This window comes from Camelus ferus, chromosome 8 (assembly GCF_009834535.1).
Source record: "Camelus ferus isolate YT-003-E chromosome 8, BCGSAC_Cfer_1.0, whole genome shotgun sequence".
Classification (NCBI taxonomy): Eukaryota; Metazoa; Chordata; class Mammalia; order Artiodactyla; family Camelidae; genus Camelus; species Camelus ferus.
The window spans coordinates 24,707,143-24,829,038 of record NC_045703.1 but is presented as its reverse complement, the minus strand read 5'-3'; the positions used below and the strand labels follow the sequence as shown (position 1 = coordinate 24,829,038).

The 121,896-nt window shown below is 39.0% G+C and overlaps 4 protein-coding genes, 1 long non-coding RNA gene and 1 other non-coding gene across 10 annotated transcripts; 3 read left to right on the top strand and 3 right to left on the bottom strand.

Annotated features, from left to right (window-relative positions):
- The first annotated feature begins 917 nt into the window (after nucleotides 1-917).
- GABRR1 (gamma-aminobutyric acid type A receptor subunit rho1) lies at nucleotides 918-31,818 on the top strand. The gene is made up of 9 exons (XM_006178574.3): nucleotides 918-1,039; nucleotides 13,128-13,234; nucleotides 14,638-14,705; nucleotides 16,478-16,701; nucleotides 22,029-22,111; nucleotides 24,377-24,517; nucleotides 26,649-26,801; nucleotides 29,071-29,267; nucleotides 30,387-31,818. Exons 1-9 carry the CDS (start codon nucleotides 918-920, stop codon nucleotides 30,678-30,680), a joined length of 1,389 nt encoding a protein of 462 aa, XP_006178636.1. The 3' UTR covers nucleotides 30,681-31,818.
- LOC116665299 lies at nucleotides 27,337-29,184 on the bottom strand. Its single transcript, XR_004321847.1, has 3 exons — nucleotides 29,060-29,184; nucleotides 28,329-28,436; nucleotides 27,337-27,556 (listed from the first exon to the last, which is right to left on the bottom strand). It is a non-coding gene; the product is annotated as an uncharacterized LOC116665299 (long non-coding RNA).
- An 8,091-nt stretch (nucleotides 31,819-39,909) lies between the features above and the next one.
- Nucleotides 39,910-59,340, bottom strand: PM20D2 (peptidase M20 domain containing 2). Of its 2 annotated transcripts, XM_032484575.1 has the most exons (7): nucleotides 58,692-59,340; nucleotides 56,441-56,589; nucleotides 53,747-53,889; nucleotides 52,316-52,470; nucleotides 46,206-46,341; nucleotides 45,039-45,146; nucleotides 39,910-44,801 (listed from the first exon to the last, which is right to left on the bottom strand). In XM_032484575.1, exons 1-7 carry the CDS (start codon nucleotides 59,145-59,147, stop codon nucleotides 44,647-44,649), a joined length of 1,302 nt encoding a protein of 433 aa, XP_032340466.1. In that variant the 5' UTR covers nucleotides 59,148-59,340; the 3' UTR covers nucleotides 39,910-44,646. The 2 variants fall into 2 exon arrangements, with proteins under 2 accessions (XP_032340466.1, XP_032340467.1); XM_032484576.1 differs by lacking the exon at nucleotides 52,316-52,470 and having other exon boundaries at nucleotides 46,206-46,337.
- A 9,756-nt stretch (nucleotides 59,341-69,096) lies between these two features.
- On the top strand, nucleotides 69,097-69,200 carry LOC116665567. The gene has a single exon (XR_004322225.1). It is a non-coding gene; the product is annotated as a U6 spliceosomal RNA (small nuclear RNA).
- Nucleotides 69,201-82,744: 13,544 nt separating this feature from the next.
- SRSF12 (serine and arginine rich splicing factor 12) lies at nucleotides 82,745-96,892 on the top strand. Of its 4 annotated transcripts, none has more exons than XM_032484580.1 (5): nucleotides 83,049-83,237; nucleotides 89,961-90,065; nucleotides 91,350-91,453; nucleotides 91,621-91,762; nucleotides 96,257-96,892. In XM_032484580.1, exons 1-5 carry the CDS (start codon nucleotides 83,173-83,175, stop codon nucleotides 96,624-96,626), a joined length of 786 nt encoding a protein of 261 aa, XP_032340471.1. In that variant the 5' UTR covers nucleotides 83,049-83,172; the 3' UTR covers nucleotides 96,627-96,892. The 4 variants fall into 4 exon arrangements, with proteins under 4 accessions (XP_032340469.1, XP_032340471.1, XP_032340470.1 ...); XM_032484579.1 differs by lacking the exon at nucleotides 83,049-83,237 and adding an exon at nucleotides 83,401-83,589; XM_014554062.2 differs by lacking the exons at nucleotides 83,049-83,237; nucleotides 89,961-90,065 and adding an exon at nucleotides 90,431-90,532 and having other exon boundaries at nucleotides 91,342-91,453.
- Nucleotides 96,893-101,919: 5,027 nt separating this feature from the next.
- PNRC1 (proline rich nuclear receptor coactivator 1) lies at nucleotides 101,920-112,375 on the bottom strand. The gene is made up of 2 exons (XM_032484577.1): nucleotides 111,675-112,375; nucleotides 101,920-109,552 (listed from the first exon to the last, which is right to left on the bottom strand). Exons 1-2 carry the CDS (start codon nucleotides 112,212-112,214, stop codon nucleotides 109,109-109,111), a joined length of 984 nt encoding a protein of 327 aa, XP_032340468.1. The 5' UTR covers nucleotides 112,215-112,375; the 3' UTR covers nucleotides 101,920-109,108.
- Nucleotides 112,376-121,896: the final 9,521 nt, after the last annotated feature.

Here is a 121,896-nt window from a genome sequence, read left to right as displayed (position 1 = left end):
TGCAAAGTTACTTTCCTTTAGGGACAATAAGGGTCTATCAGGCAGATGACCTAACTAGTGCTGCTCAAGTGACAGCTGATTGACTAGTTTAAGATTCCATTTCTGGGAGAGCTGAATCTAATTAAGTTGTCTCGTTTTGGTGATGTGGGGCTCAGAATAAGCAACTCCAGTTTGGGTCTGTTAACAATAGATAACACAGAAAATTGTTATTGTTAATTTATTACTGGTATTTTCCAAACGTGGTAAGTCTGATGAGGTTCCAAACACGAATAATACAAGTGAGAAGAAAATTTCACTTTTACTGTGCAAACAAACAAACAAACAAAAAGCCTCCATCCGCCTAGCCCTCCCAACCTCAGCCAAATAGACGCCCGCCCAGGGACAGAGCCCTGAGTTCCCACATACTCAACCGCAGGAAGGAGTTGGGGGCGGGAGCTGTCCAAATCCTGCCCGCAGCTAAAGCAAATAATAATGGCTAGAAGCTTAAAATAGATCCAGGGAGGCGTTCATTATCGTGGCATAAGAGGCGGTTCAGCATCTCAGGCATTTCCCGTTTTGGAGATTGCTTTAGTCCGTTTTTACCTCCTTCTATTCGTTGGACCAGAAAATACAGACCTTTACTAACGTGTTCACCATGTCTGAAGAGGAACTAATTTAGCCAAATTAATTGTCCGACAGGAACACAAGGCTTCAACCTCAGTTCAGAAAATCCCTGACATCTGACGTAGGAGGATTTATAGATTTAGTGGAAATTGCTTTCTCCTGCTCTCCAGATTACAGACTGTGTGTTGATTTTTTTTTTTGTATGAGTAAACATCTTTCTAATAATGAACAGACCAATAATGTCTTAAGAGAGAAAAAGAACATCCTTTTCCTTTTTGCTGTTTCTTGAGTGAACTGTTTGGATTTGGAAACCCATGTTGGCTGTCCAGAATATGAAAGTTGGCGCTTTCCTTTTGTGGTGGGGATGGGTTCTGGCTACTGAAAGCAGAGTACACTGGCGAAAAAGAGAAGTACAGGAGATGCCGAAGAAAGGCAGGTGAGTGGACATTTAGGGATAGAGGATTTAGGGGGAGAGTGTGTGTAAAGCGAGCTTCTGGTTTTGTTCTGGAATTGTTTCCTGTATATGGTGTTTCGAATGGATGCCTTTTCTCCCCTTTTCCCTTTGTTTTTCTGCCTCGCCCCCTTTTAGAAAGCTAGAATTATGTTTTCTTTTTAAATGATACTGATTTAGATACAGTGCTATCACTGCATAGTCTTAAATCTCTTACCAATTGTCCTGAGTGAAAGATAGATTCTGGAAAAAAGAATATATGCACATTAAAAAATAAGGGCAATTATTTGATGTTTGCATCCTAGGTTGGAACAAATCTGAGAACTTTCGAATAACCAATGGGAGCTCTAATTAGTCAGGATGATTCTGTTAGTTCTAATTATTTCTGCTAGATGTGTGGGTCCCTTTTAAAATCTTTTAAGAGAGAACGAAACAGCTTTCTTCAAGCTGTATGGCTAGAACAATCATTAGATTGTCCCCACTAGTCAAATGAGAGGGTTCACGGGTGGACCTGCCTGCAGACCAGCTGCTGCTGGTTACCAACTCGGTATGTGCTGCCCTAGCCAGATCAACCCCCCAGGGGGTAGTTTAGACAGAGCCAGACCATCCCTTCAGCCCTCAGCCTCACCTGGGGGCTCTCCTGGAAGTGCTCACCTGCACACTTGCTTGCCCAACATTTATCAATAAAATAGGACATTGGAGCCCACCTAATCCAGCTCTCTCTCTTTGCTGATAAAGCAATGGAGGCAGTAAGGACATTCTTGATTCTCTATTCTTCCTTCCTTCCTTCCTTCCTTTCTTTCTTTTTCTTCCTTCCTTCCTTCCTTCCTTCCTTCCTTCCTTTCTTTCTTTCTTTCTTTCTTTCTTTCTTTCTTTCTTTCTTTCTTTCTTTCTTTCTTTCTTTCTTTCTTTCTTTCATTGAAGTATAGTCAATTTACAGTGTTGTGTTAGTTTCTGGTGTAGAGCATAGTGATTCAGTTATATATATATATATTCCTTTTCATATTCTTTTTCATTATAGGCTATTAGAAGATATTGAATATAGTCTCCTGTGCTAGGACCTTGTTGTTTATCTGATTCTTGGTTCTTTTTCAGCCTGAGGTCCAAATTGAACTTCAGCTTTCTTCATCCCTGAATGTAATAGGAATAGCCGTCATAAATATCAGTTAATATGAAAAGGAAATCCTGCCTTCTGGAGTTCAGGGCTAGTGGGAGGGCTGGGGGTCTGGCTCCTCTGTGCCCATCACTGGCTTTGAGAGGGCCCTCCACTCATGGGCTCCTGAACATCCAGGTAGGGCTCACAGCACTTGCTTCAAGTTGCTTTAGCAACATCACAAAGCTTGGAACTGAAATATCCAGTGGTCGTGGTAAGCCCTGGGCACAGACAGAGCCTGCAGTGCACCAGCCGTATGTACCGTTACTGCCAGAGTCAGAAGTTGCTGGACAAACAGTGGAATTTGTGGAGCAGTGCAGCACAGCCATAAAGATGATCTGAACCAAATGTGCTCTTCAGGATTAAAACGACAACACACAACAGCCACAAATCCTATTGGTTGTCGCCAAAAACTTCTCAGCCTCTATCTGAAGCCAGAGTTAGAGGGGCGCCCTGTTAGCAAACACCAATGATGCAGGAGAGACACCCTGAGAGTGAGATAGATTTTCTTTTTAAAAAAATACATAGTGGGGGGAGGGTATAGCTCAGTGGTAGAGTGTGTGCTTAGCATGCACAAGGTCCTGGGTTCAATCCCCAGTACCTCCATTAAAGATAAATAAATAAACCTACTTACTTCTCCAGGAAAAAACAAAACAAAACAGAACTTAGAAGTACTTTCATTTCTTTATTATGAGAGATATATATGACCATTATTTTTAAAACCATAGGAAAAAACATTTTTAAACATCTAAAAATCTCCCATAATCCCCAAACCTAGCAATAATCTTGTTAACATTTTTGTGTATTTTCTTCTAGTCTTTTTTTTTCTAAGCATATATTGAATATTAATTAATCCGGGATTATTCTATGCATATAGTTTTGTAAACTTATTGTATTTAATATAATTTTGTCTGCACACTTACTTATTTGAAGTTTATAGGATTATCATTTGAATGGCTGAGCTATAATGCATAATAATTTACAATTACCACCATGTAAACATCTTCCTCTGATGATGAACATTTAGTTGCTTCCTCTTTGTGATTATAAATATTGTGTATGAATGTCTTTGTACATAAGGATGGTTGTCTTCCCACATGGAAGTCTACTGGGTTAAGTGGCACAAGAATGGTTAAATCTCCAGTATAATTGCTTTCCAGGATGGTGGGCCCGACTTATCCTTCCTCCAGCCAAGTGTTTATTTTTATGTAACCCTAAACTTTTAAAGGACTCAATTTTAGCCAGAATCTAAACTCATAAGCTGCTGGTAATTTGTATCCAGGCTCCTTTTCATGGTTCATACCGATAATGGAGGAACCAAGGTGAACACACCTACAAACAACAGGGGTGAGAAGCCTACGATGCACAATTTAAGGGCGTCCCTGCATGACCCCGAGAGTGAGTGCCTCCTTAAATTTTGTGCCTCACCTGCCTCACTCTAGTCTCCACCCCGGCAAATAATTCAAATGTTATTCCCAAGCTCCCAGGGAGGCACACCCAGGTGGGACCCAGCTTCCTTGCCCAGGGCACTGGGCAATGTTCCTAGAATGAATCAGCACTTGTGGTCTCCCTCCTCCCAGGAAGAATGGAGAGATAGCCTGTCTATACCTCAGGCCCCTGGACAAATGCTGGCTCAAGCTCTGGGAGGGCAAACGGATCCTACCAGAAAGCGAATTACTGTTACCTACTTGCTTTGTCATGCAACAGAATTCAAATTTACTCTGAAAGGTAAAGAGGATCTGAGTAGTTTCAGCTGACTTCCACCTGGGAGAGCCCACACTGGTGGTGGTATGGCGGAAGGATGGGAAAGGTGCTGAGATAGTAAGAGTAGGGTCTCTGCTTCAGACAAGATGAGAGATGGTGAAAACCTGAACTAGGGGAATATTAATGGAGTGGACGGGGACAGGGGGACGGATGAGAGTTTTAAGGAGCTAGAGTTGTCCGAATTAGATTGGATGACAAATGTGACAATTGAATTAGAGTTATGATTAGAATGTCTTTGTCTTTAGGTGATCCAAGCTGAAATATCTGAAGTGTTATTATGAGTGCGACCTAGTCTCAAAGTGATTGATTAAAGAGGGAGGATAGAAAATGTGATAATTAATGAATCTAATCTAAACATACAGTTTGCATGGGCATTCATTGTACTATATATTTTTCAACTTTCTGTAGATTTGGCATTTTTTTAAAATATAAAATTAGCAGGAAAGAATGAGATGGGGTGAAAGTCCAGCAGGTATTTGGGTAACTGGGTCGAGGGTGCCAGGGAAGGGAGAGCAGGAGGAGAAGCAGGTTTGGGGAGAAGGATGATGAGTTCACTTTGAGCATCTGGACTTGGATTTGCCTGCAAGATACCAAGAGATGGTTGTTCAGGTGACAGGAAGGCCTGGAGGTCTACAGCTCAGGAGGGAATTCGGGTCTGGAGGTGTAGATTTAGAGAGAGTCCTTGCAGGTGGTGGTGGTGAAGTGACCCAAAGACAGTGTGTAGCATGAAATATGAGCAGGACAGACGACAGAGCCTGGTAGAAGAGCAACACTGAAGGAGAGGATGGAGGAAGAGGATACAGAGTGAAGGAAGCCAGAAGTGAGGGACCACAGAAGTCAGTGTAGAACTGGAGTGGAGAGGAGTCAAGGAGATGAAGTGAGCCATCTATTCCACACTTATCAAGTGGCGGCTCCCGGGCAGGCACCGGGTAATGGATGCTCCACCAATGACTAAATCAGACACAGGCTCTGGCCGCCAGAGGCTCACAGACCAGAGACGTGTTCCATGAGGTGGCAAGGTTTCCAGAATGAGGGCGTGATCAAGACAGTCAAATCTCATAAAGGGTCCAAATCAAGATGTAAGCCCAGATTCAGAGCTAAGAGCCATTAGCAATCCCAGCAAGGACAGACAGCAGGTGGATGGTTGGAGGGAAGAAAGGAGAAAATGGAGTGAGTATAGCTAACTCTCATAAGGAACTTAGCTATGAACTGGAGGGCTGAGAGGAGAAGGGCAGCGGGAGAGACAGGCAAGAGTTTCTAGGCCAGGAGAGACTTCGCAGGTTCAGATGACAAAGGACAGAAGCCAGGAAAGAGGCAGGGATGATGTATCAGATATTGCTGTCAGATCCCATTCTGACAAAGCAAAAGCCGCTGGGTTACGGACTGGGCCTCTCTGATGGCCCTAAACACCTTGGAATGTGATTTTCTCTCTCTCTCTTTAATTGAAGTGAAGTTGATTTACAATGCTGTGTTAGTTTCTGGTGTACAGCATAGTGATTCAGTTATACATACATATATTCTTTTTCATGTTTTTTCATTATAGGCTATTACAAGATATTGAATATAGTTCCCTGTGTTAGACAGTGGACGTTGTTGTGTACCTATTTTATGTACAGTAGTGTGTATCTGCAAATCTTATTTTCTCTTAAGTCTGTAGTGTTCTCTCTTCACTGCATCCCTTCATTCTCCAGAGAGTCTGCTGGAGCTTTGAGTCTCCACTTTGCACATCTCGCTCTTGTCTGATTACAACCTGCCCCTCATCGTGACGGTTTCCTGAGTCTCTGCCGTGTGGCCCCCGTGCTCAGGACACCCGTCTCTTCCCTCTTCCTCTGGCCCATGGCTTTTTCTTCTCCACTATTTAGCATCAATCTTTGAGGACCCTTCCTTGGCCCTCCCCCACCCCTCCCTCTCAAGTCTCAGGTGACCTACTTCCGAGCTTCCACAGCCCCAGGTCTGTCTTATCTCAGAAGACTAATCGTCCAGCATTATCCCTTTTCCCTGTAGGGAAAGAGCTTTCTGTCTCAGCTCCTGGAGTATGAGCCCCTTGAGGGCAGCATTAGTCCGTGCAGGCTGCTGTAACAAAATGCCACAGACTGGGTGGCCTAAACAGCAGACATTCATTTTCTCACAGTCCTGGAGGCTAGAAGGCCATGATCAAGATGCTGGCAAATTCGGTTTCTGGTAAAGACTCTCTTCCTGGCTTGTAGATGCCACCGACTCCTCACGTGGCCTTTCCTCTGTGCTCGCCGGTGGGGAGTGGGAGTGGGAGGGGGAATCTTGGGTGTCTCTTTCTCTTCTTATAAGGACACCGGTCCTATTGGGTCAGGGCCTCATCCTTATGTTTCATCCTTAATTTCATCCCTCAAGTCCCTATCTCCCTGTACAGTCACACCTGAGGTTAGGAGACTATATGAATTTGGAGTCGGGGGGACACAATTCAGTTCATAAAAAGGGCTCAACCAGCACCTTTATCCTGGTTCCTAAACAGTAAGAAGGCCTGGCTTTTGGACTTGGCATCACCACGTTCTCACCCCGTGACTTTGGACAAGTCTCTGGACATCCTCAGGTCTGCTCCTTCTGCAGAGTGGAGTCAATTATGTCGGTTAGCCTCCGGGTTATTGTAGGGATTGTGTGAGCCCATGTACGTGAAAGTGCTTTGTAAAGCTCTTAAATCCATAAAGATTCTGGGCCTCCCTTAGGCCAGCCTCTGACGGGTACAGATCAGAAAGGCCTGTGCAGACCCGCAGCCACCAGGAGCCCCGTGGGGCTTGTCTCCGCTTTGAGGGCAGTTACACTGTGCACCCGCCCAGCCACACTCCCCCATCTGCCAACACGGAGGCCTCGCCCAGGGAAAGGAGATCGCTGGAGGGTGTCTTGCTCTGTCTGAACTCACACCGAACTCACACTAAACTCACATACTATTAACATGCTGGGACCCAGTAATGTTCCTAAGTCAAGTCGTCTTTGTAATCAAAGTTCTAGAAAATGGCCAGGAATCAACTTGAAGTTTAACCTCAGCAGTTTTCACAATACTTTTTTTTCCTTTGTGAATATCAAGAAAGCATCCTGGAGCCCTCCTACACTGTCGGTGGGAATGTAGTTTGGTGCAGCCGTTACGGAAAACAGTATGGAGATTCCTCAAAAGGTGTGGGGGTACAGCTTCAAGAAGTAGGGGACAGAGTGGAAGCTGAGGCTGGGAAGCGGGGCAAGAGCCTTATGATGGGCCTTTTATGTCCGGGTTCTATGGATTTTACTTTGAGGGTGAAAGGTTTTAAGAAGGGAAGTGACCCGATTGTGATTTCCATGCCACGGTGTTGGTGTGATGGTTGCGTTAGGGTAGAGTGAGACCAGAGCTGAGGAAGCCTGCTGCCTCCCATGGGAGAGATGACGATGCAGAAGGCAGAGCTGGTGGCAATGGAGCAGCCAGGACTTGGAGAGAGACTGTGAGGAGGAGGTTCAGCCAGGGCTGGCTGGCTGCCTGGTGTCCTGAGCTGGCCTACTCAGAAAGGGCACCCCTATAAGCAGATGCGCCTCCAAGCAGTGGAGCTAGGGCTGGACATGCCCACCTGCTCTCTGTGGCCCTGGATGAGGGTGTGAAAGAGGTGGAGTCAAGAACGGCATCCAGGTGATTTGGACCACATACAGAATTTCTCTTCTTGGCGACAACGTATGCCATGAAAGCAAGAGCATTTCATTAGCTAGTTCTCTTTTTTAGTATATTGAATATAGTTGATAAGTTTTTGAAGTGTGGTTGATGTACAATATCATGTAAGTTACAAGTGTAGAATATAGTGATTCACAATTTTTAAAGGTTATACCCCATTTATAGTTATTACAAAATATTGACTATAGTCTCTGTATTGTACAATATATCCTTATAGCTTATTTTGTTCATAGTAGCCTGTATCTCTTAATCCTCTACCCCTGTCTTGCCCCTCCCCCTTCTCTCTCCCCACTGGTAACCACCATGTTCTCTGTATCTGTGAGTTTGTTTCTTTTTTGTTATATTCACTAGTTTGTTGTATTTTTTAGATTCCACATATAAGTGGTATCATACAGTATTTGTCTTTCTGTCTGACTAATTTCACTTAGCGTAATACTCTTCAAGTTCATACATGTTGTTGTAAATTTGGCAGAATTTTCATTCTTTTTTATGACTCAGTAGTATTTCATTGTGTATACAGACCACATCTTCTTTATCCATTCAGCTGTTGATGGACACTTAGGTGCTTCCATATCTTGATAATTATATATAGTGCTGCTATGAACACTGGGATGCATGTATCTTTTCAAATTAGTGTTCTTATTTTTTCAAAAATATACCCAGGGTGGAATTGCTAGGTCACACAGTTCATTAACTAGTTCTTGCTTCCTTCCCGGAGATGAATTAATCCACAAAGTGATGTGTAACTTATCAGATGCACCCAGCCGACCCCTGGCTCCTCACAGACCCCCACTTCTGCTCCATCTAACCTCTAGAAGATGTTTTGAGAGAACATCATCTGCATGCAAACTTCAACAGGGAAATGTCAAGTACCATAGGTCAGAGTTTTTTCTTCTCTCCAAGAGGATAGAATACAAACAGATGTTCAAAAAATGGACACTCTCTGTTCAGTCCAAAAATCTGTCTCAAATGTCATCCTATATCATCATAATTTGGAACATGTTTATTCCTTCTTCATAACTTTCAGGGGATTTATTCAATAAACACACTTGTTTAGTAAATGAGTGGTCCCCAGTTTTATGCAAGGGCCATGCTGGCTTCTCTGTCGAGGGGAAAGGGAAGCTCAGACCTTCCACATTTAACCCAAATTCTGGGCAGTGGGAGCCGGGTCTTCTGAGACACTGTGGCCAACCTGGCCACCAACCCTTGAAGCCAGACCCTCTGGGTTTGACTCCTGGCGCCATCATTTTTACAAGTTATTCAACCCCCCTGTGTCTTCGCTTCCTCGTGCATAAGATAGAGACAGTGGGAAGGGCTAACTCACAGGGCTGTTACAAGGACTGACCCAAGTTAGTACACGTAATGTAGTTAGCGTGGTGACTGGCTGAGAGGAAGTGCTCAAGCAGTGTTAGTTATTCCTAGTATTACTTCATTTCAAGGTAAATAATCACACCTCTGGCTGGCAAAAAGATGCTGATGATGTGAAAAATACTTCATAATATACTGTAACTTGAGTTAAAAGCAACTTACAGCATCTCTCTCTTCCCCTCTCTCTCAGGACTGTAAGGTTAGACTCAGGACGGCACAAGTGATTTCTTAGTGGTTTTCATCCTGTCCTTTATGTTTAAACTGATTTTCCAAAATTTTCCATAGGAGCATGGAAATAGAAAAAAGGTTATTTTAAAATATCAAACAACAACAGCAAAAAAGATTTTAAGCATCCTATTTATCAGTCTTTTCTAAGCTAGAATCTAAGTTTCATGACGGCAAAGGCAGTGACATCTCAGAATTTGACAAATCTCCCTTTAGTTGGCTGGCTGAAAGCCACAGTAAGAATGGGACCAAATTTGATTCCAACCCCTCTTTTGGTTCCTTGTGCCTCTCTTTTCTGGCTCCCATCCAAGGGACCGGTTCCTTCCTTCTTTCACTAATAGGTGCCCGGAGTCCCTGGGGGACCAGCACTGTGCAAGGGGCTGCAGATGTAGAGGACTCTGTCTTCGGTGGACTGTGGCTCGTCCTACCCCTTCTGACAATCCGCGGTGCTGGCCTGTAGCCCAGAGAGCAGCCCCACCTCCAGTCTGAGCCCCTCCCCATTCCTGGGACGCGCTCCCGCAGAGCTCACGCCCACCCCTGCTCCACTTTGCCAAGGACGACATAATCTCTATGCATCAGTCAGGTCCTGGCAGAAAACAGCATTACACTCAAAATGGCTTACCCACTGACTGAATAAAGGGATGACTTGCTGAGCTGAGGCAGGGTTCAGGGAACCCACCAGGCCGGCTGATGCCCCCCAAGCACTAGAAACACCAGGAAGCAATGACTACCCATAGGCTGAGGAAGAAGTAGTGTTACTGGAGCTTATTCAAGATCCTGTGATTCTCTGTAATCACAGAGCAACACAGACTTTGCCAGTCCCTGGCATTAAAGCAGAGAGAGAAGGAATAAACACTCTGCTCTCTTATCTCCTGCCAGTTGCCCATGTGGCTGGATCCGGTGATGCAGCCCACCTGGTAATGTGTTATTCTCCATCCTGACAGCTTCATGGTAGATCCAGGTTATGAAAACATCGATTTCAGTGGGGGAGGTAGTTTAGGTCAAATCAGAACTTCTAAGTAGTTAATCCTCCAATCCCTGCTCCTGTGGGTACTGGGAAAATGCTCACTGAAAAGCTAAGTTAATGCATTGCAGTTTCATAGTTTTTTTTTCTTTCTTTCTAATTTTATTCTGGTTAGATTTGAAGCAAATCTGGAGGGTGAGGGATGCTTTGTTCTGAAGACCTAGACTGTATGTAGAATGCCTTATTTTTAATTTTCATAGTAAGACAGAGACAGAGACCAGAAGCACACAAAGATGCCCTCGAGTAAGGCAGACTCTGGCTGTGAGTGCACGCACACCTCCTACGGATGTCTCCTCCCCACACCTCAGCTGTAGTGATTTTCTGCAGTGCCCCTGCCCATGGCCAAGAAGCAGGAAGCAGAGAGAAGGGGACAAGAGCCAAAAAGGAGAAGATGGAGGGGGCTCCCGGATCCAGTGGGAGAGAGAGAGAAGGTGGGGATTTTGGGGACCAGCTTTCCTCCCCTTGACGTCCCCAGCTTCCTCCCTAACATCCATTAGCAGTGAAGCTCTGTCCAATTCACTAGTTCAGATTCTTCCCCCGGGCCGCTGCCTTTGCTGCCAGCACAGGGATGTCCTTCCTTTAGAAGGAAACATCCTTGTTGGCTCCGGAACGACAATGGCTCCTTCCATTTGTATTCCACTTTAAAGTTTGCAAAGAGCTTCCACACATGTGATCTTATTTGCTCCTCGCATCCCTGGTCTGGTCACAGAGCTTTGCCTCTAATCAGTTGAGGAAACCGAGTCTCAGGAAAACAAGATGCCCAAAAGGACAGAGCAGGCAGTTCAGAGCGGAGGGCAGAGCTATGTTTTTCTGTCTCCCAGAAGCATTTTCCTCCCTGAAAAATAATAAAGAGTTTCTTCTGGAAAGAAGAGAGCAAAGGACTTAAACTTGGGCTGAACTGGCTATAAGGGAGGAAACTGTGTGTGTTGCGGACAAATGCATCAGGGCTGTGGTTCTCAAGGTGCTGTCTCCTGACCAGCAGCAGCAGCAGCATCTGAGAACCCGTTAGAGATGCAAATTCTTGGATTTCAGCCCAGATCTACTAAATCAGAAACTTTGGGGAAAAGAGAGGTTCAGGAACCGAGGATTGAACAAGCTATCCAGGAGATGCTGATGCAGGCGGAATTTGGGAACTATGCATCAAGGGGAAAGGAAGTGTGTGTTGTGGTACCCAGGAGCACACATACACTGGAGTTGAGAGAAGGTGGAGCTGGGAGGGCAGGACATTGTTCCCAGGGGTTTTAGAGCTGATGCTGAAGGGTAAATGAAGGCCATGCAATGCCCTTGCAGCATTATTTGTAACAGCAAATGACTGGAAGCAACTCAAATACCCGCCAATAGAGGACTGAGCACAAAAGTAATGGTGCATCCATGTAACAGAACAATATGCAGTGTGAAAAAGAATATGAGGCTTGGATATTTTGATATGGAAAAAAACCCAAGTTATATAGAAAGAAAGAAAGAGAAAGAAAAGAAAGAAAAAGTATGAGCTTATATAATATGCTAACTTTGTGTATAAAGATGGGAGACTGGGGGAAGGCTATAACTCCATGGTAGAGCATGTGCTTAGCATGCACGAGGTCCTGGGTTCAATCCCCAGTACTTCCATTAAAAAATTAAAAAATGGAGACCATTTGTAACAACATGGATGACAAATACTATGTGATCTCACCTCTATGTGGAATCTGAAAAAACGAACTTGTAAATACAGAGGACAGATAAGTGGTTGCCAGAGATGAGGGGTGTGGGATGGGTGAGGTCAGCAGAGGGGATCAAAAGGTACAAACCTTTTAAGATATAAGATAAATTATAAGATAAATAAGTCCTGGGGATGTGATGTACAGCATGGTGATTATAGTTAATGATAATATAATGTGGATTTGAAAGCTGCTAAGAGAGGAGATCTTAAAGTTTCTCATCACAAGGGAAAAAAATCAGTGACTTTGTGAGGAGATGGATGTTATTAACTAGATTTGTTACAGTAAGAATTTTGCAATACATACATATACCAAATCATCCTGTTGTATACCTAAAAGTAATACAATATTATGTGTGTATTGTCAATTATATCTCAATAAAACTGGAAGAAATAGGAGATCTAAGAATATGTATTTGTATTCACTTTCACCTACAAGATCTGCTGAACAGATAGACCAGAAACCAATAAAAGAGGTACCAGTGGATGGGGGAATGGGTGGATGGAGGCAGAAGTGGGGGCCAACATTTCACTGCATTTCCTTTTTTTAAAATTCCCCAACCCTGCAAATATATTACCTACTTAGAAAAAGTGAAAATAAATTAAAATGGCCCTAGACACACTTCAGAAGCAGAAGCACAAGAAGCTGCCTCCCAGGGAGCCAGGATGGTTGGCCTTGACCCCAGGGCAAAGCCATCCTTCCTCCACAAGTTGGGCCAGTTGTGACCAAGGGAGCCAGGCTCAGCCCACACCCACAGCTGCTCCCCTGCAGCTCAGACCCGCCCAACTTGGCTGAGGAGCTTTGGGGAAGTTTGGACTTCTTATTAAGCCTGGGACCAGCCGTTCTCAGCCTTGGTTATACATTAAAATCATCTGGGAAGTTTTAAAAATACCCACGGCCAAGCCCCATTCACAGACCGCCCAAATCAGCGTCTCTGAGGAGGGGCCTGGACGCTGGTGTTTTAAAGCTCCTCAGTCATGCTTCTAAACCCTTGTTTTGGCCCTTCTGGGTCAGTTCATTTATCCAGAAAGCTGGAGAAAGGAAGAGAGGATATCCAGCAGCTCAAAAGAAGAAATAACACATCCTATCAAACCTGCAAGATCAAGTGTGAATGCAAATGATTTTTGTCTGGCTTAATGAGGACGTGTGACCAACCTGTTTTCTCCCCAACTCCACAGCCCAGTTCTTAAACGAAGCCCTGATATTACCAAATTGCCATTGACAAAATCAGAGCAGCTTCTGAGGATAGATGACCACGATTTCAGCATGAGGCCTGGCTTTGGAGGTATGAGACATGCGCTCCTCGGGCTCATCTGCATTCTATAGGTCCAACTGTCAGTCCGTGGGCAGAAATCAAGCCAAGGGACCACCCGGCATTACTGTCCCCTGATCAGGTCTGCCTGGGTTGTGCTCGGTGGACAAGGCATGGAGCCCACAGTATCATCTGAGCACCCGCCCTGGCCGGCCCCGCCCTGGGCTCTGCTGAACGCCTTCTCAGGAGGCTCCTGCTGGTTAGTGACCAGGCCAGGCCAGCCGAGCTGTCCTCGGGCCACTGCCAATGCTCTAAAATAACAATCTTGGACTAAAAGTGTTCTCATCTGGGAGCTGGCAGACAGAACACTGGGTCCATATCAGAGCGTGGTCTGCTGGGTTTAATTAAATGAAAATAGTTGGAGAAAATAACCATTTTGTGCCGAGGGATGCCAAAGCCCTTTGAAGCTCAGCCTACAGCTGCCAGATTTCAGCTTTCTTAGTGTCAAATAGGGTTTTCATCCTTATGGGACTTTTTTCCCCTGGAGAAAAATATATTTATTTCAGAAATCATTCTCATGCCTTTTATTTCTTCCAGTCACCTTTGCCCAAAGAGCAAGCAGCTTCTAGAAGGGAGTCTCTATGCAGTCCATAATTTACTGCTGGACAAAAGCTCTCAAACCACCTTTTCACTCCGTGATGATCCGAGTGTGTTCCATGCCTGCCCTACGTGCCTGAAAGCAGCGAGGAAAGGGGGCAGCAATCTACTTCCCTTATAATACTTTCTTTCTCTTTATCAATATTAAGTTTTCATAGCCTAGAAATGCCCCCCCACCAAAATCTAATATTTTTTTAGATTGTATCACAATCTAAAATTAGTGTATCACATTCCCCATTGAAGCTACTCCATCATGTAGCAAAGATGCAGATCTGTGGGCTTGGCAATGTTTCGAATATGACTTTGGCTCCTGGTGCTGATTTACCAAGCAGTGTCCTCATGGCCAGAGACGCTGGCTTCTCAGATGAAAGAAGGTGAAAAATCTGGAGGTAAATATGAAAAAAAAAAAAAATGTGACTCCTGTTAAGGAGTAACTCCTTAGGTGGGACCCAGCTTTGACCTAGGTCTTCATCATATCTTCAGATGACCAGAGATGAATGCTTTACATTAACTTCATTGTTTCAGAATCACCTGGATGATTCAGAAACCAGCCCCACCCCCATATCAAAATTTTTAACCTAAGCTGGAATATTCCAGGGAACTAGCCCATGATCCCACCCTTTTATCTCTGGTTTGACTTTAGCTTGGCATGTGGGACACAAAACCTTCAAATCTGACAGGACACAGAGGTTCCAGGGGAAATGGTCTTTATGCCTAGCTCGTTCGTAGTCAAAGTTCAAGTAAAAAGGATAAATGCTCTTGCCATGCCCTGTTCCCAGGCCCGGCCATTCCTGTTGGTGTGGACGTGCAGGTGGAGAGCTTGGACAGCATCTCAGAGGTGGACATGGTAAGTGCTTCTCTGACTGGGGTGGTGGACAGGGGTTTCACACGGGGGCTGTGCTGGACCGGGAACATCACACAACAGAATTTCTCGTGTCTCCCAACTCCCTGATCAGTGGGAGTTCCCACACTCATTTTACAGATGGCTCAGGGAGGTTAAGACATTTGCCAAAAAGCTAGCTAATTGGTATGAAGCAGAGTCAGATGACAGATGTAATTTTCCCTACTCCAGTATCCAGGCTCTCACCAGCAGGAAGTGATTTCTGGGCAAATACTCTCAAACATCACGGTCCAATGCTACTTACCGTGGATTCTGTATCTGGCTGTGAAAATGCAGAAAAAGCAAAAGTTTACTTTTTTTCCCCTCTTTTTAGAGGGTTTAGATTAAAAATTAGAATATTCTATCATTCCTTGACTTACAGGACTTCTTAGGGCCTTATCTTAGTTCAGATGCCTTGAGAAACAAGCCTGAGAAAAGCATTCTAGCACAAACACTTTATTGGGAAGTGATCCCAGGAAATAAAAGAAAAGAGTGTGGAGGTGAGATGGGGAAGGCAAAAAGGCTGAGCAATTAAACCGATCTGTTACCGGAGAGTAGGTTTTTGTCTCCTGGCAGAAAGATTTCAGAGACGAGATGTGGAGGTCAAGAAAAGAAAGTGACGGTTTATTAAGTGATAGGATGTTCTCAAGGGAAAGTGGACAGACTCAGGTGAGCCGCTGTGCTGAGTTTCTTTGGCAAGCTGGTTACATAGGGTGTGAAAATGAATGGGCGGAATATTCATTGGAGAGGGAAGGGTTCGGGGGTTGTATTTCCTGACTTTCATCCCAGCTGCACCTTCCCACCTTCCCAAGGGGAGGAGAGATTTTTGTCCTTGTTTAGTCTTTTTTTTCCCCTTAATTTTTCCTTAATGGAGGTACTGGGGATTGAATCCAGGACCTTGTGCATGCTAAGCATATGCTCTACTATTGAGCTTTACACCGCCATCCCAGCCCTTATTTAGTCTTGATCAGAAGTGTCATGGCATCGGTGCATGATGGGTACTTCTAATCTGCAAGGCTAATTTTATTCTAATGAGGGCATAATGAGCAAAAGGTTACATTCAGAGGCCAGAGATTCCTGCCTTTTTCCACCTTTCTTTGTCTGCCTCCAGGACACTTGTTACCACAAAATGTATGATTTCTTATCGGTCCAGAGCTTCCTGCTTTCCTCTGCCCAAAGACTCCCCATTGTTCACAAGATGTATGGTTTCCTGCCATTTGGCCTGGCCCTCTTTCTCTGCTCACAGCCTGCCATTTGCCTGCTCTAACAGACCTATGGGGACCTCGGTCCCACTGGGGTACTCTGGGAGTCAGCAAGGATTTCACCTCTGCGTTATCCCAACTGAGGGGCCAGGGAGCTGGGCTACATATCCATCCTTCCCTCCCCCAGCCCCACTCCCTGGCTGAGGGCGGCTTCCAGAGACATTAACTCTCTGGCACCTCCAGCTGGCCCTGTATGTGGGTTGGGAGCACCACAGAGGGTTCCAGTGCCGACAGACCAAAGCATCCACAGTGGGTGGAAGCCAGTGCCAGGTGGCGGGCGGGGCTCAGGGGCGGGCCTTCTTGCTGAGTCCTCCGAGCAGTGCCCTCGCGCTCCTGCCCCAGTGAACGCCAGGGGCCAGAAGCAAGGTCTCCTGCGGCTCAGCTTCACTCCCCAGCCAAGTGATGCAGGTATAGGACGTCCTGCTGACCCTCGTCGGTTCAGTGGGCGGGGTCCCCCTCTCTGCCCTCCACCCCCAGGACTTCACCATGACCCTGTATCTGCGGCACTACTGGAAAGACGAGAGGTTGTCCTTCCCCAGCACCAACAACCTCAGCATGACGTTCGACGGCCGGCTGGTGAAGAAGATCTGGGTCCCCGACATGTTTTTCGTGCACTCCAAGCGCTCCTTCATCCACGACACCACCACGGACAACGTGATGCTGCGCGTCCAGCCCGACGGGAAAGTGCTCTACAGCCTCAGGTACGCCTTCCTGGCCGCTTTCTGTGCTTCTTTCCCTTCTTACCCCTGCAGCCTGGGAGGAAAGGCATAGCGTTTGTGAATCAAGGACATCACTTGCCGTTCCCATTGAAGTTTTGCTTTTTGGCTTTGAACAGCAAGCTTCTAACTTTCTAGGCGCTGCTGCCTTTGCAACATCCAGTAAAACCAACTTTACACAAGAGTAAAAAATTTAAGGAATTATTTGGTATTGAAAATACATTTGGGGAAATTTCTCATGATGATGCTTATGATATATGCCTCCTCTTGTACGTTATTGTTCAATTTTAAAGGTTTAATGAAAGTTTTATTTCTCTAGTAGGAGTCAGGAAATAGATAATGTATTCTCAAAAACCTACCTCCTTCAACCTCTCTGATTCCCATTTTGGAAATTTGGTTAAAATTTTTTTTTTGGTTTACCTTTGGTGGCCAACTCAGGCATGTTTTCTGTCCCTTCTTGCCATAGTATCCACCTTGAGAAATTATGGGGACCCCCAGCCACTTGATGATTTTAAATGGTATTTTGAGCATCACTTTGAAAATATAAAGAACACGTATTTCAATAAGAAAAATACTAAAAACAAATACTTCAATAAAAAATACTAAAAATCTTCTTTTCTCACGAGCTCAGATGCCATAGAAATGTTTATTTATTTTTATTGTAGTTGATTTACAGTATTGTATTAGTTTCAGGTGTACAACATAGTGATTCAATATTTTTATAGACTATACTCCATTTACATTTATTATAAAATATTAGCCATAGTCCCTGAGCTGTACAGTAGCCTTAGACATGTTTAATTGCTCATTAAGCACTGACCTGGAGAAGCCCTCCTTAAACACAGGCACCGCAGTGTGGCAGTCCCTGCAAAACCATTTTTACGCCCACTTTAGAAACTCGTGGTGCCCACCTCCCCCGGGGACGGTGTGTGGAGATGAGCTGCAGGCCTTCACAGAGAAGGAACTCAGCTACTGGCTGTGATTTACTGCTTCTGTGCTGTGCTGATGGTGCATTTCAGTGTTACAGACTTTGTTTTGATAGAGCTGAGTCCACATACCGATGTCTAAGTAGGGAGCGTCTGTGCAGTTGCTGTGTATCTTTCGAGTCAGAGATGGCAATGCTGAAGCTGGATTTCTACCCCCATTCCCCAAAGGAATATTTATAATGATCCCTCATTGTTCATGCTGGCTTGGAATCTGAGCAAGTAGGTACCAGACTCAGAGCGAGGTTTTGGCATTTTCCTCTGCATGGCCTGAAATGCCTCCTCCCACAGAAGTACTCAGAGGGGTCAACGGTGTGCAGTCCCTTCTCCAAGCCATGCTGGATTGGTTCTACTAGGAGTTCTTACATCTGAGGCAGCTGCCAAAGCATCTTAAGCTCAAAAACCACCAACAGAATAACACAATCTGACGTCACTAGCAGGGATGAGGACTAGCCCATAAGGCACGTGACCATGGGTGTGCTAGTAAACGTTTAAGAAAATATGCATATATATATGTATATAAATTTATTATGAATATCACTGATACAAAGGATGTGTAGTATATGATTTACAAAGGAAATAAATTATACAATACTTTTTATTATGAATTCCATACACTTACAACTTCCACATGATTTACTATTTCTTGTAAAATTCCACTATTATTTTTTTCCAGGCTCATTAAGATATAACTGACATATAACCCACCATTATTTTTTTTATAGTTTTATCACCAACAATAGTTCTACAAAATCAGATGTGGAGTAAATGTTTGCAAGCATTTGCTTGCTTACATGATTGACAAATGAGTGTAGGTCTAGTAAATATTGGTTGATGTTTTCACTTATGTTAACAAGACAAAGTGAAATAATGAAGAACCATAGAGGAATTTCAAGCATTTGTCAAAGATGTAGCAATTTATTTGCTGGATTGGATAATATTCTTTCAAATATTGAAGGAATATTTCCTCAAATTTTTGGAACTATTTATGTGTACTTGTGAGAGACATAACACACTTTTAGGTTGAATCTGCTTCTTTAAGTCTAGACAATCAACAAAACAGTAAATCTAGCCCTTTGTAGCATTTGCTGATTTCCGTAGTGTAAATACTCCCATCATGGCTGATTTCAAGCTACTAGCCTGATGTCACTGGATGCAGAGCTGGGAAGGATGTGTGGCAGCACACCTTTATCTAGTATTTCCCCATGTAAATAAAATAGATGGAGTAACTTCAGGAGTATAGATAATAGGAAAGAACAGTAAATAATTAGGAAGTGATGAGTTCTGAGGATTTGTTACTTTTATTTTAAATGTAAACTTAATTTTAAGTTTATAAAATGTAATTTTAATAATGGCTATGTTTAACAACTGACTTGTGAATTTCTGAAATTCTAGCAATCAGCTCTCATGAGCTGCTGGGAGTCTGGTCCAGTGCACCATTGAATGTGACCCCAGAGGCAGAACAGAAGAGACAAGGGAGTGGAAAATCTCTGTTCAGAATCAAAGTTGTCAGTGAGCCTCCTTGTGCCTAAAAACATGTGATTTGTTTTTGTTTTGGGGAGAGGTAATTAGATTTACTTATTTATTTATTTTAATGGAGGTACTGGGGTTGAACCCAGGACCTCATGCATACTAGGCAAGCACTCTACCACTGTGCTCTACCTCAACCCCCCAAAACGTATGATTTGATTTTTCATTGCAAATCAAATCATAGCTTTGTTTAAGAGAGAGAAAGAAAGAGGGCTAAGTTACTGAAGACTATCACTGTAAGAATTAGTGTGGGGAAAACCTGGAGTAGCTGGATACCATCAACTATGTCGACAGCAGCTTAACTCCTAAATCACATACAAATATGCCATTCTTCACCTCATCCACACTCACTGATCACTCAACAGAATGCATTTGTATTATGGGCGGCCCCCAGAGTTGTGCAGATGAAAGCTCTGCCAGGTTCTGTCTTAAGCTCTGAGGACATACAGATGAATAATATAAAGTCACTGCCTCAGTGTGATGGCAGCTTAGTGAAGGAGACCTACAGGAACCAAATAATTAGATGCAGATAGAGGTAGGGGCAGCACGCATAGGGGGAGAGGCAGGGAGCAGCAGGTAATAGGATGGTGAAATCGAAGTTTCCTAGGCTCCAAGAGATGATAACAAGTGAAATGTTCCATCACACTGGGTAGACTGAAAAACCAATTCCAATGCTCTTGAACTCCCAGTCACCTTCAAAATATGAGAGTCAGTGATTGTAGGAGGAAGAGATTTTTGTTGGGAGAGAGCTGTGGGCACGCTGTGAGTGGACAAGCCCCGGAACCGCTTGGAGAGCTTAAAGCATGTGTGCCGCCAGTTGGAGGACACGGCGGTTACAGGGCAAGAGAAGGGCTGTCTATCCACCAAAGGGTAGAGCCAGGAGGAGTTTTGGTGGTGGTGGGGTCAGTCTGCACTCCCAGGGTTTTGGGAATCGTTAAGTGAGTGAGCCAAGAGCTGGGGTGAGAAGTGCTGCTGGAGGATGGAGGTGCCCAGCTGTGGGGATGAAGGACCAGGAAATAAAGTCTCAGCTTTGGCCACGTAGCAGACCCACACAGACTGAAGCTACCTCGCCAGAGAATGATGCTACCCTCCCTCCCTCCCCCTCACTGGCACCCGCACAGGAGGTGACCAGAGATGGGCAGAAACTGACCATTCAAATGCCACCTCTGTGCCTTAGCTGGGGAGGGAGAGTAGAAGTCTCAATGTGAATGAAGTTTGAAGTGTTGACTGTCTCAGACCAAAATTCTTTTAATTTCTGAACTGAGGTATGTCTTGTTACTTCTGAGGGTTTTGACTGCAGGAAAATCACAGGAGCTACCAAGTTTCCATCCAAGACAAGGGAAGATCCTCCCAGTGAAACAATTTAAAGGGAGTTGGAGAAAACAAAAACAAACATGGGTTAGATTACATCTCACACTGTGCTTTGTTCAATGCGTGGGTTGCAAGTGGAAAAGCATCAAGTCAGGGTGCCAAGAACCAATCTGATGATGTCTGTGATTCTAAAAACATCTGTTCCTGTACCAACTGATACAGAGACAAGAGGTATTTAATCCTTTTGTTTACAGCAAGAACTGCCTGCATTTGACATTTCATGTCCCCATAGTTTGCCCGAAGGGTCCCCAAGCTGAGTTCCTAGTTTCTTTCTTGCTGGCGATGCTATCAGTGTGGTTATGCAGGTGATGTGCCCATAGAAATGGAAGCCCATCTACTAGGTGTCAGAGTCAGGGGACAGACTGAGCAGCCTCCTCCCCTCACCCTGTGTATCCATATTTCCAGAGAGGTAAGACTACCCAGCTACTAACGATACAGAATCCCTCCCAGAACACAACCATTCCAACACTCAAGTGCAATGAGGAAAGCAAGGTGAACATTTGGATAATTTAGTTTCAAGAAAGCTTTTTTCCTTGAAATTTCCATTTAAATTAAAAGTGATTTTTGTTTTCTTTTTTGGCCATGAATTATCCAGATAATTTCCACAACTTATATTTAACCATTTTCTGTGATTGAAGGAAAAATAGTATGTTTACTAGTCATATCCTGCTGTGGGATTCCACACTGGGTGGGAAATCTTCTATGACTAAGGGTCTGTAGTTGCTTATTCCTTGATGCAGAAGCCTGTTTTCCCGTGTAAACTCTGAAACAAAACTATCAGATGCCAACCAAAGCTTGCATATTGATACAGTAATATCTTTCAGTGGTTTTCCATTCCTATGATCTCCATAGAGTTGTCCACTAAAAAATGCCTGTGTCCACTAATAGATGCTATTATCAGTGTGAAAATATCAACATTGTAAACGAAAAAGTGCCACATTTGGCAACTGACATAAGTACTTCATTAATATTATTTCTAAGACATTGTACACAAGTATTGAGTAGCAATAAAATCAATAAAAGAACAGAAGAACTTGAATAACTCTAAAACAGGAGAGTAATACCTGTTCCTATGATTTCTTTGAAGACAATTTATCAAATGAGTTACTTCACATTGTTGTAGCGATTGAGACCATTGTTTCTCTAAAATTGCTTGCATGTGATAGGAGTTATTGGAGACGTGTTTGCCCCACACTGACCCTGGGGTTAAACATGAACACTCAAGAGTACTCTAGTGTGGGTATCACTCATAAGCTACTCGGTTATCTGCATCCTGACATACTGCTCATGAATTATAAGAAGGAGGCAGTTATATTGGAAGGAGGCAGTCATATTGGAAGGAAGCAGAAGCCTCTTCTGTTTGTTTTATCATCTTGCACTTGTATTTCACAGCGTCTGAAAACTTCGATTTTGTCCTTTTGTGTCTAGGGTTACAGTGACTGCAATGTGCAACATGGACTTCAGCCGATTTCCCCTGGACACACAAACGTGCTCGCTGGAAATTGAGAGCTGTGAGTAGGCTTGTGCTCAGACATCTGCACACAGCTCTTAAGTAATTCTAAACACCTCTGACTCTCTGGAGCAGGAGCAGTCTGTGTTCCTAATTCATGACTTTGCATTTTAGTGACTTTTTAGATAGAAGCTAAGTATCAGGTAAGTTTTAAAATTGGAAACAGATAGAACTAAAACCTTCTATTCCCATAACTGACCCTTTTAATGCCTATGACAATGGTTGTAAACTCGGTTCTGTGGAACCTGGAGGTTTCCCAGTCCCCAGGGCAAGTGCTGGCGGAGGTGTGGCGGGCTCAGCAAACGTGGGTCTCCTTCCAAGACCTCCAGCCCCACACTCATACACACAGTCCCCCAGAGCGCTCCTTTTGGATCTGCTTTTTATCACTCTTCTGAATAAGCTTTCCACTGAAGAAAGAATTCCGTGGCAGAAACAAGTTTGGCAGCAGCTGCCCCAGGGAACTGCCATGGTGAGTGCAGGTGGTGGTTGAGACGCTCAGGTACAACCAGGGAACCTCGGGAAACATACACGCGCCCACACACACACAGAGGGAAGTCCTGGAAAGTTAAAAACCGGGCCCTTGGAAGAGCAAGGCTGAGGCTGTGTCCAGGACTAGCCACTGGCATCTCTAGCTCTCTATGTACCTGTCCTGTTCTCCAATTTCTGCCAAAATGTTGCCTCCATTGGGCACATTCTGCACTCCTTGAAGAGTCCCGCTCCTACGGGAGGGGAATCCCGAGCCAGCACACAAGTCCTGGCCTTATCAAAGTCCTGGTTGGACTCTCGTTAGCACAGGGCACCTTGTTAAGCCTGCCTGGGCTGTGATAGTGGATTGGGGTCCCCTGACTCTACTCATCTAGGTCCAAGGAGCTCAGGGATGTGGACCCCACACACAGCAGGGTCTGAATGGGCAGCTCTGTGGGAATCAGGGAGAATGAAATCTCAGGACCAAGGGAGTGACTGCCTACTGCCCCGTGGCTTTATGCCTGCTCTGTCATTTAATCCTCCCAAGCTCCCTGTGGGAAGGTTACTGTTATCTCTATTATACAAAGGAGAGGCTAACAGAGCCAAGGACTAAGCTCGTTGGCTCTAGAACCTTGCTTTCCTTATGACACCCAGGCAGCCCCATCCCTGTGTGGCTTCTTCCAGGCTGTGTCAGTCAAGGATCCGCCAGAGAAGCAGAACCATAGGAGATACACAGGAGAGAGTCAGTGCAGGGAATTGGCTTATGAGAACATGGGGGTTGGTGAGCGTCCGCAGGGCAGGCTTTGGGAAAGGGCAGGCTGGAGACCCTTGGGGAGGAGCAGACCCTGCCATCCATCTGCAGGTAGAATTTCTTCTTCCTTGGGGAAACCTCAGGTCTGCTCTTAAGGCCTTTCAACTGATTGGGTCAGGCCCACCCAAATGACCCTGGATCATCTCCTTTACTTCATGTGTGAACTGGTTGTAGATGTCCCATCTCCAGAGCATCTACCCAGCAACACCTGGATCAGTGTTGGATTGAAACTGATGGGGTCCTTACTCTAGCCTAGCCAAGTGGACCTGTGAGATCGGCCGTCACACAGGTTCAGGGCTACAGAAAGAATAAAAGAAGAATAAAAAAGAGCCTCAGGGAGCCTGGGAAAGAACAGACTGGTCTGCGAGTCATACTTCAGGCCTGGGGAACTGTCGGGCCAGAGGGAGTGATCCTCAAGGTGGGGGTGGGGGGACTGCTTTGATTTTACCCTGGGCAGAAGCAACTCAAGGCCTGCAGAGAAGGGACTTGTTCTGTGTCTCTTTATGGATCTTTTCTTGCTAGAATGCAGCCCTTGCTACCTGAGATTGTTTAAAGGTATTTGCCATCAATGATGCAAGAGAGGAAAGGGCTGAAGTGCCCGTGCTTTAGAACACCGAACCACATAAAATGTGGCTGGCCGCCATTTAACCTGCAAAATTTTCTTTAAAAAGAGCAAATTGTAGTTTCTGATCTACAAAAATAACAATTCCATCTGGTTTAAGGCTGAATTGGGGGGTAGGAGTGGTTTGAACACTTTTGCAACAATTATGAACATTCAGAGAGCTTTGCCCTGATGATTTCTGGAAGACTGAGGAGAACCAGATTAGTCTTTCAGGATCTTGTTTTGTTGTGTCTATCCTGTGCTGTGTTTATTCACCTGCTCTTACTGCAGCCTCCATAGTTTGTGTGGGAGACATGTAGTGGGGCTTCCACACAGCCTCACAGACAGGCTTGCCTTTCCTGGTGTCTGAGGCTCTCTCGTCCCTCCAGATGCCTACACGGAAGACGACCTCATGCTGTACTGGAAGAAAGGCAATGACTCCTTGAAGACGGACGAGCGGATCTCCCTCTCCCAGTTCCTCATCCAGGAGTTCCACACCACGACCAAACTGGCCTTCTACAGCAGCACAGGTGGGGTCAAAGTCGAGGGAGGCGCGAGTCATCTTCTGTTTCAGGAGGCATGTGCCTTGGTTGTCACGTGAGCAGAGCCTGTGCCGCTTGAGGTTTCAAACCCAAGACGGGACTCTTAAACAAGGTCTAGAGGGTGGTGAGCATTGGGTGGAGGTGGTTTTTTGATACCACCAAAGCATCAGAAGTGATAACCTAGGAAATGTTAGTGGGTTCCAGTACTGGGTTCCTGTTACTGGGTTCTTCCTGGGCTCCCACCTCAGCTCTGTGGGAAGGTCTGTTTGAGACAATCACATCGCTAGTTTAGCAGCGGGCATCTCACTCCTGATATGACTCCCAGAGCCCCCTCTTCTACAGGCAAGAAACAGTCCAATTTCAGGTCTGTTGTTTTCCGTTCACCTTCTCTGGGCTTCAGCCGGCCCTGCTGGGTGCTCCTCTCTTAACCAGTCCCCTCCCACCATACTGCTTGCACAGGTTCTCTGATGACCCCCTTGTGAGCCGTGGTGCAGGCACTGCTGGTCATTCCCTGTGGGTAGCACTGTTGCTTTTTGAACCAAGGATCTGGGCAGGCCTGCCACCCCCTGATGCCTGAGGGCATGTGCTCTGTTCTTCCTCCTGGCAGCTGAGGTTAACAGCTGAGCTTCACTCCAAAGCTTATTTCTTTCCTAACTCATCACCTCTCAGGATGATTTTGCTCTAATCTTTTTTTTTCTTAATTTAAAAATTTTTTGTTTTGGGGGAGGTAGTTATGTTTATTTATTTTAATGGAGGTACCAGGGATTGGATCTCATGTGTGCTAGGCACGTGCTCTACCACTGAGCTAAACTCTCCTCACTATTTTGCTCTAACCTTGATGCACTTGCTATTGCTAAAACATCACACGGTTGATGACAGAGGAAAGTGCCACCTTTCAGTCTCTGATCTGTGACAGAGAGCACCGTTCACTACCAACCTATGGCGATCCTGCACCTCCTATCTTCTGCATACATCACCCATGAGTCTTCGTTCTTCGGGGAACCTCATTCCTTTGACCCTTAGCATTTTGACATTCCTTCTTGTCTGAGGCCGTTCAGGCTGCCGTAACGAAATGCCATAGACTGGGTGGCTTCTAAACAATAGAAGTTTATTTCTTACAGTTCTGGAGGCTGGGAAGTCTGAGATCCAGGCATTGCAGATTCAGTGTCTGCCTGCTTCCTAGTTCATAGACTCACACATTGGGGAAGAGGGGATGGAGCCCTCTGGGACCTGTTTTCTAAGGGTGTCAATCCCATTCACGATGCAATCACCTCCCAAAGGCCCCACCTCCAAATACCATCACACAGAGGATTAGGTTTTGACATGTGAATTTGGGGAGGACACACATTCAGTCTGCAGCTCCTCTGCAATCACTTTCTGGAACAGTTACGACTGTCGCACTGTAACTGTCCTGCATGCCAAGTGTTCCAGTTCCTGTTGCCAAGTCCACCTTTTACTTTCAGCCTTCGTCGTGGGAGCTTATCCTGCCTTTTCCTTCTCTTTCCATCATTGTCCCTTTCCTTTCAACTCTTCCGTGCATACTTTTTCCTTACAAAGAACACCAAGGTGCAGCTAAAGCATTGATCATAAACCTGTGATGGTTCCCTCTGTTCCTAAATGCAGTGTTGTGCTTAGCTTGGTATTTTAACTTCACACACACTCTCCCCCGTAAAGAACTCCAAAGGGAGTTGTTAAATCCATGCATCTCAAGCTTTAATCTGTATATGAACCACGTGGGGAGGAGTGTTAAAAGGAAGTTCTGATTCAGGAGATCTGGGGTGGGGCCCAAGAGTCTGCATTTCTAACAAGCAACCAAGTCATGGCGATGCTTCTGGGCCCGGTGTCACAATCTGAGTAATGAGAGTCTTAAACGGCCTTCTCAAGGGGCTCCTGTTACGTATAGGACAGGGGCCGATGAGTCTTGAGATGGACGCATCCACATAGTGTGGGTTATCACGGCATCACTCTCTTCCATGGTTTTTCTCACTTCCACTTAATAGAGGAATGGTAAGGTTCCAGGGGCATGCCTGAGGCATTTATGATTCCCTGAATAAAATGTGTTTTATGAAGGAGCTGAGTGGCTATGATGTGTGTTCTCTCTCCTTCCTGTGCCCCCCAGGCTGGTACAACCGTCTGTACATTAACTTCACGTTACGTCGCCACATCTTCTTCTTCTTGCTCCAAACCTACTTCCCTGCCACCCTGATGGTCATGCTGTCCTGGGTGTCCTTCTGGATTGACCGCAGAGCTGTGCCTGCCAGAGTCCCTTTAGGTAAGAAGCAACTCAAGTGCACATTCCAGACATCTGGAAAATTCAAGTAATTCCTTCCAGATAAAACCATTCATTCCAAATTGGTCCTAAATCCCTGCTGGCATTATAAATTGGAAAAACTTCAAGTTATTCATTCACAGGCAAAATATCACTGTTACGAATCTATGACCACTCAGCCGTAAAAATGAATAAAATAATGTCACTTGCAGCAACGTGGATGGACCTGGAGATCGTCATACTAAGTGAAGTAAGCCAGAAAGGAAAAGAAAAATACCATATGATATCACTTACATATGGAATCTAAGAAAAAAAATTTAAAAAGGACACAAATGAACTTATTTCCAAAACACAGACAGACTCACAGGCATAGAAAACAAACTTACGGTTACCAGTGGGAAAAAAGGTGGGGAGGGATAAATTGGGAGTTTGGGATTTGCAGATACTAACTACTACATATAAAATAAACAGCAAAGTCTTATACTGTACAGCATAGGGAACTATATTCAGTACTTCATAATAGCCTATAATGAAAAAGAGTATGAAAAGGAATACATACATAAATGAATCACTATGCTGTATACCAGGAATTAACACAACATTGTAAATTGACTATAATTCAATTTTTTAAAAAGAATCTATGTAGCAAAGTAGTTTCCAGGTTCCCACAGATGCCCACGCAAACAGTTCACCTTTGGTCTTGTTAGAGCTGAGTTCTAGCATGGGTGGTCCTGGTCTGTGGTGCTTTCTGTGCCCACCTGCATAAGGAAGTCACATTCTATAACAGGGTTTCTTAAAAGGTCACCCAAGGGATCTTTGCGACAGAATCTCTGGGGGAAATTGTGTCAAATGAAGAATCCTGGATCCCCACTGTTGAGAACTACTGATCTAGGCTTATATAGTGAAGAGATTAAAGGTACATCCATCACCAATTTACTAAATGGCTTAGATAATTTCTTAATCTCCCTGAGCCTCAATTTCCTAATCTGTAAAATAATAATGATATTTATCGTACCCTGCTATAAGAATTAAATGAGGTCATCAATAATTTAAAAAAAAAAAAGGAGAATCCTAAGTCCTATTTACATGTATAGAATCAGAATCTCAGAGAGGACCAGGAACTTGCATTTTGAATAATCTCTCCCAGTAATTCTTATACATATTCCCTCTAAGAATTCCTCTACAAGCCTTCCCTTAATAGCTATTTGCCATCACCTCTCTCCCCCGCTTTAAATATTGTACCCACTCAGGCCCACACACCATTTCACTGATGGTTCAGGGGCTACAAGGGAGAGGGTGACCTTCCAGGTTTTAGTGAAACTGGATTGGAGCTGGCCTTTAAGATGACCCCAATCCCCTGTGATTTGGTGTTTGCCAAGCAAATGTTCTAAGCTTAATTTGAAATCTCAGGGAAATTTCCACTGACAAATGCCTTGTCCTTTAACGGTTGTTCTGTAGCAAACATTCTATAATTTAAAAAAAAAATCTATCTCCATAAATGAGGTTAACATTATTCTTGGTGAAACTGACCTGTTTGTCCTCAAGTGGACAGTGCTGAGTGGACAGGCAGGTCCAGAGTTGGAGTGGATGCAGGAGGTGCCCTGACTGTCCATCATACATGACCGGGACTAAAAGATTCTACACCAGCAACAAAGACACAAAGATTAAAATAAAATTCAGGCACTTTTTTTCCTTTTTTGGAGGAGTTACAAGAAATAGACATACCTATGCCTACATACATATGCAGTCTTTATTTTAAACAATCGGATGGAAAGAAATGTCTTACTGCCAACATGTCAGGGGCTCTCTGCCGAAGAATAAAGTGATGCAGGTGCTGTGGTGAAGATGCAGAGATACAAAGGGGGGGAGAGGGTGAGCATGGGGAGTGGAGGAGCAGGAGAAGCGGCATAAAAGCTAAAACTGGAAAGGTCAGCAGGTGTTTGCTAGACAGAGGGGCAGGGATGGAGACATTCTAGGTCGGAGGAGAAGGAGGGACAAAGAACAGAGGCACGCAGTGGGAAGGGCATAGCTCAGTGGTAGAGCGCATGTTAAACATGCATGAAGTCCTGAGTTCAATCCTCAGTGCTTCCTCTAAAAATAAACGAATAAATAAATAAATAAACCTTATTACCTCCCCCCAAAATAAATAAATAAAAATAATTTGTACAAAAAATTTTTTTAATTAAAAAAAAAAAAAAAGTATGGCGGCACGAAGCCATTCAGTGGGTTTGGTGAAAGGCAAACCAGTGCTGCTTACTCACTCTGCCTGCAGGGATCACCACGGTGCTGACCATGTCCACCATCATCACCGGCGTGAACGCCTCCATGCCCCGCGTCTCCTACATCAAGGCGGTGGACATCTACCTCTGGGTCAGCTTCGTGTTCGTGTTCCTCTCGGTGCTGGAGTACGCAGCCGTCAATTACCTGACCACCGTGCAGGAGCGGAAGGAGCGGAAGCCGCAGGACAAGGTGACTCTGCCGTGAGCGGAAGAGTCTGCTCAGGGGCGGAGCCTGGGCTGGACCATGGGCGGGTCGGACCTCTGTAAAATGGGGAAATAACACCCGCTCCGCCACCTACTTCATGGGTTGGCGTGAATAGCAAACAAAATTATATGTTAAAACAGTGTGAAATTTACTCTGGGCTACATCTTTCATTCATTCATTTATTCAAACGTTTATTTAGCACTTGCCATGTATCAGGAGCTGCTAAACCAAGTTAACTAAGGCGTGGTCCCTTTAACCTTGGTGGTGTTGGTAGTTGAGTGATAATAATAAATGGCAAGTCAACGTGGTGGAACAAATTATCTATGAACATAGAGACATCATAAAAGAAGCTTTCAGGCATTTATCTTTCCAAGACATTCTTTGTAATAGTTGCATAATAATTCACAGCTTGGATGTTACATGATTTATTCCCCTGTTGTTTCCATTTTTTGCCACTATAATAAATGCTGCAATAAACATTATACACACACACACACACACATATATATAAACATTCACACACACATTCACACACACACACATACTTCCAGGAATGCACATCCTTCATTCTGGAAAATTTTCTTTCACATGTGACCTCATACATATCCATCACTTTCCAAATCATCTTCCCTCCCACCTGGTTTCCCTTTCATTCTCCCGTTTGCAGTTCGGTGGTTATCTCCCCCAGAAAACTCTAGCTATGTAGGACTTAACTGTCCCCGCATTGCCACACCTTTCACATTCCCACCCCATCTCTCTCTCTTTTTCTCTCTCACACACATAAAAACACATACATGTCATAACTGTAAACATTTTTTATCAGGGCTCATATCAGATTATGATTTCACAGAGAACATGGGGATTATCTGATCATGAACCTTCTTGTTGGTCTCTGATATGCTGTGATGTTTCCTAATAGTTGGTGTGTAGACAGAAATGGGTACCTGCAGTTTTAGAATGTTTACAGTGCTACCACCATTGTTTCCCCAGCTCCGTAAAAGAGACTAGAAAAAGACGATGCCCTCCACTAGGCAGCTTCTTGGGAAGGGCTTCTGGGAGATGACTCTGAGCTCGCATCCCACTGTGCGTCTGCTGTGTCCGCAGCTCCCCTGCACCTGCGGCCTACCCCAGGCGCGCGCTGTCCTGCTGGATGGCAGCTACAGTGACGTGGAGGTGAATGACCTGGGCAGCTACACACCCGAGAACGGAGACAAACCTGACAGGATGATGGTGCAGCTGACGCTGGCCTCGGAGAGGAGCTCCCCCCAGAGGAAAAGCCAGAGGAGCAGCTATGTGAGCATGAGGATTGACACCCACGCCATTGATAAATACTCCAGAATCATTTTCCCAGCTGCATACATTTTATTCAATTTAATATACTGGTCCATTTTCTCATAAATGCCTTTAATTCTATGAAATTCACATTCTTCTGTACTATAGAAATACCTGAATGATGAAAATTAATTTGAGATCCCAGTATCCACCTTTCTCCAGCTTTCCAAAACTACACTGACAAGACAAGACACTTACTGGTTTAATTTGCACTTATTTGACCATCTTTTGTCTACACAGCATTATACGTGGTGCTGCAGGTATAGACACAAGTAGCAGCTGATAGTTGTTACTGAGATCCCCTAGAAAGCATGCTGCCCATGGTGTGGGCACGCTGTAGTTAGACCTCTTTTAGCTCCTAGATGCTTATTCACATGAACCACATGCTTTGCGTGAGTATCATTGTTGTCTCTGGACCAGGTGGAACTGGAAAGCTCCTAAAGTTCATTTACATGGAACATACATGCACCTAAATCCTTGCTTAGACCAAAATTCATGCTTCAGCTTTTAGCCTCTTAACCTATTTTGTATGCATCTCCTCATGTTGATTTCAATACAAGGCAACAATAATATTCCTACTTTTATTTACATCTTGGGCTTTCTAAGGTTTCACCTTTTCACTAGAAAATCTCTTTAGATTGGTGCAATGGCTTCTGATTTGGGTAGGAGTTTCCCTGGTAGAGAAACTTTGAAGCAGAGGGTATACACGTGCGTTTTGTCAGTTTTGCCATATGGTAACCAGCCTAAAAAACCTGTGTGTAAATGTTCCCTGTTTCATAATCACTGCTTCATAGATCACCTTGGAGCAAGTTCTACTTCAAAGTGAGGTCCTTTCTCAGTGATGTGATATCTTCACTGAGGAACTTGGGAATAGATTGATTTTTTTCTGCACAAACATTTCAAGAAAATGCATAATTTGGGACTACCTGTTACTTGTTAGGCTGACAAATATTCACATGGCTTCTGAATAAAAAACAAAAGTATACCAAAAAGAAAAAGAAATGGGAACAATCTCTGTACATCTCCATTATATTCAGTGAATACCAGCATTTCTATGAACCAGAAAACCTGATATCAGGGCATGAGTTAACACAGAGGGGTCTATTTTGATGTACTATTAAAAAAAAAAAAAAGGTATTCATACTATATATCTACAGGATCAATTCCTACTAAACTTATCCAAAAACATTTGTTTGAAACTCACTTAACTAGAGTGACTTCTGTGCACAATAATGTCATTTTTATTCTAAAGTTAATTTGATCACCTATACTAAATAATATCATGATATTTCTTCACATTAGGGCGATATTTTATTCTAATCTGAAAAATTTCCCCAAATTTGCAGAAATCCTAACATCAAGACAATCTCCATTTTCCCCAATAAAAGCTCACCACTTTCCTCAAAAAAAAAATTTTGGGTGGGGGGCAAACTTTAAAGGACTATAGATGAAATAGCTGAATGTCAAGTTTAAAAAAATATTTTAAAAACATTACCTTTTTCATGCTTATTTTAGGAAACAATTTCAAACTCTTCACAAACATTTCTACCACTTGCTTCCTCCTCATGACCAGGGCCAGAACACATAATCTGAACTTCTGTCTTCCTCATTAGGGAATGTCCATCATTTGAGCCAGCATAGAGGATGCTGCATCAGTCTGCTCAGGCTGCCAGAGCAAAGTACCAGAGACTGGCTTAAACAACAGAAATTTATTTTCTCTCAGCTCTGGAAGCTGGAAGTCTGAGGTCTTGGTGTCGGCAGGTTTGGTTTTTCCTGGGCCTCTCTCCTTGGCTGGCAGATGGCCACCTTCTTGCTGTGTCTTCACGTGGTCTTTTTTTCTCTTAAGTACATACATCCCTGGTTTCTCTTCCCTTTCTTGTAGGGACACTAGTCATATTGGATTAGAGCCCCTCCCTTATGATCTCATTTAACCTTAACTACAAGTTTTAAGGCCCTATCTCCAAACCAGTTACACTGGGGGTTGGGGAGTGAGGGCTTCAACATATGAATTTTGGGAGGACACGACTCGGTCCATAACAGATGCCCATGGGAATTATTCAGTTGCATAATAGCATGTCTAGTGCATGTTATAGGTATTTGATCCTGGTCATTACAACATAATCACATACAGTATTTTTAAAATGATCTTTAAAAAGTTTGTTTACATTGATATTCACACTAGTGACTAAGAAAAATAAGTGATTAAATTCATGTTAAATTTCCTTGCTATCTTTTCTAGCAACTCACTCAGGTGACCTCTACAAGCACTGAAAACCAGCATTGGTTGAAGGACTTTCCATGGTAATGTTTTCCCAAGACAGTACTTTGCTGCCAAAGCTATGTAACTGAGAGAGAACTCTGCAATTTGACTTTGTAAACACCCAAATGCAAAGGAACTCTCTTTTCTGATAGATAATTTTGGAGAAAATACCCCCATATATGTGGGCATCTGTAGTGCTTAGTAAACTTTTGCCGGCATGACTGGAGAGTAGGGAGATTTGATTAAAAAATGTCTGGTTAATAGGCAGGTACCATTCAGCTATATTGAGTCATTAACTTTTAAAGAGTTAAAATACTGTAAAATACACTTGACTAAAAACTATATCAAACAATTTATTCTCTGCTTAATAGTTCAGAAGGGACTCCAGAATTTTGAGGGTTTCTTATCATTTTGTGATACAATGTGGACATCATAAAGATGTGCAGAATGTTAGCCAGGAGAGCACTGGGGGTAGTCAGACCAGCTTTTATTTAATGGCAATATTCTTGTCCTATGTTATATATTTCTAACCAATATTCTTCAGTTTTTTCATAATTCATATTTTATAGAGAAGAGGAGTGATGCTAGATTTTAGAATAAAAAATGGAAACAATCTAAGTGTCTATCAATGAATGAATGGATAACAATGATGTGGTGTATATATTCACCAGGTATATATACACAATGGAATACTACTCAGCCATAAAATTTAATGAAATCTTGTCATTTATAACAACAACAGATCTATAGGGTACTATGCTAAGTGAAATAAGTCAGACAAAGAATGACAAATACCATAAGATCTCACTTGTATGTGGAATCTTAAGAAAAAACAAACAAACAAGCAAAATGAAACAAAAACAAACTTACAGATACAGAGATCAGATCAGTGGTTACCAGAGGGGAAGGGGTTGGGGGTGGGTGAAATAGGTGAAGGGGGTCGACTGTTTGGTGATGGGTGGTAACTAGACTTGTGGATGACCACTCTAATGTATACAGATGTTGAATTATAATGCTATACATCTGAAACTTACAATTAAAAAAAGAAAAAAAAAGCTTGTTAATAACAACAGAACCTCACATTTATAAAACCCAGTTTTAAAAAAAAGTACTTTCACATTCACTGTCCCATTTGAACCCGAATGAGGAAAAACTTTAAGCAGAGAAACTTTGAGCACTGGCATGTAGGTAATGTGGTTAATAAGTGAAAGATTCCTAAACCAGCCGTCATTCACTTTATTACAGATAATGGATAAATACTGAACAAGCAAACTGTCATGCACAATACATAAATATTAGTATGAGGAAATTTTCTTTTACCTGTCAATGGCCCCTTTTAATTTATTCATTCATTCAGCAAGTAATACCAAGCACCTACCATGTAGCATGCAATGTTCAAGACCAGTGCTTCTCAAACAATCTCTGGAGAAGGACCACTTTAATTATTTTAAATTTCTAATCCAGTGGAGAACGCCCCACAAACCCAGATCTGAGCCTGTATCTCACCCTCTAGGAACATGGACTCATGGGTTTGACCATGGAGTCTGATACTGTCTGTAGATGTAAGTCACAATGATCCCAGTAAGGCATGGCGAGAAAGAACAATTTCACTTTGATGTTATTAAGGACAACTGTGTTACAACAACTGAGTTTCTACGTATGAGAAATTCCAGTACCTGATGAAATAAGAAAGCCCATTATCAGATGTTAGAATAACACCATTTAGTTCACTTCAGAATTATCACAAATCTCAAAATCTTTAACTTTTCAACTTCATATTCTGAATTTAATTTGAATCTATTTTCTTTCAATCATTTTTAGTATTAGTACCTTTGTGTGGAGGGAAACATCTTTCTTTTTTTTTTGAGACCAGGGTATTTTATAAATGCTCTCTGGTTTACGTCAAAAACAATTTACATATTGGTGAGTTTGATGGGTTATTTCATGAAGCTCTTATAGTTCTATACACATTTAGTCCCTATTGTGACAAAACACGTGCATTTGTACAGCACCCAGCTGGCATACAGACCTTGACCATGAGGACGGCATGTAGGTGGCTGGGTCTCCTTGAGAATCAAATCCACACCTTCTCAAGGGGGGTTAACTTACATGAGTGCCCAGTCACCCAACTGCACCTTGTATCTACAATGGGAGGTGGGAAAGGAGGCTTTTAGCTTTTTTATTTTTCATAATTTGCAAGTTTCAATACTCAGTTCAAAAGAATATAATTTGTATTAAAGACTCCAAGTTTCAAGTACAGAAACCTTTTATCTTGTGATAGCTCAATAAGGAACTCAGACTATAAGACGTAGGCAAAGAAGTCAGTGAAAGGAAAGAATATGATTAAGTAAACTCCTGATGAAAACTTAATGTCTAGTTAGCAGGAAGAAAACAAACAACACTTCCATTTTCAGGCAAAGTGAGGGTTAAACACAACCCTAACAACTGTGAGATAAAATTCAGCCTCTTTTGGGTCCGTATAATGTCCGCTGGTTTGACTAGTCTGATCAATTGAACAGTTACTTTGGCATTTTGTAGATTGAACCCCCGCTTACTTATCTAAACTTTGTGATTCTCCAATATGTATAAAAGTCCTTTAAATATTTTATAGATCTAGTTTATACTGAAAACCGAAAAATAAGACAGGGAATCACAACAGGGAACCACAGTGCTATAAAGAGATACAAAAAAGTAAAATCCTTCCAAATTCCCACCATGACCTTTGGCTTAAAAACTTAACTGACATTTCTAAGAGTGATATTGACACTGGGGAAAAGCCACTGGAGCAAGAACACAGGTTTTGGCAACAAGTATAATTTTAACTTTTTTGTTGTTGTTGCAATGCAGAAGGCAATTATGAAATTTTGTCCCTAAAAATGATGGATTCCAAGGAAAAGCTTTTGCAGACTGAGAGGTCAAAAGAATTGTAAGGTTAAATAAAGAGGCACAGAAATTGCTTTAGGAAATTTTCCTGGCTCAATAGCAAGATTTCCCTTGAGCAGAAGCCAAGTTTAAATCTCCTTGAAGCATGTTTTAATGGGATTCTACTTGTAATTTTCCAGTAGGTTTCTTTGTCTTAGAGATTTGGTGGAAAGCAACCAACTTTAGTATTACCCAACTTAATGATACACCTGGAAAAACAGTTCAAGGATGATGAGGAAAAAAGATGATCTGAAAATTTCTCAATCTTCACCCCAAATTAGCACCATTTTCTCATGTTGTGCATTTGAATGTGAATTTCCTTATGTAAAAATCAATTTTAATGTTCTGGCCTTTCCCCAAAATACCATGACTACAACTTAATATGAACTTAGCTACACAGTTACAGGCTTTGCCATTCCAAATAGTTAACAATCTATGCAAAATGATCTTTAGTTGTGAAATATGGCATGATTGTACTCAAATATGCCTGATAGCAAAAACCTAAGGATTTAAGGTACAGTATTACAACGATTTCCCATCTTGTAATACTGTTCCATAACAAGATTTAATTACCATGGCGTTCCTCAAATTGGATATCCATTTTAGGGTAATCATGGCACCTATTTTTAATTAGGACAAGTGCAATTTCCAGAGCAGTGCTGGCATTACCTAGGAACGTGTTAGGAGAGCAGAATCTCAAGCCCCAACCCACATCCTCTGAGTTATAGCCTGTATTTTAACAAGATCCCTAGGTGATTCTCATATGCATGCAAGTGAGCAAAGTACTGAACTAGGTTCACACAATCCTATCACTTTGAGCATCATTCACAGTAAGTGACTTAAAAGCTGCATTTCTACATTAAGCAACTCAATATTGCATGCTTACTGTATGTGCTAAGCACTGTGTTCAGAGCGATAGCTGATTTGCTTATCTTGTTCGAGTTGGTAAAGCACTCCCTTAAAGACGACAGCCCTCAAGCACCAAACCCAGATTAAGGAATACAAATGTCTCCACAAAATAAGGAAGAATATTTGTCCAGGAATATTTAAAAAATATTCCTCCACTACAAAGCTCAGCGGAGTTAAAAAAATTTTAATTCTAAAAAAGTAGGAATCTGAGTTACTAGGAATTTACGTGTAGATTTAGGAGATAAATTTCTTTCCTTTTCCTCCTTTTTTTTGGGGGGGGGAGAGTGGTAATTTGTAAAGTTCAAGGTATAAAAAACAGAAAAAAAAAAAAACCCTATTCATCATCCCATCAGCCACGGGCAACTAGTGTTACTTCTCATCTTTTTTCCTATACATTTTTATATAGTTGCCATCATATTTTATATACAAATTGATATTGGTTCTTTTCCATGACAGTATGACCACTAGCCTACTAAAAATTCTGTATTTTTCAGTCATTAAAATCACTCCATACTATGGATATACAAGGCAATCTTTCCCTTAATATTTGATTAAAAATAATACTGTGATGAATACTCTTGGGCATAAATTCTTGCCCCATTCTAGACTGTCTCCTCCCATTAGCAATGAATATACAGGGGGAGGGTATTGCTCAGTGGTAGAGCATGTGCCTAGTAAGCATGAGGTCCTATCCTCGGCACCTCCATTAAATAAATAAAATAACTAACTAACAAAATTAATAAACCTAACTACCTTCACCCTGCAAAAAATAAATAAATAAACTAAAAAGATGAGCTGGAAATATCTTATGAAAAAAAACAATGGACGTACAGAATGGATAGATTTGAGATCAATATTCTTTATTATGTTGAATACGTAGTGTGGAGTGTAATTCCAGGTTCTTACATTTTAAGTCTTTAAAAATTATAAATAGTGTTAGATGATATCTTAGTGGTATTTGATAGTATGGAAGAGTAACCCACTCAAACTAGCTTAAGAAGAACACAGGGGAATCTCACAGGTATGAAGAAAATGGAAGTCCAGCTGTGCCTGATGAAAACTGGAAAGATTTCAGACAGCTTCTTTTTCTAGGCAGTTACTGTTCCTTTCTTCTGGGTGATTGCTTTATTCGCCATGAAGATTGTCCTTCTCTGCTCACACATGACATTCAGCTCGATTTATTGACCTTAAAGTTCCAGGGTTCATCATCATCTAAATGAGTTCACCTCAATTCTGAATTCCCAAGAGAGCTAATTCAAGTGTCTGTCTACCCTTATCAGAAATCCATCTCAGCTTGTGAAGTCCTCAAGAGAGCTGAAAAGGGTAAGGTGGTCCTTCGGGAGATGTGACAGGAATTAGTAACCAGAGCCAGAGTAAGATTTTTCCTACTCAGCCTACCCTCAGCTCAATGATGGCAGTCTGCAAACGAGGCCAGAACTAGAGGGATCCTTCACACTGTTAAGAACAAACCAACCAAACAGAAACATCAGCAACTGGCTCAACATGAGGAAAATGCTTTTAAATACACAGAAAATAGATTTCTTTGGCAGTGTGAATGGGCAGATCAGGCCATATAAAAAGGTAATAAATATGGTTGTGACATGTTGAGGTAATGATAGAAAACAACTTTTATTAGTCAAATTATGCTACTGTCATCTTAGAATAAGAAATCTGTGCCTTGTGAATTAATTTCTAAACCTTTGTAATATTTTCCCCTTGATTTTCTAAATTCTTTTTTGCCCAACCTTGGACAATAGAACAAATCATATTCAGGCCAGAACTTAAGAAGTGGCAGAAGGTAGGAGGGGTAATAGTAGTATCAGAAGCTGGGGGACACAGGCTAAAATCTGATTGGAAAGAGAGACCTAGAGATAAAAAGCTAAAATAACCATGGTTGCAATCTCTTCCTGGCTGGGATTTTCTATTATAAGCTCTTCTTATGTGTATACATATTTTACAAAGGATCTTCTGTAAAAACACACAACCCACCTAAGTGGGTTCTGTGACTTGGGATGGATGGGCAGAAGCTAAAAGCTTCTGAAGGCGATGTAAGGTATACCAAGCAGTCGCTATGGATAACCCCTCCATCTCTGAAGAAACATTAGGCTGAACAATAACTTAGTACCCTTTACCACTTTCAGAGATTAATTGGGTTTGGACAATAGTTTAAAGCTTTAGGTTTCAACTGCATCTAAGCCTACTTCTTGAGAGGCGTCATCCTACCCTGCTATCAGCTATAAGCAAACTTGAACTCTACTTCCAGTCAAGGGGTAGTCAGGTTCACATCAAACTCTTTAAGGTTCTCATATGCAACACGCGATCCTCCAGGGAGGAAGAGTCCGGTCAGATGACAAGGCACCAAGTGACGGTTAATCCTGAATCCACATCATTTATGGGCAGTAACAATGCTTGCACGTAGGTTTGGTATTCCCTAAATAAGCTATGCTCAAGTGGGAAAACATGAAGTTTCTGAACTGCTTTCCATTCTCCTGAACCAAACAAGACTGTCAGGCATTAGTGACATAACAAACAGACCAAAGTTCAAACTCTCTCAAATGCAATTTATTGTTTACTCAGTGGGGCAATGTCTACTTAGTCTTTAACCTAAACAAGATTCTTGTCTATTTAAGACACTGACCTGATATTCTTTTCTATTTTGCATCTCTGAGGTTTATTTTTTAAGGTGATTGAATGCTTTGATCCACTGAACTAACCAAAGTTAATCTAACATTTTAATCACTGGACAAAAGAACAGACTTGGACTCTATTTTGAAAGCCAGTTTAAACCAAAAAATAAGGACACTTACAATTTTTCTCATTTGAGGCACTTATTCTTTAGCCATTGATAAGAATCTAAAAACCTGCTCTACTGCATTTGAGTTATTACACAGAATTCCTTTGTCCAGTAGTTGAAAAAAATTTTTAAAAATTCGATACTATAATAATGTACCTTCTACCATGAACTTGCGCTGGCATTTTTCAGCATCTGAGACTAGTAAAACACTTATTTTTAAACAAAAGGAGTTAACTGCTCTTTCTAAATTCTGATATAAATAATATATTTACAGTTTCAAAGTAAATAAACATCTGTAATACTGATGAGTAAGAGAATATACCAAATCACAGTGTATTTGCGTAATTGTGCTTTATCTTCATATAATTTCAAAACTTCATATATATGTTGAAAAAACCCACGACAGTTGCTACCTGATAAACATGTTTATTAACATTTTTCTATACATACTTTAATATGTACATATTAAAATATTTTTAAAATAACTATGATCTGATGGTAATAGACTGATTGCTTACTTCAAAGTATTAACTTCATACATATCAAGATGCACCATCCTCAACTATATAATTGGTTTGCAAAATGTTTGCTGAAGTATATAAAAAAAATAAAGAGTAGTTTTTCATATCTTACAGACTCATAGAGTTGCTAGCTAGCACAAAAACAGCTGTCTAATTTTACAATGAAAATTTACTTTGATAGTTTGTAGGGTAGCTCTATGTAGGACATTTTCCAGAAGACTAAAGGGATGCTTCAGATAAAAAGTAAGAAAAGTATAAAACACATCGAAAGGTTTTCTTTTTAAAAAGAATGTATTATAAAATGGGACAATCATTCTTTAAGAAAAGACTTTTCACATGAACTTGTTCTATTCAGACTGATGTGACTCAGGCATTTTTAAATATTATAGAAATACTTCCTTATAAATTTCCAAGACAGTAGCCTTCGGATGTTCCCTCAATCCCAGTGTTGCTCAGATAAAGTAAATCTTAAGAGAACTTACCACCAAAAACAAGCTTTTTGGGGCATGGACCATATCTTACTCTTCTAGTCCCCAGTGTTTAGAAGTAGGCTCTCCTCGACAAATGTTCACTGAACTCAACTGCTGACAATATAACAGTTAAAATATCAATACAACATACCAATAAATAAACAGTCCTTTGGAGGATTGTGGGAAATCAAAATACTTTCAGTTTATACAAGTATTCATAAACACATGAAAATGTTCTAGTTTATCCTAAACGCCCCAGCCCTTGGGAGTGCTACAGGAAGAAGCAATGAAAAGGGAAAATTTTCCTGAGTAGTTCATAAAATATGGGTAGTTTTTAAAACTGAAAAGTAGTCTGAAAATTCTCAGAGGCGAGCTAAATATTAGCTAAACTCAATCGTATTATATACTATACTGCCACTCAGTAATTAGTAGTACCACATAATTGTTTTATACAGGTCCCAAATTAAGTCAGGACTGCTCTTAAAATTAAGTCACAAAAGAGAAAAAATTTCAATCTATAATTAAATTTAAATCATTAATTTGGATCATACCTTTAAAGTCTATTAATTTAACAAAGATAGACAAAAGCTGGTATCTGAGGAAAATGCTTTCAGTTCTGGGTGCAAACAATGAAAGATTGTAAAAAAGGCACATAATAAAAGCACTTTCTACAAAAACAAGGATACAAGTGGGCCTCAAGCAGGCCCACCTATACCTCTAGTTTAGGTCAGAAGCTAATTCAATATTTTGAAAATCATATTACTTTAAACTTCACACTCACTCAGCTTGGTCTTTTTTTCCCCCCAAATAAATCAGGTTTTAGCATACCTGAAGGAAATTAAGCATACTGAAAAGACAATGGCTTCAAAGAATATACAATCTAGTGGAGGAGTAACATATAATCACTGAATCTAAGTGAAAGTAAAGTGTCATCACTCAAACTAATTCTGGAGAAAAAGTTAGTTGTCCCCCTTCTCAAAAACAGGAAACAAAATAATAAATTATTAAAAGTCCTATCCATTTGTCGACGTCCTAAAAACAAATATTCATCTTTTAAGTAATAAAGAGCTATATATAAACATTTTTATCTAAAAGTGACACTGTTCACCTGTAATCTGGTGCTCCTCTGTTTATCTACCAAAATCTTTGGAGACATAATCCAAAATCTAAGGCCCAGGAGGGATAAACAGCTTAGTTTTAGAGCACCTGCTTAGCATGCACAGGGTCCTAGGTTCAATCCCCAGTACCTCCACTAAAAAAAAAAAAAAAAAAAAAAGGCTATAATGACAAAATATGAGGACCAATCAACAAGGCTAATTTAAACTAAGTATAAACGTTTATGAGAATTTAGCACAATAGAAACATGGCATTGATGTATGAGGGTAAAGAAAGAATTTAGTTCCAAAAGGAAAAACTACCATTACAAAAGAAGTCTCCTGAATTCAAATGACACAGTGAAGATTAGCTACAGTTGGATCCTCTGGACATGTGATTCTGACTCAGCATTTATTTATGTATTTATTTACAAATTTTAGTGTAATATGGCTCAATTAACTCACTGGTATACAAAAAGTAGTAAGGGATTTAAAAAATCTGAATTATGCGAAATAACTGTTAAAGTGAATTAATGTAAAATGTCAAGGTGAGATCTGGAGAGAAAAAAAAAAAAACATACTTCTAGACGGACTCCAGAGTATCAGTTCTCAACCTCTTTTCCGACATGATAAATCCAGGACATATTCCCATGGGTGATGCCATGTTTTGACCAAGTTTTAAAAATGTTGAAAGGAAAATAAAATGATAGAAACTCAGAGGTGACACAAATCTTAGCAGCTCATCAATGTCACTTCCTCAGACGGGGTTGTGGAGGACAGTGCTGGGACAGATACACATATTCCCTGCACACCAGCAGCAGCTCCACACCTCGCTCTCAGGCAGAATACTTACCAGAACACAAGTGAACAGGTAACAACAGAATGTTAACCTGAACTTCACTCTAATTTGCTTTTAAAAAGTAAATTTATCACAAACAAATAAGTACAAGTAACAATTAATTTGTGACAGTTCACAAAAGACAGGAGAACATCGGTGTGTCGGGATACCAGCCAACAGTCAATGTTTTAGAATTTTATCAAGGCGTTAGAAAATAAAACCACATTCCTTAGGGCGTAGGATTTATATAAGAAATTTAAAGCTTGTAGTTGAGAAATTTATTAAATTGATAATTAGGAAACTCTATTTTTTATAAACCAGAGGTCTTGGACATACCCAATTCTCAGCGTGAAGCCTCTGTTGATCCCTTTCCTGTTTGTAAAATATATACCATGACTCTTTGAGATTATAAATAATCAGATACAGAGTGTCATGGAGGATCCAGTTCTAAAAGCTGATACGAAGAGTTAGAAGAGTAGCTTGCACAGGAGACAGTCTTAAGGCAGTAGGGTAGCTGGATCCCAGAATGAAGTGAATGCTAAAAGAAAGCAAACTTCTAAAGTGTCAGAAGCCCCAGTGAGGACAAATCCCTGACGCATTATAATGGTCGACACCAGGGCACTGCCATCTAATTGCCTTTCTCAATGTTTTCAATTCAGAGGCTTGAAGTTTTATTCTAGGAGAATATCTGATTGTATGATGTAAATCAAAAGAGAAACAGGTTTTATTTTACTGTTATATAGGATGGGCTGGCAAACTTTCTTTTACAAAGGGCCAGACAGTAAATATTTTCAGTTTTGCAGGTCACATGATCTGGTCTCTGATGCTTTGTTATAAATGTAAAGACCATTTTTAGCATGCTAGCCATATAGAATCAGGCCGCTTGCCAAATCAGGTGTAGTCTGCAGACCCGATATAGAAAGCAATTCTCAACCACTAACTCTTCCCCCAAATACCCCTCTCTTTCTTTCAACTTTAAGTATTTCAGATAGAATAGGAATCAAAGGTTTAAAGGACTGTAAGGATAAGGGACCTAATCTAACTTCCCAAACGAGGAGCCAAAGGCTGAGAGCACTCAAGTGACTTGCTTACAGCAGAGGCCAAATGCTCACTTCTCTTTCCTCTCTTCCATTTTTGGAATGCTTACATTCAAACTGGAGGACTCTTCTTTAAAAATAGTCACAGCTTTAAATACTTGTTTTACCAGATACTTTTTTCACATTCTTTTATCATGTTCAATAAATTCACACCAGGAAAAACTTGTAATACTTTTAAATTTATATTGGGCTAGCACGGGGCTTAAGGAGGCTTAGAATTCTGTCCCCTAAACTCTGTCAACTACATTGTCCAGCCAGGCTGGACAGGCTAAAATTCTGAGAAGCCTGAATAGAGCTGGCTGGGTAGAGGGGACCAGTTATATGACATTAACATTCAAGATTAAGTAGACATCGCTCCCCTCTCATTAAATTCCTCTAGAACACATGCGGCTACCAAGCAAACACCTTACAGGAAGAGTCTAATCCTATCCATCTGTAATTTTTCTTATTTACAGGCATATGGAATGAGGAATAGCACTTTAATGCCACTTCTTAGAGTAAATTATATGTTAAAAAGAACATTTTCATTTTCCTTCAAATGGTAAAACTAAAACTTATTCTTTGTACCTGAGCTTCTGGTTGTCTCCCCACAGCATTTCTGATTAAAAACCTATTTTTATTATCAATGAAGAGATTCCCCAAAGCAAAGCAGATACAGTCAGATATTCCAAATGAACCTTCCCTAGACTTAGAACTTGAATTTTAAAACAACTTTATAGAACAATTTTACCACCCTACACCAAAAGAAAAAAAAAAAAAAAAAGTCTTTCATGTGTCAATTCTGAATATAAGGTATGAAATCTCTTGGATCTTTTAAAATATACTCACACAGCATAAGAATTTATAAAATATCATCACTGATAAACCATGTATCGTCCAGGTTATTTAAGAAATGCCATCACATACCAGCTCTGTGAGATCACAATTCTATCAGACACAGACTTGCGAAATTTCATTTTAGATATGAGGTAATGTGTTTTCTCCACATCATGTCCTCACTTTTCAGGTAAGAGGAATCTGACTCCTTTAAGACTGAAAAACAAGCCATGCCCTCCCCCTTCATTAAAAAAGATTAAAGAAAAAAAATCACTTCCTAATGATCCACCAGCGGCTCCGAAATCTTCCTTTTATTCTACTGTATTTAAATACTCTTCTTCTTGAAGTTTCAATTTAAAGTCCTCTCTGATTCTTTCCAACAACTCTGGCTTAAAAATAACATCCAATGCAGTCATTGCCAGAACTTTGGCTGTTCGCAAAGCATGGAACTGAGCTTCTGGTGATCCTAAAAGGTAGAGAAAATGAATAAAGATAACTTCGTATTTATTACAAATTAATTTATTAGTTTTCGGGTTGGCTCTCAATATCTAAATTGCCTCTCCAACTGCCCACCACAATATAGTATTTCCTGAGGTGATGCTAGGTAAAGAAGTAACACTAGGCTAAACTAAACAGTTAGAAAGGCAGCTACTACTATGAAAAGAGAGTAGATGCCAAAACATTCACTTCTAATAACACTTACCTGCAGCTTCAGTATACTGTTCTGTATGATTCAAGGCATTTGTTCCAATGTAAAAATATGGATGAATCCCAGGAACCACAAAAGTAACATTTCCAAAATCAGTAGATCCTTAGAAAGAGAAGACAAACCATGAATTTCTAATTGCTTGCCCAGTGGACACTAGACCACACTTACCTTAATTTCTACAGCACCTGGCATGGTTTTCTATTCCTTCCTTTCTAGAAACTCCCTGACCTTTTGGATTCCATGACTCCACTCTCTCCTCACTGCCAGGCTTCCTCTCTGACCATCTCTGTCTCCTTCTCCAGTGACTTCCTTTGCCTGTCCCCTAAGCACTGGTGATCCCGGGGCTTTCGTCTCTGGGCTACTTCTCCCTCCGTGTACCTGGGCTGCATCGTCAATGTTGAAACCTGTATTTTCAGTTACCTCTCAAGTGTTGACAACCTCTAAATCTCTACCTAGACAAATTTTGGGAGTTCCAGATTCAATGGGCTACTGGACAGCTTTCCTTAGAAGTCCTGTGAACACCCCAAATTTAACAAACTAATAACTGATACTGACCCAGTCTACTCCAGGCTGCTCTCTCTCCTTAACTTGTATCTCGCTGAATGACATCAACGCATTTTAATCACCAAGTCCTTTTGAATCTACTTCATCAACATTTATTATTATATTTTAGGAGACACATCTCTGACATGCAAATGTATTAGTGATAATGCTTTTAAAAGGAAAAAACTGTAAAGTAACCCGCTATACTTATTAATATTTAAATTCTAATAGTTGTTTGTTGCTCCTCAGAAACCGAAAATGCCCCCATATAACTAAGTCCTTAGTAATCTGCTTACTAATGACAGAGAATGAATTAAAATTCTATTTCCCCTTTAAGTAGCTTACTTAGAAATCAGAACTAAGCAAATTTAAACACTAGAAACATTCAGACTATAAAGCAAAAAGTATTTCTAAAAACAAATCTGCTCATTTTACACTCTACATTCACCGAAGAGTTCATTAATTGCTCTCCCTCAACTATTAAGTTTGTGAAAAATATCAATAACAAGCATGAGCAATCCCTCCCACACCCTCCCAAGCTGTTAAACAAAACCATTTAACCATGGATGGTACTTCCCTTCCTTAAACAGTATCGTATGTTTGAAAGAACTTAATTACCTGAAGGGCCACTCAACATTGCATCTTCTGAAATGAAGTCTATTCCCAGCTTTTTCCCATTTTCAACATAAGCTTTCCATAGACTCTTATTGGGAAGAACATTGTAATAATCATGTGCTCCACCTTTAATTTCTACCTAGTTAAAAATTATAAAACAAATTTTGAATTAAGAAACTCAAATTCATTACCTAATTTTCAAACTAGCAATGGTTCTCTAACAGAATGAAGTTTAAGAGAGGGTGCTTCCCCTTCAGGATATAAAGTCTCTCAAATCTTTTACCTTAGAAAAAAATATGTTTTTCTATAACGAGAGTTCCTAAGACCCTATCTCCTTTGTGTTATATAAACACCAAGCTAACCTAGCTCTGCTAGTCAGTGAGTCCCAACTTTAGTCACCTAAACAGGGTGTGGGTAAGGCCAAGAATCTCCATTTTAACCAGCACCCCACCACCATGTAATTCTGAAGCAGGTGGTCTAAAAACCACACTCTCTTAACTCTTAAAAAACATTGCTCTACGTTGTAGCCTCTGAAAGGAAGAAATCAAGATTTACTAATATTCAGTATACAAACTGACAAGGACACCGCTGCCGGGTTAAAAGGTACAAAGGACCCTGAGAGAAACACAGAAGATTCATGATGCAGAAGGGCTGACTGTGGTACTCATTTATTCATTTCAGTGCATGAAAATACAGAAGCAGTTTATATGTACCCAATTAAGAGGATTTACAGATTTAGATTTGATTAAATCAAAATGGGCATACTACCACAGACTAAAGTTAATACCAAAAACATTAGCAAAAACCAATTATAGAATGGCAGAGATGATAATTCTTCTATTCTTAGCAATATTTAAGTTAGAAACAATGAGAAACAATGACAACCTAAGCAGATACAAGTCAGCCAAAACACAAAAAATTATTAAAAGGCTATTATTTAAAATATAAGAGAAAAGGAGACACGCAATCTACCTGATAAAGGTAATGGTCATAAGGATGCTGGAAGAACTCAGAAGAACGGTTGAACAGAGTGAGAAGTTAGAAGTTTTTAACAAAGAGAAAATATAAAAAAGAACCAAACAGAGCTAAAGAATACAATACCTGAAATAAGAAATACACTAGAAGGAATCAACAGTAGATTAGATGATACTGAGGAATGGACAGGCAAACTGGAAGACAGAGTAGTGGTGATCACTTAAGCTGAACAGAAAAAAGAAAAATAAATTTTAAAAAATGAATACAGTTTAAGAGACCTCTGGGACAACATCAAAAGTACTAATGTTCGTATTATGAGGGTCCCAATAGGAAAAGAGAGAAAGAGGCAGAGAACATATCTGAAGACATAACAGCTGAAAACATCCCTAACCTGGGAAAGGCAATAGACATACAGGCCAAGAAATACAGAGAATCCCAAACAGGATCAACCCAAATCACTACATATATATATAGCAGAACATTACATCCAAAAGCAGTAGAATACATATTCTTTTCAAATGCACATGCAACATTCTTCAGGATAGATAACATGTTAAGCCACAGAATAAGTCTTAGTAAATTTAAAAAGACTGAAATCATATCAAAACATCTTTTCTGACCACAAAGTACGAAACTAGAAATCAATTACAAAAAAACCTACAAAAAATGCAAACATGTGGAAGCTAAACAATATGCTACTAAACAACCAATGGGTCTCTAAAGAAGTCAAAGAGGAAATAAAAATACTTGGAGACAAATGAAATGGAAACACAACAATGCAAATTCCATGAGATGCAGCAAAAACCTAATAGTGCACCTAAATGAACAAGAAAAGAACAATAAACAAAGCCTGAAGTTAGTAGAAGGAAAAAAAATCATAAAGATCGGAGCAAAAATAAATGAAATAGAGACTAAAAAAAAAACCCAAGAGAAAATATCAATGAAACTAAGAACTGTTTCTTTGAAAAGATAAACAAAATTGACAAACTTTTAGCCAGACTCATCAAGAAAAAAAGGGCCCAAATTACTAAAATCAGAAATGAAAAAGGAGAAGCAAACTGAATTCAACAATACATTAGAAGGACCATAAATTACAATCAAGTGTGATTTATCCCAAGGATACAAGAATGGTTCAATATCCACAAATCAATCAACGTGCTTCACCACATTAACAAACTAAGAATAAAAATCATACGATCATTTCAATAGATGCAGAAAAGGCTTCTGACAAAATTCAACATCCATTTATGATAAAAGCTCTCAACAAAGTGAGTACAGAGGAAACACACTTCAGCATAATAGAAGTCATATATATGACAGGCCCACAGTCAACATCATAATCAACAGTAAAAAGCTGACAGCATTTCCTCTAAGATCAGGAACAAGACAGGGATGCCCACTCTCACCATTTTAATTCAATTAGTATTGGAAGTCCTAGCCACGGCAATCAAGCAAGAAATAGAAATAAAAGGCATCTGAATTGTAAAGGAAGATATAAAACTGCCAACTGTTTGCAGATGACATGACACTATTCATAGAAAACCCTAAAGACACCACCAAAAAATCATTAGAACTCATCAATGATTACAGTAAAATTGCAGGAGACAAAATTAGTATAAAGAAATCTGTTGCGTTTCTATACACTAACAATGAACTATTAGTAAGAGAAATGGAAAAAAAAATTCCATTCATAATCTCATCAAAAAGAATAAAATACCTAAGAATAAATCTAACTAAGGAGGTAAAAGACCTGTACTTGGAAAACTATAAGACACTGATGAAAGCAACTGAAGATGACAACAATAGATGGAAAAATATAACATGCTCAAGGCTTGGGAGAATACTGTTAAAATGGCCATATTACCCAAGGCAATCTACAGATTCAATGCAATCCCAATAAAAATACCAATGGCATTTTTCACAGAACTAGAACAAATAATTGTAAAACTTGCGAAGAAATACAAAAGACATGAATAGCCAAAAACAATCTTAAGAAAGAAAAACAAAACAGGAGGTATTATGCTCCCCGATTTCAAACTATACTACAAAGCTGCAGTAATCAAGACAGTATGGCACTGGCACAAAAACAGACACATACATCATTGGAACAGAATAGAGGGCCCAGAAATAAACCCATGCACCTTTGGTAAATTAACCTACAACAAAAGAGGCAAGAATATACAATGCAGAGAAGACAATCTCTTCCATAAGGGGTGCTGGGATAAATGAACAGCTGCATCCAAAGAATCAAACTGAACTATTTTCTGACATCATATACAAAAATAAACTCAAAATGGATTAAAGACTTAAATTTAAGACCTGAAATCATAAAACTCCTAGAAGAACCACATAGGCAGTATGCTCTTTGACATTAGTCTTAGCATTTTTTTTTTTGGATACGTCCCCTCAGGCAAGGGAAATAAAAATAAAAATAAATGGGACTACATCAAATTAAAAAGCTTTTGAACAGTGAAGGAAACCATCAACAAAATGAAAAGGCCAATCAACTGAATGGGAGAAGATACCTGCAAACAATATATCCAGCAAGGGATTAATATCCAAAACATACAAAGAACTTACACAACTCAACATCAAAAAAATCAAACAGCTCAATTAAAAAATGGGCAGAGGACCTAAACAGACATTTTCCAAAGAAGACATACAGATGGCCAACAGACACATGAAAAGATGCTCAACATCACTAATCATCAGGGAAGTGAAAATCAAAACCACAATTAGGTAACACCTAACATCTGTCCAAATGGCCATTATCAAAAAGACAACAAATAACAATTATTGTTGAGGACATAGAGGAAAGGGAACCCTTGTGTACTGTTGGTGGGAATATAAATTGGTGCAGCCACTACAGAAAACAGTATGAGGATTCCTCAAACAATTAAAAACGGAAATACCACACTATCCAGCAATTCCACTTCTGGGTATTTGAAGAAAACAAAAACACTAACTTAAAAGATACATGCATTCCTATGTTCACTGCAGTATTATTTATAACAGCTAAGATATGGAAGCAACCTAAGTGCCCATTAATAGATGGAATAAAGAATAGTACACATATATATACACAATGGAATATTAATAAGACATAAAAAAGAATGAAACCATTTGTGACAACATGGATGGACCTAGAGGGTATTATGTTAAGTGAAACAAGTCAGACACAAAGACAAATACTGTATGATATCACTTATATGTGGAATTTAAAAATCAAAATAAATGGAGGGGAGGGTATAGCTCACTGGTAGAGTGTGTGCCTAGCATGCATGAGGTCCAGGGTTCAATCCCCAGTACCACCATTAAAAATCAATCAATCAAACTGATTACCTCCCCCCACCAAAGAAAGAAAGAAAGAAAGAAAATCAAAGTAAATGAATAAATGTAACTAAACAGAAACAGAGTCATAAAGAGAACAAACAGGTTGCTGCTGGAGGGAAGGGGGCTGCGGAGAGGAGAGTAATCGGTGAGGGAGATTACAAACATTCAGTTACAAAATAATGAGTCACAGGTATGAAATGTAGTGTGGGGAATATAGTCCATAATGATGTAATGTTTTTGTACAGTGACAGATGACAACTAGACTTATCATGGTGATCATTTCAAAATATACAGAAATACTAAGTCACTATGTTATTACAGGAACTAACAGTGTTGTAGGTCAAGCATACTTCAAAAACAAACTCAGAAAAAGAGATCAGATTTATGGCTACCAGGGTCGGGTGTTGCAGGGAGGGAGAATTAGACAAAGGTAGTCAAAAGGTGCAAACTTCCAGTTATAAGATAAATGAGTACTATGGATGTAATGTACAAGATAATTAACACTGCTGTACATTATCCATGAATGCTGTTAAGAGTAAATCCTAAGAGTTCTCATCACAAAGAAAAAAATTTTTTTCTCTTTCTTTAAGGTTTATATCTATATGAGATGATGGAGGTTCATCAAACTTACTGTGATAATCATTTCTTGATGTGTGTAAGTCAAGCCATTATGTCGTACACCTTAAACTCACACAGTACTGTATGTCAATTATATCTCAATAAAACTGGGGGGGGGAGATACTTAAAATATAGATTTAAATCTAATAACAATATTTTAAGGGAATATTAAACCTTGCAATATTAACCAATGATTAATAGCTCATGTACTAATGTTATAAGTAAATATTTTAAATATCTATAATTATAAAGGGATGAATGCTTTATTTTTCACTCTGGACACAATGTATATTGTCTGAGAATCACTGCCCCTGTGAGACACCACTACTGTCTGAATAAATCGTAACATCTCCAGCCTCTGAGGGCAGAAAAAAATCAGGTATGAGGTATAGGTCCTAACTCTTTACAAATATTATGTCATTCAATTTTCACAAGAACCCTAAGATAGATTATATTATCATCACCATTTTTCAAGAGAAAATGGAAGCCCAGAGATACTAAATAACATTTCCAAAAGTTACAGAATCAGTGAGGCTGAGAGGCACAGATCCGGATTGGATCTCTCCAACTAGACTACAGGCTCCCACTGGCTACAGAGCAAGATTTATGCAATTCTGGGACTTCTCATCCCACCGTGTGCCTACATGCCTGGGGCATAAATGTTACTGACTTTATGATTCAAATGAACAAAACCTCTTGATGACTGTGCCTATTTCAACTTTCATTCCAGCAAGCTGTAAGTATTTATATCACTACTACACGTATCTGTAACGTCACCAAAAACAGGTTTGGCTGATTTTGCCATAATGTTCCCTTTGTGGGGACTACATAGAGCAATTCTGAAAGCATAACTGCCAATAGGAAAAATAAAACTTGCAGAAAGGCAGGGATTCTCGCCCAGCAGTATCAGTTATTCTAAGTACTGTGTAACCAGATGATTGTAGTCTTCCCTATGCAGACATGGAGTAAAATAAATAAGAATTAAAGACTTTCACATCAACTATTCAGTCAATTGACTTTGCATATTCAAGACGTTGCCAGATGAAAAAGAGGCAAGTGAGGTTCTAACATCACTTAATATAACCACCCCAGCCCACATACACAACTTCTGATTATAACTTAGATTAATGCTTTAAAGTTCTTACAACTTCTGATTATAACTTAGATTAATGCTTTAAAGTTCTTACTGTGCACCCAGTAGCCAAAGCTGCAGCTCTGAAGCAATCTTCTGCCTTTTTGGTCAAAACTGGAAGTTCTTTCATTGAGGGTGCACGGAAGTAATAGATTAATTCAGAATAAGAGGGAATGATATTGGGTTTTACACCACCATTTTTTATTATACCTATAAAGAGAACCAAATTACTGAAATTGAGCTTGGAGACCATTTATTAAGCTTAAATACACCCATAAAGCTTTTCAGCCAATATGTACATAAAGAAAAATAATTTAAAACTATTAGCTTCACATATATACCAATCAAAGATTTTTATGTTGTACAAGTTTCTATACATAGTATACTTTTTGACTAATAGGAAAAAAATAATTGTTCTATATGTTCTATAGTCTAAGGAATTTATATGATGTTAAGCAATTATGATTTCTGACTATAAAAAACTATTTGAAATTTTTACAATTATCTTACAGCTTTCTAGAAAAGACTTTTATTTCAGTGGATTTTATTACAGTTGTACATTCTGCTGAGCTTTTGAAATAAGAAAAAAACCCAGTGGTATGAGGTTCTATAGTTATTCTCATAACTCAAGAATCCATTTTAAATGGTATCTGGCTTTGGGAAAATAATTTTCATGCCAACAAGAAACCAATGCAGGTAAAATATCACAAAGCATATTATCAACTGTCAAAACAAATGCATTTATTCGGAACTACACTGAGAGGGAAGATATATCCGTTCAAAATAATAACTAAAATAAATATGCAAAATCTAATTTTATATGACCTGGTTTTTAAAAATTGTTTTTACAAATTCCTGTTTATTCCTTTTAAAGAAACTAAGGTAGAGGATTGGTAAAAAGTGCAATTAACAAACTAATTTCAGCCTATAGCAAAATCAGGTAAAGAACAGATGTTAAAGTGTAATAATTTCCCAAATTATAAGGAAATAAACTAAGAAATGAATTTGCACCTTTATGACAGTACTTTATTACTGTATTTATATTAAGGTGATGCACATAATTTTGAAAGATGTTACTTAGGATTAATAGCACTTGAGTAAATAAAACCAGTAAACATAACTTTTTTTTAAATGAGGAAATGACTAAATTTTGTAATTAAGAGACAGTGAGGATAACAGGAAAATCAGGTTGGAACTTTCAAATACCCATGGGGAGAACACAGATCTTTACAGAAAAACATTATTTTTAATACTCAAAATAACCATTCCATTTATACATAAATAATCTTAGCTGTCTTGTTATCCACATACAGACAAATATCCAGTATCCTGTCTCATGACTTTCTGAAAATGTTTAAAACTTTTGTAATATTCATAAAGTACATAAAGTGTTCCCAAATGTTTTTTTCCATCAAATTTTAAGTAATTACATTACACTGAAATATATTAAATACCATCTATTACACAAAGTACTTGACATTCATACCATGAACTCTCCAGGTTGGTTTCATTTGCTGTCTTAACACAGACAGATTGTTATAGGCGAGAACAGCAGCATCTAATGCATTTAGTCCTTCCCAGGGATACGCAGCAGCGTGAGATGCTTTTCCATAGTATTTCACAGTCACACTAGGAAAAAAAAATATATCGTTTGGAATTACTTTTTTAAATATCACCAAAGTAAGAAAATCCAAGTAATCAGAACTATCCAACTGTTATCCAAAATTAATTCACACTGCTGGAATTTTTATTTGCAAATCATCTGTAGCAATAATGTAGCAATTTACATACCTTATAGTTTATTATTATGTAATACGGTGACTGACACAAAGAAGGCATTCCAAAACAAACAGTGAAAAAGAACTTTGCTCTATTGACCTCCTGTACAAATTACATTTGTACACAATTCAAACAATGCAATCCTGTGTGAAGTGCTGGAATTACAAAAAAGGTGGCTTCTACCTCCTTCTACACTGCATTGTGATAGTTTCATATCAAACGTCTGCAAAAACTCAGATAATTCTGTCTTAAGGATGAGGAAAGGTCAAGGAAAGACAAAAAGGAGGTGACAGCTGAAAAAGGTTAAGACAATCTCTAAAAACAGATTATACTCACAATATTATAAGATATTCTAGAATTAAGTCATTTGTTCATTACCAGTATTTTATTAGTGTTCCAAAATAGCTGTATCACTAATACTTTACAATTTTGTAAATTGTTATTCCACTTCCAAATAGTTCTCATATTGGTCTAACTACTCAGCTACAATAAAAAACAATAAGGTTTAGAGAAAGGATTGCATATTATATAGTTATTGGTAAAGAAGACTTGCTTAGATAACACTTTTTAAGCCCCATTAATAGTACTCACATTTAAGTTATTAAAAAGTCACTCTAGACTTAATTTGTTTTTAATGAGCTAGATTCAGGAGGCTCAAGACATTTCTTTACTGATTCCAAACACTTTGTTAGCAAAATAAAAACAAGTAGAAGCATCCAAATACATTTTTAAGATTTTAGGATACTTGTTATTTCCTCAATATACATCTTATCATCATCACCCTGAAATTGGAATTTTAACAAAACTGGTGATAAATACTATAAAATGGAAAAGGATGTCCTTTATGAAAATGGCTCTAGCACTATTTCTTCTAGGGTTCCAATCTATGTACAATTAAAGCACAATAAACTACAGGAAATGAAATGTTAATGCTTGTTTTGTATCAGCATTAGTATTTTAGGCCTAAAAAGCTAATTAAAAAAAAACTGATATGGGATGATATTCAAGACACATTATTTAATTTTAAAAAGCAAGAGTCAGATCAACAATATATTTAGCAGAATATTTCAGGGGAGAAAATCCTCCTTTAAAACTTAATTTATACATGTACCAATTTTATGTCTATAAATATACCTCAAAAGTCCTGGAAGAATATGTGTGTCTAGAAAAGGGACTGGATGTGGGAAAGGTGATTAACAGGGACACAGTGCTTTATTTTATTTAATGTTAGAGATTTTTAGGATGAACAGATTGGTAATTTTTTTAAATTTAATTTTTTACTTGTTCTTTTTTCCGTCTTTAAAGATGGCCAGTGAAAAAACTAAGAAGTTAGATACTAAGAAAGACCTGAGGCCAAACGGGCTAACTTCAGGATCAAGGCCAAGAAGCCTACCTAACCTTAAATCCTAGAAGGCAAATGGGCTGCAAGCCTGCCTGCAGCCACAGGTCCCTTCTAGCCAGAGGCTTTGGCAGAGACTTCGAATCACTAAGGTTTTCCAGAGGTATACTACTGTACACCAACTCTGAAACCAAAGTTGAAGGATTATTCCTACTGTCATAACACCAATTCCTGGTGATAAGAACAAAGATACCAGAACAGTTAAAACAGTCACCCTTTGAAAACAAGGGATACAGAGAGATGTAAGATAACTGAATGCAATCTACAATCTGGAAGCACTGTTGGGATGGTTCTACTATTACCCTCTAGCTACTGCAGAGGAGAACGTGTGGCTTTCCTGAAGCAGCTGAGCAGTGGCTCCTTGGGACCAAACCACTAAATGGACCACTAACTATTATGGTTGAGATTTCTGATGTAAAAAATTTAAACCACTTCAATGATGCATGCTCCTACGTACTAAAAAAAAGTGAGCCCTTCAACACAGAGAAAGATAAAAGGTTTCCAGGCAAAACAGAAAAGCACAGATTGGCAAATTCCAATCAAAGCCATAGCTAGTCAGTTTCTGTACCCTCTCTCAGGAATATAATTAATCCTTTCTGCAAAGAACTCAAAATAAGTAAACTAGAAAAGTGTGTTTTCTTCCCAAGTCTAATAAAGCAGTCTCTTGCAAATCTATTCAGTTGCAAAGGTAACTTCATATCAAAGGATAGCTGTTGTCCAGAAACCAGATTATTCTCAATTCAAAACAGAACATAAATGTCAATATATTCTGTTTGCTATTCTTAAGCTTTTTAGGTACTATTTTAATAGTCCAATTATGAACACCATATTAAATCTCAATTAGAAGAGGCTTACCAAATGTCAATGGAAATGAAATAATATCGTATCTTTCAATTTACTTTTTAAGTATATAAATATGGTGTTTTAGTCTCCAGTTAAGACACTGAAGTATTCTAATAGTCTGCTTTCCACTAAGAAGTTTATTTCAACTTTATCACTCACTCGTGTTCAGCCACATCCGGTAGATAAGCAGCATTCTCTTGAGATGGATGGGCCATAAAAACAACATCAAGATTTTTAAAAGCCCCTGCTTCAATTAAATCAATTTTGCCACCACCATCTTCTTCTGCAGGGGTTCCCAGGACAATTACCTAGAAAGAAATATCTGTGTCAGAGCAAAAGGACAATAAAAAATCCTAGCAGGAAAATTTCAAACAGGTTCTCTACTCACAATCTACATCAAACTATACAAAGAGATTTTGTTCTCTGACCTTTAAATAATGCAGTGGGCATAAATCTGTGATGCTAAAATAATCACAAACTTTCAATTTACATTATTATATCAATTTGGTGCAAAGTATGTACTAAAGCCTCTACAGGAAACTGTCCCTAATTTTATAACACAATTTTATGTAACTAATGTTAAAGATGAAAAAAGATAAATACTATTTACTAAGTTCCTCAAAATTCTTTAGGATTAACTTCTTAGAGCTTCTTTTTGACTAAGTCTTTTAGTATATGTATGTAATTATTCTGGTAAGGAACTTTCTAATTATCAGTTATCCTCACAACAACCCTGTGAGGTAGGTGAGTGATGTGGATCATCATTTTAGAGAGGGCAGTTTTGAGGCATAGAGTGAAGTGTCTTGCCACAGGTCACAGAGCAAGTCTTCAGGCAGAGCTGCGATTAGATATCCTAACCTTCAGGCCTGAACTCTGAATCTTTACCAAGTTACCTCTTTAAAAGGTCTTAATGCATTAATCCTTTATGAAAAGCATTAAATAAATCTTAATACCACAGTTAGAAACGGCCAACTATTACACAAACTTACTAATTCGATTCCACCAGCTCAACCAGGCAGACTTATTGGTCACCAAACACCTAATTAAACAAAAGAAAACTTTACAGAATAAACGTTTTACTTTGATATTTAAGCTTAACTTCTTCAAATAATTTTTAAAAACAAAGAAAAATTATCTATAAACAACTAATACACTTTCAAGATCACATAAAGAACACAATGAAACAAGACAGAAAGTCTTCGCTTGCAAAGAGAATCATATGAATTCCATTTTCAGATCAGACAGATAACCTTGCTGAAGCTGAGTATTACCATTCAAAATCTTAAGTGTGTACATTTCCCAAAGTCTTGCTTTATTTAGAAATTAGAAAGCACCCAAACTCTTAAATCAAGCTGCTTTTTACTCTTAACCCTTGACTCATTAAATCTGATGACTTTCCAAGTTAAATCTTGCTGACTTCTCTGAACCTTTCATAAACCTGGTTAAAGATAAATCTCTCCACTGTTTCATGCAAAAAAGCAAAGGATACCCCCTCCCCCTCAAAAAACAAAAACCTAGCCAGATTAAAGACAAGGCCCAAAGGCAGAGAAGAGAAGGCAGCTAAAGAGAAAAAGCCACAAAAGACGGAGTTGTTAAGATAAAAGAGAAAGGTTACTAACACTGGGAATAAACATAGGCTAAAGAATATTAAAATACAACATTAGTCTTTCCCTTAACCTGAATGGTGTTGATTGAATCTTAGCTCACAGAATGAAGAACATACCATCTGGAAAAAGAGTAACACAAGTTTAAACTGGCTCTACGACTAACATAAAAGACATCTCCCCGTTTAAAGGATCCAGCTATTTTTTTTAAATCGCGAAATACACATTAAAACTTAAGGATCAACTCATCTATGTAGTTAATGTTCACTCTCTTCCCATTTTTTGGTATACTTGTACAGATTTTGTAGTTCTAACGACTGAAAATTTCCTACCCAAATACCAATGATTCGAATCACAACAGCTCCTAGGACTGCCACAAACAAAGATTTGTTGGAGCCTAACAAAGGGGGGCCGTATGTTTCCCTACAATAACTACTTCTTCCTCAGATTGCACCACCTTGTCAGCAAATTGCGGTTGCTTCTGTCACCAAAAATAAGCCGTAACGAAAACCAGGCATGGTTCTAAGTTCTTTCCCAAGGGAGAGAGTCCACGCAATTGTTTACGACTACACAGGAAAGAAAAAGCAAAACTCTGCAAAATGTCGCTAGGTCGGAAACTCATGGACTACCGACTTTGATGCTGGGATTCTGCCTACTAGCAAAGGCCAAGACGTCGAGTGTGGTCCCCTACACATTCCCAGGGTGGGAGGGGATGGATGAGCACGGGAAGCGCCGGTATCCGCCCTTCTCCGGTCGGTCCCGGCCTGGGCAGGCGATGGGAGTCCCACGCTTGGGCCCCACCTCACCTTCACCGGCAGAGGCGGCCCGGGGAGGCCCTCCAGGGCCCCTCTCACGCCCAGCGCGGCTGCCGCCCCGACCTCGGCGATCAGATTGTGGCCGCAGGCGTGCCCGATGCCGGGCAGCGCGTCGTACTCGCAGAGGAAGCCCAGGTGCAGCGGGCGCAGCGCCGCCAAGCCCCACGGCGGCCCCCACTCAGCGCGGAAGGCCGTGGCCAGCTGGTAGTGCGGCTGCACCGCCCACGACCCGGCTGGGGGCTCGCTCTCGAAGAAGCGCGTCAGCACGCCGTGGGCATGGTGCTCCTCGTAGGCCAGCTCGGGCTCGCTCCAGATCGCGCGGCTCAGGGCCCCCAGGCGCTCGGCCGCCTCGTCGATGCACTCCGAGGCGCGCAGCTTCAGCAGCTCCAGCTCCGACAGGCTGGCGCAGGCGCCCCCCTCCACGGGCCGCTCCTCGCCGGGTCTCATAGCGCCCAGAGCCGGTGACCGGTCAACGCTCCTCTGGATGCCCGCTGGATCGCTCCCTCCTTGCGGCCCACCGCGCCTGCGCACGCGCCCGGCGTCCGCTCAGGTCGTCCCCAAAGCTCCCGGAGACCCGCCCCGAGCCCCGGGGCCCCGCCTCCAGCGCCTCGCCGGAAACGTGCTCCGCGCCTTCTGCGGCCGGCAGGTGCTCTACCTTGGGGGCTTAGGGGGTGCTGGGAAGGGCCCGGGTTGGGGGCTCGTGGTTCCATCCCCTTGACTTAACTGACAGCTGATTTATGCTCTAAACTCATTTTTACTTTTCCGTTGTTGCTTATTTCCCACAGCAGCAGAATGAGAACGGTTTTATTGGCATCAGGGACGGAGTGGAATATGGTCCACTGAAAAACGTCACTCCTTTCTAGAATGGTAATAAAAACTTGATACAAGTTTTTTAGTTCATGAATCTCAGTGTCAGTGTAAATGTTATACGAAGAACACTGGTTAGACTCTGCGAACTTAAGTTTTCGGTACTGCACCTGCTTTCTTCTCTTTGACGTTGCTGTATTATATAAAAGCTGCAACTTTTAAAACACTGCAACACTTTAGAACTGTTCAGCAACTGCGACAGTTTAGACCTGTTTAACAACTGCAGCAGTTTAGAATTGTCTAGAACAGCATCAGGAATGTAGTAGGTGCAAGATATGTATTCGTTATTATAGTCTATTTGAGTGGAGTAAAACTAAGAATTTAAAATGTTTTTTTAATAAAGCCCAAACCAAAGAATTAATAAAAAGATTTATGATCATAGATATTCACTATTTTGTTGACTTGATGGGTTTTTAAAAATACTAACAGCTTTGAGAGAGAAAATATTTTTCTGACTAGTTTTGTTTATGACTTTGATACTGAACTCAAGTAACATGATGTGCACAGTTGGTGTTCACATTATAACTCGGTTTCAAATAACCCAATGAAGAAATTCAAGACGTCATACTCTTGTTTTTCTCCAGAGTGAAGCACAAAGTCTGAAAAACTGTTGTTGATGATATAACTATTAATAGCACTGTGGAAATTTATATTCTAAAGTGTTCCACATATTGAAAGCTTCCATCAGCTTTTCATACTCTATCATCTCTTTCCTTAATTTGTCACAATTGGGTTAAATGGAAAGTAGTATATTCATATAATATGGCAAATTTAGTTTTTGAAAAGGAAGCTAACATACATAAAGACTATCTACTACTGTTTTTAACTACTGTATATACTAACAATATCAGAGTGAATGTCACATTTTAAATCTGAAAATACTGTTGTCCTCGGTTAACACCCTAACTGAAACACAGCCATAAAGACAACAAATATGGTATTAAATTCCTGGACCCTCTTGTCTATGCTTAATAAATATGCTTACCCAGATACACTACTGAGAAAAATCCCTCTGTGTCTATGAGATTCAATTGTGCTCAGTTGGTTGAGTTAAAAAACGGCCTTGTTTGAGCGAAAACAATGGGTGACATTTGTAGAGCACGCAGTCTGTGGCAGACACTTGGCATGCGCCAAGTGCTTTACAGGTATTAACTCATTTAATTCTCATAACAGCTTTTGAGTTTGTTAATGTGATTGTTTATCTTCGCTTTACAGATGGGGGGGGGTCCAAGTTTACACAGCTAGTAAACAGTGAATCCAGTATAGAACAGAAACCAGTCTGGCTCCAGTGGCCTACTTTCAGCCACCATGCTCTCTATTGCTTATGTAAGTAGACATCCAAATTCTTACACGCCTCCCCGGTTTGTCTATTTACATCAGAACCCATAACAATCACTCATTGTAAATAAATTTACTGCAGCAACCCTGCCTGTTGACATCAGTAGTACCCATGTTTGCTTGCTTTTATCAGGCAGCTATAAACAGCAGAAAATGGCTCCATATAAATTCTAGATAGAAGCTGCTGTTTATATTGCTTGTTATGAATTAACAAAGCTGTCACTTGAGGTGGAGGAGATAGATTCATTTCAAGCTCTGTTCAGTGGATGTGCACGTGCATGCATATATGTGTTGAGTTTCCGTTGTTGGCGGCCTAGATTTCTTTTTTTTCCTGACTTATTTATATTTATTTATTTTTATTGAAGTGTAGTCAGTTTACAATATTGTGTCAATGTCTGGTGTACAGCATGGTGTTTCAGTTATACATATACACACATATATTCGTTTTTATATTCTTTTTCATTATAGGTTACTACAAGATATTGAATGTAGTTACCAAGAAACCTATACTTCTTACATTTAGTGCTTTGTATCCTTAATTTGATTTATTTAATAAATTGTAATAATTTGTTGAAGGTATATCTTCCCCTCCAGTTTTTGAACTCTTCTGCTTCCCCGCCATGTTCTACCACCTAACTAGCATGGTATGGTGGTGACACAGCCCTTCCTTATCAGCAAGTGTTTGCTGGCTGATTATTCCGCTTGCATCTAATAAGCTAGTTGCGTTATGGGCACAGTTAGCCACTCACCTGTGCTAACTACCTGCACACACTGTGTGTATCAGTGTTCATGCTTCTCCCCAGACTTCCCAGTCCCTTACCTGTGGGAGTTGAGGGGCAGGAAGAGTGGCTTCTGGAAACTGATGGAGTTGGACGTAGGGCCTTCTTGAATCTGGGCAGTTCAGTAATTCTTACTATTATTTTCATTTATATCCATAACATTCATACCACTGTCTACCTCTATGAGCTGCTGCTAAGGAGGCTGTAGTTATTTTTACTAGAAACATTAAAAAAATCAGGTATGAGGTATAGGATGCTTCCAGATATAGCTGAGGCTATATCTGGAAAAAATAATACAGTACCCAGAATTTAGTATTAAGCTGTTAATTCTGATCTTTGCTTTGGAGGAGAGGTGGGTAGAGAGAGTTCTCATTGAAGAACTGGTTTTAAAGTACAAAGATACATCTTCTCTCACTGCTCAGAAAACAAGCCTCCATGACACCTGACTCCATAACTTTCAGAACAAGAAAGTCGTGACAAATAAGTGCTGTGGTGAGAAGAGTAGACTGAATGTTTCCTTTCCCTTGGAAAAGCAGTGTTATTCATGACTGAAACACGAGCCAAACTGTACAAGACTATGCTGGATATTTTTCTGGACTTCAAATTCAGAACTCCTTTTGGCAAGACAACAGACTTTGATGTGGTTTATTTTCTTTTAATTAGGATAAAATAAGATAATAAAGTAAAATCTTCAACTTAGGCTTGCAAAGCATGACCTCAGTGAGAAGAAAAAATATTTTGAGAACCCAGAAAAAGAAATTGAATGAAAAACTAGATAGCACATTAAGAAATCACTTCTGAAAAGAAAAGAAATTAATTCTGGGCTAAGATGTTGGAAAAGCTGGCTGTCATTTGGCCGAAAGTAGTGATCCAAGAAAGTAGGTCAACAGAGGGTTGAAATTTTGATTGGGGCTGAAGGGACACAGAGGAATCGTGTACTCATTGTTAAGGAAATAAAACTTTATCCAGACAATGAGTAACTACCCGATGCTGTTAAATAGGGGAGAAGTAAAACCAGATTTTTGTTCTGGAAGAATAATTGATGACTAGGTGGAAGATAAGTTGGCAACAGAGAGACTTTGATCTGAGAGAAGCTAAAAGCTTCTCGCAAAGTCCCAGGAATCCAGGAACCTTCCATAGACAGAAGTGATCAGACCTGATGCCTGACTGAATGTGTTTGGAGGAGGGGGACATGATGGAGAAAAGAAGGAAAGATGACTGAAGTTTTTAGTGTGAACAGCTGGAGGGTAAAGTCATTCAACAAAACAGGGGCAACGGGAGCGTGAAGGGCCAGGTGATGGATATGCCTGAGAGGCAGTGGATGCCGCCAGCCAGGAGACGATCAGTGGGCTTAGGAAAGAGGGAGAGTCAGGAAAGTGCATGTCCATGTACCTACTATGCATAATGGTTGCACCTAGAGGAGAATTAAACCATCCAGGGAGTGAATGAGTAGGCAGGAAAAATCTTAAGCTGAGGAAGAAACTCTGGAGCACAAAAACAAAAGGAACGAGCAAAAACATCTGGTGGGAACCTTGCTTCTCTTGGGTCAGGTTCTATGACAACTTGTTTTCAAGTTCTGTATAGATTTCTTCAAATGACCCATGAGGTAAAGGCTGCTATTTTAAAGCCTGGAATGTCCTGGTACTAAGTTACTTGAGGCTCCCTTTGACTTCCCTCCCCCTTGGCGGTGAGATTAACTGCTCTGCTGACCATAACTGTTCCTGGAGATGAGGACAGTGAGGTACTGTCATAGAGGAGAGGCTTCTCGGCCCAATTTCCTAGGGCCTGATACTACAGCACTGAGAACACACAACCTGGCTTGTGCTGGATGAGATCGTTTCTCTACTAAAGTGAGAGTCCAGGAAAACGGAGAGAAATTTTATGGCTCCCCTACCCTTGTTGATACAGCATTGAGAGCTTGGAGCCAATGCAGTGCTTGAGGGTTCTTCAAGCAATTCCTCTCTCGAACAATGTGTACACCTTGACCTTGATCATACTGTAGTTAATAATTACCTTTACTAAAGCATTCACCTCAAAACTTCTCGGTCATTTTGGTGGTTGCTAGCAGGAATAGATGGCATGGATGGTCACAGAGTGCTTAAAATTCTCAAGATATTTTATGAAAGATGTAATGAAGAGCCATTAATACAATTAGAAATGTGTGGTCTAAAAATTAATAAATAAATACCTAGCAATTAGAGACATGATGGAAGATGAAACAGGAAGCAAACTAGACATTTACAATAAAACTGATTAAGAAAATACAATTGCAATGTTCCCCAAGGTCTTCTGCATAAAGTGCCTTCCTCTTCTGTTTTGCTACCAGGCATGAGACCAAAATAGGGAAAAATGAAACACTGGTGGAAACTTCTGGCTAACCAGAAAAAGATACAAAAGCCAAGTTAAGTCTTTTTACTAGTTAACATTTTAAAATATTTGCTATTTGTTAATATGGCACAAAATAAACCTCAGGCAATTGGTTAAATTGAAACTGGAGCAAAGGTAGAAGATTCAGTGGCTAGAGAGAAGTGATCAAAGGGTACAACGTTTCAGTTATGCAAGATGAAAAAGTCCTAGAGATCTACTCTACAGCCTGGTACCTGTGTTGACAATATTAAAAATTTGCTTAGAGGGTAGATCTTATATTAAGTGTTCTTATCACACACACACACACACACACACACAAATAAAATGAAGGCAGGAGGAAACTTTGAGAAGTGATAGATATGTTTATGGCATAGACTGTGGTGATGGTTTCACAGGTATATACTTAAATCCAAAGTTACCAAGTTGTACACACTAAAAATGTACGGCTTTTTGTATGTCAATCATACCTCAATAAAGTGCCTTATTAAAAAAAAAGAAATGCCTGTAAGAACCTCAAAGCCTTCCAAGTGTTGTAAAAATTTCTTCCAGAGCATGGTGATTTCTAAGTTAAAAGGTTTAGAGGATTTGAATCAACTCTAGGGATGGTTCCCAGTTTAGCTTAAGTAATGGCTGAGAACATTTAAATATTAGTAGTTATGGTAACAAACTATAGGTGAGGTTGCATTTTTGAAAACATGCCTCTAAATTGGGTGGCCTGTGTTTATGTAGTGACAGAGGCAGGGACCTCGTCCCGGCCCTGACACTACCTGGGCCCCCTCAGGCCATTCAGGTACTCACCTGCAAAGTGAGGACATTGGACTCAGTTATGTGTAAGACCCATTCTAGGATAAAGGTACTCCTCTGGAATCCCATTCCTTAATCATGCTGCTTCCTTGCTTCAATAAAATATTTTCTTTTTTAAAGCACAATTTAGTAGTAAGACAATCTTTTCTCTTTGATTTAGTTGCTTATGGATGGGGAGAATAAAAGGACCTATTACAATCTAATTATTCTGATGGTTTCCTCCCATTCCCTTTCCCTTTTTGCTCTTTATTTTCTTTTAAAATGTCATTTTTCTTATTTCTCACATTTAAATGTAATCCATCATAAATGTTTCCTCATCTATAAAATGGAAATAATGGTCCCTGTATAAAAATCTCACAGCTAAATTGTTACATGAATTAAATGAAGTTAGTTTATGTAAACACTTGGAACAGTTCCTGGTATATAATTGTATAAGCACTCAAAAATGTTAGTTATTAGGTATATCAAGCCCTTCCCCTGCATCTCTTCACTGACAAAAATCCAGGCATCCAAAGTGCTTTGAAAGAAAATAATAGAATTTCTGCAATCATGAGAAATAGCAACAGTATTAGAAATCACAAATCTCCAGTCTTTTCTGCAGTTCTTGAAATACTGTTAAAACACAGCATCTGTAACTCAGTGACCTGCTGACTGAAGTAGATGCATCACCACCATCAAATGACTTAGGTAGTAATGTTTTAACTGGAAATATCTCCTTTGTTCAAAAGTGACATTTCAATGCTCTCCAAGGTGAATCTGGCGTTGGCATCTCCAACGCTGTGTACCAGGCCATGCCATCTGCAGACGCAGAATTTCATATAATGTGCAGTCCTTTTATGCCTCTGCTGTGCCTTTATCTACTGTATTAGTCTGCCTGGGCTGCTGTAGCAAAATACCAGAGACTAGGTAGTGTGAACAACAGAAATTTATTTACTCACTGTTCTGGAGGCTAGAAGCCCAAGATCAAGTTGCTGTCAGGATTGGTATTTGGTGAGCTCTCTCTTCCTGGCTGCAGACAGCCATTTTCTCACTGTGTCCTCAAAGGACCTTTCCTCTGTGCTGGGGAGGGAGCGGGGCGTGGGGCAGAGAAAGAGAAAGAGAGGTATCTGGTGTCTTTTCCTCTTCTAATAAGGACACCAATCCCATTGGATTAGGAGTCCATCCTTCTGACCTCATTTAGCCTTTACTGCCCTAAAGGCTTTCTCTCCAAAGATAGTCACACGGGGTGTCAGGTCTTCAACCTATGAATTTGGGGGAATACAGTCCATAACATCTACCCAACACCAGCAGTCCAAAATAACTACATATCAGTAAAGCAGACAATTTGTTTCAAGTAAATACTCATTATAGGCTATAATAATAAGTATTTCTAAAAGGAAACATCTATGATAAACACATACACAGAATTAGATAAATTATTCATAAAGACTTCCCAAATATTTTCCTTGAGAAGCTGGAAATTCTTAATGTGCACTTATGATAATATTAGAATTGAAAATGTTCATTTCCTTTTAAGACATCATTCCTTGAAATTTCATGTTTTTTCATAGTGATAAGTATGAATCAAATTAGAGGGTTCCTCAAAAGCTATATTTTACAGTCCTATTTGCTCTAATAAATTTTTATGTCCAGAAAAAATTATAATTTGAAAAGACACATGCACCTCATTGTTCACAGCAACACTATTTACAATAGCTAAGACTGGAAACAACCTGAGTGTCCATTGACAGAAGGCTGGATAAAGATGTGGTGTGTGTGTATATATATATAATGGGATATTACTCAGCCATAAAAAAGAATGAAATAATGCTATTTGCAGCAAAATCGATGGACCTAGAGATTATCATATTAAGTGAAGTAAATCACACAAAGACAAATATCATATGATATTGGTTATATGTGGAACCTAAAAAAAAAATACAAGTTTTATTTATAAACTAGAAATATACTCATGGGCATAGAAACCAAGCTGTGGTTAACCAGGGGTGGGGTGGGAGGGGTTGAAGGGGTGGGGGATAGATTAGGAGTTTGGGATTAATGGATACACATTACTACATATAAAACAGATAAACAACAAGGACCTACTGTACAGCACAGGGAACTATATTCAGCTTCTTGTAATTAGCTGAAATGGGAAAGAATCTGAAAAAAAAATGTGTATGCATATGTATAACTGAATCGCTTTGCCATATACCTGAAAGTAACATCGTAAATTGACTGCACTTCAATAAAAAATAAGAATTAAAAAAAATTTATGTCAACTAACAAAAATTTAATTATTGTTACTATTATAAGCTTCTTGACTTCACTAAAACTAGATTCCTTTGTTATAAATTGTTATAAAATGTTATTAATATGGCCTAGAAGAAAAATTCATTCAAGCTGAATTATGAGAAAAGATATAGTTAATTCAACATTTTAATTTTTTTCGGGCAGATATGATAGCTCGCCAGTTTTAGGAAATCTGAAATGTCACTTCTGTTATCATTTCAGAAAAACAAATACTTTATTCGTTGTCTGATTCATACCAAGTGGCAGCAATTGTTGCTCTCATTTTTTTTTTTTCTCGTCTAAAATTAGCTTATAATTTTACCCAAGTGTTGTTGTTGCCAAGAGGTCAGCTTCTTTCTCCAGGAACACTTGACCATGCAGAGATCTGCAATCAGGAGGACATGTAATACGGATCTATCATGTTGCTTTGAAAGCTTCCAAGCCCGGATTGGACCATAACATTCAATACCAGAGTTTAGCACAGAACAAAGTTAATTGTGGAACAGTGTATACTATTGAGTGGAGGTGAACCAAAATTTTAGCTAAAGTGGGAATAAAAGGCCTAAAGTCAAAGTTATTACACTGAAATAGCCAAGGTTTATGCTCATCATTAAAAGACACAGACCCTTAGGGGCAAAAAATTAAAATAAATAAATAAATAAATAAATAAATAAAACAAGAAAAAAGAAAAAATAGAAAAAAAGAGACAAATCCTATACCAGATAATTTGTGAATAATAGAGAAACTATGGAAATAAACTAACAATGCGACGCGTATGAAAAACAGAAGAAAAAAGGGAGTAAGGAAACATTTTCTAGCTGTGACATTTTTACATTGCTATAGTCTTGTCTAAATATTTTTATTTTAAAAATTAAGTCTGCAATAAATACTGTAAAATACAGACACAAAAATACATATTTTTAGCCCAGGGAATACACAATAAAGGTGAAGTTTAAGAAAACAAACTAGGTGGGGGAAGCATATAGCTCAATGGTGGAGTGTGTGCTTAGCATGCATGAAGTCCTGGGTTCAATCCCCAGTACCTCCTCTAAAAATAAGTAAATAATTAAAAAAAATTACCACCTTCCCCCACAAAAGTAGGAAATTTTTAAAAATTAAAACAAGAAAACAAACTAGTATAAATTAAATAAGTGAAGAGGCCAAGACTGCCAATTTATAACCAGCCTATTTGTCTGCTTTCAATAAATGGCTAAATAAGTTTTATGCACAATCATATTAAACCAGAGTTTCTACCATTGCACAGTAGGATAATCTATCATCACTGCTAATCCAAGATAAGTTGATCTTCAAATACCTAATGCAAAATGAAAAAAACATTAAAAGGACAAAACAGACAAAAAATAAAACAAATACCAAACGCTGTGAATTAAACAAATTCCACAAACTTTAACCTAGATTCTAGTTTCAAATTTCCAAATTCTTTCTATAAAGTGCTTCTTATGTCCCTTTTTGGCGTTTGAGTACTAATATTTCCAGAGCTTTATTGTTTTTAAATCCATATAGAAATCCAGAAAATATTTGTTGCTTAACTTTGGTTGACTCGGTACCTGAAACAATTACTAGTAAAGCTTCAGTAGAATTGAGACCCATGTATGTAAGGAAATTACAGGGAATTACACAGAATCAGCTTAACAACCCATGATTTTGACAGGACAGCAAGGCTCTGTGGAAGTTGAAAAACCTTAAAAGCTGATGAACAATCCGAAAGAAACATCGTATGAAGAATATCGATTGATCTGTAAGGTGAAAGCACTGTAGTGCTGGATTCTACTTTTAGCCTTATAATTTCATATCAGAGAAATTGTCCACCATCCCTTTGCTACACTGCCTCTTTTTTTAACTTATGATGAAGTGTAGAATTGACCAAAAGAGAAATATATTCTGAGGAAATGTATACAATTAATAAGTGTATAAAACATGGGTGTTTTCTGAGTATGAAAGTATGTGTGGTGCTCACTTCAGCAGCACAAACACTAAAATTGGAAGGATATGGAGATTAGCTTGGCCCCTGCGCAAGGATGATGTGCAAATTCGTGAAGCATTCCATATTTTAAAAGAAAATCTGCATGATGTATCTGATTAGAAGTTATACAAAGCATTAAAGCATCATGTGGATGTACATGTTTGAAAAATACTTGATTAATAAGTTAGAAATAAACTGTACTAAATGAGCAGATTTAGGTGAACATGACTCACTTGGTAAGAATGTGTCTTTGTCAGCAAGGTGCTTGGAAATCGGGCCAATAAAGAGAATGAGACCTCAGAGTTTGGAGTTCCTGCAACCACAAAAAAGAAGGAGAAACAGAAGTGAAACAGGAGAAATTAGGCAGAAGCCAATGATTGAAATCACAGGGAAGTGTTGGGTTTGTGAATAAAAGGATGTTCCCGAGTCTCATTCAACTCAAGAACATTTGGGGCTTGGTGGCTGTTGTTTTCCCTCGTGCCATGATTACAAAAGCCTAAATAAACTAAAGTGTTCCTGGGTAAATGTTATCCCACCTGTCCCACCTGGGAGCAAATATATTGTGAAGCTAATGGGGCTTAAGCCTCAGGACCCCTCACTTGCACAAACCCCTTCCAAGCCCATTAAGAGCCTAGAAGTGATTTCATATGGTCATATGTTTGGGTCAAATTTGCCAAAGATAATTTCAATCACAGTCAGTTAAGACCACTATTTCTTTTCATTCTGACATTCCCTCTGATAAGCTTCCCCTTAGTCATGTCATCACCAAGCATTTTGGCATCTAGTTAATGGGAAGTTGCATACACTGGTTTGGGTTTCGTAGAATATGATCGTGTGTGATGCAGTATTTCTGTGTAGAGGGAAGTATTGCTAACCGTCCAGGTATAGAAATGGCTTCCCGGAATATTTCTACTGCCTGCTGTGCCAAGTCACATGGGATCCTGTCATGAAAAGATGCAGGGCCAGAGGTTATACTGCAGTGTGACCTTATCCTACAGTGGATGGCACCATAAGTATGTGGGAGTGGAGAAGAAACAAAGTTTAAGATGAAAGGAGGTACCAATTTGAGAAGATACATGTGCCCCAATATTCACAGCAGCACTAATTGTAATAGCCAAGACATGGAAGCAACCTAAATGTCCAATGATAGGTGATTGGATAAAGAAGATGTGGTATATTTATACAATGGAATACTACTCAATCATAAAAAAGAATAAAATAATGCCATTTGCAGCAACGTGGATGGACCTGGAGATTATCATACTAGGTGAAGTAAGCCAGACAGAAAAAGAAAAATACCATATGATGTTACTTATATATGGAATCTAAAAAATGACACAAGTGAATTTATTTATAAAACAGAAACAGACTCACAGACATAGAAAACAAACTTATGGTTACTAAGGGGGAAGAGGGGAGGGGGATAAATTAGGAGTTTGGAATTAACAGATATAGATGACTGTATGCAGAATAAACGAACAACAAGAACCTACTGTTTAGCACAGGGAACTATATTCAATAGCTTGTAATAACCTATAATGGAAAATAATGTATATGTATTTGTGTATAGGTATATGTATGATTGTAAATCAACTATACTTAACTAAAAAAAATAAAAGAAGAAAAAAATGAAAGCAAGTAAAAAAGTCAGTCTATTGGAAATTTGTCCAGTCACTAGATATGTCAAATTGTTAAGGAGAGTAGCCTATTTTTATCTCCCTAGTCAAAAAAAGAGTTCTATCCTGTCAGCCCTGTCAGCAACATACTCAGTAATGCAATGTACACAATTATAAATGTGCTGTAGTCTTTCCCCCTCTTTTGAAGGAGGTTGTGCATGATAGAACTCATCAGAATTACTGTGTTACTATAAAAGAAGTCTGGTATTAGTCTGGGGCAACCCCACAGCCACAGGGACCAAGGCTCCTGTATTTCTGCTCTGTCATCCTCACTATGTGGCTTCCTTTGTGAGTTCAAGGTAACTGCTGGCACTCCAGGGATCACGTCCACATTCCAGGCAGTAGGAAGAAGGAAGAAGAGAAGGCTAAGAGGATGTGCCCCATTGCTGAATCAAATCCCTTTAAGGGGCCATTCCAGGAGTTTCTCATAGCATTTCCCTTTGGGCCAGAACTTGGTTGTGTTGCTCCAGCTAGATGCAAAAGGAGGCTGAGATGTGTAGTCTTTTCAGATAGGTGATCTGCTGCTAGAAAACAGCTTGGAACATGGCAAGCAGGCAGACAAGTGGAGACTTAAAGCAGGGAAAGCTGAAATTTAAGCATCTATGTTGGAAAAGCCAAAAAACAACAAAAAATGGCTTTGGAATTGGAGGCAACTGTCACTTTGAGTGTGGTGTGGACGAAAAACGAGATTTTTTGAAAGTCTGTGTAAGGAGCAGCTAGATCTCTAGATGCCAGCCCTAACATTGCACAGCCAGGTGCCTGAACCTTTCCCGCCCCAGTAGAAAAAGACATCTGTTCTCACCGGAAAAACTGAAACAGAGCTCTAGCCTCTGGGATATGTCAGGGAAGGAAGACAAAAGGTAAAGCAGGGAGGTTCCGTTAAATTCTACATACCGAGTTGTGAGAACCTTACTCCCCTGCCCCTACTCAACTCTTAGAATAGTAGCAGCCAGGCTTACACTCTCTCCCGAAAAATAGGACAACAACAATTACGACAAAACAAATAAAAAGCCAGCTCAAGAGAAAAATCTGCAGATGCTAATACCTGAGGGTCTACCAGGTAAAGCCTGAGTACAGGTCTATAGTAAACTGTACAGTGAAGCCACCAGTTAACACCCTGGCCAAGCTTCCAAGACATTTTTGGTGCTTCTCTCTTGAATAAGAACAGAAAGCCAAGAATCACTAGATTTTTAAAAAAAATTTTTAACATTTTTTATTGAGTAATAGTCATTTTACAATGTTGTGTCAAATTCCAGTGTAGAGCACAATTTTTCAATTATACATGAACATGTATATATTCATTGTCACATTTTCTTTTGCTGTGAGCTACCACAAGATCTCAAGAATCACTAGACTTCTGAAGAACGTCTCTGCAAGATCGCCCTATTGCCAATCTAAGGACGTGTGAGCTTGAGTCCCAGAGATGCCTGCGACCGACACTAGTGCTAGTTCTGAAGCTCTGAGTTCAAGGAAGCATGTGTTGCCCCGAGAGGCGGAAGGTGATAATGAAAAAGACTGTGTTCATGCTCAGACCCTGTGCTGCACTGTGCTCTGTCTTGTTTATTGTACATCCCAAGACTAATGGGGGGGGGGACTCCTGGTTCTAGTGTGATGGTCTCTGATATATATCAGGATTGGCTTAAGTGCAAAACTGCTTCAGGCTCTCAACCCCTAAAATTAACCAATGCAGCTGCTGCTACTTCTGTACTGAAAATGAATTTTTGACCTGCTACCAGACACTGGTTGAGACGGCACCACAATTGACGGACAGCTAAAACAAAAGGTTCCAATCATTTCCTGGGTGATGTCAGAGAAACAGTGGAATAAGGAAGGAGCATCCCAGTCAATCGCATTGAATTAACGTGACCAATACGTTCAGGAACATGGGAAAGGGACAGCACAGGAGGGGTCTGGAGAACTCATGGACCAGAGGCATTGTCCCCATTACATGCTGTCTCTCTGACAACAGGAACTGCAGTGAAGAAGGATGCGACTAAGCTTTATTTATTGATGGCAGTGTCCACAACCCTTGTAGTGGAAGGCAAGGGAAAGTCAGCCTGGAAGACCCACTTATATATGATGTGGCTGGCTGTACATCCCAGAGTCTTAGCTTAGTTTCTCCTGAAAGCAGGGTTGGTGACTCATTTGGAAGATAATTCCCCCTAAACAGGAGAGTGACACAGGCAAGGAGAGAAAGCCAATAAAATGTGTGTTATCGAATGGTTATCACCATGCCCAGCGAGGGCTTAATCCTGCTTGGGACCCTCTGAAGAACTATAGAATCCACTTGGAATTGTACACTATTGATAAACTGCACATATAATTAAGTAAAACACAGAATTTATACTATCTGTAGAGAAAAATAAAATAGAAATAACTTAATTATAAAATTTATATAAAAATAATTTTACAAAACACTCTTCTAAGAATTAAAGATTTGTTGATTGATCATTTGAGCACAAGTATGGTCCTTCAAGTAGCATCCGTTTTTATTTTTATTTTAATTTAAAAATTAAAAAAATTTAAGTATAAAGGTTTTTTATTATGTGTAACATAGGCAAAAGGCAAAATTATTTAAGTCCATAAATTTTTAAGGAATTTCGGATGTTCTGATTCCTTCCACTGCCCATCACCTTAGTTCCTCTAATGTTTGAGTCATAATCTTCAAGATAGCTCTTTCAAAAAAGGACTTTTGCTCAGTCCAAAGTTGCGATGTCAGTCGGTCCACGATTCTTTTAGTTGGGTTTCTTTGATCTTCAATAGAATATGGACACTCTTCAGAAATTCCCCGCCTGTAATCTTTGGGATCCAATTTCCCCAAGTAGTTTACTTTAGGGCCCTGTTTAGGGTCAGAGGAGATGGATCTGCCTGATTCTGAATTTTAGACACTTTCTAAAAGTAGCATCAGTTTTTAAAATGTGGAAGAATGAGATCAAAATTCATTTTGAAGAAACAGGAATTTAAAAGTCTCTGGTTTCTTGATGTTGGTTCTAAGAGTTGGTCCATTTGAAGTTTGTATTAACTTCAAAGGAACTCATTTCTGTTTTGAGGATTTGAAGGTGGAGGAGAAACTCCAGCCCAAGAAGGGGGCTCCATAAGTGCATCCCAGAAGAGGATGAGAAGGAAAAGGAGGTCTCTATAGGACCTGTTTCCTTGGGTCTGGGGCCATTTCTGGTTAGGTGGGTGAGTGGGGCCTGACAGCACAGGAGGCCTGAGCTACAGGGGGGAAAAGAGCAGCTCTGCTTTCAGACCAAGGCTCACCATCTGGAGGGACAACTGGGGAGTTATTGTTTGGAAAAGTTTTTTGGGATGCGGTGACTCCTGGTTCAGTGACCACATCATCCCTGTAACTTCAGCCATCATCTCCTTTTTTCTTGAGTGTCTAGATCTCTCTTTATCTAGTTCTTTTATTGGGGAAATTATTTCCTCCTTCAGGATGAAGTTGGTACACTTCAGCATTCCACAGCTGTCTGCCTGACTCTGAATTCTTTTTTTTTTTAACCTGTACATATATATATATATATATATATTCCTTTTTATATTCTTTTTCATTATAGGCTACTACAAGATGTTGAATATAGTTCCCTGTGCTATACAGTAGAAACTTGTTGTTTATCTATTTTATATATAATAATTAGTATCTGCAACAGACTGAATTTTTTTAAAATTTTTTTGGGGGGAGGTAATTAGGTTTATTCATTTATTTATTTTAATGGAGGTACTGGGGATTGAACCCAGGACTTTGTGTATGCTAAGCATGCATTCTACCACTGAGCTATACCCTCCCTCCAGACTCTGAATTCTTACCTTTTTTTTTTAGGGAGGGTGGTAGTTAGGTTTACTTATTTAGTTATTTTAATGGAGGTACTGGGGATTCAACCCAGGACCTCATGCATGCTAAGCATATGCTCTAACCACAGAGCTATACCTTCCCCCACTAGATTCTGAATTCTTGATGACTCTTTCTCTAGGTTAGTATCCTTCAAAGATGACTCAGTCCCTGTATCTCCTCTTTGAACAATGCCAGCCTCGTCAAGGAGCTGACATTTCTCTTGAATAAATGCCACCAGTGTTTGTGAAATTTTCAGTCAGTGTTGGTGAAAGCAGCATTTTCCAGGTCACATAAAGTCAGCTTCCAGCCAAGCAGGCAAGTCTGAACAAATATGAGACCCACCAGAAGGCCAATGACAGGTGCGCACACCACAGACTCTGGCTAGAAGCTGTAGGCAGCGGGACTTGGATTCCCGTCATATAGCCGAGGCTCTACCACCACCGCTTGTGGCTTCCCAAGGACGTCTGAAGCCAAGTTCTGCAATGGCTTGAAGCCCTCCTGTGGCACTGAAGTCCACCACAGAGTTCTGCCAAGAAGCCATGCCTCTACTGGCCCACAAAAAAAATTCTGAGATTCCTCTAGTTACGCCTGCAAACATCCCATATTGGCAACTTAAGCAAGCCACTAGTGGAGCTGGTCCAGAGGATGGATAGGTCAATTTTAAAAAGTTTTTAAAAATTACTGTCCAGTGACCCTTCTTATCTTATTAATTTTAAAAAATTGTGAAACATTTTTTATTAAGGTAAAATATACATACTATGAAACACATATATCTTAAATGTGTATTCTTTGGTGAGTTTTGACAAATATTTACACCTGTGTAACCAACACTCCAATCTAGATGTAAAACAATTTCATCACCCCTAGAAAGTTCCCTCATCCCGCCTTCCAGTAATCTCTGCTCCCTAAAGGCAATCATCACTTTGGTTTTTACTGACATATATTAATTTGGACTCTTCTTGAACTTCATATAAATGGAATCACGCAGAATGTATTCTTTTGTCTCTGGCTTCTTTTGCTCAACCTCATGTGTTTGGGGGTTCATCCATGTTGGTCAATCCCTTCTTTCATTCTGAGTTGAATGCTGTTGTACAAGCACACATGACTGGACATCAGCCCACCCCTCTGCTCTCCATTCACTCCACCTCCTCCCGGCCCCCTTCTCCTTTCTCTCCCTCTCACTCATCCTCACGTGGAGGAAGCAGCCCCCTGGCTCTGCAGCAAGAGCCCCACACTGAGTGTCAAGGGGTCTTTGACCACAAAATGAGAGGCTGCCACATCCTCTGGCTTAGTTCACATTAGCTTCCCTCCTTTTTATTTTTGCAATTTATGTTTCTTTAACAAATTGATTATATTTAATATAGATGTCCTATAGAGTCTCACATAGTGGATGGTGTTGACTGCTTTCCTGTGATGCCATTAATGTGTTCTGTCCTTTGTATTACCTGAAAACTGATAGAGCCAGAGCTGTCACCAGCCACAGTTGTCACAACCTACCCTGAGGTATAAGTTTGTACAGAAAAGTTAGGACCAAAATGTGATCAGTTAGGCTTGTTTTTTTATAGTATAATTGTGACCTTGTACACTTAAAAATATTTGATATGTTTTCATTCATTGCAGTTATTATTCTTATTGATTCTCAAACTGTCCCCTTTTTAGGGGACAATTATTGTCCTTTTTATTATTATTATTATTTATTATTATTGTCCTCTTTAGGGGAAAGTTACTATCTTCTGAATATTTTTGACAGGACCCCAGAAGCCTTTGATGGCTTCTTTCCTTCTAAGATATTCCAGGCTTATCTGGTACATTTCCTGCCCCAAACCTAGCATTTGCCACTCTTCCAAGGTCATGCTTCCTTTGAGGAGAAAATATATTTAGAGAGCTTCCAGGGTGCCAAATGCTCCTGGACGGGTCATTGTTTCTAAGCCTTTTTAGTGGACAAAGTTAAGAAATATTCTTAATTGAGATGTAATTGACATAAAACATTGTACTAGTTTTAGGTATATAACATGATGATTTGATGTATGTATATATATTGTGAAATGGTTACCACAAAAAGTATAGTTAACACGCATCACCACACACAGATAACAAACATTTGTTTTCTTGTGATGAGAACTTTTAAGACCTACTCGCTTTGCAGCTTTCAAATATATAATACAGTATTGTTAAATATAGTCACCATTGCTGTACATGACATCCCTGGGACTTATTTTCTTATAGCTGGAGATCTGTACCTTTTGATCACTCATTTTATCCACACCCTACCTTCTGCCTCTGGTGACAACCAATATGTCCTCTGTATCCATGAGGTCCTTTTTTTCAGATTCCATATATAAGTGAGATCATATAGTATTTGTCTGTCTCCGTGTGACTTAAGAGATATTTTTTAAAGAGAAAATATATGACATGCAAGAGCCTTTTAACAAGATCTGCTTGTAAAGTCTCTGCTTCACTATTCACTCCAATTCATCCTCTGAATTTCTATCATAATCATCCTTATAAAATACAGATCAGATCTTCTTAATCCTCTGTTTAAAAACTTCTGTTGGAGTCCCATTGCCAAAAGACTCAAGCCAAAGCTGCTTGGCATGGTACATGTACAGATCCTCTCAAAACTTGGTTCCTAGTCTCCATCCCGACCTCTTTACCATTCATCCTTCCTTCCCCCATAGCACACCATGCTGCTTCCTCCACACTGTGCCTTTGCTCATCTGCTTCACTTTCACTGAAATGCCTTGATTTTTCTATTTCTCGGTGAATTTATATTTCATCCTTCAATAAATAGCTCAAATATCGATTTTCTCTAAAATAAATTGTGGTCTCCCTTCCCCATGGAGAACTAGTCTGTTTCCATCATGTCCTACATAGTACTCTCAAATATCTTTATGTAGCAGTAATGAAACTGTATAATAATGATTTGTTTACATGCATCTCTTTTTCTCTAACTAGAATGTCTCCCAAAATGCAGAACACTTACCATTGGTGGTACTTAAATAGTTTTATATATTATACTGATGAGATGTTAACTATTGAATTGCATCATGTGAAAATTATTCCCCTTTTAATGCTTTACATTTGGGAGAAAGTTTTAGTTTGGTGCAAGTATGGCTTTAAGGTCTCTCTATTGTGTGATTAATTTCCCTTTTTTAAGAGAGAGTAGGCCTCAGGCTTGGAACTTTGTAGATAAAAATAATTGGCTAGAATTTATATATTTTTAATGATATTTTCTGATGATTACTTTCTGTCTGTGAAATTTTAAAAAATAATATTGATGATAGATTTTTCTTTTAAAATAAAAGCGAGCTAATTTAAGGAAAAACAGTAAATGTATAATGGTAACAAAGTGCATCATTATGGCAAAAATCTTGTAGGATATGTGAAAATGACAACTCTGGACCTAGTTGGGCTAGGTCCTTCAGAATTAGGAACCATAATTCTATTTTCATCCCCAGTTCCTAGTACTATGTTTAATATATAGCAGATCATCACTAAACATTTTTCAAATTGGGTTAGGAAGAAATACCCACCACCAAACATTTTCAAGACTCAGTGTCATTCATTTTTGGGGATATATAGTTAAAGTGACAGGTCTTCTCTAAGTTGACTTTTCTGAAAAAGTTAAATAATATCCATTTTTATCATATAAATGACCTTTAAAATTATTTCCTGTGGCTCCCATGGGAGAAATCAAATTCATGAGAATACGATCATAGATTTTCCAACTGGATTGTGTAGAATGATGTCTTATAACCAAAGTTCAGGGGCAACAGAAGGATGTTTACCATACGTTCTATTCAAATTACCACATCCCTCTTTATCCTCAAGGTCATGAAGAAAGGGTATACCAGAGAGCAGCTCTCACTAGAAGAGAGCTAGCACCATCTGTTGGGGAGTGAATTCACAGCATAAGATGATATTCACCACCCTGGAATTTATTTCTCCAAAGTATTTTTCATCATACAAATTTCAAGACACTCATACATACCCAACCAAGTACAATTTAATTTTCAGTCAGGTCTAGTTCTCCACTCTAACAGTCAAAAACAAAATCAGTTAATTAATCTGATTAAAAATACTAGTTATTCATGATTTGACTCTTTCCTTACAGACCTGATAATTAGCCTATTTTCACTCATTTAAGAAATGGAAAAAAAGTTAGTAATATTATACAGCCATATGCGTTATAGGTTTGCTGTAGAATAACAAAATAGAATAAAGTGTTGCACAAAACAAAGACTCATAGATACAGAAAACAAATGGGTGGCTGCCAGAGGGGAGGATAGCAGAAGGGTAGGCAAAATAGGTGAAGGAGTTTAAGAGGTACAAACCTCCAGTTATAAAGTAAATAAACCGCAGGGATGTAATATACAGCACATGGAATATGGTCAATAATACTGTAATAACTTTGTATGCGGATGGATGGTTACTAGACTTGTGGTGATCATTTCATAATGTACGTAGATGTCAAATCACTATGTAGTACACATGAAACTAACATAATATTGTACATCAACTATATTTCAATTAAAAATATATATTCAAAGTGAAAAACAAAAATAAATACATTGTTCTTATAAACCAGCCTTGGTATCTCTTCATTATCTGTGATCATTAGAAATAGGGGTAGCCTTAAATTTTAAACTTTCCTAATAACCCAGACACAGTCATTTTCTACTTTTAAACTCCTTTCTCCAAAATCTACTGATGAAATTGAGAGGGTTGTGTTTCTCTTTTTTATTGTTTGGAATAGATGTGCCAGAGTGACAAAGAGAGAAGAGACAGTCGGCTGAGTGTGTGCAGGTAGGTGGACAATGAGGGCGAAAGTCCGAAGTGCTTAGATTCTAAATGACAAGTTAATAATCAGCAATTTCCCCAGAAACAGGGCTTAGAAGTAAAGTTTGAAACATTAGAGATAAATTCATATGTGCCTCTATTTTAAACCTAACTTATAGACAACTGATTTTTAAAGACTTGTTCACTGAGACAAATTTAACAAGTTGAAAAGATTCTGAATTTTTCTTGCTATATTATTTACAGAACTGTGATTTCAGTGGAAAAGATTAAAATCTGTTTACTTTTGAAAAGTGAGACAAAGTAATGATATTATCTAAATGAGAAATAACCTTAACTATTTTCCTAAAATATTTTCCAATTGAATTCTCTTTTATAGGGAAAAACCAAGAAGCATTAGATGGTAACTTTATTTGTTTATTTATTTATTTATATGGAGATGTAACTGACATATAACATTGTGTACATTTATTTACCAGTGTATGACATGTCGATTTGATAGATTTATATGCTGCAGCATGGTTGCCTTTGCTAACACTTCTATCACATCACATGATTATTTCCTTTTTGTAGCGAGGACAGAGTGTAATTTAAAAACCTTATTAAAAGGAAAGGAAGTAGTAGTTGCAGCAAAGAACAAATACATTCAACTCTGCTGTACAACAGGGGTGATAGTAATTAAACAGTTGTTAGGGTTTTGCCAGTGGTATACTCCTTGGGAATTCTCTGGCAATTTATAGAGAAGATGAACTCTCCCAAGCCTGTAGGGTACCATATAATGCCTTAAAGCAATGATTCATTAAAGCGATAATTTTACAAAATGCACCTAGCTAATTTCTAGGACTTAGGGTAAATATGAATATGTTTGTGAGCCTGGTGACAGGCAGGGTATTTAGTCTTCACCTAAGCCTTTTCCTTGCTTCTTTAAGAGTACCCCAAAGCACCAAGGGAAAGGGAAAGTACTGCCGCATCAGCTGCTCATCCCCACTGGTTTAAGGACCTGATCAAGACACTGGCCCAAGCCTAGTACTGTGTAACATTCCTCAGTTGCCCCTGCCTGACTGACAACATCCCTCCTCCGGACTTCCAACTGGGAAATAGTTTACTTACATTTCTTTACACTTCATTGGCTGGAATCAGATTTGGAAATAGAAAGCGCCTATGCTGTCATGTAATACAAATAATTAGAGTTCCATAATTTGTTTTGTTTATTATTTTAAATAAAAGTTGTATACATTTAAGGTGTACAACATAATTTGGTATACATATACACAGTGAAATGATTACTACAGTCAAGCAAATTAACATATCTATCTCCTCACATACTTACCATTTCCATGACCTATTTTAAATCAATTCCAGCTACCTTTAAAGTTCAGGTTTCTAACTGAACCTCCTTTCACAGTTTAAGACCCTTTCCTCAAATATTTCCATTAACAGGAACAACAACAACAAAAACCCGCTCCCTATCCACTCTTTTCAGATACTCCTATAAAACATTTTTTTTCAAACTGTAAAGAGCTTTGTAGGGTTTTTCCAATTACAGAAAGCATTTTAAAAATAATCTGACAGTACCAAAGGTAAGAAGAAGAAAGTGAAAATCAGAGCATAATGCCTCCAGCTAGAAACAATTCTATTTATAAATGAACATACCAGTACATATATTTTTAACTAAAAAGGCTCATGGTTTACAGAAAGTCTAGTGAATTTTTACCCCACTTGATATGTCAGGCAAGAGGTTTATTACTAATTCTCACCAAGTCTCTTTTCTTTGCAAGGTCAGCGTAGTGGGTTGCATGATGATCCCAGAAAAGATATGTCCAAATCCTGACCTTATTTAGCAGAAGGCTCTTTGCAGATACAGTTAAGGATCTTGAGATGAGATCATCCTGGATTACTGGGGTAATCCAATGACAGGTGTCTTTATAAAACAAAGAGAAATCCACAGGAAGATGGAAGCAAAGATTGGCAGCACCCAGGCCTGGAAGAAGCAAGAAGAATCCTCCCTTCGAGCCTTCAGAGGGAGTGTGGCCCTGCAAACACCCTGATTTCAGACTTCTGGCCTCCAGAACTATGAGAAAATACATTGCTGTCATTTTATTTTATTATTTTATTTTTCCCTTAACAGAGGCACTGGGGATTGAACCCAGGACCTTGTGCATGCCAAGCACATGCTATACCAATGAGCTATACCCCTCATCCCCATGTCATTTTAAATCACTGAATTTGTGACAGTTTGTTTCAAAAGCTCTAGCAAATCAATATAGTCAGCATTCCAAATTCTCCACCTGGCCTGCTCTCCAGCCTCGTTTTCCTGTTCTTCTCCAGCTTTATCCTCCTGTTTGCCTCCTTCATTTCCTATATTGCCTTGAAGCTTTTGCACATGCTGTTCCAGTGCATGGATTGCTCCTCTTCCTTCTCCTAGTATCCCTCCAAGACTTCTTCAGGGAGAAGTTCAGTGACCCTCTAACCCTTGCCAGTCCCCATAAGGTCCCCTCTCAGCAGCATATAGTCCTTTTCATTGCCCTTAACATAGTTTGTATCTTTATTAGTGTGATAATTAGATTCTGTCTCTCTACCAAATTGGAAGCTTCGTGAGAATGGGAACCCTGCCCATCCTCGCTATATTCCGGGTCTAGCCCTGGGCTTGCTGTGTCATAGCAATCGCTTTTTTGAATGAATGGCCACTGTTGCAGAAGCATTTGCAAACCTTAGTAAACTCTCACAGACTTTTGAGACAGCTGTGAGTGGGGAGGTAGGGTGACCATACTATTTACCCTCCAGAATTGACCACTTCTGAGAATGAAAAGGAGTGCTGTTAATAATTACAAGTTACCTGGTTACAGTCCTGGTAACAAGTTGTACTGACCACAGGCACAAAAATGAAGGCAGGAGGATAGCCCAGAAAGGACTGGGCTAAAACATTTTGGAGAGAAGGAGAGAAGATAATTTACATTTGCTCGTTTGCCTCTGCATTTTCATTGCTTTCTTCTGCATCACGTATTTGTTCATTCGTTTATTGTCCACCCTTCTCTCAAGAATGTGGTTCTATGAGGGCTGGGACTTGGCCTGTCTTATTTGTTGCTCTATCCCATACCTAGACTAGTTCCCAGTGCATAGCAGGTGCTCAGTAAACATCTGAATGAATGTACTCACAGCTGAATGGCGTACCCGAAACGAATAACGGATGAAGAATCAAAACATAGGAAAAAAAAAAAATCCTCAATTTGAAAGCTTAATGAGGCTCAAGCCTAAAGGAGCCAGGAGGCGGAACAACTGCCAAGGTCTTGGGCTGAGGCTGCAGGAACGAAGGCCCCCGGGGCCATCGGGCTGTGGCGCGGTTGAAAGCAGCCTTCACCTCGCCCACCTCGCACTCGCGACGACCCTCTTTCCGGATGCTAACTCCCGGCTCACCCACCTCAGCCCCTAGGATCCCTCCGGTCCCTGCCCTCCTGGCACACTCTGACCCTAGCCGCCGCCTCCCCGAATCCCACTGGATTCCGAGACCCCCGCGCTCCCCCTTCCCCTCATCCCTCTCGGCCTCGGGCCCCGCCCCCCGCGGTCCGCACGGACAGGCTCGCGCAGCACAGCGCGCCCCTCGCGCCCGCCTCTGCGGCTGCGCGCTGGCGGGGCCGAGGCCGAGGGGAGGGGGTCGCGCCGGGGGCCGGCGGAGCTGCTGTGGCGGCGGCGGCGGCGGCGGGAGACGGAGTGAGCCCGGCGGCCGCGGGCAGACCCGAAGGAAACGGAGGAGGCGGTCATGTCTCGCTACACGAGGCCCCCCAACACCTCCCTGTTCGTCAGGAACGTCGCGGACGCCACCAGGTGAGCGGCGGCGGGGCCGCAGGTAGGGGCGCGGGGGAGGGGCGGGCAACGGCCGCGGCGCGGAGCCCTGCGGGTCTGCCCCGCACCTCCTCGCCCGCCGAGCCGGGGCTCTCCGCGGAGGAGCCCTTCCCGGGGGCGGTGGGAGCCGTCGGGCCACTCGGGCCTGGTCGGGACTCGCGCCTCCGCCCTCTGGGCCGGCGTTCCGCCCCGGCGCAGCCCCACGTCCCGGCCCCGCCGCGCTTGGCCGCCCCCTGCACCTCGGCGGCCGGCGGATGCCCATTCCTTCCGCCAGAATCGGCAGAGCGCCGGCTGCCTCTTGCCCGGGAACCCGGGTCCCTCCCCGCCTCCGGCGGTGAGTGTTTTCCGCGGGCAGGCGCCTACGTTTCGGCCCCTTTGTCGCCGTGCCCGGATAAAGCCGCGCGCCTTACCTCCTAGATGAGAAGGAATTGGGGATGGTGAGAACGCGTTATAGAATAATGCGTACCTTGGGCCTTGTGACTCCCTTTGCCTGTAGTAAGCAGTCTGGTCTACTTACAGGTGGTGCTGGTTGAATTTTATTTGTTGCACAGTTTTATCGTACATACAAAGGATAACTTCAGTGAATGAGATAGATATGCTTTTCTTTAAAGTTCTCAGTGCAATATAAACACCCGTCAAAATGGTTTGGATAGACTTCCCTGGTCGATTCTGATGCTCTCAGTCCACCTGCCCCCCACTGGAGTATTGTCTCCATAGTACCTAAACATGGATCTTAAGGATTGACTTCTTCGTCTAGCAGTGTCTTTCTCCCTTAATAGGAACCACAGGGAATGAAGGGAGTCGGGGCACTAATAGACATATTCGTATCTTTGGGCTCACTTAATTTACTCCCCAGCCCCCTCCGCCCCCCCAGTCTTTTTAGGTATTCAAAATTGTGTTATTGTACATAAAGGAAGGCTGAAACTCAGAGTTCTAATGACTTACCTGGGCTTCATGACTAGAAAGATATTGGAGCCCTTGACTCCAGAGCCATCAGGAGTAATCATCATTTACATCTGAGAAGTAAATGTTAAGGTTTTTAAAATTTGATCCCTACTATTATATATGTCACAACTAGAGACTATGAGTTAATGTACCTTAATTAACATCTAAAAGATGTCTGTGTTTATATTTCTTCTCTCAATCTGTTTATCAATGTTATGAACAAGCAAAATTCATAACTTGGGTAAGATTTTTTAAAATGTCCACATTTAAACAGACCACTTGAATACTGAGTAAGATAAAACCTCTCTAGTATGCCTACCAAAAAAAAAAAAAAAAAAAAAGAAAGGTTTCCAATTCTCATGGCCACAGGGGCCAGCCAGGGTAATATGAATAAGTGAAGTTGTCAGGTTAAGGGACAATAGGATAGTGTGGACTGTGGCAAATGGAAAAGAACTTATACCACCTCAAAAGGACAGTGGCTGCTACTAAGCTTCGGCTGGTGACTACTGGGGGGACATTTGAACTTGTTGCCACATCTTTTTAATTTTCAAAAGAAGTCAGAAGGCTGTATTTTGTGTGTGTAAACTCAGTTTCAAAATGTTGGCATTTATTAAGTTGAATCATATGAAATTCCCATTTTTGTAGATATAAAAGCTGTAAAATGTTGACAGTTTCAACACTTTTAAAAAAATGTTTAAACATTGTGTAGGCCAAATAAAACGTATCTGCAGGTGATGTGACCGCTGAACTAGATAACCAAGACTGATTCTGAGATTTATTGATTTCCTCTTCCATTTTTTTCCACCACTTTTTAACATTGTCACTGGGAGGGTGGCATTCAAAATCTAGGAGGTTTGTATTAATGAAACTGTAATAATTGATAACATTTGTTGAGTACTCACTGTGTGCTAGGCATTGTACTAAAAACTTTACATATATTACCTTATTAAATTTTTCAATAACCTTATGTAACAGATAAGAATCTGAGGTTTAGAGAGATTAAAGGTCTTGCCTAAAACTGCACAGCTGTTGAATAGTGTTATGAAAGTAAAATCATCGCATGTAACCTCAGTTAATAGCTTTTTTTTAAACCAGGTGGCATGTAGTATAGGTTAAATAGCAGTATGACACCTAGACACATTTTATATTAGCTTTGACAGTTAGTATGCTTATAAAGAGAATCATTGGAATAAATGTTAAACATGGTTTACAATTATATATATATAGTATGATTTCAGTTATATAAAAATCAAAGAAATGAAAAAACTATATATAGAAAATGAGCCTGGGAAGAAATCCATTTAAGTGGTTTTCTTTATCCTGTTTCCAAACTTTATTTAATGTTAGTTTTATAACAAAGCCAAATTTTATTTTAAATGTTTCTTTGAAGTAGCCATTTTGTATATGATAAAGCATAAGACATTAAAACACATTATAGGTTAGCATAAAATTTGTTAGTAATGAAATGGAGCACAAGAACTAAAGACAGATTTAAAAATACATTTTACAGTTTTATAATTTGTGTCACATTTCTTTTCACTGGTGAAGCAAGATGTGGATCCAGAAGAATATTAATTTTAAATCTTTGCTTTTTTACTGTGTAGAGTAATTTTCAGATATAGTTTGCTAATGGAACAAAGTAATATCCAAATCCCAAATAAAACATTGCTATTTTGAGGCTTAACATCATGTTAGGTTGGGGAGCATTGATCAAGTACTTTGTTGGACAGGCTTAGTAGCATTCTTTGGTTACACTGTGTCTGAGGCTACATGAATATTGATATCAGTGATGATACAGAATAAGTGTTAGATAAAATTCAGCCAGGTTCATGATAAAAAGTCTCGGAGGGGCAGGTGGTAGAGCTCAAGTGGTAGAGCACATGCTTAGCATGTATGAGGTCCTGGGTTCAATCCCCAGTACCGCCTCCAAGAATAAACAAATAAACCTAATTACCTCCCCCCCACCAAAAAAAAAAGTCTCAGCAAACTAGGATTAGAAGGGAACTTCCTCAGTTTAATAAAGGGCATCTATGAAAAACCTATAGCTAATAATATACTTAGTGATGAAACTGAATGCTTTCCTCCTAAGATCAGAATAAGACAAGGATATCCACTCTCACAACCTCCATTCAGCTATTATTGCAGTCCTTACCAGTGCAACAAGGCAAGAAAAATAAAGACAAAATTACAAAGGTAGAAGTAAAACCTGTCCCTATTCTTAGATGACATTTGTTTATACAAAGCTATAGTAAATAATAATGAGTTTTAGTGAGCTATCAGGATACAAGGTAAACTTAGAGAAAATTATATTTCTGTATACTAACAGCAAACAAATAATGAAATTTAAAAAAATTTTATTTACTTTAGTATCAAAAAACATACTCAGGAATAAGTTTCACAAAAAAACCCTGTGAAAATCTCTGCATTGAAAACTACAACATGTTGCCTAGAGAAATCAAAGGCCAACATAAATTGATAGATATACTATGTTTTTAGGTTGGAAGACAAAATATTGTTATCAGTTGTCTCCCAATTGATTATATTATAGATTCAAAGCATTCCTGATCAAAGGTTTTTTTTTTAAAGAAACTAACAAGTTAATTCTAAAATATATCAATATGCAAAGTATCTAGATAGCCAAAATAATTTTGAAAAAGATCACTGAAGCTGGAACTTATACTGTCTGACTTAAAGACTTACTAAAATGTTGCAGTAATCAAGACAGTTTGATATTGGCCTAAGGATAGACAAAGAGATCAATAGAGCAGAACAGAGGGGCCATAAACAATCCACACTTACAGAGTCAATTGATTTTTGACAAAGGCACTAAAGCCATTAGAGAAAAGAAAGTCTTTCCAACAAATGGTGCTGTAACAACTGGATATCCATATAGGAAAAAAATTTACTGCAACCTCTACCTCACATAATTTGAACTGGTTCAGCAACTGAAATGTAAAAGATGAAATTGTAAAGCTTTTAGAAGAATGCATAGGAGAATATCTTTATGACTTGGTGATAGGCAAAGATTTCTTATAGAACAAAGAAAGTAATTACTATAAAAGAAAAATTGATAAATGTAGATTTCATCAAAATTAGAATTTCTATTCATTAAAAAATACCATTATGAAAGTAAATGGGCAAGCCAAAGACTGGGAAAAAATATTCACAGAACATACATCTCACAAAGGACTTTTTCTCAGGATAATAATGAACTTTGACAACTCAATAATAAAAAGACAAACATTACTATTAAATATGGGCAAACACTTCACAAAGAAAAATATATAAATGTCCAATTAGCTCATGAAAAAATACTCAGCACCAAACTAAAACCACAGTGAGATTCCACTCAACACCCACTTGAATGGCTAAAATTAAAAAGACTGACAGTACCAAGTGTTGGCAAAGTTTTGCACAACTGAAACTTACACATCCTTGGCATAAAACAGTAAACGACTTTACAGAACTGTTTGGCTTTTTCATAAAAATTAAATATATATGTCCTCTTTAACCCAGAAATTCCACCCCTAGGTATTAACACAAAATAAATGACCCATAAGCATGTAAAGATATTGCACTTCACTGTTGTTTAAATAAATTAAAATTCAAATAATGAAATACCCATTCACTTTGTGTCCTTCAGAATGGTAAGGATTGAAAGATGTTAATAAGGAATTGCATCGCTAGGAATTCTGATGCATATCTTGAGGAGTATAAGTTGATTTGGCCACTTTGGAAAACATTTAGTGAAGCTGAAGATATGTATACTTTCCAGCCCATCAATTGCATTGCTAGTGATAGATCTCAGAGAACTCTAGAAGAGCTCTAGGAAGCACACGCACCATAATGTGTGCTCTGGCACAGTTTGCATTAAAAAGAAACATCTTAAATGTTCATCCACAGAAGGATGTATGAATAAATTGTGGTTTATTCATAACTATACCAATATGGAGTTAAAATGAGTGAACTAGAGCTACATGGTGAAATCTCATGGGAGGAAAAGGCAAGGTGCAAAATTATATGGGGAGTCTGATACCATTTATATGCATTTGTAGTAGAAGTACAAAGTTATACAGAGGAATGATGAACACCAATGATTGTTTCTAAGGTAGAAAGATATAATATCTTATTTCTTTAAAAATACTGAAAATTATGGCAAATATGGCAAGTATTGAGATATAATAAATCTTGTTGGTGGATACACGGATGTTTGTTTTATTATCTCTATACATTTCTGAATGTCAAAATAGGTCACACCAAAAATACAAAAAAAAAAAAAAATTCCTAGAGCCTGGCCCATAGTATGTACTCAATAAGTATTTATTGAATGAATAAATGAAAGAAAAACATTGTCACTCTCCTCTAAATTTAAAGTTAACAGTCTCTCAGGGAAGGCAGACACTTAAACATGTTATAGTGAGTAGTACATGAAATAAAATAATAAATAACAAAAGTATAATAAAGCTTGTCATAACATCGGCTGCACCACCTGGTATTCAGCTTAGTCAGTGTTAGCTGAATCTTTATGTAATAACTCCTATATCCACATATCTGGCTTTAGTCACTAACTTCTAGTCATGAAGGAAAATAAAATTAATTAGTGTAATTTGTATAGTGGCAGTTTTCAGTTTCTTACAGAATGGGTGTACCAGCATCACGTCAATTTTAGCATTTCTAAACCTGAAAGTTTCTTCTTTTGCCTCTCTCCTTCCTCTTCAACCTAAATCTCTTTTCCAGCTATTTAATTTTCTTCATAGACACCATCTTTCTTTTATTTGCCCAAGTTAGAAGCTTTGCAGTCATTTGGGTCTTTTTCTGCACAGTGTTTTGAAATATGCTACATCTTCTAAGCCATGTTTTGTGCTCATAGCTTGATGCTGATTTCTCAGATCTTCAAGAGGCAGTAGGGTTCAGTGGTTAGGAACACAGACTAGTGTCAGACTGGGAGTTTGATTTCACCTCGGTCGCGTTAGGTGAGTTCATCTGTCTGTGCCCTCATCTATAAACAACAGTAGGCTTGTTCTGGGAATTAAGTGGTCTTAAGGTTAACAGTAGCTGGCATATAAACACACTATAACGGCGAGCTCTTAATTCCAAGTATTTTGTGTCTTCAGTTAAGTTGTAGCTCCATGAAGACAAATATTATGCTATGTATTTCTTTGGTATCCCCTCTTTAGTACTATCACAGAGAAGTCATGTAAGTGACTCAAAAATACTTGTCAAATTTGAGAATATGGTAGTTATTTTTGTTTTATGTTTACTAGTAAAACGTCCATCTTTCTTTAAAGCCTGAGAAATAATTTTAGGACTTCTTTAGAATCTAATTCTTGCTATCTGAAAACAGTTAACATAAATGTGAAATTATAGTGAGGCAAATGAATATGTTCTTAATGAAATAGTTAATAGTTAGAACTCTTTATATTGACAATTGAAAAGTCTTGCAATAGCATTAACTTTCAAAAGTGGATATGCTGGGTCAGTGGTTCCCCAGCCTGACTAAGCATAACAGCCACCTACAGTGCTGGTAAAAATACAAATTTCCAACCCCAGTCCAGACTTCTTGAATCAGAATCTCCAGAGGTGAGAGCTGAGAATTTGTATCCTTTTCTTTTTCCTTCTTTTCTAAACCCCAGAGAGATTGTAGATAGTGCTAATCTGGATCATACACTTTCTTTTGAAGATTTTAAGTGGGTCTTCTGTAGGCACAGTATTTTAATCCAGCTATTCATATTTCTTTGCCTTATTTCTAAAACACTTCAGGCCTGAGGACTTGCGCCGTGAATTTGGTCGATATGGCCCTATAGTAGACGTTTACATTCCACTTGACTTCTACACCCGCCGCCCAAGAGGATTTGCTTATGTTCAATATCCTTTATTTTACTGTGTGTGAATAGATTACATACATGTGCATATACATATGTGTATTCAGAAGCATGTGTTATGAGATTAATATTGCCTAATTAAATGTGTTTATTTCTTTATCTCAGAAAATCTAAAGCAGTCCACAGTAGCTGGCAAGCGCCCCCCAGTTTGAACCAACCTGTTAGCTAGAATTCAAGCATAAACCAAGCAGGCGAGACAAAAGACACCTAAAGTTGAAGCATCAAGGAGTAAAAAGGGAGGGTGGACACAGTATAAAGACCTGGAAGAGGGGAAGTCTTTATCAAGCAAAAGACAAAGCCAACACCAGGTTGAGACTTCGGCTTTCCTACATTTACTCAGAGTTCCAGAGTCAAAGCCAAGTCTGATTTTGTTGGTTCTGCGTCTCTTATAAAGTCCATCTTGCAAGCCCTAAAGAATAAAGGTCAAGGTCAAGATCAAGTGACATGGAGGTAATTGCCAAAGTCTCATTTTGTTTTGCAGTACTTGAGCTTTTTCTGTTTTCTATTTAAAAAAAAAAAAAATTAAACAAGTGAACAACTTCCTGACAGCTATTTAGTCATTTTATATAGTTTATTTCCATTTTTAGTTAGGTTAAACATATAATTTATATAGATAAGGGAGTTTAGTGGGATATTATGTTTCTAATTCTATCCCAAGTAATAAAAACATAAAGGTGTTTTTAAAGCAGTAGGTTCAAAGTTAGATATGATCATTTTTAAAGGACCATATCAGTTTTGAGAATGTAATGTTTTAGCTCACTTACGTGTTTGCACTTTTGTTTATAAGTAATTTCTCCTAAATGAATTAAAAAGCCTTTTAATGAAAGAGTAATTTTAATTTCAGAATAAAGAGTTCTGCATGTTGATTTTTTTCAGTGAAAAACCTGATAAATCTTTTATCTGAAAGAAAGGAGTGAGTCCTAAACAGTTTATTTAATAATACTAGCCAATGTTGGACTTATTTTTCCTCATAACATGTTTCAAATTAAACATACATACTACAGCTACACTAATGAATACATTAAAAATGTAGTTACACATTTGTTTCTGTTTTTTTTTTAATTTTTAGATTTACTCTTTTGAATCATAATAGATCATTTGGTAATAAAAGTAACTTCTTACCTGATTATTCATTTTATATTGGAGATGTGAGCTTAGTAACTCAAACTTGTTTTTCTGATTAATTTCATGTTACATGTAAATAATTTTTTAAAAACAATATTTTTACTTGATATTGATGTTCAAAGTGTCCTTAACAGCTAGTCATATTTGAAGATGTTCGTGATGCTGAAGATGCTCTTTATAACCTCAATAGAAAGTGGGTATGTGGCCGTCAGATTGAAATACAGTTTGCACAAGGTGATCGCAAAAGTAAGTGTGACCAAATAGTAGATCTTGTTTATTCAGCAGAATGAGTTTCAGCAATGACAGATTTTTTTATTTAAAAATCTTTCAGAAAATAATACTATTTGAATGGTTTATTTATTGAATGGTTATTTATTGATAGTGAATTATAAGTCTTGAACTTCATATTCTAGCACCAGGCCAAATGAAATCAAAAGAACGTCACCCTTGTTCTCCAAGCGATCACCGGAGATCGAGAAGCCCCAGCCAAAGGAGAACTCGAAGTAGAAGTTCTTCATGGGGGAGAAATAGACGGCGGTCTGATAGCCTTAAAGAGTGAGTACAAAATACACAAGGATTCAAAACTTAATTTTCTGCTTTTTTTCTGGAAAACATTTTAAAAGAGTTTTCAAAAACAGGACACCAGAGTTATTTTAATATACATAGAGAGTCAAGTTTTGTAGAAGGATATGCTATTCTCTGTTTATTATGTATTATTATTTTAACCTGGGTTTATTAGACACCATCCAGTGTTTCATTTCATGACAGACTTAACTTTAACCATTTTAATGGAAAGATAATATACACTGAGGAGAAAGCAAAGAATTTTAAAATGTAATACTTGACAAATAAAATGAGGAATTTTAAATAAATAAAATTTCCCTAAATTAACCCTAGAATTAAGAATCTTGATGTCTGATGATTAAAAACTCATTAAAAATATAATATAATCACTTGTGAAAGAAAGTTGACTAAAGTTAATATAAATCAGTATATTTATAAAAGGTAAATTATTTTCAGGAATAAATTCTAAGTTTGGTAGTATTATAGGAAGAAGACATGAAACTAGTAGATTTTTCAGAAAAAGATACTTGCAAGTTATCTATTTTGCTAGGCAAGAGTTTGTTTCTGTCAGATTAAAAGTAAATCATAAAGGAAACTAATTACTTGGTGAACCTATTTAAATAATAACTAAAATTGTGTTAGTAGAATTGTATTAGCTTAAATTCTTAAACACTTACCTTGACTATTTATCTTTAGTTTTAATGCTGTAAGTTTTTCATAGGCATGTAGAATTTTAAGGCCAGTTCTTAAAGAATGGTCAGCATTTACACTAGGATCCTCTTTCTGTAAGTAATAAAAATTGGCTCTCCTGGACCACATGCAGTACACCTAAGCTATGTATCAGAGCGGCAAGTCAAAGCTGATCACTAGAGCTGCTCACTTTCACTCCAATCCCTCCATTCCTCAACTCTAAGAGCCTGGGGTGTACATACCAGAGCTAGACAGAGAGTCTTTGCCCCAAGTCCCTAATTCTAAAAACAAGGCTGTGAAGTGCTCTGGCTCGAATCCCTCCAGCCAAGTGGAAAGAAAAGATAGGAAGAGAGAACCATGTCCACATTCTGTGACTTTTTCATATCCAAGAATGCTGATTGCTAGAAAATGTGGCCTAGTGAGAGCCCTAGAATCTTACATGTCAGTTCGGCCCCTCTCCTTGGGTGTGAACCAAATGCTTTGATTTTGGCTCATTCTTAGGGAGGCATGAAGGTGGGAGGAGGCCTTAAGCTCCTTTTATGAGCCAGGAGAGCCCAGGTCAGGATTGAGCTATCACCAGGATTGATGTAGAAATAGGAATAGTCATATCATTCTGGAACTTGATTCTTTTTATCATACTTTCTCTGATAGTATAAGAATGTAAACTTCCCTTGGATCTATGGAGAATAATCCATTTTGTCCCATGGCTAAGGGAAAGCCATTTTCCTATTGATTGTTTGGTATTTTGACACTGATATACTCAAATACAAATTATGTTTATAGAACTTAAAATTTGGTGAGAAGAAATTCAGATTAGAAAGATTTTACATGCCATGGTATAGGAAAGCCACACCAATTCCAGTGGTACCGCTTCTGGCTTCACAAAGGACATGAATAGTATGAGAGTGATGTTCAGCAGCTCACATTACTATAGATTAATGAATGGTGCCTAAAGCAGTACTGTCCTAACTTACTGAATAGTATCTACTGGCCTTGGTGAAAAAGACTTAGTTTGTAAAAGAAAAGGAAAAAAAATTGCCCATCTGATTTATTAAGAATATAAGCTGTTTCCAAATGCATTAGAGCTTAGTTAACTAGTTTTCCTCTTGATTGATCTAAAAAAGGTGAATATTTACAGCATTGTCTGTTGTGTAGTGGCAGTAAAGTATACTGCTTGGGGTGGAGGAAAAAAAGTCTGTCAACTGTCCCAATCATCATGGAGTATCAGGAGTAGAAAGAACCACATTTTCTTGAAGACAGTGATGTTCTGCTTTGTACTAGTTATGAGACCATTGCTTAACCTCTCTGACTTCAGTGTTTTTCATTTGTAAAGTTACATGATAGAGAATGCATATCTTACCTAGCTCTTAAGGTTCATAAGGATCAGATTGTGTGTGTGTGTGTATGGATCAGAATATATATATAAGTCTAACATATACTGTAGGTATATTGAGTATGTATGATGTATTACCTTGGACTAAAAAAGGGGTCTCTTCTTTTGCTTTTAGTGGATGTGGAAACAAACTAGCTTGGTGCTATCACTAAACTGTGAACTCTTAGAGGAGCAAGGACTTTTGTCTTAATCTAGAAGACTGTGCTTTAAAAAAAAAAAGACTGTGCTTTTATTTTAAAATAAATTCTAGATCAATATATTTATATTTTCCAGTGCTCTTTAGTCTTTTCTGTAGTTCTAGGCTCTACGTGGGATTATTTTCCTTCATCCTAAAGCATTTTTACTATTTCTTAGAATACAGGTCTAATGGAATAAATTCTTTCAGTTTTTGTTTGTCTGAAAACATCTTTATTTTATATTCATCTCTGAAGGATATTTTTGCTGGAGATAGTTATAAGTTGGCAGGATCTTTAATAATATCATTCCATTGTTTTGATATCCACGGTCAGCTGACAGTCTTAATGTTGCTCCTTTGAAGGTCATGTGTCATTCTCTAGCAGATTTTCAGATTTTTCTCTGACTTTGGTTTTCAGCAATTTCACTGTGACATGCCTAGCATAGTTTTCTTTGAATTTATTCTATTTGAGGTTTACTGAGGTCCTTGAAATTGTGAGTTGATGCCTTTTATTAGTTTTGGAAAATTCATTCTCTTCAGTTATTGCTTCTGCCTTATTCAGTTTTTCCTTCTGGTCATGTGACTATGCACAGCATAACTCTTATGCTCTGTTCTGGATTTCTTGTAATTTTTTTTCTCACTGTATTTCACTATAGTATTTTTCTAATCTTTTTTTCAGTTCACTATTTCTTCTGCTGTATCTAGACTGCTATTAAGTCCATCTAATGACTTCTTAGGTTTAGATATCATAATTTCAGTTCTGAAATGTCCATTTGTTTCTTTTTAAAGATTCTGATATTCTGATGAAGTTCTCTTTTTCATCTTTTTTATCTTTTCCTCTTATTTTCTTGAACATATTAATCATAATTAAAAAATTCTTTTCTGAATGATGCCAGTATCCAAATTGGGGTCTCTTCGTCTTTTATTTTCCTTAATTTTTAGTCATCTTTATCTGTTTTTCACATACATCATAATTTTTTTATTGGATGTTGTCCATTATTGATGAAAAATTATAGAGGTTTTGGATGATGTTCTTCAGAGGATGTTGTTTTCTTCTGGCAGATCACCTTGATCCTGTCAAGGCTTGGCGTGAGGCATTGCTATGGCCGATCCATTCCAGCTTTACCCTTACTTCTAGGGCATGATCCTTACCTGTAGGATTAGGCCCTTCTGGGTTCTTAATTGAAAGCTTGGGTTTTACTCAAGGCTCCTTGATCTTTTGGGGACTTGAATTCCAGCCTCTCTTAGCACAATGTGTATCTGAGAAAATTTCAGCTGCTGTCTTTGCTGACCTTTTGGAGTCTTGTCTTGTGTCTGAGCAACTAGAAGATAGCTAGTGACTTGAGGAGAATTTGTGGGCAGATTTTAGGGGGTTTTGGGGCTGTAATTTCCTCATCTCTGGGATTTTGTCTCCCAAGTCCTAACCATTTGATGACTCTGAATTTTAGCCTCTGTCTCTTAGTCAAATAGCTATTTTCTAACTAGGCTCAATTCCCCCATGCTGGCATTTGGAAAATGTCTTAGGAAAAAAGCCACGGATTTTACCCCTCAGTAATGGTTGTGTTAGTTATTCTCCAATGCCTCCTAACGGTTGTTTTATAAATGTTGTCTAGCTGTTATATGTGGCTCTTTTCTATGGGAAGATTAGTCTAGAACACGCTGCTCTGTCATGGCAAGATTCAGAAGTTCTGCATCTGGTGGGGTGGGTATAGCTATCGTGGTAGAGTGCATGGTTTGCATGCCTGAGGTCCTGGGTTCCATCCTCAGTACCTCCACTGAAAAAATAAATATACCCAACTACCTCTTCCTACAAAACAAAAACAAAAACAAAACACACACGCACACAAGTTGTTTCTAGGTTTTTGTTTTTATAAACATTATTTGATCAACTTTAAATAATTATTTTCTTTCTCTTTTTTTCCCTTCAGATTTTTGTACCTCTTAGGAATTAGGTAACCTAGACTAAATATGCAAATATATTTTTCAGAACTGACTCAACTTAAGATATATCTAACAAAGTAGAAATCTTTTGGTCAAATATTACAAACTAGTACTTATGTTTGAACCAAAATCATGCATGATAAAATTAAGAATAGTTTCTTTTAGCTTACCCAATAAAAACATAACTAATACTATATAAAGTATGTAAGTTCCCTAAAGTGTTGTTTCCTAACCTGTTAACTGTTTTGGTGTGAAATATATACTCTAACATTATGGATATTTGCAGGTCTCGACACAGGCGATTTTCTTACAGTCAGTCTAAATCCCGCTCCAAATCACTACCAAGGCGGTCTACCTCAGCAAGGCAGTCAAGAACTCCAAGAAGGAATTCTGGCTCTAGAGGACGGTCAAGGTCCAAGTCCTTACAAAAAAGGTCCAAGTCGATAGGAAAATCACAATCAAGCTCACCTCAAAAGCAGACTAGCTCAGGAACAAAATCAAGATCACATGGAAGACATTCTGACTCCATAGCAAGATCCCCATGTAAATCTCCCAAAGGGTACACCAATTCTGAAACTAGAGCACAAACAGCAAAACACTCTCATTTTCGATCACATTCCAGATCTCGGAGTTATCGTCATAAAAACAGTTGGTGAACAGCAACAGAAGAGTGCTATGTAGTCTTTAATATAAGTTATTAAACCTCATTATGTTAAATAAAAATTCTTCAAGGCTTACAGAGAATGTGAGTTGACATTAGTTACTTTGGGCATGTGCAAGAAATAAAATCTCTTTAGCTTGGGTTAATAAAGATTTGGTTTCAATTTAAGGGCCCACACCACAAATTACGATGTGAGTAATGTCCCATTTCATGGACCATTTTTTGTTTACATTGTGGCAAAAGGGTACTTTTTCAAAGGAAATAGATAAAATGGAACTAATTGAGAAAATTCTACTTGGATACTAAGTATTAGTAATAATAACTTTTACAAAAATATTTTTTACTTTAAAGCACTTTACTTTCATGTAAAAAGTAATTGTATTATTGCATAGTGCAAACTTAAAACTGTTTAACTCTTTGTCTCCTTTGTGTTTTCTCTTTAAACTTGGGCCAGTCCCTGATGGATATTAGTTCATATTACAAAATTCTGACATTTCTCAAAGTAGAATTATGTAGACATCAAACATGAAAAAGATATATTCTTTCCTGAGCTCAAAAGTTTTATTTTTACTGGGTGGAACAGTATAGAGAAGTTGACATTAAATTGCATCCTGTACCATGTTCACTCACTTCATAAATATCAAAATGTTTTAAAAATACTGAATTTTGAGTGGCTTGAAACTACTCTAAAAATTGTGTATAATGCTCATAATCCAAAAATATTCATATTAAGCCTTATACATTTGAAGAGTGGTACATTTTGTATAAAAATCATTTTATACCATTAATTCTACTTACCTACTTTTCATCTACTGCTTAATATTTTCTTTTTAGAGCTCTAGCTCAAGACATTAAGTTGTATAGAATAAGTCTTATTTATTTTTGAAACTGTTTAAGTGTTCTTGTATTAAGAAACTCAAGACTGCATTCTCAAAAAACAACTTTGCAGTATTGGGATTTACATTACACTGCCCTTCATTTTTTTAAGCCAAATAACTTTATTGATACTCATTGCTTTTGTAGTTGTTAAAACTGAGAGTTTCTTTAAAAATGTGTTTGTAGTTTACGTTTTTCAGAGGGTTTTGGTAGTATTTGTGCTAAAATGGTTTTGCAAATGATAATTATAGGGGATATATTTATAGAGCTCTACTGGTGTACCTTGTTGAATTATATGAAAATTAAAAGTTCTCAGCCCATACAGTTAATATTTGTATGTAGAGTGCTTAAGCATATTTTTAGCATATAGGAGTTAATGTTGCTTCTATTTGTTTTTGAATACAAATTCCTTTTTTTTTTTGTAATTTACATCCTATGTGTAAGAAACAACTTTACAAACTAATTTATATTCTGGTAATATTTGGACAAGTACCATAAATTCATGTATACTGTACTTTCTGAATAGATTTTCTCTAACCATAGCAAAATTTATTTCAAAACTACAACTCTTTGAAGTGTTTGGTTGTAATAAAATTTAGTTATAAAATTATGTGGCACTATTAAAAACTGAAAGGATAGTCTGAAAAAAGAGCAAGACAAATATTAATAGAAATTTTTTGTATTTTCTAAATAAATGTTTTGAGTTTACACACATACATATGTAGTTATTCCAAATACTAACTAGGAATTGATTATAGTGTCTTTACTCTGCATTTAATCATTATCTTAGTAAAAGGCTATAAGGTAATGTTTCTGAACATGCTTAATCCTTTAATTTACCTCTGATTTGGTTTTCCATTGTAATCCCTAGTCTGCTTAGAAGGATACTGTTTGTTTTGATGGAAAAACTGGAATGGTAATAGTTCAAACTTTCTTCATTATTTACCGTGTGCTTGGCACTGCTCTATAGTTTTACATAATTCACCCATCACAACAGCTTTATGAGGTCAATACCACTGCATGTACAGTGAGTGAGATGCAGAGAGGTACTGACCTCATGCACAAGGTCACACAACCATTAGACTTCAGAGCTCGGGGATGGCTGGGCTCCATACAGCCCTCCCTGAACACCGTGCTTGCCTTTTTGGAAGACAAGTCTTTGACAAGATATATGCTAAACTAAGATAATGTTTAGTGGGAAAGCAGAGAATAGAATTAGGAGAAGATTATAGGTTTCAATGAAAATGGGGTCTGTGACTGAGTGGAAATTGATTGGCAGTTGTGCTGAGAGCCTGGAAAGTTATCTTCTGAGCATACCTATTCTGGGGTTCACTTTTGCTATGGAATTGTTTCTTAGGCCATTTAAGAGAGGATACTTAGGGTAAGATTGTCTGTAAAATAAAGCAAATGTTACACATCTGTGATCATTTCCTTTAAAGATAATATATTTACTCAGGTACTTGCAGTTTAGTGTAGGGACACTGCCTACCTCCATTTGTTCAGGATTCATAGAGAAAAAGTTAATGTCAAAGAAGATAAAGTGGCCACTAGACTGCTTGTTTCTTTCTTCCCATGAATAATACACAAATAATTTCTGTATAGCAGCTGGTATTTTGCAGCTGCAAACATAATGGGGGGATAGGTCAAATTTTTTATCTAGAGTCTAGGATTTAATCTTGTCACTAGGTTATTTATTTTTAAATGTAAGATTTTAACTAATTTCAGGACTTTATATGTTATCTGAGATACATATATATATTGCTTGAGACACAACTATTCTAAGACATACTGTTGTATTATTACAAATATGGACTTCTGCTTTTATTCTAATCCCATTGCATGAGGCAAAATTAGTCAAAGTTTAAAGGAAGAAGTATTTAGAAATACTTACATAATTCTTCTAAGCTACATTAAAATTGTAATTTCATATTTAGAGCCAAATATTAAATTTGTCTTCCAAACAAGGTGGTAGAAAATTTGGGGGTACTTAATATGAATAAATATATGCTATTTATGCAGAGGATCTTAATCTGGCATCATGGGACCAAAGCTTCAGATCTAGGCCCTGTAGATTTTCAGACCACTCCATGACTCCCAGTAGTTTAAGAACGTGTGGTTCAGTGAAACATGGGTTTTAGTCTTAAAACTCATGTATTTGATTAGAAAACATACAAGTATTAAATGAGGATTTTGAACTGTAACATCTAAATCACTCTCTTGATGAAAATAGGGTATTTAGGATCATAGCATTAGCTCCAGCATTGGTCTACCAGGTTAATTTAGGCCTGCTGGAAAATTTATCTTGTACCTTTAAAAAGATTTTCTTAAAACTAGGCAAATTAACCATAGCTTTGTGTATCCCAGACCAGGACCCATTACCTCACGAAAACAACCTTAGGGGAGTGAGCACTTTATTCCTGACTGGGCCTGGCCCCTGCTACTTAGAAAATGCCCCTAATGTACTGATCCCATCCCAGGAACACAGTAGAGCTCAGGACAGCCCACTGGGAGGGTGGACGGACTGTAACTGATGGACTGTGATTATGGAATTAAATTTGGTACATCTTTTTAAAAGAATTAACCAATTAAGTATAAAGATATTTGAGTCAAAAACCTTTTTAGAAATAAAATATTCCCTGATAGACATGTTAAGATATTCCAGGTTGAATCAACTTCTTTCAAGTTAAAACAGTACTTTACAACAATGACAAATACCATTTCTTTTATCTAAAGGAATCATGTGAAGAAAGATTGGATTAAATATAGACTAATATAACCCATCGGTAGTATTTCCCTCCCCCCAAATGGTATAATGTTTTTATTTTATTTTGAGGAAAGGGTTATATGATTGGTCTTTTTTTAATCTTGTATTTTAGGAATATACCACCACAATTCTGAATTTATGAAAAGAAATAGTATCAACTTGTGCAGGTAGATGCATGCTCAGTGGGTTGATGGGTACCATTTTTTAAATGTATGATTTCAAGCATATATTTGGTTCACATAATTCAAAACACTATATTCAACCTACCTTTTAGTTTATAAAGTAGTAAATGGGTTACAAATTAAAATCAAGGATATCTCACTGTATGTGAAGTTTCAGGTTCTTTCAGAATGCGGATGGAAAATTTAAAGGATCCGTCTCTCCAGGTGAGAGAATGCCTAGCCAGTAATCAGTGTGTAGTGCTAGAAATGGACTGATTGCATGTTCATTACTGTTTGATCTTACGTATTACAGCTTGTGTAGGATGAGTAGTTCCTCAGAAAAAGTGTAATTGAAACAAGAAGCAAAATTACAAGTTCTCTGATTTAGGAATATAATTCTGTGAACTAAATGCCTAAGAACTGTATGCTTTTTAGAAATGGCTCCATAGAGGAGACTGAGGAATAACTATGTTCTACTTTCCTTAGCTTACTCCTGATTTTATAGACTTAAAGTGCTGTTAAATTGACTAATTTCAACAAAAGTCTCAATATAAAATAGACTCCCAGTCCCAAGTGATAGCCTATTTTATTCAATAGTAAGAAAAACATAGTGGATTTCTTTTGTTGGGGGGAAATTAAAAACCATTCCTGTTACATTGGTGAGGCAGCATCTGCTTTGTGGGAACACTACCTTACACCTTGAGAAAAAGTGCTCTGTTGACCTTTTTTCAGAATTGAAGAATTGACATAAACTATATGTCAATTCTGGGCAGACTCTTCTGGGCAATCTTACATTTAAAAAAAAAAGATGAACTGTTACTTGAACACATTGTGAAATATTTGTATAATTTCATAAAAACCTTAAGGAAAAGCATTAACATTCATCATTGTCAGTAAACCTTAAAATTTGGGTCTTGAAAATGTTAAATGTAGCTGAATTAGAAATACTAATGTTCTAGTTTTGTTAGAATTTTCATTATAATTTTTAATGTATATAAAGCCTAACCATTTTTGTTATTGTTTTATACATTTTAATTCCCTACTCTTGCCATATAATCTACTAAATGGGATTCAAAACCTAGGTGAAAAATTTTTATTCTAAAACCTCATATAAAAAAAGCACTTGTACAAGGTGCTTTGAGCTGCCTGCAGGAGTCAGATATAACTGATACTTTTAAGAGGTTTTGTGACCACACTTTTGTCCACTCTTTTATCTATTTTGACTAAAAGGTTGTGGTTGTATATGAATGTCTATCATGAAAAGTGGAACTACACTTAAGGAATAGTTTTAAATGCTTTTAGCTTTCCATTAGCTCCACTGATGTTAATTCAGCATTAAAGGCTTTAAAGAGCAGGGTGTTCAGAGTTGCACCCTGCCTTGCACTCTACCTCCCAGTCATTTCTGTGCTAACTAGCCTTCAGCCATCCCCTTGCTTCTTTTCTGGGAATCTCATACCAACACACTTACTTCCTTTCACTGCTTAAAGTTCAAGTTATTCCACTTTAATTTCTTTAACTTTCCTCTCAAACTGTGGGTGGTTATTATAAGTCCCCTTCAGAATCTTTAGTCTCCACCCTTCCTCTTTATCATCCCCTAAAGTTTCTTCAAGCTTTAACATTTATGTCAACATTAACATTAAATGTCAACTGTCACATTTCCCAAATAAGCCAATGCTTAAATACATTATCCTTTCTGTAATCTTTCAGTTCTTATTTACAATGGTTTTAGTGTTTCACTCATTGACTAGAGTTGTTCTGTTGTTTTAGAAGTGTTATAACCAACTAACCAGACTAGTTGAAAGGGCAAAGGAAAATATTCAGGAGATTCAAAGTTTTAGACCCCAAAAGGTTAACTTATTTGTGTTTTATGCTACATGTATGTGAGCTTTTGGAATTATTGGCAAATACTCAAGTTATGTATTATGTTGGAGTGAGCTAGTAAAGCAACCCCAATTCTCCCCAATTCTATTAACATTTTGTTTTAAAAATATTTAATAAGTAATTTTACAGTGAACACCAAATATCACTATGTAGACTGTCCAAATAACAGTAAATTATGGTTGCTTTATTACATACTTCCATCCAACTATTCCCCAGTTATTTTGAATTTAACATATAGTAAATTTCTGAAAATTGTTATGTTCATAAATGGGCTATTCCAATTAGAATGATAAAGTGCTCAAGACTGACTTTAAAAAATCTTGGTTGAATATTTTCATAAATGTGATTCTGTTTTCCTAGTTTTGAAATTCAGGATCTGGTTTCACACATCAGATGATTTACAGGAACTTAAATAGACACAGATGGTTAAAGAGACTGGACTGAATACACAGTGACTAGGTCCCTTGGAAGGCTGATGGAAAAGAACAGTCCAATCTTTGATGTTCATCTTTTTGTTTTAAACTTTGAAAGCCCTTCATGTTTGATCACTTGAAGAGTAAGGGTAATCTCAACATTAGAAGGGACCATTGAGAGCCCTTATTTTATAGCAAGATCCTCCAAATTGTAGATGTCTCCAAGGTTTTGATAAGAACCAAAGCCCTCTGATTCCATATTGCCAAGTAAAGTGAAATAAGAAAGATCTTCCTGTTTAAAAGTATTTCTGTTAGAAGGCAATTTTGAGTTCAGTTAAATCAGACATTTGCCTGTTGGAAATAATCAAAAGTCATCAAAATGTCTTCGACCTATCATCCCCTCAAGATTCTAGACTCTTAAGAACACAGTTGTAATTCAGTTTTGACAGGTTAACCGCTAATCTTAGAGTAAAGGAACTATCTGTAATTAATTTAGGAGTAGCTATGTAAATATGACCAGCTTTGAAGGCGATTGATTAGTATCTATTATCTTTGCAATCATATATAAAATATCCTATTTTTTTCTGTTGCTTACTTTATGTAGTAGAAACTTAACTTTCCTGAATCCTTTTTCACACTTGCATAAAAGTCATCATTGTGTGAATGACTACAGAAATGAAGTATTTTCAACATTACTGTCATTTTGTCAAGAATGTCATTTTGTCTTTTGGGCTATTATACATACATTCAAGATATATGATCTCTTCTGACTAAATGGAACTTGGATAGAAACTGTAGCCTCCGTTGACAAATGTGCATCTGATTTTCCATGATTATCCATGTAGGTTGCTTTCTGCCAATCCTCCCATTTTGTCCCTTTCTACCATTACTTATGATAAACTATTCTTCTAACAGAGGGTATTTTAAATTTGTGTCACCAGTTCTACATGAAGGAAACATTAATAAACTCTGCTTTAGAAAATGCATTGTAAGATCTCAACAATGAAACTTCAGTAAATGCAACACCTATATAAGTCTTAAATTGTAATTCACAAGTTTAAGTCTGGCAAATACAATTCCTGGCTACGAGGAATATTACTTATGCATTTTAGCATATTTAATTTAGAATTCCAAGAGAATTGCAAAGGATAAGAAAAGTAACTTAATCTGAAAACTGTCAGAAATTAATTCATGACAATCTAATCCAAGAGATTTAAAGAGAAAGGATTTAGTTCAAGCATAAAATACATTGTCCCTAACTCAAAACTTCATCCACCCCATTAGCTTCAGAGGATCCTATCCAAAATTTTCAAGAAAGTTTCAAAGATAAATTTTTATGAGTGTTTATATAAACAGCACTCTATAAAATGTACGCTCAAATTTTCTTTCAGATACAAAAACAAGTAGTTCCTGAATTACACAAGATTTGTGCTTACACAATTCTGCCTCCTACGCCACCTCTCGTAACACAGACATACTCTTTCCCCATTTGGAGTCTGTCGTATTTGGGAGTTTTTGAAAGATGTATGGATTCAGAAAAGAAAGGAATAAAGTACAAAAAACAACTTGGATGAGATAGCTCAGGGCTAAAAAAGCAGGTCTGTGATTTTAAAATGTCTTTGTTCAGCAATATCCTTCAAAAATTTATATACCCAAGTGTAAGTACATTATGTTTGACTTCCTTAACCTGAAGTAGGTATCAATTGCATAGAGGGCATAGGAGTTGGGGTGCCTTCCACCCTCTGAATAAGGGATAATGTATTCAGCAGCATGACGGGAGAGTCATTAGAAGGGGGTAGTTTACAAAAAGAGAAATAGAATGATAAAAGATCCGTTTTACCCAGTTTCAAATTTTGGACCAAGAAAAGGGAAGGAAACATTGTTCCCCCTTTTCACCAACTGGGCCCCTGCTATCTGAATCCCAGAACTTAGAACAGTCCACTAACATAGGCTTTTATAAGTTGGTAGATAACCAATCACCATTTAACACTGTTTCAGTGGAAACACTTACTAATTCAAGAACTAATTTATTACTATAGATGAAGTTGAGAGTCCATAGAAAGCATAAAGGATGAGGTCAAGCGTACTGGTAAAGGTGTTAAGTCTTAGGAGGGAAAGAGGAGAGAATATAGGAAAATACAGTATTTCAGTTCCATATTCACGTTGTAATTAGTGCTTCTGCGCACTATTACCAAATCTGTACTGCTTGGCCTGACCTATCTTCTACTTGCTGTGTATTTCCACATGAATATCCTACATGCATCTCAAAGTTCAACATACACATCAAAATTATCCTCCTCTATAATTTCAATCCCCTCCAGAGTTCCCCAATTTGTGTCTTTATCTTCCTAATTGCTCAATTTAAAAATTATCTTCTTAACTCTTCATTTAGTTGCTCAATTCTTACTTCGACCTGCAAAACATCTCCCAAATAAGTTGATGCCTCTGTTTTTCCCTCTGATACCGTCCTTTAGGCTCTTTTCTCCTTTAATCTACTGAAATATCCTCAAGTGGCTTTCACGTCTCAAGCTTTCCCTTTCCAAACTGCTCTCCATTTTTACCAGTTTCTTTTGGAGTAGGAATCTCATTACCTTTCTCATAAACCTTTGATGACTCTGCCAAGCTTACAGAATAAAGTGGAAACTCTTCAGTATGACATTCAAAGCCCTTCATGTTATTCCCCCAATACACCGTTCAATACACTGAACCTATTCCCCCAATACACCGTTCAATACACTGAACCTTCCTTCCTTGCACTTCTTTTAAGCTACTGGATATTCCACATCTTTTCCTAACACTGCTAAAACTTCTACCTCTGACAATTATTCAATTCTTCTTTGCACGTCAAATACTACTGAGTATTTTAAGGCTCCACTCAATGCTGCTTATGTGTCTGATTGCCGATTAATAATCCCTACTCACCAGAATTAGTCACTACCTGCTGGAAGAGGCAATGACTTGACTTTTGTTTTTACCTCCTCTAAAAACATTTGTTGTGAGGGAGGGGGAACACATCTCCATTTCAGTTATGTTGGTCACTTCTTCCTCGCCTACCTACGCTGTTAATATTCAGCTCTGCCAATTATCCTTGTATTTGATCCTTGAACAACTCCAAGGTTAGGGGCACCAACCCCTTGCAGTTGAAAATATGCATATAAATTATATAGTCTGCCCCCTATATCAGGTTCCTCCACATCCAAGATTGCAGATCGTCAGATTCAACCAATCTCGGATCATGTGGTACTGTAGCATGTACTATTTCTTAAAAACATCTACGTACAAGTGGACCTGTGCAGTTTGAACCTGTGTTGTTCAAGGATCAACTATCTCTTGAACGTAACTTCACACATAAGCCCCTACACATTAAATTCTAGACATGCTGCTCAAATATGACACAAAAGGATATTTCAAACAAGGAGGGGAGAGGTAGTTGAGGCAGTTTTTATCCAAGATGGGGACTGTAGTTTCACTATGGCCTTGAACTTCTAAAATGAGTTTTCCCATCTATTTGTAAGATATCTGCATTTATGTAGGGAGGAATGGAGACTCATACAAAATGCCAATGTCAAACAGAAGTTCCTTTGCATCTTCAAACCCGTTCCCTTCCTTTCTAGAACTGATTGCTTAATGTCCCCACTCAAAATTTACCTGCCCTTATACTGCCTCTTGAAGGCCTCCTTAATCTCAAAACCAGGCTCCTCCTCCCCCACCCCATCCCACTTTTTTGGGTAATCTCAAATCTTTTAATAACCATGCATGGCTCTCTCCACAGCACTGCTTCTGGAAGAACAGGAATAGGGAAGGTTGGTTGCCCTGAGCTAGGACAGCCCTAACCCTCCCCCAGACATCTAACTGCTTTTGAGAACTAGCACCAAGATGAGTGCAAATAAAAGCAGCTTTCTATAGTGTCACTACATCAATAGTATGAGTTGAATAAACCTGGTATCAAATTGTACAAATCTACCTAAAAGCAACTTAAGTATAGAACACTAAACCACATATTGGTATTTGTTCTATAGGGAAATACCACTGCATGCAAGTTTTTTCCACTCATAGTTATAAACCTTTTAACTCTTTGCAATTACAATTTTTTAACCAGGCCATTAGTTAAAATTCAGGACTCAAGCTGGTGACTGCAAACACAATGTTTGCTTTATATAGCCACAAAACAAAATAAATTACAGGAACACTGGAGGAAATGTTTCAAGAGATTTCAAATGAGAGAAAAACAATGGCCGAATAATTGGGCTGGACTATGGTCTGAATTCCTATGTTGAAACCCAACCCCCAAGGTGACGGTTCTAGGAGGTAGACTTTGGGAATTGATTAGGACCTAACAGCAGGAACCTTCATGAACGGCATTAAAAGGGGCCCCAGAAAGCTCTCTCACTTCTGCCATGTGCATCCACAGCAAAAAGACACCATCTGTGAACCTCTAAGTGGGCTCTCTCTAGACAGCAAGTCTGCTGGCGCCTTTATCTTGGACTTCCCAGCCTACAGAACTGAGAAATTTGTTTATATGCCAGTATTTTGTTACAGCAGCCCAACAGGCTAGCCCAACAACAGGCTGCTAGGTTAAGTATTTTCACCAAAACTAAATTTTTAAGTTTAATACCTCCTCACTGTACTTTCTGTAGACTAATTCAACCACTCTTCAAGCTATAAACCCTGTTACTTTATAACATAACCTTTCCTCACATCATTCCTTTAAAAAATTTAACCATTCTCTTTACCAACATGTTAGCACTTCTTAGTCATAACTTCAACAGGGTTCAAAGCTCAGTTATATTGTTAAGATTTCTCTAAAAGCTTTTTTTAAAGCCAGCTACATATACTTGTTTGTAATAATGAAGTATATCATAGTGTCCCCAAAAATGGTTTGGATGCATTGTTTACAAGCTGTATACCATACCACACATCTAATACACATCTTGGTTTTGTAGTGGCTATGTGAGTCATACCATCGTGGCACTGCTTATCAAGTCAACAGTGATTCTAAGTAAGGATATTTAAGCGTCTTAAGTGTCACCCTTCCTGTGTGAAACAAGATGGGAACAACTCATTTTTTCCCCAGGATGGTAGCACCTTTCTGACCTATACAATCTACCGTATGGAATCACATATAGCCTCTTAACACCTTTACCTTTTCTCATGTCTAAATATTGCCCAATTACTCAGAAAAACTTTTCCTTTGTTATCTGAGATGAACTTTGGCTTTGTATAACGAAAAACCATACAGGGGAAATTGTGTTCTAGAATTTCTTACTGGAATAAGACCTTATAAATACACTACTGAGTAGAAGTTTGAATTTCAAAGTAAAAATACATACGCTGCCAACTTCAAGCTTCAGAATCCAAAATCTCCATCTATTATTTTAACATCAACTATATTTGCTTTGGTTCAAGTATCCCATTCAGTATCAACAAATTTTGCACACCAAACAAGTGCCATTTTCTTTCATTGTAAATATATGGTAAGTCAAATGGTATTTTATGAAACAGTTCATGCATAAAAACATATAAGCTATAAACTAGTCAGCCTTACTTTTGCCCACAACCATTTCCATTCATGAGATGGGGAATACCTCCCCTTAGAGGTAGTGGTGTCAAACTGGACTCTTCAAATTTCAGAGGGAGGAGGTACAATTAGTACAGACATTTAGCCAGTAAAATGCAAACTTAAAATCCATCTCCTAGTCACACATTCAAACATGAAAAAACAGCCACACACAAAGAGTCAAGACTAGTTTAAAAGGGGGGGGCCAAATTATTATTATTTAAAAATTTGATTACAACCGATTTTGTTGGCATTAAATTTTTAAATTTGAATGGATATAAACCAAAAACTAAATTTGGTAAAAAATGGGAAGTTGTTTTCCAGTAATTACAGATTATTAGAAGGCAGAAATCAATTTAGAGAAACACAGACAAACTCCATGTTTACAATGATTGTGCCACAGATTTAAACTTCAGTAGTGCATTAGTAAACTGTTCACATTTAGATCTTCACCTTGAGATTCGACAGCTGTTTCTTGAAAAAAAATCTCAGTACCTTGTGCAAATAGATCGGTCTTCCATGTGCCTTAGCACACTTAAAATTTCTCCACTGTTTATATACAAAACACCTACCATTTGGGCAGGGCAAAATACATACTTTCATAACAAAACTATAATGTACCTCTCAAGTATGAACAATATACACATAATACATGGTATACAGTATTTACAAAATATAAAATATAATACAAGCTGTTTGTAATTTTTAAAACTCATCTTTTGCACTTGTATGTTGCAACAAGGCAACTTTCCATTTCTGTACCACATTTCTTTTTCAAGAGTCCAGGGATTTTGGAAAAACTATGTTTTACATACATACTGAAATCTAACTTTGAACTTTTAGGAGAGTTTTTAAGTGTACTGCCATCAACTCCCTATTCTGGTTGGAATTTTCAATGGTACTTCCCATCCAGTGACTAGGAGGCTTTGGAAGAACACTAGGAGAAGGTGGATCACTAAACTTTGCCCCAGCATAATTTTCCTTTTGGCTCACTTCAGTTAGCAATGCTGATTTCTTCAAATGCTTATTTTTAATGTTCTCGGTATTTTTAAAAGGCTTTTTTTCCTGCTTCTGAATTATATCAGATGAAACAGAATCCTGCCAAAAGTTATTTTCATTTCTTTTTGCAGAGGTGATCTTGGTTAGTGGTAAATTATATTTGCTTTTCTGTCTGTTTATCTTTGGTTGTTCACACAAGTGTATACCATGAACAAGCTGGCCGTGGGGAATGGCAATTTTCTCCGATTTTCCCATCTTTGATTTTAAAACCTACAAAGACAAGGAACATAAAAATGAATACAGTCTCATGATAAAAATCAGTCATGAATCTCACCATATATCTATTTTCTTATAAAAAGTTCCCCTGGACTTTCTCATTCACTGTCTTGATTAAATGTGCTTGCTACACTTATTACTGGATGTCCAAATAGGCACACGTATAATTGTACACTAGAAACAGTTAATCATCACTGTTACCAGGATGCAGTGTGAGGTGATTCTAAAATATAACAAGCCCAAGGTAACCAGGTCCATCTTTCTATAAGAGCAATGGGCTATCTTCCAAACCTCTGTGCCAACCTCTTCCTGCTAAACTAAAGGTCAGTGTTTTTACAGTAGGATGTTGCCAAGAGAAATTTTCAAAAGCTTTGGTTAATTAAGCATTTAATCAAGAAAAGGGCTATGTTAATAGATACACTATTTACCTTTTAAGGTAAGTACTTGAAAAAATTATTTCAGAATAAAAATTTGATTAGCAGGAGCTAGATTTTAAGTGAGGAAGTGTTTTGATAATGGTTACTAAGTACACACATAAAAATTATCTCCCAGCTTCTAAAAGCAAAATTTCATAATTTTAAATACTAAAATACTTACCACTTTCTACCACCTTGCCCAGTTATACGTACAATACATACTAAGGAATGGTTTCTGCCAGTCCCCTACCTTCTGATTTAACTGCTTCAAGAACTTTACTGCACGAATTCCACCCATTTTCCTAACTCAAGGGATCCTTATAGGAAGCCAGGAGGAGATGGAAAGACATGGTAATCTATTAGATCACTGCCCTTTCAACACTTGCAATACGGTAGGAAAACAAGACACAAATACAGAAAGCCGGAGCACAAGGTAACATAATCCATGTCAATAAAGTTAACTGCCAACAGAGCTCCCTGGTTTTAATACTGTTCTAGAACATAAAGGACTCTGACTAGGACAAGTACAAAAGCTCTTTTTTAGACTATCACTAAAATTTAAGAGTCATGGAACTGAAAGGAATCGATGATAATTTAAGAGATCAAGGTAGGCAAATTTAACTTTTCCCAAGAGCACGGCTAGATAGGCTGCAAATCTCTCAGGCCAATATTCTTTCAACAAATGTCAGTAACTTATTTTCATCATTATTATGAAAGCCTTAAAAATTAAAGCCAATGTTTTATTTTGATAAAGGTTACTTTAAGTCATTTTAGCAACTTTATGCCGTTTGAGTTTTCATCAGTTTTATCCTAGTCCAACAGCAAATCGGGCAGCATAATGTAAATTGGTAACTTTCAAAAATTTCATTCTGGACACAAGTAAAACTGCTTTCCGTAAAGAAAGCAGGGAACAGTATTCAGCACGGGTTGTTAATACATTCCGCTCATCCGATAGACTAGCATACAAAATCTAGCGCTCCTAAGAGGCAACAACTCTGCCGTCGCTCCTGCCAACTTTCCAAGTTGAAAAGTACATGTAAGTAGGTCGGCCCGGCGAGGAGCCGAGCCCCAGTTGGATCGGCGCCCCACCCGGGGCACCTCACAACTCATCAAGAAGCCAACCGGAACCAGGCGGCCGGCGGCCCACTGCAAACCCTACAACGGGCGGCGCGGGGCCATACGCGCGTCCCGACTAATCTCGGCGTTACCAACGGTCGGAAGCCGCCAGCGGGCCCTTAACCCTCGCCCTCCCACCCCAACCCTGCTCGCCTCCTTCATGGGCGCCGGACCGCTTAGCACGTAGCGCGCGCTGACGTCAGCCTCCCGCGGGCCGCGTCCCCCACCATGCTCCCCCCACCAAGCTCCCCCACCCCCGCGCGCGCCCAGAACGCCAAAACCCCCTGGAACGCCGCCAGCCTTCTAAATCCGGGCTGTTGCTGGGGCGCACACGCTCCTCTCATTGGCTGGCTCCGAGGAGCCAATCAGCAGCGCCAGCGCAAGCCTTCCCCCTCCCCCTTCGGCCCCCAGCAAGAAGAGAGCAGGCGTCACGGAAACTTCCCTCCCGAGTAAACAGCCGTCCCTTAACCCGGCCCCCCCCGTCTCGACCCCTCAGCGCAAGGCCCCAAACCTCGGGGCCCGGCTGTGTCCGTCTAGGGGCCGGGACGCCAACAGTCCCCGGCCGTGCCCCTTGCGGCCCTTACCTCTCTTCTGAACGAGGGCTGTCCGGGCGCCGCGGGCGGCAGCGGGCCAAGGAAAGGGCTGGCTTCCTCAGTTCGGGTTGCGGTCGCAGGAGCCGGGGCCCAGGCGGCGGCCTGGTCCGAGACTTGCTGCGCTGCGCTGTGGCCCGTCGCGGGGCTCCGCCTGCCCTCCAGGCTTGGCCGGTGCTGCTGGTACTGGTGGAAGCGGCTGGGAAGCTGCCCCGACGGGCTGGCCCTCACTTTCTTCTTTCGCCGCTTCTTCGGTGCTGCCCGAGGGGTGCCCCCCACCGTGGCGAGGCTGCAGCTGGGCAGAGGTGCCGGGGCGCGAGGCTGAGGGGTCAGACACGGACCGTCTCCCCCTAGGAAGTGAGGGAGGAAAAGGGTAGGGGGCAGCGCCCTGGGGTCCGGGATCCGGGGTAAAGACGGTGGAGCCGTGGTCACCATCGGGAGGGCCCCGAAGTAACCGCGGGCGGAAAAGCCCATAGGCGCAAGGCGGCCGCCCAGAACAAGCGGCTCCCGCTGCGGGACAGAAACGACGGTCATAGCGCTAAGAGGAAAAGTGGCTCAGAGGAGTAGAAGGAGGAAGTGAGGCCAGAAATCACAGGGCAGCGAAGGCGGCGGCTGCTGCTAAGAGAACCCGAGAGAAGCATGGACCATGGTTCGGGCGGTGGCGGCGCAGCAACAAATAGCCTCAGCCTCCGCTTTGAGTGTTGTTATCAGAAGCTCCGCCCTGTGCCCGCCCATCCTCTATGAAGACCCAATCGGAATGCGAAAGGGGATGCCACGCCCCTCTGGCCCCGCCTCCGCCGCCTCGGAGAGAGACACACAAACATCTCGCTTGCTGCAGCCCTGCACAAAGAGTGCGCACTGCGCAGGCGCTGCCAACGGGCTCTTTCGGGAAGAGTCGGTCCCGCGAACAATGAAGTTCCGTTTCAGCCCCACCTGCCCTACCTCCCCCACTCTTCTCGTTCCGCACCCCCGCACCTCGCCCTGAAGACTTCGGTCAGACTGCAAGATCAAGGCTGAATTTGGGAATGGGAGTTGGGGCGGGAGCTAGGGGAAAAGAATCTGGAAGCATCAAGGCCACTGACGACTCTTCGGCCGCTGACCTTGGGGAAGTATTTATTTCAAGCTCAACATAATAACGTTATTATTTTTATTTAAGATTTCAAAGTACATTGTAGTGATTTCATTCTTCTCAATCATAAAGAAAACCAGTACACATTTAAGTTACATTTGATGAAGTGTGACTCACTTTTTTTCATTAACTCGGCTGAGAAACGCCGCTCATTAACTATGGTAATTGGAGTAAGAAGGGAGTGACTTACTGATTGAAATTGGCCTCTTAATTTATGCAAAGTTCTCCATAAATCCGTAATTGGGCATTGGAAATGTTACTGCTTTCGTACTGTGGGACTTTGGGATCGCGAATCAGTGACTGATACTGAGAAGGAAGCAAAGGAGGAGGCTTGCGTCTCAGAAAGTGAAACAGGTTTGCGACATGCAGTGCATTTTGCTAGCTGTGTTGATAGAAATCTCATCATCTGCCCGAACTATGCTCTCACACAAAAAGAATTGTGGCTATTTATTAAGCACTTACGTACCGCGAACTGTTCTTTACATAAATTATCTCATTTGAACCTCGAAACAACTCTAAGGAAAAGGTACTATATTTTATCTCCAGTTTACAGGAGAGAACGGGCTTAGGGAGGCAAAAAGAACTTGTCAAACACCATACAATAAACTAACGGCAGGATCTGAACTCCAGGTTTGACGAAATATCCAGAGAAATGCTTCCCAATAACTTTATGTAAACATTTAATACTACGTTCCATCGTTACTGATTGCTGGACTTCCTCATTTTTGCTGGATTTTACTCACTTCTGTGTTTCCAACACTTAAAACATAGTAAGTGCTCCTGATCGTTGGATGAATGGGAATCATACACTTCCAGAGCTGTAAAAGATCTTAGCCTTTCACTTGACGTCAGGTCTTGAAAATTGAAGTTGGGAGTTCAGATCCCTTGAGGAGAATGGTCTGGCAAGAGTGATCCCATGAGGAGAATGGCCTGGCAAGAGTTGATGGAGGAGAGCAGGCAAAGAGTACGGAACCTCTGGAATGAGGTAACTTGTTCTTTTGGTAAGAATTCCTACTTCCAAAGCACTTTTTCATGTGTTATCTCATTTTATTCTTGCTCTAATCCTTTAAAGTAAATAAAGATATGTAAATGGTGTAAATAAAGCCTTTAAGGATAAAGTAACTCACGAGAATTTAGGGACTAAATCACTTTAACTCCTAAAGCCTGACGCTCTGCTCTTTTCACTGCATCCCAGGGCCTAAGATTTGACTTTGTTGCGGGGGGGTTGGTAGGGGGTGCTATCAAACTGTCCTGAAGAATAATTTACCCTTCAGGGAGCTGCTAATTTATAGTCAATTCAGAGGGGCCCTAGATAAGGACAGCTATTATTGTCTGTGCGTGTGTCTCTTGGGTGAGTGTTGGGGTTATTGTTTTTTTTGCATTTGAGACCTGAAGGGTAGGCCTTGTGTTAGACCCTGGATTCTGTAGCCTTGCAGCTGTGGCCACTTGAGTGTTAGGGGCTAAGATGGTGCCCACCACCAAGAGACTGGGAGCTGAAATGGACCATTGGAAGACAGCAGTCCGGGTTTTATAAACCAGATTATTGGATTTCATGTTACCCTTTGTGTATAGTTCCTATAGACCCTTAGTCTTCAGTAAGTTCTAAATTTAATATTCAAACCTAGTTTTATCTGTGCTATATGATACAAAGGAAAAGGTCAAATGCTCTTGTCTGAGCCCAAAGAGCCAATCTTGGAGGTAGCAAGGCATTCCAAGGGTAAAGTAACTCCTGAAAGGACTTTAGGGTTCTGAAAATTTTTGTTACAGTGCATGTCTTGGTTTTATTTTTGTTAAGTCAACAGTTTCTTTAGAGGAGTTTTGCTGCTGTTATTGTTGTTGTTGTTGTTTTTAATAAACAATTAGAAAGTAAACCAGGTATTAAAGAGCAGGGAAAAGAGGTAAAGCCCATTTGTGAAATAACCAGTTTACTTGCGTTAATGCATCACAGCCCTATGAATTCCTCTGCCTTCTTTTCTGCCTACCTTTGTGTTTCTCACTTTTTACTTCTGTCCTTCTCCTCTCTCTCGCTCTACCTGGAATATCATCTTTCCTCCTGCTCTGAATGTCTTTCTTCCTCACTTACTGTGACTTTATCTCCATTTTCTCTACCTGTTGTTGCTTAGATCTTAAATATCTGATCTCTAAAGGACACCTGTGTGAAGAGAGGAACAATTACTCCAATTTATACTTTGCTTTATTCTCAAATTATTAATCTTTCAGATCTGTGAAATAATATTCTTATAAACATTGAACATAAATATGAAATCAAAATATTTATACTTTACAAATTATTTTCCCTGACATTTAAGCATTGATCACAGACCTTATTTTATGAAGATATTCTGAAAAGTTCACTTAAAATTTAAGGTTTGTATTTAAAAGCAAACAAAATATGCACAAATTTTCACAGCAGTGACAAAATTTATACTGACACTTAAATTGTTGGTAAAGTATTATTACTATAGGTCGAAATTAATGTCTTCATTATCCCTCCGCTTACATCTTTCTGTATTTGCAGGAATTTTACCACTTGTTTATTTCTTAAACTTTCCTAAGAAGGACAGCAAGCCTTTGCAGGTTGTGCTCTGCACATGGGTGCCTGGCTGAAGGGACAGGAGGAGCTGAAATACAGCTCTCACTCTGCAGTTAAAAGCCATCCTCCCAGAGGCTGGGGCCACCTGGAGAAAGGGATCTCTTTTTCGTACTGGTACAAAGGTTTCAAAAGAACTAGTGGCAGCCCTGGGGTACAATAATATTATGGATACTTGATTCTGTTTCATCCTAGAAAGGAAACCAAAGGAAAAAAGCCTGTTATTTCAACCAGCTGAGGTTTCAACCAATTGAATCTTAGCTGGGTCACAGGCCTGGTTGTGCTTTCCGGCTGGCTCTCCTTTTATATACATTGCTAAAACTTTAAAAATCTTTGCTACTCATAGAATGCAACCTAATGCCTGTCCTGAAATATTTTTCGTTTCACTTGGCTACTTACAGAACCCAGTTTCTTTTTTTTTTCTTTTTCTTTTTAAACAATGTAAACTTCTTTTTTTGGCGGGGGTTGTGGGTGGGAGAGGTAATTATATTTATTTATTTATCTACTGGGAATTGAACCCAGCACCTTGTGCATGCTTATGCACTCTACCACTGAGCTATACCCTCCCACCAGAACCTAGTTTCTTATCATTATATATTGACCTAGACAGTTCATTTTTGCAAACTGATTTTTGTCTCATTAATTAATTATAGTAAGTAAGAACACTGAAATATCATCTTTCATGAGACAGTGATGGAGGAGTCCACACAATTAACTGTCTTCTGTCTTCCTCAGTAGGTTTGGCAAATCAGCATCTTGAAACACAGCATTGAATTGTCTATTTGTTGAATCTCCATTGTGCCTGGTTGTTGTGTGTGACAAATGGTGTGAAGCAGTTCTTTCTGTTCTTGATATAGTTAATTTTTTTTTCCAGGATTGCTTGACTGATTCCCAATTCCTCCATTCATCCTTTTCTACTTTCACAATTAGAGACAAGGCATATTTGTGCTTTATCAACTAATAATATGGTTTAGAGTTTTATAAAACCCCATACATATAATTTTCTGTATTTATTCAAATTTTTAAAAATTAACAGATCTATATTATCACATTCACTGTCTTTTATAGCCAAACTGCCTAAGACTAAATTGTAAACTTTTTCCTTTGGAGAATCATTATGGACTTTCATAGATTAACATGTCAATGATCTATAATCATTTCCCTTTTTTGGCTCAAATCTTTAGACCTTGGCCAGTAAAAGGCCTTTTAAGATGGTCCTCTTGTCTCTTCAGCATTTCTCCCAAACATTTTTGAAAACATTCTTTCTTTGTATAGCAAGATGTTCCAGATTATCTTCTTTCTCTAACTGAAAACATGGAATGAGCTATTTTATAAGGAATCTTATTTCCTTTAAATGAAGAAAACTACTAGTGGCAAAATCTGGAAACCAGGGATGAATATCAGATTGTTCTGAATGAGTACAGATTGGGATTAGGATAATATCAATGCTAGACCAATTTTTTTTTTCAAAAAGTTGGAAGACATTTCTTTTTAAAGTCATGCACCTATGTTGATTTTTTAAAAATTCTAATTTAAGTCAAATACTATGAAATCATTTAGAACATTTATTCCATTGTAAAAAAAAAAATTATTTTTCTACCCAACATAATCCTAAATTTTTAACCCCTCACCCAAACTGCAGTTGTGCCCTCATGTATAATCCTTCGGTATCCCATCAGTCATCATTCACTTCATTAACTTTGATGTCTTAGTCTGTCTACTTTGTCTCTCATGTCTTTCTCCCCTTCTCATTTTTTCATTTTTTTCTGTTGTTCTCATCATGATTCTATTTCATTCCCCCTCGCTTAAATACTCAAACCCTGGAAGTAAAGCATAACCCCTGCTCTGGAGTGTTTTGTAACTGCAGACTCAGTGCTGCCTCATGATTTAAGCTCCCTGTCAAACTGGGGACATCCAGGCCCATCCCTACTTGCAACTATTCTTGATCAAGTCATCAAAAACTTAATGCCATTTGTGTGTGTGGCAATGCACTCTGTAGAATATTGGCACATTTTTATTGACTTATTGATATACATTTACTTCAGCAACCAGTGTTCTCAGTAAGTATTCCAGAACAGTCTTACACATCAAAACAAATAGAGGAGAAAAGCAGACGACCACAGAAAAGAACTTAGGACAAGCAGTTTACAATTAATCAAGGTTTGAGTAAAATTATCTCTTTAAAAAAAAAGAGCATCGAAGGAGAACGGTATAGCCTAAGTGGTAGAGCACATGCTCAGTTAGAATGCACAATGTACTGGGTTCGATCCCCAGTACCTCTAAAAATAAGTAAACCTAATTACCTCCCCCCAAAACATAAAAAATAAAACAAATTAAAAAAAAAGAGTATTGAATACATTGTTAGTTTTTTTCGTAGCAAGAATTCACTCAGGTTACCTAAAGTAATGGGATGTTTGTTTTAGAGATATAAACACACAGACATAAGGGAGATAAGAGTGATCACAAACCAGGCCTCATAGGATCCCAAGAAATTCATGGGAAGAACCGGAATTACTGTATCATGCCTAACAGACCTGGAATGAGGTTTGGAAACTCAAAATTTCTTCAGGATCCAGTGCAGCCCTAGTTACTAGGTTATTTGGTCATCCCATCACAGAAGATGTTTTCTTGCTTTAATGTCCTGTCATTCCCATGACTCAACCACTTTCTGTTTATGCTTTTTGTGTTTCTTCTTCTACCACCGCTACCAGTTAACTCACTATTTATCTAAAGTTCAAATTCCAGAGGGAGGAACTGATTGGTCTAGTTTGGATTGGTTTTCACTGGATGTTTGAATGACTCATCACCATCATCCTGGTTCAACAGAACTTTCTTACTAGATCAGACCTTCTCTGGGCACTTCCTGGTGAGGATGATGAGGCAGGATGCGGATGGCGAAAGGCATGTACATAAGGAACCACTTAGAACCAGTTCAGGGACTGTGGACATGACAAGCATGGAGAGGCTTGGCCAGCCCAGTGCACTGTATAACCTGTCTTCCAGGCACCAGACATCCCTCTTCTCTGATGTACGTTCCCAGAAATCCAAGGGAAGCGAGAGAATATATGGAAACTCTGGAGATCTCTGATTTTTCTTGGAAAGTTGGATTTCTAACTATACTGTTCCATCATCCTTGGTGAAGCAACAGTTGGCTGGGGTTGAGTAGAGGTGGCCCTTTTAAAATAAGGCCCATGCTCATCCAGATCATTTAACTCCTTTACTCACCTGATTCTTTAGGCAAAAAAGCTTGAAATGCCTCTAAAAATAGATTGGAGGCAGTGAGGCAAATGGCAGTAACTTAGCTGTGAGGCACCTGTAGTCTCGGACGAAGATAGTTCGGAGGAAGTAGAAGGGTAGACATGGACATCAGAGCCAGAGACGGGGGGAGATGAGACAGGGTGGGAAGTATGAGGGGGAGCAGAGGGAAGGAGATGAGAGAAGAAGAGAAATGCTGCCAGGCTTTCCACTCTGGTTGACCTGTAGAGAAATAATAGCTTTGACAGGAGTAGAAAATCCAGAGGGGGCATTTGGGGAAGAAAATACAGTTGTCGGGGTTTAGTAAGGTTTTATTTTTGATATTTTCCTTTTAAAGCCAAATTAATTGAATTTTTTTGTTTTGTTCCTCCAAAACAAAAGAACCTCAAAACAATTGTCTTTACTTGCCTTTGATCCCGTGGTAGAAAAATTATTCTTACTCTTGTTCAGCAAAAACTTGAAAATCCATTTGTTTAATCAGTCTGGTTATCTTTGGCGATTTCATTTGACATTTCCAGAAAATAGGAGTTAAACTACTTCTGAGAAATGTAAAATAAATTAAAGAAGATGAATTGAAACATACTCTCTCAAATCTCCTTTATTTTTCAGATCCCAGAACAATCCATTCAATCCTGTCCTTCTAGTCAGCTAAAAATTCTATGAAGAAAATAACATATTTCATTTTTACAAAATACTGCAGTGCCCCAATTTTTACAGTATTTGAACTTAGAGTGATCTGATAAAGTAGAATTTCAGACTCTAGGGCTCTTCCAGCTATGTAATGGTAAAAGGTTCAAAAATGAATACTTGTTTTAGAGAAATGCTTATGATTTTCAAGTCTAGGTGGGACTGTGTAGAGTTTTTTTTTTCCTGAAGTTTGTAACCCCAGAATACAAAAAATAAAATGAGATTTTGCCAATGATTTTCTATTAATCTTTCCTAAGAAAGAAGATTTTCCATGTCCTTATAATATCCAGAAAGATTCAGAATTTGTCCAAAACAACCCAATCAACATTGCCTGAGTTATCTTTACTGTGTCCTTATTGTATCCTTTGAAATTTAAGATTTGTATAAGAAAATAAAACTGAAATTCCCTGAGTTATATCGTTTTTTCACATTCCTGAACACAGAGAAAGACCAAAAGAATGTTTGGATTGCAGAGTCAAAGAATAAGCACAGAGCAGCTCAGGATGAAGCTGTGATGTTGGTATTTTGCCAGGTTTTCTCTGAGATATTGATTATGACTCTCAGCCAAATATGACTCACTGCTATAGATGCTATATCTAAAATTATGTCATTAGCTTTCTGAGTTTCAGAAGAGAGATGAGGATGATATTTTGGCCTAATTAGTAAGTTAGCATATTACAGTTATTCTGCATGTGTACAGCAATTGCATATAATGTGATTAGTTTAAACAGTGACATCACGGGTCCTTTAAGACACAGCCTTCCTAGGTCATCCCATAGCGATGCCCACTAGCCAAAAATCCATGTGGTGCACACCAAGCTTACCATCTGCTTCTTATTGCTGTACCATATAGTGTAAGCAGTCAGGCAAGGATCACCAGACAAACAAACAAACAGGAATGAAAAAGAACCTTCAGGACACAGAGACAGAGAGAAGAAAGTTTTTTTTTAAAAAAGCCCCTTTAATTAATAGCTTTAGAGTGTTAGGAGTATAGTACATCCATGAAACAAAAACAAGAGACTTTAAGAAGGAAATAGAATTTAAAAAGAGCTATGCAAATTTAAAACATCATGGCAAAAATAAAAATTCCAGTTGAAAAAAAAAAGGTAAATTTAAGGCAGTCTTCCAGAAAGTAAAACCTAAAGATGTTTGAAAAATAGGAAATAAAGGGAAATGATCAGATCTGTCCAGGAGACCCAATATTCGAAATAAGAATTCCAAAAAGCTAAAACAGCAAATTGAGAGAAGGAAATTAACAAGGAAATAAACCACGCAAATTTCCGAGAACTGAAGAACATGAAGCTGCAGGTTGAAATGGCTCACTGAGTGCTCAGCATAATGGATGAAAATAAGCCTACACCAAGAAAGATAATAATAAAAAAAGACATGGCTGTTAAAATCTTTCTGAGGGAAAAACAGGTCACATACAAAGCATCAGAATTAGAATAGTATCTGAAATAATCAGCTTGAAGCTAGAAGGCAATGGAACGATGACTTCAATTCCAAGAGTAAATGAATTCCAGCTTAGAAGTCTGTTTCCTCCTGTTATTGTGTCCCTCTGAAATTTTCAAGTTAACACCCTTCCTCCCAACGTGAAGGTTAGGAGGTGGGGCCTTTGGAGGGTGATTAGTCAGGAGCATGGAGCCCTCACGAATGGGATTAGTGCCTTTGTAATAGTTATGAGAGAGCTTGCTTCCTTTCCTCTGCTCTCTATCATACAATGAAAAGTCTGCATTCTGTAACTCAGAAGAGGGCTCTCACCGGAACCCAACCGGCTGGCACCCTCATCTCAGACTTCCAGTCTCCAGAAATGTTAGAAGTAAACTTCTGTTATCTATAAGCCACTCAGTCTGTGGTGCTTTGTTATAACACCCTAAACTAATACACCTCTCAAATTATTGAATCAAGCTTAAAGATATGATAAAGATCTTTCAAATAAATAAAGATCTTTCAAAAACATAAAAATTCAAGAAATTTCTACTGTGCATATTTCCCCCCTCAGGAAACTACTAGGAAAGGCATTTCATTAAAGAGAGTAAACTGAGAAAGAATAAGACATGGAAGCTAGGAAATGTGAGATCCCACATAGGTGAGGAGGGGAAGGAATTTCCAGCACAAGGGTGAGAGGTGAGTTCAGAATGATAGCTGTTCTGTGGCCTAGAGAGCAACCAGCTCAGCCTGAAGCAGGAAGATGGATGATTCTGAGCAGAGGGGAGGATTTCCAAGAGAAAAATGAAATTGATAGAATCTGCAATACGTTTGAAGGAATTGAGAAGTGGTGTACACTTTTAGCAGGGATCTTGGCAATGAATAAATGCTGGGTAAATGGAAAATGAAGCAAGGAAAAGAAAGTCAAGGAAAGAGCAAGGCAATTATTAATTCCAGAGAAGAGGAAAAGTCCCAGGAAGAGGCTATCTTCATAGTAAAACTAGTTACATGTTAACACCTGATAAAAAGAGACAACAGGACCCAAGTAGAGTCACTATTGTCACACCAAAACTTAACACCTAGCCTAATTGCAGTTTTGGTTTTAAGTCTGAAATTTTCTGATCAGC

Bases quoted from the DNA above. Each gene is read 5' to 3' on its own strand.
- GABRR1 (XM_006178574.3), top strand. From the start codon at position 918: ATGTTGGCTGTCCAGAATATGAAAGTTGGCGCTTTCCTTTTGTGGTGG. The intron at 1,040-13,127 runs GTGAGTGGACAT...CCAACTCCACAG, and splicing joins GAGATGCCGAAGAAAGGCAG to CCCAGTTCTTAAACGAAGCC. The intron at 24,518-26,648 runs GTGGGGTCAAAG...TGTGCCCCCCAG, and splicing joins GGCCTTCTACAGCAGCACAG to GCTGGTACAACCGTCTGTAC.
- PM20D2 (XM_032484575.1), bottom strand. From the start codon at position 59,147: ATGAGACCCGGCGAGGAGCGGCCCGTGGAGGGGGGCGCCTGCGCCAGC. The intron at 56,590-58,691 runs GTGAGGTGGGGC...ATTTCTTTCTAG, and splicing joins GGCCGCCTCTGCCGGTGAAG to GTAATTGTCCTGGGAACCCC. The intron at 53,890-56,440 runs GTGAGTGATAAA...TTTTTTTCCTAG, and splicing joins CCGGATGTGGCTGAACACGA to TGTGACTGTGAAATACTATG.
- SRSF12 (XM_032484578.1), top strand. From the start codon at position 82,811: ATGCTAACTCCCGGCTCACCCACCTCAGCCCCTAGGATCCCTCCGGTC. The intron at 83,238-91,620 runs GTGAGCGGCGGC...TTCATATTCTAG, and splicing joins AACGTCGCGGACGCCACCAG to CACCAGGCCAAATGAAATCA. The intron at 91,763-96,256 runs GTGAGTACAAAA...GGATATTTGCAG, and splicing joins CGGTCTGATAGCCTTAAAGA to GTCTCGACACAGGCGATTTT.
- PNRC1 (XM_032484577.1), bottom strand. From the start codon at position 112,214: ATGACCGTCGTTTCTGTCCCGCAGCGGGAGCCGCTTGTTCTGGGCGGC. The intron at 109,553-111,674 runs GTAAGGGCCGCA...TTGTCTTTGTAG, and splicing joins AGCCCTCGTTCAGAAGAGAG to GTTTTAAAATCAAAGATGGG.